Source organism: Silurus aristotelis (assembly GCF_946808225.1).
Source record: "Silurus aristotelis genome assembly, chromosome: 6".
Lineage (NCBI taxonomy): Eukaryota > Metazoa > Chordata > Actinopteri > Siluriformes > Siluridae > Silurus > Silurus aristotelis.
The window spans coordinates 30,688,596-30,832,774 of record NC_139579.1 but is presented as its reverse complement, the minus strand read 5'-3'; the positions used below and the strand labels follow the sequence as shown (position 1 = coordinate 30,832,774).

Here is a 144,179-nt window from a genome sequence, read left to right as displayed (position 1 = left end):
GGAAAGGGATGTTCAAAAAGAAGCATCTTACGGTCAGGTGTCCACAAACTTAAGCCAATATTGTGTAGGTGAATTTCTCCTGTTCCTCATTGTGATTGCGTTCGATAACATTGGATTAAAAAAAAAAAACAACAACCCAGGAAATAAAAAATTTTGGGGGGAAATTGAATCTGCTAGTAGAAAAAATATGAAGCATATGGTTATGAAGCATTTATGTGCTTTTAAATAAATAAATAAGTGGCTATATAATAAATAGCAAATATTTGCTGCTACACTCAGAGGTCAATGCCTTCAAACTACAATGTAGTGTAAGAATTATATTTTTATGCATAATAAGCAAATTCTTTGTTCTTCATGCGAACAATAGACAAAATGAGTTTTGTGTTGCATTAATGTAATGATGGATAATTTATATAACCGTGCTTTTTATTGACGTGTTTTCTTATATATATATATACCTCACTAGCAAAACAATAAAAGAAGAGAATAAAATAAAAGTAAAAATAAATCTAAATTTAAAGTGTAGCAATAACATTTAAAAGCATAAAAGCAGAAGGAAAAAGAAAACACGTAGAAAAAATGCATGACAAATGATTTTGTTTATTGCAGAAAAATCAAACAAATTGGTGTGTGTGTGTGTGTGTGTGTGTGTGTGTGTGTGTGTGATATATATATATATATATATATATATATATATATATATATATATATATATATATACACACACACACACACACACACACACACACACACACACACACGTGTGTATAATACATACACATTATATCATGTAAACTGTTCAACCATGAACAACTTAAACAACTTTAATTTATGTATTTATTTATTTACATTTTATACCAATACCCAGTAGTAGTAGTAAAAAAAAATATATATATTTATCAATCATTACAATTCAGCTACTATGTAAACCCGTGTGTGTGTGTGTGTGTGTGTGTGTGTGTGTGTGTGTGTGTGTGTGTGTGTGTGTGTGTGTGTGTGTGGTAATGAAAACCAGTTGTTGTGAAGGGGCTTGTCCTGGCTTGGTTTTTCCTCCTACATTCTCTTTGCTGTATTTTATCTCCCTTGATATTCTCACCGTGTTCACACACACATACCTCTCTCTCTCTCTCTCTCTCTCTCTCTCTCTCTCTCTCTCTCTCTCTCTCTCTCTCTCTCTCTCTCTCTCTCTCTCTCTCTTTTCCAGATAATCGCACATATCATTTCCAAGCAGAGGATGAGCAAGATTGCATAATGTAAGGATTGCTTACAACATACCATTATATACCCATATACCCCCCAAACACACACACACACACACACACACACACACACAAACACGTACACAGTACTGTTCTCAGCTCTAGAGTCTGTTTGGGGTGGTATTTACTGTGGACTCCTGTGACACTAAGCACCACAGATTGTAAGCTGAATGTCAGACTGTATGAAGAATGTTTTAGTTGCCGAATTTATCTTCTTTCCTTCTCTCTGTAGCTGGGTGTCTGTTCTTCAGAACAGTAAAGAGGCGGCTCTAAACACGGCTCTGGGAGGAGATCAGCTGCAGTATCCGGGCAGCGGGCTGCAGGATCTGGCACGTTCCGTCATCTCGGGGCTGAGAAATCTTCCGGGCAACGACACGTGCTGCGACTGCGGCGCTCCGGGTAACTGCTCGTATTCACATCCAGCTTTGTCCCTGCGTTATTTCTCAACATTTCTTCCGCTTGTAATTTCTGCATACAAACGTGCAACCTGGTCCATCCCTCAAAACTACCAGAATTATAACACCAATCTCTTTACTGTTCCTACATACACTCAATGGACTCTATTTGTTTGTGGACACTCGTCTATAAGATCTGTATGCGCTTTTTTCTTACATCTCATTCCATATTTAGTCCCTATTTGCAGTTATAATAACCTTCTGGGAAGATGTTCCATTAGATTTTGTGGAGATTCATTTGGCCACATGGCCGTTACTGAAGTCAGGTATTGACGTAGGTGAGGTGAGGAGACCTGGAGTGCAGTCAGTGTTTACAGCCATCATTTTCAAAAGGGTTCCGAGCTCGATCGCAGGAGAGTAACTCCTGTAAATCATATCTTCATTGATTTTATTAAATTCATTCAAGATCTTCAACTCCATGGAGTTCAATCTTCATGGAGTTGGCTTTGTGCACAGGGGCATTTTCATGTTACGTGATCCTGCATCCAAAAACTTTAACAATCCTGTGCCTTCAACCTTTTTTGGAGGAACGTCCACGTGGCTGAAAAAGTCAGGTGTCTCAATATATAACAGGTCTCAGGAATGCATTTTTTCCTTTCGGCTCATGTTGACCATTAAAAGCTTTTGCTATATAGGATGTGATCAAACCGATGTAGAAAAGAAAGATGGAATGAATGCATGGAAAATAAACACATTGTGATGGTGCAGGTCTTTGAATCTCTCCCTATCTCCGTCTTAATGTCCCTAAATGTCGTTTCAAGAGGATCCTAACCCACCTTGTGTCTCCTGCAGAACCCACCTGGCTCTCCAGTAACTTGGGCATCCTCACCTGCATCGAATGTTCAGGAATCCACCGGGAGCTCGGCGTTCACTACTCACGGATTCAGTCACTCACTCTCGACATGCTCAGTACATCTGAGCTCCTGGTAAACGCACACACACACACACACACACACACACACACACACACACACACACACACACACACACACACACCTGCCATACACTTCGTTACCTTCCAGCATCGTGTGCAGATCTACTGAGATATCTGGGAAATTTATTGAACAGTTCTTGATGAAAACACAAGGATTTGTGTAGTGTATAATGTTAGCATGGTGAGGTCTTCTGTGTGGAGACGTTTATGGAAGGAGTCTCCAGTGTCAGCACTTTGTAACCGGTCATTGGTTACATTGGTTAATTTCAAGTGGTCATTGTTTTTTTTCCCCACATACATTATTTTAAATTGAATTTCAAATTAATGGAAGAATTACACTGACCCTGTTAGTTGGTAGGAAAAATGGACGAGCGGAAGGATTTTAGTGAGTTTGTCAAGGTCAAATGTGTGAAGTCTAGACGTCTGGGTCAGAGCATCTTAAAAACTGCAGCTCTTGTGGGATGTTACTGGTCTGCAGTGGTCAGAATCTATCAAAAGTGCTCCAAGGAAGGAACAGTGGTGAACCGGGGACAGGGTCGTGGGAACCCGAGGCTCATTGAGGAGCACGTGAGGAGTGAAGGCTGGTCCGTGTGGTCCGATCCAACAGACGAGCTCCTGTAGCTCAAACTGCTGAAGACGTTCATGCTGTTAATGCTCATTGCATCACGCAAAACGGGGACCAACACAGTAGTAGGCAGGTGGTCATAATGTTAGGGCTGATTTGTGTATTTTGTAAATGTTCCACAACAATTAATCAACTAACCAACCAACTAATAAATGAACCAACTAATTAACCAGCTAACAAGCTAATCAACTAGCTAACTAACCAGCCAACCAACTAACTAAATAAATAAAACACCAGGTCATAGTATTGGTATGCACTTTTATTCAAACATCCCATTCCACATTTAGTCTCCATTTGCTGTTATAATAACCTCCACTCTTCTGGGAAGATGTTCCACTAGATTTTGGAGTGCTCTTATAGAGAGTCGTGTGAGATTCATTCAGCTACAAAAGTGTTAGAAATCAGTCATGGACTGATTGAGGTGAAGAGAGAAGGTTCCTGGGGTGCAGTCAGCATGAAAAATTAATCCCAAAGGTGTTCAGTAGGGTCTACAGCAGGAGATCTTCCAGTCCAACCCATGTAAAAGGATATGTTCATAGACCCGGCTTTGTGTACATCTGCATTTTAATGCTGGGACAGGTTTGGGTCTTTGAGTTCAAGTGAAGGGAAAATTCCATGCTATTGCATCCAAGGACATCCTCTACAATTGTAGGCCTTGAACTTTGTGGTAACGGTTTGGAGAAGAACCACCGTGCAAATGTGGAAAAGTCAAGTGTCTCAAGTGACCTTAATTGGTCGGCTTCTGTATGTAACGTGTTTGAGTTGTGGGGCCAAACCCAGGATCGGTCTTCAGTCTATAATCAAAATGATCCAAAAACGATAGATTTGACTTTGACTTGATTTCTGCTCTTTTTTTCCCCTTTCAGCTTGCAGTGAGCATCGGTAACAGCAAATTTAACGACATCATGGAGGCCAACCTGCGTGATGACTCGGTGAAACCCTTACCACAGAGTGACATGTGAGTTTCACAACACGCTCCATACTGTGCTGCAGTGATGATCAGGAGGATCAGGACGTTTATTTCATGCTGTTTCATGAAGTCACGGAAGTGTTTTTTTTTTTTTTTTTTTTGCCAATTTTTGTATTTATTTACTTTGTCGGCTGCTTAGTGAAGTAAATCGGTTGCCAAATGTCAAGGATCCAAGCATTTGATTGCCCTTTAATTGGTAAATGGAGGATCTGCAGTGTTCCTGCAAGTGTTTGCACCCTTGAAGAACTTAAAAAAAAAAAAAAAGCTCAACCTTTATTTGACACGTAAACGTTACACAAATGCACCATGAAATTCATTTATTTCTAAGTCCCGGTTGTTAGGAAGTTCAGAGCGCAGGATCAGCCTTGATCTGGCGCCCCTGGAGTCGATAAGGTTATAAAGTGGCTTTATGCACGCGTGTATTATAATGTGCAATATCTCATCCCACACTATATGGACAAAAGTTTGTGGACACCTGACCGTCCCGTTCTACATTGAGTCCCCAGGTACTGATGTACATTCATCCCAAAAGTGTTCAATAGGGTTTAAGAGCTCTATAGAGCACAAGATCTTTCACTTGAACCCACGGGAGTCACATCACCATGGAGCACAGGGGCAATGTCATGCTGGAGCAGGTTTGTGTGGCTTAGTTCAGAACCACAGGCTGGAAAAGTCAGGTGTTCCAATACTTTTGTCCTTGTAGTTGAAGCCTATTGATCGGCTTCGGACGTGTCAAAGATCAGTGCTTTATAAGTGACAAATAGACTAAAGACTGATCCTGGTTTGGACACGCGTATAAGTGTGTGTGTGTGTGTGTGTTTGTGTTTTACGCGTGCTTGTGCTAGGAACGCGAGGAAGGAGTACATCACGGCGAAGTACGTCGAGAGGCGCTACGTGTTCCCGAAAGAGCACTCGGAGCCCCTGCGAGCGTACGACGCGGTGAAATCCAGAGACCTGACGTCCCTCCTGCAGCTGTACGCCGAGGGAGAAGATCTGTCCAAGCCCACAGTCGTACCTGATCAACAGGTCTCTACCACATACATGCACCTGAGCTTCATACCTACCCTCCAAACAAACATATTAAATAGTAAATACATTTTAAATAGTCATCATTTTATACGATTCTTCTATTAAATAGTAATATTTTATAGTATATAGTGTAGCTTTTGGTCTCCTTTCAGATGTCCGGTGCTGAAATAGTAGACTCTGATATACACCATATGGACAAAAGTATTGGGACACCTGACTTTTCCAGCCCAAATGGTCCACACAGATTTAGAGGCACACAATTGTACAGGACACATTTGGATGCTGTAGCGTGAATGAACGCTGACTGCACCCCAGGACTTCTCACGTCACCGCCATCACTTTTTGAGGATGAATGGAAATCTCCACACAGTCTTATTATAGAAGCAAGTGGAGAATAAATGTGGAACGGGATGTTTAAAATCCATCTTAAGGTCACGTGTCTATATACTTTTGTCCATATAGTGTATTTTGGATTCAAACCCTTATGTGGAGTTGTGTGTGTGTTTGTGTAGTGTTTACCATGTTATTAACATCTCAGAAGCTGCTCTTAAATGCCTTTTACTCGGAGTCATTCATTAAAGCCAGACGTCACGAGGCTGCGGCGTCTCCTTCCTGTTTTGATCGTTGTCTTTGTTTCCCGTAATTCCACGTTTCCTCCTCTTCTTTCATCTGTAATTGGATCCGCTTCACCTCCCCTGCGATGAACGACCGATTCTGGTTACGGTTTTAAATCTATTACCGCGAGTCAGAGTTCTGAGGATTTGATCACGGAAGCAGGATTTTTTTTTTCCGCAGACGATCCTAATCCTTCAAATGCCGTCCGTACGCCCGTCTCCTTCTCCCATTCATGTTTGCTGTGTTTGTCTGTCTTTCTCAGGCTTTGAAAGAGACGGCTCTCCATGTGGCGGTGCGTTTGGCCGAGAAGAGCTCTCTGGCTCTGGTTGATTTCCTCACACAGAACTGGTGAGTTGGTGTGTGTGTGTGTGTGTGTGTGTGTGTGTGTGTGTGTGTGTGTGTGTGTGTGTGTGTGTGTGTGTGTGTGTGTGTGTGTGTGTGTGTGTGTGTGTGTGTGTGTGTGTGTGTGTGTGTGTGTGTGTGTGCATGTACTGTATGTGTTGCTGTTTAGTCTGATTGTGTACATCTTGTGAAACCCACGCGGGTTGGCAAAATTGTTGAGCTCAAATGTGTGTGTGTGTGTGTGTGTGTGTGTGTGTGTGTGTGTGTTTTTGACAGTGGCTGTCTGGAGAAGAAGACCGTGGAAGGAAACACAGCTCTTCATTACTGTGCCATGTACAATAAACCAGAATGTCTGAAACTGCTTCTGAAGGGGAAAGCTACTTTACACACAGGTACATAATCATCTACACACACACACACACACACACACACACACACACACACACACACACTTGCACGCACGTTTACACCTACATTCGAACAAACAGTGTGAATGTACATGACAAAACGGCAGGACATGCAGGACAAATAAAAGGTCGCATTCAATACAGTTTATTCGTTCATCCTTAGTAATCGCCCAATTAGGATCGCAGTAAATTTAATTAGGGCACTAGTTTGTTTCAATTTTGAGGAAATTTTGTTAAATATAAACACATTTACATCCTTCTACGTTTCCTGTTCATCCTTGTTCTTCTTCTTGTGGTTGAGGAACTGTTAAAGCCAGAATACTCGAACCATGCAAAATTATAACAAAAAATTTCCCAACTTTGATTATTTCATCGTAAAAATATAGATCAGGGGTTCCCAATACGTCGATCGCGATCTACAGGTAGTTTGGAAAAGATATTTATTTACGCATTTTTATAGTGGGTAGATCATTTTGACGTTTTATAAGTAGCTCGCATGCTGAAAAAGTGTGCACCCCTCATCTAGACCATTTGAAGGATGTAAACAATAACAAAAACGTGCATTTCTGGTAGCGCCATTTTGAAATCACGGAGCTGCCTAAAGAAAATGACTTGCACATACTTTTTAATCTCCAGCTAAAGCAAAACAGTTAAGATATTTACAATAAGTAAAACTAGATAACGTGGAATTTCAAGACCCCTTAAATCAGACATTGAGGCGACAACTTTTTACTTGGAACGTGAAACAATTATCTGAGGTAACGTATCCAGACATGTATCATTTATCTGTTTGAGACCGAACGCATCTACACGAGAGATTAATTGTAATCCGTTTGCCTATAATTACTTCTTAGCAAAAAAGTAGCGAGGTTTAACTTTACTTGGTTTGTTGCTAAGGTGACCGGGGGGGAAGGGTATTAGTGGCAATTGCACTTGCATGGTAAAGACTGTATGTATTTCCTAATTATACAAATTACAGCCCACAGAACGTTTATAAATAAAAGCTTTTTCATCACAAATCAAAACGCTAGCTATATGCATATAAAAACAATGACGGAGCCACAATGCTAACTCAACATACTTAACTAGTGAACATATACGAATACAAATTAATTCAGTCATAATATTTCTGTTACAAAAACTTTGTTTACTTACCAGAGTATTTATAACAATTTATAAGGAATTAACAAATTAATAGGTCTTAACAGCGCCACCTGAACTCATGATTAACTGTGTATTACATATCAACCGAAGTTGATAGTCGGTATCAAGACTTCTGTTTTTACTGGCTACAATCCAGACATCACGTTGTGGTTTTGTTTTTTTTTTCCCGGAAATAGCAAACACTTTTAATTTCCGACAGCAGGTTAGTTCCTGAATTGAGAGAGCATCCATCCAGTGAACAACATGGTCCTAGTTTTAATTTTCATTTTTAATCGCAAAAAGTAAAACTCTCAATATCACTGTGCATAAACCATCTCCTGCCGGTGTTTCGAATGTGCGCATTAACTAACCCGAAACGTCCCAGGACCAAAGACGTCTCTTTCTTACATGAACGTACGGACGTTGAAATGTTCTTTACCAGCGTAACAAACATTATGATTTAACACGACTTGCTGTCTCGATTGCCAAAGAGACGAGGAGCTTTTCTTTACTTCGGATCCGCCTGATTCATCCCGACGCCCTACCACTGAGTGGAGTTCTCTTCAATTGAAGACCACTCTTTGCAGCTGGGGATGGTTCCACATCAACAGCCTGAAGATCAGTGAAGTTCCTGAGCACCTTGAGAACTTTGAGAATGGATTTGGACTGTAATTAATATAAAGTCTGCTACAAAGGCTCTGGGCTGCTGGTTGCATAAATATAAATAAGGATGGATTTTATGTGGAGTCTGGTTCCTCTCAAGGTTTCTTCCGTCTCAGGAGGTTTTTCCCTTCCACTGTCATGACTAGCTTAATCATCAAGTTAAAAGGAACTAATTTATACGCACTAAACTCATACATTCCAACTTTATAACCTCTTTATTTCAGTAGAACTACATATTTTATTTTGTGTCATCATATAAGTAACAGTGTCCTGAATTACACATTCAGATTGTAAAAAAATTGTGATCTCATTTGATTGGATCTCGTGCAACAATATGTTAATTCTAACCCCACCCCTTTTTTACGAATCCAATCTGTACTGTATGTAACGCTCTGGTTTATTGTCTGGTTTTTGTTTTTTAGCAAACACGGCCGGAGAGACTGCGCTGGACATCGCCAAGAGACTGCAGCACACACAGTGTGTCGACTTGGTGTGTTTAATCCCATTACATACACTAAAAACAGGAAACACAGGTTGAGGGACTGTCAAAGAATTCTTACACCTTAATCGTCCTGATTGTTCTTCCTCTGGATGTTTATATTCTAGTTTTTCTAGTAGTGCAAATGGAAAAAAAGATGAAATTATACCAGCGTTCTTTTCCTGTTGTGTGTGCAGAAAGTCACAGCTCTACCTCTGCCATGTTAATCTGTATTCTATGTGTCTCTCAGGGCATGTCCCGGTCTCCTTAGCGTTGCGATACGCCGTATTCACGTAGTTTACATATTAAATATTGGTCACAAATGATTGCTCTCTTTCTAAATAAACGTATAGCACATTTATTAATAATTAGATATAAATAAATCGCTTTTTACATATGCAAATATGTATTTAAAAAAATAAACGACTTTTTAAAATCGGCGCGTCACATCGTTCACTTTATGGCGAGGCCAATGCGAGTTTGCGTTTGTTTTGTTTTTTTCCCCCGAGGTGAACTGTTACTGGTAGTTTATATAAAAAAATAAATAAAAAAAAACCTGTCTGGTTTAGGCCACACCCACTACAGGTGTAAATACAGATACAGGTAGCAGCATTGCTTTCCACTCGTTGCGTCCTGTTTGTGTCATTGCGGGAGTTTTGAATCAGACTGAATGTGGATCGCTTGCCTTTTTTTTTTTTCTTTTTCAAATTCAATCAAAGCTTCATCTTCAGCACACTGACTCGTATTAGTGGCCACCTGCTGCTCTGTAAATACCAGCTGGTGCTTCACTGCTGCGCTCCATGTTGACTCAGTGTCATAATGTCCACAAAGTGTCTTCACTGCTGGGGTCAGGAAGTGTGTTTGTGTGTGTGTGTGTGTGTGTGTGTGTGTGTGTGTGTGTGTGTGTGTGTGTGTGTGTGTTTGGATTGCAGCAAATCCTGGTTTAAACGGTCACTCTCTTTGCATGGAAACGTTCAGTTTGTACTTAAAGATGTCAACCTTGGGTGAAAACATTATAATAGAATATAGTTTTAATTACTCTTCCTCGTGTGTGTGTGTGTGTGTGTGTGTGTGTGTGTGTGTGTGTGTGTGTGTGTGTGTGTGTGTGTGTGTGTGTGTGTGTGTGTGTGTGTGTGTGTGTGTGTGTGTGTGTTTATGTTCCCAGCTGGAACTGGCTCACAGTGGGAAATTTAACTCCCAGATCCATGTGGAGTACACGTGGGAGATGCCGCAAGAGTTCCTATACGACAGCGAGGACGATCTGGATGAGAAGGTGAGTGAACATCACGCCATCTTCAGACATCTGCACCACTTTCATACCACCTACTCACAGCAAGGGAATTGCTTTCCAAATGTGTATTTAGTGTACAGGAATTTCCATAACACCTTCAGAGTTCTGTTCATTTTAATCCTATAACATTATATACAGATCTTTTTTTTTTTTTTTTTTTTTTGCATTTCTGAACCTGCATGTACACTAAATGAACAAAAAAAGTATTGGGACTCTTGATTTCTTTTCCAGCCATATTTGGTTCTTGTCCAAACTGTTACCACAATGTTGGATGTCTTTGGATGCAGTGGCATAAAATGGGAGACCCAAACCTAATCCGGATCTATGCTGATATGCTTTAAATAGGATGGAGTGGAAGATCTCCCGCTGTAGAATCTGTAAACGCTGACCGCATCAGTACCTAGAGGTCGACAGATTAATCGGCACTGATAGCTGGTTGCTGAAACCATCAGCAAACATCCATAGCAATAGTTTTTCTTGCTTCCGGTCCGCTGTTATTACGAGAGTGGCCTCTAGAGGGCAAACCACTGATGTTCAAACACGAGACTGCAGGCTGCACGGAGAGGGTTATATTTTATTTATATATTTTATTATATCAGTTGATTGATAGATTTTTGGCAAGAAAGACCCAACCTAGCTATCAGTATCGGTCGACCTCTATCAGTACCTGTACTTTACTAACACTCTTGTGGCTAAATGAATCTTCACAAATCTCAACAAAATTTAGTGGAACATCTTTCCAGCAGTGTGGAGCTTATTATAAGAGCGAATTGGGAGGAAATGTGGAATGAGATGTTCAATGAGATGTTCAATCTTATGGTCAGGTCCACAAACATTTGTCCATATTGTACATCAGGTTTCTTTGTTTGAATTTTATATGAATAAATATTAATTAAAAAAAGAAGAAAAAAAACCCCCAAAAAACTAAAGAATACTGTATAAGTTGGTGTTTCATCTGCTTTTTAGGTCAGTCCACCTCGGGCTCTGCGCTCGCCTCTGCCCTCTAATGGCGGCTTTGGGAATGCTCCGTGGAGTTGCAACAGCAGCGACCTCACCAGGACGTACCAGAATGTCGACTTTGTCTGCCGTAGCACAGAGAGCAGCAGCACCTCTTCTGGAGGCCACACACCTCCTCCACTTCCTGTCAAAACCATTCAGAGAGGTTCGAGATCTGCCCTGTTGTCAAGACTCACCGTTGTATTGAATTCTTGAATCTGATTGGTTGGTCATAAATCGCAGGTTTCGATCAATTACTGTTGTGTGTAGTAACAGTTCCTTCACAGGGGTCTGTGTGTTGGATGCTGATGACAAACTCATTTTAAATTGTACACGTTAATGGGGTGAGGTTTATGCCGGAGTTGGTGGATATAAATGGATATATTATGCCCGTAAATGGATATTTTTTTTAAAAAGTATGCAATACTGCATTAATAAATAGTCATGGTTGCATTGTTGTGGTACAAGATAGATAGAGGTCGACCGAATCATCCGAATAATCGGCACCGATAGTTATTTGCTGAAGTTTTTCCGGGTTCCGGTCCGCTGTCATTACGAGAGCGGCCTCTAGAGGTGAATCACTGAACCATTTATAACGTTTATGATCAGAATAATGCAATCGAATGGGATTTTTTTCCCCTGAAAGCCACATTCTGACCTTATTGCTGCTTTAACGATGTAATGTTTTGATTTCACTTGTTTCATCCTAACACCTAGTTAATTTCGTCCTGCCCCAGGTCGCTCCGACCCGCAGATCAGCACCTCCACCCAGGAGTCCCATGCTATTTCCCGGCACACCTCCAGTTCCTGGAGTGGTTCCTATAGAAACAGCCCTCCTTCACCCATGAAGGAGGCGGCAGGGTTGCGGGTTCCTCGCTCGCCTCGCAACGGCGTGCTGAAGAGACAGACGGTGGTCTGGGATGGACAAGGTTCATCAGGGACGCAGAGCTCCATCGGACCCGTCGTGTAAGAGCTGCTGACACACACACACTTGCACACACTCGCACACACTCACACGCCCTCTGCAGAGTTACACAATGGTTTGCAATACAGACCGGGTGTTTTACTGACACCTATTGGATATGATATGATACTGTTTTTTTTTTTGCTGTTGTTTTATTAATTATGGCAATAGTTTGAGATGGTCCACAAGATTTTTTTGGAGGTTTGTAGAGATTCATCCAGCCACAAGGAGGTCTGGGGTGCATTCAGCATTCCAGATCATCCCAAAGGTGTTTCCAAGTAGAACTAAGAGCTCTAGGATCTCGCAGGAGATCTTCCACGCCAACACATGTAAAGCATATATTCATGGAGCTGGCTTTGTGCACAGCAGCACTGCCATGTTGGAACAGTCTCCTAGTTCAAATAAAGGGAGAATTTTTTTTTTTTTTATGCTTCCTAAAGACGTACCTTTTTGTGTGTCTCCGCAGATCAGAGAAGACGACGTCCTACCGGCGAGCGAGCAGTGGAAGCGGGAAGGGCGCGGCAGGTTCTCCCAGCTCTGGGAGCAGTATGGAGGAGCTCTACTGCAGTCTAACTAGTAACAGCATCGCTAATGCTAACGCTAATGCTAACGCTAGCCTCGCAGTGCCAGTTATTATGCCACCACCTCGGTCACGCAAGAACGCCATGGTAACGAGCCACGTAATATTACTGCATACAGCGTTCTTTATTTAGAACAAAAATCCGTTATACTGTGTGTGTGTGTGTGTGTGTGTGTATGTCAGATTTCAGGGAGGCCTCGGCAGAGGAAGGTCCGGGCGTTAGTGGACTGTATGTGTGTGGGTTCTGATCAACTGGCGTTCTGTAAAAATGATATAATCATAGTGACTGCTGCTGAAGATCCACACTGGTGGGTAAGTATACAATCTCTCACACACACACACACACGCTGGAAGGGTTGATATACTTTCCAGGGAAAATATAGCTATTTTTTTCAGCTCTGTGAAGCCGAGAGCATTTTTTCATTGATAAATCATTAATTTTTCATTATATTACAAACATTGAATTTCATTACCGGAGACTCGGAGGCGGAAAACCATGTGAGACTTAGAGAAAAAAGATGAAATACACACATCCGCTGTGTGAAATGTTTTTTCTTTTTCTCATTTATTATTTAAGGAAATGAAGTTCTAACACTCTACAGTGCTAAATGCACTATATATGTGTATATACCTGCTTTTTGAACATCCTACTCCACATTGTCCCCTTTTGCTGTTATAATAACTTCCACTCTTCTGGGAAGACGTTCCACTAGATTTGTGTGGAGATTCATTCGGGCCACAAGGGTGTCATTAAAGTCCCGAGGTGCCGTCAGTGATCTCATTCATCCCAATGGTGATTAATAGGGTTTGGAGCTCTGTGAAACGGGATGTTCTGAAAGCACAGAATCTGATGGTCGGTTGTCCACAAAACTTTGTTCATATAGCGTGTACACATTTACCAGTTAAAACGCTCACCTTTTAGCCAATCAGATTTGAGTATTGGGATATATACACACACACACACACACACACACACACACACACACACACATATATATATATATATATATATATACTGTGTGTGTGTGTGTGTGTGTGTGTGTGTGTGTGTATATATATATATATATATTTTGTTGTTTTATTTTTTTCAGGTTGGACACATTGAGGGAAAACCATTAAAATCCGGCTCCTTTCCAGTCAACTACGTTATGAAACTGGGAGAATGATTGTTCCGGAAGCTTCCACCACGTGAGACTTGACAACCGTACGCTTTTGTTCACCTGGAAAGTGCTCCTCCGTGTCGGTGTGGAACAGCGGAACTGTCCTGCAGTAAACTGGGTTTAGAGGGGAATTAGAACTACACAATGTGCTTCAGACTGTTTAGCACATCGTTCATGGCACTTTAGAGACTTTAAATTGGAGTGTTGGAGCCGGAGATGGGACTCGGTGTGTGTGTGTGTGTGTACGTGTACGTGTGTGTGTGTCTGCAGAGCAGCACTTAGTCCGCAAACTCATCACGGTAACACGAAGCCCTCGGTGTGGAAACATGGCAGATGATTATCGCGGCACTAACGGGGAAATAAATGCGGCGCAGTTCCTGGTTCGTGCCAAATGATCTAGGTTTCGTTGTTTAATGGATGTTTGCCGTTGACGAATGGCTGGACAACAAAACACAATTCTCACTGACTGACATTCAGCTGAGTGAGTGAGAGAGAGACAGAGAAAAGGGAAGACAGAGACATTGGATTTCCTCCGACGACGTTTTATGTTCACATGGAGTCAAAGATTTCACATGGAACGGCTCAGCCGATGAGCTCGAGACTTTCACATCACGAGTTTCAGACATTTTTTTAAAATACTAAACCTGGAAGTTGCGTTTTTCTTATGCTTTTCGAATTTATGTTTATGCTTTTAAGATTATTCTACTTTCACATTGAATAGATACAATGTCAAAACTCAGAGCTATCTCACTAAATCTCTCATCTCCTGTCTTATTATATTGTCTCATTATTGTCTCATTGGCTGTTTGTACTTTCGGCAAATATTTTACTTAAAAAATATCAGCCCTCAAGAATTAGAGATGTTTTCATTACTGCTTCGAGTGCGCTGGTTCTAATCCCACATTAAGCACTTTCAATTCAATTTATTTTTATTTGTGTAGCGCTTTTAACAATGGACATTGTCTCAAAGCAGCTTTACAGAAATAAAGAGGTTATAAAGTTCACAAGTTTGCTGCTTATAAGTTTACACCCCTAATGAGCGAGCCAGTGGCAAGAGGAAAAAAAACCCTCATCTTATTCCGTTTGTCTAATCTAGATTAAAGCGGTTTGGTTACACACTGCACCTTCCCATTAAATCAATTATAAAGGAAATCCAGGAACAGGAGGAGTGGTAGCTCAGGGGTTAAATGGCTGGACTGATGATCGGAAGGTCGCGAGTTTAAATCCCAACACCACCAAGCTGCGACTGCTGGAGCAAATCTGGTCAGTTGTAAACATCTGGATGAAGGCTTCTGATAAATAAATGTAAGAGTTGGAAGATTTTGAGATGAAATGTTTGCAACTTTCACACAATGAAATAATTCTCATTAATGTGTTAAAACATACAATGAAGCATTTTGTGAGAGTTCTATTTACATTTATGGCATTTGGTTCTCACCCTGAGCAGCTTAGAATTGAGCAGTGGTGGTGCTGGGATTTGAAATTGTGAACCTCAGATCCAGAAACCAATGTTGTGACCTCTGAGTGTGTAGAATCCCATGTATTGAATCCTGATCTTCTTAACAGTAACACAGCAATTTAATCATTGAGGCCTTGTGGTCGAGTCGATTCAAGAGTCGAGTCGATTCAAGAGTCGAGTCAAGAATGAGTACAAACCTCCACATCTTTCCAGAAGATTGGAGGTTCTTATAACAGCAAATTTGGACTAAATACAGTATGAAATGTGGTGTTCAAAAAGAAGTACATACCAACCTTATGGTGAGGTGTCCACAAAATTTGGGCCACATAGTCTACCTACTGTAGATAAAGTTCAAAGTTGAATTGCTTTGTTCGGTTGTGTGTGTTTTTTCTGGACCCACGCCACTAGTTTTAGTACTGCTTTGGATTCGAGCTGCTCCTTGAGATCTTTCTGCATTATTGATGACGGGACAGGGGGAGAGCAGACTGGTGCACTCCGGATTCACTTTACCACTTCGGTGAAGCAATTACAAGCCTCCTAAAATCTGCCGGCTTTTTTTGTTTGTAATGGGAAATAAAAAAAAATCAAGATTGTTGAATAAAATGCATTTTTAATGTCCGTAATGTGTAATATTACTTTTAGGAGCCCAGAACCGCCAAGCTGCTTCTATTGGGCCCTTGAGGAAGGCCCTTAAATCTTTCTGCTCCAGAAATCACTTGACAATGTGACGAGTAAAACCTGTTTCTTTCTGTCTTTTTATGTTTTTATCTTGCGGTCTCGTTCATCTTAGTTTCACGCTAAATGTTTTTTTTTTTTTTTTTTTTTTTTTTTTATCCATGCTTATTGGATTTTATCCATGTTTATTGGATTTGTGTTAATAAATGCTATAAGCTACATCAGAACTACACTTCTTTTTTTTTTCCATTACAAGAAAAACAAATGCACGTTAAAACTTATCCGGAGTAAACAATTTTGCAGGAAGTTTCAGAAAAGTTTTACTGAAAATGAATTATATGACTTTTTAAATGGAAATCTATACATGGTTATTTTTTATTCCTGAATCGTTTTAGCAGATAATTCCTGATTCAAGTTCGAATTCTTAAGATTATGAACTGAATTGAAAGTGTAGTGAGATCAGTTTGCAAGCTGTAAATGAGCAAATAACTAAATGACCATGTAAAAGAAAAACAGTATTACTAGTGGTATCCATTGTTTATCCAATGCTAACAGTACCCCAGGACTCCTCCCTCTCAGTACCTTGTAACTGAATGAATCTCCACAAGCATCCTGCAAAATCTACTGGAACATCTTCCCAGAAGAATGAAGGATATAACAGGAAATGGAGACTGACTGTGGATTGGGATGTTCAAAAAGCAGTATAGTCCAATCTTATGATCACGTCCACAAACTTTGGTCTATATTATGTATATTAAATATATTTTCACTTGAAATATTATCTGTCTCAGCTGCATAAAGATTACATTAAAGGTTGGACAGAACTGCAGCATGATGTTTAGTGAGTAAATCAAATGTAAAGATATATTTAGAAGTCGTTTACCTTCAAAACACTATCGCAAGCAAATTTAAGCCATAAATAACTACAAAAGAAATACTTACAAATAATAATCGCAAGCCTCTGGCTATTCGTGACGTACAGTCATATAAATATAAACCGAACCTGCATAATAACGAGGGATTCCTACGTATCATTCTTCCTCACACAAACCTCACAGAGGTGTGGATTCGTAGCTGTAATGTGTTTACAGATCCGGCCTGTAATCCAGGCTGCATGGGTGCCGGCGTTCCGTTTCTGGGCTAAGTGAGGATCTTGCGTAATTCCAGGTGTTATATAACCGCATTGGGGTACACACACACACACTGGAGGTTTGCTGAAGAGCTGCAGCACAGCAGTGTGAAGCTGAACAATCCAATTTTTGAGTTCATTTATAGTCAGTGGTGCTTTTTAATGCAATCTTTCAGGTCACCACTAAATTCCACGGAAAAGTCCGGTACTGATGTAGGCCTGAGGTGCAGTCTGCATTCACATTTACCCCAAATTGTTCAATATTGGTGAGGTCTGTAGCAGGCTACTCAAGATCTTCCATGTAAACCATATTTTCATGTATGGGTCTTGTAGTTCAAGTGATGGAAAATCCTGCCTAAAACATCCAAAGACATCCTACACGGTTTTGAGCCTCCAACTGTGTGGTAACATTTTGAGGAGGAACTATATACGGTTTAAAAGTCAGGTATCCCATTACTTTTATCCATACAATGTGTTTCTGGGTTGCCATAACTCTGGCAAGTTCTGGTGACCGATGTGAACAGCAAGCAGACTACGTTTAAGTCGAACACACGAATTGTGCTGCACTTAAAAACTGAAAGCACTCATTTTGTGCATAATGAGTGAGTTATAAATAATGAATTCTGAGAAACTTCCAGCACTTTCAGAACTCTGAGGGGTCTGAAATTTTCATCAAGAATTCATCTAAAAGCATTCATCTTCCTAGCTGACAGATTGAGCATTGGTCATGATACACAACAAGGCTCATTTACAAATCTCCACACTAGAAGGCCAATATTTGGACAGACTTGCTGAGAGAAACATCTCAACTAGCTGCATGAGCCAGTTCACGCAGGTTTCCACACAGTTTCTTATTACAACTGATTTCAGAAACTTAATTTTAAAATGTACTCCTGTGGTTGCACAGAATTCATCTGTAGCCTCGTCATGCCTTCAAATAGAAGATACAGGATTTGCTAAATTTGTTCATATGTCCATTATCTTCAGACCGTTCAGGATGCAAAGGAACAAAGGTCAGCTCTAAATATAGCAGGACACATCTGGAGCACTTCCTCTTCGCTGCCTGATCAAATTCAGCTGATGAGCTGCTCTGCGGTTAAATCCGGTCCCATCGCAAAGGTCAGTTTTCTCAGTCTTGATTTTCAAACAGCTTTAATTACTCTGATTCATTTAGCTTTAAGCAGCGAACAAAAAAAAGTGATGTACGACCATGAAATAAATCCGTGTTTATTATTTCTTAGGATCATACATCATCATCAGCAAGGTCCTACCCGTTGTTGTGTGTTGAGAATGAACAAAAAAAGCTCAAATATATAATACAATACAATGACATTAAAGGATGTAGTGTAATTTAAATACAATCGTTTTTCTTTAGATAAAAGCACATCAGAGCAGTTTTTTTACAATGAGCAATTCATGTACATTCATGCAGAAAGCCTGGAGTCATAAAGATAATAGAGAAGATAAGAAAGAATAGTGCTGGCTTGATCATCTGAGGTTTGGGGGGGGGGGGGGGGTTTCTGGTATCAGGCTTTCTACATCACCAAAACAACAGAATAACGCAAAAGTTGAGGACGTTTAGGACGTATGGTACATTCGTGCCGCAGAGTGGGCGCACTCACTGAGCTCTTTTGGGGGAAAATTGTTTTTCCTTTACAGCAGAACTCCATTGAGGTGCAGTGCAAAAACAATCGAGAGGCAAAGCCAAGGTTTCGTCTACACATATAACCGTTTAAACGCAAACTCTACAGACCGAGTAAGGCATCGGATGAATAACCGGCGTTTTTACACGTGTCGATGCAGATACAGAGGTACAGTGGTGGGAAAACGTTTGACTCCTTGTGCTCAATTTACAGTAGGAGCTCATGGAGAAGTTCATGATAGCTCTGTGGTACCTCAGTGGTTAAGATCAGAAGGTTGTGAGTTCAAATCCCGGCACTGCCATGCTTCTACTGCCAGGCCCCTAAACAGCTCATTTGTATATAAATAAGATAACTGTAAATCGCTCTGGATCAAAGCATCTGCCAAATGCCATAAATGTTAGTTGAAGAATGCGTTCTGTTCTCAGGAGTGTTTTTTTTTTTGAGAAAAATCTGTTACACACACGGACCAGGAATAGCGATTTGAACATCCGTACATGGTCATAAAAATAAATGGTACGTTCGTGTTTGCTAATATACAAAGTGTAGAAATGTTTGCTCAAAAGGCCAAATATGTACCATACATTCGACCTTAAGATTCACTACATTCACATTTCCAAATATACTACAAAATATGTGCTCCTGAGGGGAAAAGCATGGCGACCTTCGATTTTTTTTTACTACATTTTCTGAGTGTGTACATGTTCATCAGTAGGAAATGATATACTTTGGGGTTTTTCTTTAGTATATGTCGAGTAAAAATGCATAGACTAGTGTCCAGGTGTGAGAAGCTATTAATCTAAAATAGCCAATATTTCGCATTTTTCCACACCACTGTAGGCTCCATCATACTATAATTTGTACCTCATACATTATTTGAGCAGCTTGTGACTGTGAGCTGAACCTTTTTTTTTTATTTTTTTTTTTTATATAAGTTTTTCCAAAAGCTGATATATTTCAGATAATATTTTCAAAAATACTTTTAATAAATAGTACATTATGTAGCCATTTATATGTTGACACCTCACTGTTACACATGCACATTCCAGATTTAGTCTGATTTTTCTCATTAGAAATAGTTCCACTCTTCTGGGAAGGCTTTCCACTAGATTTCAGAGTGTGGTTATTGGGATTTGTGCTCAATCAGCAATAATTTAAGGTCTTGATGGTTTGAGAAGGTCCGGGTTTCAGTCAGTGTGTTCCAATTCATTTCAAAGTTGTTTACCAGGGTTGAGGTCAGGTTATTGTTTAGGAGTTCTTTAACTGAATCCCTGTTTCGCCATAAACCTTACAGGAACAATGTCATGCTGAAACAGGTTCAGGCCTCATTTTTACAGAAAAATAGGTTACCTAGACCTTCTATCCAAACTAGTTATATATACAGGAGTGACAGTGAGGTGTGCACACACTCTTGGCTATATATTGTGTATTAGAGAGCTGGAGGTGTACAGTACATATGTCAAACCTCTATGAACAATAGATGTTTGTGTTCTGTTAAAATTATGGCGTAGCATAAATGAACCGGAAACGTAGTTCATCATGTACTGAAAACGTTAGTATTGAAAACGTTTGGGGTTGAAAAAAAGTAGCCCTTTGTCGAGAAATGTTTGACAAACATGAGCGATTTAAGCTAACATGGAGAAAAGCCCTTGAAATACTCTACATAGTTAGCTTTCAAAGACCACAATCAAATTTGTGAATACAATTTTGTTCAAACAAGTTGAAATTGTTATTAAAGGCCTGTTTTTCACATTATTTTATCAAAAATAAGCATATATCAGTGACGGGCCATCAAGGCCAGAAAGATATGTTTCAAAACATTTCCAATAGTGTATCTCTTCCTTTTATAGCGTTTCTCTCAAGAGCTTCAAATCTATGTTGCTTGGAGCTGTTGCTTTAATCAGTCAGATTGCAAGTTTACAACTACAAGGCCATCTAGCAGGCTTACAGTAACGTTGGCATTTTCACGCCCTTTAATCGGACGGTCAGAGAGCGCACCAGTCAGAGTTCGCAACCCGCATCTGTCACAAACTGCACAAGTGCAAATACAGGGTGGGCTACGGATATAAAGTGTGAGCCACTTGAAAACTAGCCTTCAATACCACTGAGGCCACTGAGGCGGGCGGTAGCCCACACTGTACTGTATATTCATATGGATTTTATAGCTGTTTTTTCAATTCACAACCACTGGCAAAGGAGAAGAAATTGATTTGGGCGCAGATACAAATACAAGGACATTTACAAGAAGTATTTTTTTAAAAACAACCCGACATCGTCAGGGATGCGCAGTATTTATGATACAGGTATTTCAGTATAAATAGAATGTTGTATTTGATAGGTTGGATGAAAATGGCATCATATTTTGTATCAAAATACTTTTCTATTTTTGTAGTTTTAAAAATCTACATGATGACTTCATAAAAATGTGGACATTGATTGGTGACTATTTAGTATTTTGTTTAGATGTGTTGAGATGAGAACAGAATATTGATCCATATGGAAGAAGGTTGGAGAAGGTAAGAAGCGTGCAGCCTGCCAGCTTTCAAATAGGCATCCAATGATCAATAAATAAATATTATTGTACCCTAATTACAGTAGCTGTTTAGTAGGATAATTTTTTTTGCATACCATTACATGAATGACTGTCTGACACATAATATAGTATTATATTTATGATTAACAATCAAATTATTCATGCTATGAATGCAGGTGCTATCAGTTGTTTTCTTATGAACGACTTGTTTGACACTGAGTCGGTGTTACTGATGTAAATTCGCCCTTCGAAACACTAAGTAACTAAATTAGGATACAATTATGATTCATTCGCAACCTGTTCAACATTAAATTGTTGGTTACTTTAAAACTAACCTTCATCTGGGAGATCAAATGAGTTGGTGTAATTGTAAAGAACAGATCAAAGAAAGCCAATTGATGGAAGGTTTGTGAAGAAATTTCATGCTCCCTTGTAAAAGTATTTTTTTGTATTTTTTAAATACAAAAATACAGTTGTTTATTTAGATGCATGGTGTGGCTGCTGTATTTTGTAGTTTCGATACAAGGTATTCTCTACTTACGATGGATACTTACGTTACAAAACCATCATAAGTAAAAAATATCGTAAGTCGAAGATGGTACTATGACTGTGATAGTCGTTCCCGCTTCATGCTGATTTATAATTTTCACTACAAGCAGGAGACATACTTGGGTGCTTGGAAGACACGGTTTTATCACTAAAATTGCTGTTTGAAAAAAAATACACACTGAGACAACTTTACTCCATTGACCGCTAGCGAGGGTGGGGCATCTCACAGGGCGAGAGATAGGCTCGTCCCAGCGTATCATACATCGTACGCTGCTGCCTGTTGCATGAAATTTTAAATATTTGTACAATTTTGTCGTATCGCTCTCGTCATCGCAAGATCGAAAAATCTGTATTTTATTTTAAAGTACATTTCGATGTATCTTTGTCCACCCTTGGACATCGTGAGAAAAGGTGGGCCAAAATAATTTGTTAAATTTTTTCATGAACCATTTCTACTTTCGAGTTCTCTTTCCCCTGTAGAATTTGCACAAAAACACACAATTTGCCTTAATTTGAACTCCGCAATGCACATAAAAAAAATGGACAAAAATGCACGGAAAAAAACTAAACAAAAATGCGGGGTCATTTTATGAGGTTAATATTGATGCTTCTGTTAGAGATGATGTGTGTGGACGGTGCAGCTGTGGCTACAGTGAAAGGAGAATTGGGTCCATTAGGGTTAGACTGGTGTGAAATTCACTGCCGCCTGCCAATGGAATATTTGGATAAAATAATTGCAAAAAAAAATCCAACATGGCGGCCAGACTCGGCGCCTTAGCGTATAACTTGAGTGACGTGGGGCCAGTGCGGTAGAGACGCGAGTCCGGAACTGCACACGTGCGAGACGCACCTGCACGAGACGCACATGCACGAGGCGGAAGGTTCTGGAAAATCCTGTCAGGTTCGCTCAGGGAGCAGCAGGTTTTCTTCATTACACTCGACGTGCTTTTATTTTTCATCACCAATTTACATACTTAAACCTTATACTTAGATTTTTTGGCGTTTTTGGTGCCAGTTCATGCAAACGCTTTGGGAAAACCATAAAAAAAAAATGCACAAAATATATAAATGCTCGAGTTTCAAATCAAAGTCTAAGATAATTGTGTATTATATAATTTACTTTTAAAAAACTAAGCATTACATAGTAGATTTCTACACCATGAAGACTCGGAGGAGTGTAGATCACCTCAAAACATGTCACCCACAGAAATCAGACTCAAAGCATATTCTGCTTATTAAACCTTCAAAATTTGTATGTTCCCTCACTGAAGCACAGATACTTCCTGTCCTAACGTGCACTTGCTAAGAATAGAAATCCCTGGTGACTTTCTCCTGAGCCTCATAAACAGTTTTTTTTTCTTTCTCCATCACAAGCAGACACGTGCACACACACATACGGAGAGAGAATGGTACAGTTCCGACCGTGCGACACGGCTCTACCAGCTTGAGTTGGATCCTAATGCTCAGAAGACATCGGATTTGTTAGTTAGAAATTCTCGGAGTGACTATGGTGCTCGTAGGGAGTTCATTATCGACCCTGTTTAACCTGCCGACAAATAAGTTACCACCCGAAAAAATGCACCAAAGACGGTTCGACTTTTTTGCACCTGTGTTGTGTGTACCTGAACGTTTATACCCTTACTGACTAAAAGAAAAGAGAAAAGACATGATATATAAACTGTACATAGGTCCTTGTGTTAAACAGTGGCCCCTAAACCTAGCCTACGCTTAAGCAGCAACATGAATGGCCATTAGTAGATGTTAGGCTGAAGGTTCTGTTGGTGTTACCATACATTCTGGAGCAAACTGAGTTCCTAGGCAGCAGAGGCAACACAGGAGGCCACGCGGGACGTGACGAGACGAGAGCTCCTTCCCCCATGTCCAAGCTCTTCACCCAGGAGAGGAGACCAGCATACGTAACAACGGCTACGAACGATGCAGTACGTGACTTGAGGAAACACGTCAACGTTACACCATTTCTCGTAGGAAAAAGAGAGAGTGAAGAGTTTCGAGAGCTCTCTGTTTGTTGTTCATTGTATCGTATGGACACAGCACCTTTGAGTCTCTCTGTTCATTAACTGGACGTATAAAAAAAGACAACACATAGTCTGTGCAAGCAGGAAGAGAGAAAAGCAGCTCACATACATACATACATACATACATACATACATACATACATACATACATACATACACACAGATCACTGAGCAGAAGTTTGGTGTCTCACATGGCAGCGAAGCTTCAGCGTTTCACATTGAAGCAGCATGGACTCGTGAGTGCTCTCATCCTCGTCCTCAGAAGAGAGTTGGTCCACTGCTATTTGAGTTTAACAGGCCAGGGCAGACACGTTCTGAGCCCCAACATGGACGAAAAGATGATGGTGGGTCGGTGGCGTTTGAAACGCAACCCCTTCTTCAGCCTCTGAGAGTTTTCGGAAACGTAAAGCTCGCTCTGCTGAGCAGTAGCTGCCACTCGTGCCACCAGCTCACCGTGCTCAGCTGCTTCACGCTCTGAGCGAACAAACACCTCACGCAGCTCTTCCAGACCACGCTCCATTTCCTGGATGACACGCCGCCGTTCCTCGACCTCTAGCAGGCGCCGTCGGGCTGCTTCAAACTCCATGCTCGAACTGGGGGTCACCAGTTTGGAGGACGGTGCTGTGGACGGGGCAGACGGCATCTCCGAACCAGTCTGGGCACGCCGGAAGTCCCCCATAGAGACGGACCTCCGGGTTGGTGGTGGAACCAGGAAAGATGAGGAAGAGGACGATCTTGGAGCCGTAGAGGATGAAGTGCTCTCATCTTCTTGCTGTTGCTTCTTCATTTTGTCCCAGAGACGTGGATTGTTTGCTCGTAACCAAAGGTAGCGAAGCCTCCAAGGTTGTTATCAGCTCTGCAGAGAGAAGAGAGACGAGAGCGAGTGTGGGAGGGAGAGAGATGAGGGGTGGTGCTGTGTGAGCAGAGAGACGCTCTATTCATTAATAACAGCAGCAGAGCAGCTTTCCTGCGCTGAATCAGCCTCCTCGAAAGCCATTGGATGCAGACAATGAGGCAACTGCACCGGATTGGACAGCAGCGCTAGCTCTCCCTCCTCTATTTTCCTCCTCTATCTTCTCTCTGTTCTCCAGCATACACTATCCATTCTCTCCATACCTTTTACGTTACCATCGTAAAAAACCTCAAACCTCATGGGCTGCCAAGGTGTACTGTCAAAAAGGCCATACTGCAAATTTGCCTCTTTCCCTTTCACAACCATTTTTTCTATATCCTTGGAAACAGTGCAATCATCTCCCCATCATCAGCATCACAGCCCTGTATTAATCATCCTCCTCTCGTCTCTCTCCGTCATCCTCCTCAGCATGGGTCAGAAATAGCCGAGCGCGTTCTGGACCACTTTCAAACGTAACATTTGGTGATGCGGATCGGTCCGTTGTTGCTAAGTAACAGACACTGGTGCTGATAAATGATAAAGCAGGTGGCAGAAGCTCATTTATCTCAATAGTGACTCACAGTGTATGAAATATGAGCAGTATGATAACTGCACAGCGCATAGCGGCCTTTCGTACAGGATCTGCTTTAAAGGTCATGTAATAGATGATATTAAATGACAAACTTAAAAGGAAAATGTCACTTAAAATGTTAAAAATAAATCAAGATTTGTTGCAACTGTTACTATTTGATTTTTTGGTTGGCCGTGCATTTGGTACCCGGGCCTTCAGTGGGGACGTACCCGACTTAATCCACCTCTTAATGCCACCACTATCATGTCGCGATTATAAAAACCATTAAGCATTTCACATATGGAGGGTAAAAAAACATTTTACTAAAGCAAGAAACCCAGTTAAGACTCCAAACCTCTACACTACAACCGCAACTGTGCACCTACAACATCTGGAGCAGTTTAGAATCAACATCTGTCTAATAACATGACAAAAACATCAAAATGTAAATAAAATCCAACCTACTCACCAGAGATGCACATTCACAATGTGCACCGCTCCTCAGAGGCTGTAATCCAGTAGTACCGCTCGTATTCACTGGTCTGGAAGTGGTGAACAAACCCTTTCCCTGGCTGAGACGAGCTAGCTAGCTTCATGGTTGGCCAACCTCCTCACCATGTCTAGCTTTTCTTTAAAATGTATTTTTAAGTATGTCTGAGACCAAATCAATTTCTCTTCCTCTGTAGGCATAAAAAACCATGGAAGTGAAACCAAAATTGAACAATATACTTTTTTTTTTAATTAAATTAAATTAAATTATTTGTACAGCACTTTGCACATTGTCCCAGAGAAGCTTTAGAGAGATAAAGTTGGGATTGTTTCTATAAGCTACCATCCTCTCCTGTTGTCATTACTCTTAACATGATTTTAAAAAGTGTGTATCAGATACAAGTTGGCATTTGTATCGAGATGCATAGTTTTGAACATATTTGCATTAGTAAAAAACTGTTTATTTGTAAATAATTATTAGTAGATGCTCTATAGTTTTATAACCAGTGTTGGGCAGTAATGCGTTACTTTTTACACTAACTAATACTGTAACGAGTTACTTTTAAAAATAAAGTAACTTTGTTACCGTATGGGGCGTTACCTGTTACTTTTTCAAATGAATGAATGTGGGCTGAAGTGTAGATTACAGTCTGACCTGTTTACAGCAGCGTCGCATTGTAGGATTGGTGGATGAACCACTGTAAACACGAAGAAGATGCACTGTGGGCGTGTCTCCGTTTATTCAGGTCTGTGCGGCAGTAATGGCGAGTCGAGACGAGAGCAAGACGAGTTTCTCAGTGGAAACATGCTTATTATTTCACTTTAGTTGAGCATAAAGACAAAAACTTTAGTCAAATGTAAGCTGTGTCTTTCTGGTTTAAAGCTCGTATCTACTGCGATAAACAGCAACTTCAATCTGTTGAAGCTCCTCCAGAAACTCCATGCCTCGATGAAGCTAGAAGCTAGAAGCTAACCCGGTGTTCTGTTCTACACTGTTGATAGTTTTCATACTTCAGCTGTGAAAGGAACATGTTTAAGAGCTCAACACAACAGCTTTTATGATGCAGAATCCACTTTAGTTTTTGATTGTGAATATATTATTCAGCTTGTTTTGTTATTTATTTCAGAAATCCTTGTGATATATTCAGTTTGTGCTGCTCTGACTTTAATAAAATAGTGTTTAAAAATTACTTTGTGTTTAAGTCAGTTTTGTGTTTGTAGACTATAACGCATAAAAGGGCATTAATGGGAACATTAAAAAACGTTCTTTAAAAAAGTAACTCAAAAGTTAAAAGTAACAGTAGCGCATTACTTTTTGGTGTAAATAATCAACAAAGTAACGGAGTTACTTTTTGAATGAAGTAACTTCAGCATCAGTGCCACTGTTGCTACATGAATATGAAGTATCACAACACTTTGGAGACCGAGGCGTGTCCTGAGAGTCATATAGAATAAAGATTAACATGGCAGAGGTAGAGCTGTGACTTCCTGCAGACACAACAGAAAAAGAACGTCTGGTTTCAATAGTTTTTTCTCTAGTTGATGCTAAACTGCATTTCGCTACTGTGTACCTGTACTATGCAATGACAAAGTTTTGTCTGTCTGTCTCTCTGTCTGTCTGTCTGTCTGTCTGTCTGTGGATGTAGAAGGATAAAAAATTTCCATCACTTGAACTAGGAGACCCAAACCTTTTCCAGCATGACAATACCTCTGTGCACAAAGCCAGCTTCAAGAAGATATGTTTTACATGATTTGAAGTGGTTGGATTATTGAACATGAATTTAAACCCTGACTGCACCCCAGGCCTCCTCACCTCACCTACATGAGAACCTGACTTTCTATACACCCTTGCTGAATGTGCACAAATCTCCAAAATCTAGTGGAACATATTTCCAGAAGAATGGAAGTTATTATTTTCTATTAAATGTGGAATGGAACGTCAAAAAGACCCACATGCAATCTTTCTGCTTGCTCAGTTTGTTTGTCCATTTTCCTGTAAAGAAAGGAGATGATGATGATGCCTTCTTTTATTTCTCTACTGGGTTGCAGAGCTAATGAAGTAACCAACAAACAGAAAAAGTAAACAGCTAAAAAAATCCATGAATGTGTCAGCTTTAATTTATGAAGCTCCAGGATAATGCCTTTATAACTACTGCCTACACCCTGATTATCTTTCAGTTAAAAGTAAGGACCCACTGAAGCGCCTTCCTGTAAACGCTAAAGATCAATACTGTCTAGACACAAGAAGCTTGCCAGTCTGTATACAGCGCTGTAGAGTTTGTGTTTCATATGCTTGGTAATGTGACACACACTGCTGACATTTGGTAGGACGATACATCCGTTGTGCCATTTGACACTGAGGTTTAGTTTTGGAAAATATTTGATCTATGCACAGAAAAGCTTTTGAGTGCTTGGTGACTGGAAATTGTCTGCTGTAACTTTATCCAATTCAGATTTGGTTGGTTTTTTATGTATTTTAATCAGAAAAGCTCAATTGCTATTGTAGCATTGAGTTTCTATTGAGTGTTATTTCATCATAATTTATAACAGCCAATCAGGTTCCAATATGCAAATGCAATGGCCATGCAATATAGTTTCATTAGACAAAACGGTCTGCGATTTTCTTTTTTTTTTTCTTTTTTTCTTTTGTATTCATAAATTCTGAATATTTTACAGATACATGTGTGGCTGTACAACCATTCATAAAAACAGTATTAGACACATACTGATATTATTCCTGAGGTTAGATATGGAAAGAGAGACGAATAAATGTGGGTGTATAATCGATTATATTTTCCAGTTAAGTATATAAAGTTACTGACACTAATGCAGTTTTCTCACAACTCCGGGTTCCTCAGTTTGATTCTGAACTCAGATTACTGACTGTATGGATGTGTCCTTATGGGCTTCCTTTGGGTTCCCTGGTTTCCTCCCTAAGCAAAAAAAAATATGCAGTTAGTCGGACTGGTTCTGTTAAATTACCCCAAGTATTGACAGTGTGTGGATGTGTGTGCGTATGTTACCTTGTGATGGAATGGCATTCTATCCTGCCTTCTCCTGGGTTTCCTAGACTCCAGATTAACGCTAACTCCTGACCAGGCGATTCCTGACACTGACTATAACAGCAAGGCATTTTGAAAGTCAATCAGTATTGGCTAGTAATTAACAATGGTGGATGGAGTACACAAACTATGTACTGTACTTGAGCTAAAGTAAAGAAACACTCTTAAAATATGACTCCAGTAAAAGTAAAAGTTCTGCAGGTTGTTGAACTGACGCTGAACTGTATGTTCGGTGATCAGTAGATACACCAAGCGCTCGACCCTGATTGGTGACTTGCTGGGTGTTTGACCAGGAGGTGGAGCTGGAGGTAGCAGAGCTAAAGATGTTGAGGTTTTTGTTGCGAGTGACGACGATGGACAGGATTAGAAAAGAGTTTATTAGAGGGACAGCGCATCTAGGATGTTTTGGAAACAAGGTGAAGGAGGTGAGATTGAGATGGTTTGGACATGTGCAGAGAAGGGACATGGGGTATATCGGTAGGAGAATGCTGAGGATGGAGCCTCCAGGAATTTATGGATGTGGTGAGGGAAGACATGCAGGTAGTTGGGTTGAAAGAGGCAGATGTAGAGGACAGGAGGGATGGAGATGGATGATCTGCTGTGATGACCCCTAATGGGAGCAGCCGAAAGAAGAAGATATACTATTCCTAATATTGAATCCTTTGGTTGTAAAAAGAAAAATCAATTGTTTTTTTTTACTTTAAACAATGTATTTATGGCCATAGCCTCAGCAGGGTTCACTGATGCAGCCCACATTTACGTTGAATTAGACTGTGAAGGTCTATCAGTGCACACTCACCCACACACACTCTTACACACGAACACAAAATCCCACACAGGATCTGCTTTACACACACACATCTTCAAACACCCACATACTTGACACTCACAACCTCGAACACACCCACACGCCTGTCAGAATGGATGATGCAGCTGTAACGTCTGTATGTAGCTCAGAGGCAGAACTGCCAACAATGAAGTGAAAGATAGGATAAGATATACCTTTATTTGTCCCACAGTGGGGAAACGACCCACTGCTAGCAAAAATGTACTTCTTTCACAACCCCATGCCTTTTCCAGCCTGATAACTTGCCTTTCCAGTCAGGAGGAATTTTCTGATCACTGCTTTCACAAAAAAAAAAAAAGGTAGCTTGTAGGTATATTATTATATGAACAAAAGTATTGAACCACCAGCCATATGTGCTTCTTCTCCTACATTATTAACACAAACTTAGTGGTCTTTTGAGAAACTCTGAGACCTGTTCCAGCATGACAGTGCGCCTGTGCACAAAGCCAGCTTCATGTAGATATGCTTTACATGGGTTTGAGAGGAAGAACTCCTGCTATAGAGCTCTAAAATTATTGAACACCATTTGGAGGAACTTGTCACATGGTCTGCACCCCAGGCCTCCTCACCTACATCAGCTACAACAACTTTACTAATGCATTCGGGGTTAATTAATCTCCACAAATCTCTTTTGTCCATACTGCATCCTTTATATAAATATATAAAATATATGTAAAAAAAAAAAGAAGAATAAAATTGGACCCAATACTAACCCTTGAGGAACGTCCTTCGATAGCTTTCGACTGCAGTTTAATCGATTAACAGTTTTGCACTCAAGTCTCCATCAATGAACAGTTATAAGTTTAACTTTAACAAAATAGATTAGAGAGCTTCCTGGTTGCAAAATGGCCCTTTTTGATAAATTCATGCTTTCAAAGTGTCCCCCAGGTGGCACCAAGTTCTCTTTTGGGTCTGGTTTCTTACTTATATTGTCTCATTCTGAATCTATATATATATATATATTTTAAAGCTGCTTTGCGTCCAAAATGTCCAAATAAAATGTAATCAGGCGATTCATAGGTCTCTTACATCATACAATAAAAAAGAAATTTTAATTAACATTTAATGCTAATATAAAATTTTATTTAGAGCTTCACAATACAAATGTGAGAAATGAAAACACTGGGGGGAAAATACTGTCCTACATAAGCAGCATGTCAATCAATACTCTAATTAAATGTCATCTAAAATGCATCTGTGTATATTATAGAAATACATTTATAAATAAAACGGCTCATAAATATGGATTATACAGATATTATATGACCTTATGCACACCCACACGAGTTTACAGTGTTGGACATCTAATAATAATGCTTTGCTTCGCTAAATCCTCTCCACCACTTCTCTTTTTCTACCCATCCCGAGGCATCTAGAGATTGTACCAACTCCAGTTGGATAAATCTCATGAAGATTTTGGACATTGGACTTTGAGGATAAACAACCTCTTAATCAGTACTAAAAATAATCTTCTACATATGCTGTTTCTCCATCGTTGGTCGAGGAGTTGGTGTTGAATTTATAACGATCTCAGATGTTGAGCTATTTTTCTTAGGAGCTCCTGGTTAAACAACTCTGACTGACTGTAGAAGACTGTAGAAAGGACATTACTCATAATCACACACTCTGGTGCTCATGATATTTCTCACTCTCTGGTAGTGTTTTAATTGTTTAGAATCACACTCTTGGTGGAACCCAGATAAGGATGGGTTCACTATGAGTCGGGTTCTTCTCAAGGCTTTTTCATCATACCTTTCTTACCACCAGTTTTTTCTTGTCACAATCACCCAGGGTTTGCTCATTGGGAATAAATACACATCAATTTAAATATAAGTCGATTTTCTATTCTTAAAAGCGCTATAGAAATCAACTTCAATTGAATTGCACTGAATCATTTCAGTGTGTCAGTGTTTGAGCCCGTCTTTGCTCATGTAGTAGGAATCCAGGACTTGGCCTGTGGTGTGGAGGTCCGGCAGGAAACACACGAGCTCATGAGGTTAATTCGGCATCTGAGCTGTGCTGAGTCAGAGGGGTTAGTGCAGAGAAAGCACAAAATGTGCAGGGAGGCTGGAAAGCTGCTCTGATTCAGCTGAAGCTCTTAGATTAGCGCAGGGCTGTTAAAGGGATGCAGATGGAAATCAGATTGATCAGAAACAGAACCTGATTGTTTGTTTGTTTTATTTGCACCACCAAATTGAGCATTTTGCATCTGAATTCAGCAAGAAGATTATTTAAGTTGTTCTATATATATCCTGATACTACTGTACATATACCGGTACTGATGTTATATAATGAGGTCTGGGGTTGAAGCCGGCACAGCTGGCATTCAGTCTGCACTGGCATACGCCATATGAACCGAACCTGGCCCGGTTCTGGTGGAGATGGAGCCATCTTTAAGGCACCAAACAAGATATGGGCCAGTTGTTAAGTGTATTATTTGGCCCAAGATGTAAAATATAGAACTGTGGGCCACATACTGTATGTGTGGTCAGTCTTATCCCACAGTTAAAATGTCATTTCCGATAGTATTTTCATCAAACAAATAATTAAAATGATTATTAATGGTAATTTTTAGGTCCCCTGGTGGTCTAGTGGTTAAGATGCAGCGCTCCCACCGCTGCGACCCGGGTTCGATTCCCGGTCAGGGAACTATCCCCAGCCACTCTTAGTGCCGGTCCCAAGCCCGGATAAATTGGGGAGGGTTGCGTTAGGAAGGGCATCCAGCGTAAAACATGTGCCAAATCAAACGTGCGGAGGATCCGCTGTGGCGACCCCTAACGGGAGAAGCCGAAAAGAAAGTTTATTAATGGTAATTTTTGATTAAAAAAATTATAGTAATGTAATTATTTAACCCTTTATCTATAATCTATAATAACATTAAACTGGAGTTTTCTTTATAACTTTTCATGCACAAGACAAGGTCCATTTTCACACATTTCTACATGGTTCGTTGTTGGAAAACATTTCACTGAATAATGTCCTTTTCTGATCTGTCTCATCCTGATGCCTTACCCCTGGATGGAGTTCTCTAACCTGGAGACCATTCGCTGCAGCTGAGGATGGATCCATGAGGTTACTGTAGGAGATCCATCAAAATGGATTCGGACTGTAATTAATATATAACACGAATTTTCGTTCAAAACGTTGTTTTTTTTTTAAATGTATTTAATTTTATATAAGCAACTGCAACCAAACAATTCCCCTATAGGATTCTTAAAACAAGGCCAAAAAAAACCAAAGGCTAGACAATGTAAAATTCAGATGTTCTGGATGAGATTTATAACAAGTGACTCAGAAACACAGAGAAGGTGGAGGGCAGGAAAGCTGAGTTTAATAGAAAGGCATCAGGAACCCAAAACAGACCTGACTCTGGTTCTTTGAAGAACAAGAACACACAAATTCCAGAGGACGGTCATCCCAACAACACGTGCACACGCATACAGAACAAATACGGAGAAGCACCATAATAAGCCCTCCATAAGACCACCGTGATCAGTGTTACATCCCTTTCAGCAGCTCACATCAAATCAATCTGCATCATTAATAAAGTAATGAGACATTCGATCCCTTTTTTCTTTTTCTCTCTTTTTTTTACAGAAGGCATGAAGAAAGCGTGGGCCACAACAGGACAAAAACTCTAAAGCATAGATTTCGAAAGGAAAGGATTCAAATTTAAGACCAGAGTTTTGAAGGGAAAAAAAAGAAAAAAAAACACGTAAAAATTAATATATAATATAATGTACTTTAACGACATGTACGGTACAAAAGGTGCTTCACGTGAATCCGCAGTCCTGAAACACCATCAGCTGTCACACACTGCGCTTTCATTGAACTATAATGACCTCAGACTCATCAGTGACTCAAAATCTCCAGCAAACGAGTAATAAAACAGTCAATTTGACTGCACAGGTTTTGAGGGAGAACTCAAATGATTTTTTTTTTAAGAACTGTGTGACGTGAAAACCTGCATCTGAGGGGTGACACGTTTGTTTTTTTTAGTTTAGATCGCTATTTTTACATTTATGGCATTTTGGCAGACGCCCTTATGCAGAGCGAATTACAACTGAGCAGTTGAGGGTTAGGGGCCTTGCTTAAGGGCCCAGCAGTGGCAGCTTGGTTGTGCTGGAGTTTGAACTCATGACCTTCCAATCGAGAGTCTACACTATTAAGACACCACCTCCCTACATCTCCGACACGGTTGCAGTAGGCAAAATCTCGAAATCTGCCAGCATATACGCTATATGGATCAAAAGTATTGGGACACCTGACCTTTTCAGCTGTGAGTGGATCTTCTGCAAATTCAAACGGATCACAATTTAGAGAACGTCTTTGGATGTGCTAGCGTGGAAATTTCCCTTTGAACTAGGAGACCCAAAACATGCACAAATCCAGCTCCATGAAGATCTGCTGTAGAACTCGAAACCTTTTTGAACGTGAATGCGAACGCTGCACTGCACCCCAGGAACCTCATGACTTTTCTCCTTGTGGCTGAATGAATCTCACACAAATCTCCACAAAATCTAGAGGAACATCTTCCTAGAAGAGTGGAGCTTGTTAGAACAGCAAAGTGTGGGATGTGCTTCCAAAAGAAGCACATACCAATCTTAGGTTAAGGTGTCCACAATGTTTTTTGTCCATATAGTGCATATTCTTCAAAAGGTGGGAGGAGTCACTGTAGCACAGTCTGCTGGAGTTCTGCAGGTCATTTGCGATCATCAGAAAGAAGTTAAGAAACCTGAGCCTGAAAATAAGAAGGCTCTATTTCACAACCGTTGGTGACAAATTCCACACAATTTTTTTTTACCACTGGCATCTGAACACAAGAAGAACAAATTGTAAAATAAAAAAATTTTACAACAAATAGAAAAAAAATCCGCAGTAATTTTTTTTAACTCTTTCCTTTTTAGGCCCCTCCCCCAATAGTGCTCAGCATGCTTTTATAAAAATCTTTACGGGTTTTTTTTTTTTTTTTTTTTTTGACAGAATAAACAAAACAACTAAACACAAAACAGCAGTCGAGATCCAGAAGAAAAAAAAAAATCACGGCATTGAAAAATACAAGACTTTAGCATGCCACTACAAATCCTCAGGCTTCAGAGATTTAATTTTTTTACCATCATCATCATATTAATCATCATCATCGTCGTTCAGTTCATACAATAAAAAGAAAAACAAAACAAAAGGCAAGAAACCACACTGAACAGAGTGAGCCCTGGTGTAAAAGTGCATCACAAAGCAATGTGGCGAAGCAACGGCACAGCATTTTACACATCAGCAGCCATGCAAACCCACCCCCTTTACCCACAATGCACTTGGGCAGAGTCGCAACTCGCTCTCATGCTTTTTATATCCGTAACGAATAAAGAACCGTCTTGGAGGAAAGGGGAAAAAAAACAACCCTTTCAAACATTTCCAGTCGGTGTACAAGTCTTTTTTTGTTCCAGACCCACGATCAATCTGATTGTATGCCATTTACATGAAACAAAGCAAGCGAACAGGAGAAAACCCACAAACCCTCGACGACTCGAACAAAAAAACTCAAGAAACAGAACAGCAGGACCACAAAACAGGCCATCAATATTGACTGCCTCCGAATAGGAGCCTGTAGCTCTATCTGGCACACACACACACACACACACACACACACACACACACACACACACTTCTCTGGAGCACTGGAACTCCAGCACTCCAATGTCCATCTGCCAATCACAGCCACTGTTTACTCTGATGGACGGCTTGGTGAAGCTCCGTGAGGCTGCTGATTGCACGCGTCAGGGTGAACAGGAGCGTTTTTTTTTTTTCCCCAAATCCACCTTCAGAGCATCAGAGTGGCTTTCGTCCAGTACTGTGTTCGTTTAATTCGGTTTTGCTCTGTTCCTCTCGCTGCTGTGCTCACGCTGTGCTCATGCTGTGCTCTACAGAGAGGTGGACGGTAGCTTTTTCACGCGTCTCTGGGCGAGAAATGAGGACTCGATGGGTTTGAGTTCGGGGGTTGGCTGGGAACTCTTCAGAGCCGAGTAGGTGGCGGCCATCGCTCCCTGTCCCAGAAAAAAAGAGAGAGAGAGAGAGAGAGAGAGAGAGAGAGAGAGAGAGAGAGAGAGAGAGAGAGAGAGAGAGAGTGAGAGAGAGAGAGAGAGAGAGAGAAAACTCAACAATAGTGGACAAAGTACACAAAACATGTTCTTGAACTTGAGTGCTGATTAGCCAGACAGACAGACAGCTGATAAGACATAGATAGACAGACAGACAGATGGATGGATGATAAGACAGACAGACAGACAGACAGACAGACAGACAGACAGACAGACAGACAGACAGACAGACAGACAGACAGACAGTGCTGATAAGACCGACAGACAGAACGAGATAGATAGATAGATAGATAGATAGATAGATAGATAGATAGATAGATAGATAGATAGATAGATAGATAGATAGATAGATAGATAGATAGATAGATAGATAGATAGATAAGACAGACAGACAGACAGAGTGCTAATAAGACAGACAGAGATAGAGGATGAATGATTCTTCATTCAGTGAGAAGTGATTCAAATGGAAATGATTTAGGACCTGAAGCAGACCATGAACATGTGAGGAGACCCAGTAAATATCCTGTAGCCCCTGAAGGAATGTTTAGAATTTAGGGGTTGGTGTGGGACTGGGGGGATTACGGTACCTTGACGATCTTGGCATCCTGGTGCTGCAGCTGGCTGTTGGGTAGCTGATCTCTCTGCACGATCCACGGGTGCTTCAGCACCTGCCGAGCTGTTAGTCTCTGATGAGGGTCCACATGCAGCATCTTAGACACCAGATCCTACACACACACACACACACCATGTTAGAGACCAGATCCTCTGTGCGTGACAGAGGTAGTAATAAAGTAATGAAGTATAAATACTAAGGTCCTGTACAAGTCGATTTTTCTGGCATCAGCACTTTATTTTACTTTTTATTTTTCTGACAACTTTTTAAAATCTTTTACACAAATATCTGTACTTTCTACTTCTTACATTTTCAATCCAGGTTCGTTACTTTAGTTTTAATCTATTTGGTGAAATGTCAAAATGTTTTCTTCTCGTTGCGCCTGTTTCTTGTCATTGCGCAGCTTTTTTAATCTACCACTGGTGTAGCATTTCCTGTCTCTTACACACCACAGACATGATCTAGTTTATGAAGCTCACAATGAGCAAGTCAGAAGGTAATAAGAAGTCTGGCGTTAACATGATGAGACAGAGGGTCAGGTGATGAGAACATGACTGAGAACAGAGACCTTACTGATCATCATCATCTTTTCTCTGCTTGTGTTCTATATGGTGGATGTTCAGCCTGGATACATTCATTAGAGAACATTTTTAATTATTTTGTATTAATATATTAATGTGAGGTTCAGTTACCAGCATGACACTAAAACAGGTCTGTAGTGTACTACATCTGTGGTGGTCTTTCTCGGCATGAAACCATACTGTTGCTCACAGATCTCCCTTCTCCATTCCTCAGGCATCTTCTCACCATCCCGAATCTTGTTAAACAATCTGGTTAAAAACTCCACTGCATCTCTCCTAAACATCTCCACGCTTCTACCGGTATGTCATCTGGTCCAACCGACTTTCCACTCTTCATCCTCTTAATCGCTGCTCTCACTTCCTCCTTACTAATCCTATCTACATCCTGCTTCACCATCTCCACATCCTCCAACCTTCTCTCTCTCTCATTTTCCTCATTCATCAGCTGTTTAAAAAACTCCCTTTATCTTCTCAACACACTCTCCTCACTAGTCAACACATTTCCATCTCCATCCTTTATTGCTCTGACTTGCAGCACATGCTTCCCAGCTCGGTTCCTCTGCCTGGCCAATCGCTACAAATCCTTTTCTCCTTTCTTAGTGTCCAACTTCTCCTCCAGCTCCTCATATGCCTTTTCCGTGGCTTTCGCCACATCCCTCTTTACCTGCTGCCGCATCTCCTTGTACTCCTGCCTACTTTTCTCATCACTCTGTCGATCCCAATTCTGTTTCTCCAACCACTTTCTCCTTATGCTCTCCTGCACTTCCTCATTCCACCACCACGTCTCTTTGTCTTCCTTTCTATTTCCAGATGTCACACCAAGTACCTTTCTATCTGTCTCCCTTATCACTCCTGCAGTAGTTCATCATCCAGCACCTCCTCACCACCACCGAGCCCCTGTCTGACCTCTTCCCTGAACCTCACACTACACTCTTCCTCCTTCAGTTTCCTCCTCTTCTTCTTCACCTCCAAAACCATTCTACAGACCACCATCTGATGCATCTTTCATTCCTAGGTTCATTTTTCACCACTTTATCTAACTCACTCCAGAATTTTTCCTTCTCCTCCATCTCACAGTCCACTTGTGGAGCACTGATGACATTTATCACCCCTCCGTCAACTTCAGAAACTTTCTTCACACTCTGACTGTAAAACAATGAGATTCATCCCTGCTACATTTCTCCACCATGGATAATTAGCCTCGCTCTCTGTGTTACCTTGGCTGCGTCCGACACTGCATCCCAGTTTCCTCCAGTCAGCGTGAAATGTCCATTTCCTATTCTGCCTAAAATCTCCTCGGGCGTGTCCTCAGGACCATTCGCAAAAGGAGTGAAACTGGAAGAGAGAAAGATACAGACAGACATGAGGCAAAGTGTTTGTTTTCATGTGTATTCATTAGTGTGAGGATGGTGATAAGTGAACAGGTGGTGTGTGTGTGTGTGTGTGTGTGTGTGTGTGTGTGTGTGTGTGTGTGTGTGTGTGTTTTCTCACCCTGCTATCATAGTGTACAGCAACACTCCCAAACTCCAAATGTCACACGCCTCATCATAACCCTGCCTCTTCAGCACCTAGACACGCACACAAACAATTTTTATTCCTTTACACCAAGTCACACAGTGTCCTAACCCAAATCTACTACACAGTTAATTATTTAGAAAATATTGTACCACCATGTTGATGTATTAGTAAAAGTGATTGGTCAGAAGGTTCGATCGATTTTGACCGACAGCAGAACAGTCTCGGCTGTTGGAGAGAGAGGAGTTGTGGTATTGTATGAGGAAGTCAGGTGTTTTAGAGAAGTATGTGAGGGTGGTGCAGGACATGTATGAGGACAGTGTGACAGCAGTGAAGTGTGCAGTAGGAACGACAGACTGGTTCAAGGTGAAGGTTGGACTGCATCAAGGATCGTATTTGAGCCCTTTCCCATTTGCAGTGGTGATGGACAGGTTGACGGACGAGGTCAGACAGGAGTCTTCATGGACTATGATGTTTGCGGATGATATTGTGATTTGTGGTGAGAGTAGGGAGCAGGTGAAGAAGAGCCTGGAGAGGTGGAGATATGCGCTGGAGAGAAGGGGAATGAAAGTCAGTAGGAGTAAGACAGAGTACATGTGTGTGAATAAGAGGGAGGGCAGTGGAGGGGTGCGGTTGCAGGGAGAAGAGGTGGAGAAGGTGGTGGAGTTCAGGTACCTGGAGTCAACAGTGTAAAGTAATGTTAGATGTTAGAGAAGTGAAGAAAAGAGTGCAGGCAGGGTGGAGTGGGTGGAGAAGAGTGATAGCAGGAGTGATTTGTGATAGAAGAGTATCTGTGAGAGTGAAAGGGAAAGTTTATAGGACTGTGGTGAGACCTGAGATGTTGTATGGTTTAGAGACAGTGGCATTGAGTAAAAGACAGGAGGTGGAGCTGGAGGTAGCAGAGCTGAAGATGTTGAGGTTTTCGTTGGGAGTGACGACGATGGACAGGATTAGAAACAAGTTCATTAGAGGGACGGCGCATGTAGGACATTTTGGAGACAAGGTGAGGGAGGTCTGATTGAGGTGGTTAGGACATGTGCAGAGGAGGGACATGGGGTATATCAGTAGGAGAATGCTGAAGATGGAGCCACCAGAAAGAAGGGAGACCAAATAGGAGGTTTATGGATGTGGTGAGGGAAGACCTGCAGATAGTTGGCTTGAAAGAGGGAGATGTAGAGGACAGAGTAGTATGGAGACTGATGATCCGCTGTGGCGCCCCCTAATGGGAGCAGCCGAAAGAAGATGATAATGTGTCCTGTCTATACAATATATTATTCTGTTTTAATTTTTTCCTGCGGATACAACATATTGTCTTGTGTGCTCTGTCCATACAATATATTGTCCTGTATACACAACATTTTGTCCTATATAGCGTGTCCTATGTATTTAATATATTGTCCTGTCTACATAAACATTGACTAACTTTATATTATCTGTTGTATACAGTATATGGTCCTCTGTGTGTGTCCCACCTATACAATATATTGTCCTGTCTATACAATATTTAGTCCCGTGTGTATATATTGTCCTGTCTATACAGTCTAATGTCCTGTGAATGTATCATTTCTGAGAATTGATTGTTCTGTGTATACAGTATATTGTCCAGTGTATTTATTCTTATATGGCTGTTCTATTGTTTTATTACATGTCAGGCTGCAAAACACCCACTTTTAATAATTGTTCTATAACATGCCCAAGTGTTTTGTTTCATATTATTGGCTAAATACTAGCTCTATTTTACTTTTACATAATCAAGTGAAATGTTTTGCCATGAATGTCAATTTGCTCATAAAGTAATGAGTTATTAGTAAGTGGTTTAAGGCAGTGATTTAGATTAGAACTCGGACAGACTTTTAGTGGTTCATTAACGCCATTTGGAGTAAACACGAAACTGTCTGATTTACCTCAGGAGCGACAAAGTTAGCCGTGTAGCAGGGGGTCATCAAGAGGCCGTTGTCTGCGCGGAGCTGTTTAGCAAAACCAAAGTCACAGATACGCAGGGACTCCGGATTTCCAGATTCATCAACATACAGGATGTTACTGGGCTTTAGGTCTCTGTGTACAACCTGCAGAAAACCAGTTAGCATTAAAACACACGCATGCAGAATTCAGGTAATTATGCAAATGTAGTCATTTATTTTGGTCAGAACAGAGTGTGTGTGTGTGTGTGTGTGTGTGTGTGTGTGTGTGTTCTTACCCCCTGTGAGTGCAGATACTCCACGGTCTTGGTGATGGTATACAGCACGGAGCTAGCTTCTCTCTCAGAGAAGAACTTCTGTTTGAGGATCCGATCGAGCAGCTCACCACCTCGCATCAGCTCAGTCACCAGGAAAACCCGCTTCCCGTTATCATACACCTGCACACATCCACATCACGTTACTCACTCCCAACACACAAGCTGGTATTTTATAGTTTTTGAGATGCATGCATGTTCCTTCTGATTCTATGCAACAGGCAAAACATACTAATTGAACATTGAATGAGTGGAAGATGAGTCCAAATTGAAAATTTTTGTCTCTAACAGAAGAACTTGTGGAAGTCAGCAAACTGTTTTACCACCACAATCAAACATGGAAATAAAAGCTTAATGGTTTGGGGTTGTTTTGGAGCTGGGAAGGTTGGAGACAGGAACCAACATGGCAACCATTCTATACTTCAACACCATGCAATTCCGTCTGTACTGCGGCTCAATGGAATCGACTTCACCATACAACAAGATGATGCATACGAAATGTACGTCCGGGCGTTTTTTAGAGAGCAAACAGTCGTCTGGGGTGAAATCTATCATGTAATGACCTGCTCAGTCACTGCACCTAAATCCTATTCAACTGCTCTGGGATGCACAGGATCATAAAGAAATCTCCAACTAGTGAGGAACATCTTGGGAAATTTTACTGTCTGGATGCAGAGTGTGTAAAGCTGTTATTCATGCTAAGGGTGGATTTTTTACTGAAAATAAATTTTAAAATCTGATTTTATATAATTATAATTATTTTTATTATTATTATTGCATCAAAGGAAATCTTCATACCGTTATATTAAAGAGTAAAAATAAAAAATACAAATATATAAGTAAGCAAAATCATCAATAAAAATATCAAAATTTTAAATGACTTCAAAAGAGGTAAACAAACTGTACGGTGTTTTCTTTGTTTTAGTTTGAAGAGACCCCTAATTTTGTGGTTTTCTTTGGGCTGAATCTTTTCTTCGCCCCTCGCTGTTTAAACCCGTCCCTCCATTTTCATTCTGCAGCGTTTGCCTAAAAGGTTTGCCTAACTCCCAACTCATTTCTCGTAATCGGGACTTTATTTCTCGCATACATCCGACATTCCTGGTGCATCCACCTGTAACCACTGTCTGCCAAAATGAAGAGTGAAGCTGTTGGTGTAAGATCGAGGCTCCTCTGCTTCATCCATCTTGTTCTGTCTTCTCCAGAGCTGATTGTTAGACAGAGACTTAGTTTGATGACATACGATTCTATTGATTGGAGCCCATTTAAGTTTTAATGTGTAAAGCTTTGTGGCACTACAGAGGGGGTGTATTAAAAAAGTCGGAATTGGGCAAAAAAAAGAAACTGGAAATCGGCTTCCATAGTGTTTACCTGTCAAAAGCGTGTCAGAGTTTAGTGGGTGGTGCGTCAATAAAAACGGTCCGTGGGGAAACACAGTGCTCTGTGTGTAGTTGAAGGGACTAAAGGAAGCATAATTTGCCTCGATCAATACATGATATAGATTTTTTACAATCCAAGATGCATTTTTGGTTCATAAATTCAATTAGAGGGGGAAAAAAAATGAAAAAAATTTGTACCAGAATTGTTCCACAACATGAAATGTAACTATAAACAGATTTTATTATTTTTAATATTAAAGGATTTTCTGTAGTACTTTGAGACATACTGACAGGAAAAATTATCAGTTTATGTTAAACTCCACAACAACCCCCCCCCCCCCCCCAACATTTTATTGTATTTTATTACTTCCATGCTTTAAAACCTTACACCAGCTATGAGACACCACCAGTTGGATGAAATCTTTATCTGTATTTCATGGCACAGAAGCAGTTACAGGAAGTTGATACTCACATCCTTTAGCGTGATGATGTTGGGATGTTGGCCGTAACGCAACAGAATCTCGATCTCTTCCGAAGGGTCGGCGTTTGTTTTATCGATGACCTTCGTCACAAATCACATGGATTACTCAAACGTCAATAGCCACGAAACATAATCGGTTATCTGCTGATGACCGACCTTGACTGCGTATTCCGTGTTGGTAGCTTTATGGACACATCGCTTGCACACGGAGAACGAGCCCATGCCGATATCTTCCTTCAACACGTAGCCGTCGCTGAACACGCTGTTCTTCCCGTGCAGCTGCTGCTCACACAAAACACACACATTTCATTAACATCAAGAAAGTTCCGTTACGCCAAACATGAACAACGCTCCGTCCTGTAAATCACAATCGGGAAAGAAAGTTCGAATGTATCTATGAGTTTGTTTTGTTATAAGTTTATCAAAAGGGAACACGTCCTCATCCTAATACTAGTGGAGACCCTGAATAGTCGGAGATCCGATGATTCCTATAAAAGGAGTCTGATGTGACTATCAAATCTACGCAGAGGTGCTATGAAACAAGGATCATTCTATTTTGGGTATATGGGGGTGCTCAATGTCTGATTTCACACAGCACTACCCACCAAGTTCATATACAGCCGGATATAATAATGCTGTGAATACAAATTTAAAAAGAAAGAAGCTTTTAATACATATTTTTAATGTATGTCATTAAATCCAAACCCTAAATGTTTCATTTTCCACGACACAGGAGCATCTCGGCGGCAGGGATTTAAACATTGAACAATGTCTGGGGGATTCCCTAAAGGTCTGTTTCGCTCTAATTTCATTCTGTTCATTCGTTTTTGGTTGTTTTTCGCTCGCACGGGCGATTTCGCCGATTTCGTTTGATTTGCCGTCATCTGAAGTGCAAATCCTGTCTGCAGTGAGGCCTTTCTGCATTTATTAATTTGTAATTATTTAGGTTTATTCATGTTTTTTAATACATAAACCAAAATGTTTTTATACATGTTCTTCTTTATCTTTGTGTGATGTTCTGGTTTTAAAGTGTTATGAGAAATTGTTTTAAGACTACCTGGTGTGGTTGTGGTCGTTCAAGTCCAGCACCCCCGAGACACACACACACACACACACACACACACACACACACACACACACACACACACACACACACACACACGATTGGATTATCCATCAACTATAGGCAAGATTTTACAATTCTGATTGACTATATAAATCCATTCATTAGTTTCAAATTCAGCTAAAAGTGAACATTTTCTCTTTACGAAACATCTCCATCTAGTGGTAACTGATGTAACTTCATGCTCTCGATTATGTGTATTTCCACATCTCCCGTTTTAACCAGTTCCATTTATTCTATACATATTATTCATTTCAACCCACTGATAGACAATGAGTTGCTGCTGTGTTTGTTGCTTTTCTTTACACTGATCAGACATAACGTTATGACCACCTGCCTAATATTGTGATGTTCCCCCTTTTGCTGTTAAAACAGTCGTGACCTGTCAATCATTATCATCAACGTCTTCAACAGTTTGAGCTACAGGAGCTCATCTGTTGGATCGGACCACACGGACCAGCCTTCGCTCCCCACGTGCATCAACAAGCCTCAGCCGCCCACAACCCTGTCGCTGGTTCACCACTGTTCCTTCCTTGGAGCACTTTTGCAGACCAGGAACATCCCACAAGAGCTGCAGTTTTGGAGACGCTCTGCCCCAGTCGTCTAGACGTCACAATTTGTCGCTCAAATCCTTACGCTTGAACATTTTTCCTGCTTCTAACATCAACTTTGAGGGCAAAACGTTCACTTGCTGCCTAATAAATAAATCCACCCACTAACAAGTGCCATGATGAAGAGATCAGTGTTCACTTCACCACTCAATGTTCTGCATGATGAAACATTAAGGACGTCGAGGAGGCAGAGTTTAGCAAATGATTGACACACATAGAGCACTCACCTGGACCACAGGGTGGGGAGGGGGCTGAGCCGACTCCTCTGTACCCTCCTCCTCAAGCAGCGCCGTGGCCACAAAACTGAAGCCACGAAAGAGCTGGTGAGCGCCGGCACTCGGGGGAACACCTGGGGAGTCTATCACACACACACACACACACACACACACACACACACACACACACACACACACACACACACACACACACACACAAAATCCAAATATAAAAATTCAGTACTGACACAGTAAGAAATCTCTTTAATGCTCAATCGCTCATACAAAACTTCCTTCACAGCACTTTATGAACAAAATACAAGACTCTTGTTGTCCATTCTGAAGATATGAAACCTACACAAAAAGCATCTAAAAGGGAAATCGTCCAGCATAATTACTTATCCCAATATTCCAAACTTTGAAACTATATGGACATCTGACTTTTACAGCCATATGTGGTTCAACAAACCAGGAGGCACACAATTGCCTAGAACATCAATGGATGCAGGATCATGGAATTTTCCCTCTGGTTGAACCAGGAGACCCAAAACCTCCAACCCCATGCACAAAGCCAGCTCCATGAGGATATGCTTTACATGGGTTGGAGTGGAAGATCTCGAGTGGCCTGCACTAGGTTTTCACCTTGGAGATGAATGTGAACGCGGACTGCATCCCAGGAACCTCATTTATTTCACTTACATCAGTACCTACATTTTCGAACACCCTGATAACTGAACAAACCTCCACAAATCTCCACAAATGTGACGTCCTGGCTGGAATTTGTTAATTGAGTATTACAGAAAAAGTAACTTGTAGAGGGATTAGTGCCGAGTCATGAGTACTCTACAGTGAGCCAGAGATCATGACTCGGCACTAATGGAGCGCAGTACAGGGGTGAGGAGTAGAAGTTTGCACAGTAGAACCTGGGCTGAAAATAATACAATTTCATGGGTATTGATCATTTACAAGAAGCATTAATGATCAATAATAATGGAGAACTTTATGATATTGAGCAAAAAACGATTATATATATAATGAATATTAGATGCGATACACTTTTTTTTTTGTTTTTTTTTTTAAAGCGACCAATAATTTGTGTGCAACATTTGAAATGTAGATCGAACATGTCGTATCGCAACACTACGGAGGCGTGTCCTGAGAGTCACATAGAATACAGATTTACATGGCAGAGGCAGAGCTGCATCCTCCTGCAGACACAACAGGAAAACAAACGTCTGGTTTTACTCCATTGCTTTTTTTTTTTCCACTATAAAGGCGTGTTTGTTAAAGGGCCTTGTTTTAGAAGTCAGAAGTCACTTCGGTAAATTGATGATTTGCTCTCTGTCGGAACCAAAGTGAAATATCTGTACCATGTCAATTTGAATCGAATCCTATTTTTTCCCCATTGTATCGTATTGTGTTGAACAAAATGGGAATCGTATCACATCGCGCCAGTACTGTAAGCTGCTTCATACGGTTCTTTATTGTATCGTATCGTTGTATCGTATCGTTTGCTTCGAGAGGTGAATCGCATCGGGCTTCCAATAGACTACTGCGCTAATAATCGAGTCGGATTTTCCCTCATTATTCTTAAAATAAAATAATGAACACAATAAATGGAGTTTTGAATGAAAATGATGTCTTTAATAATTTATATCTGTAAAACTTTCATTTCCATTTGACCTCTCACCTTTGGGGGTGCGTGAGGTGAACTCCGAGTCGAAGTAGAAGGTGTCGTCAGGTCGAGCCACGGCCGGTTTAAAAGGGGGACTGATCTCGCGACGAAAGAGTTTCTGCACACACACACACACACACACACACACACGCACACGAAAAACATGACACACATCAGTATGCTTGTAACCCAGCAACATATAAGTCGCAATCTGATTGGTCGCAATGCTTGATAGCTAAAAAATAAGTTGTTTCAGTGACTTTCTGTAACAAACAAAACTATAAGGTGAAAATGTGTGATTTTCTTTATATAAGGAGAATAAAGTAGGTCGAAATGCTGATTATTTCTGTAGCACAGGCCGCACTGTACTCTTATTCCTTACGTACAGTAAATATTCGACGATGCTCCGTCTGTACAAAACAGGCAGCTTGTAGAAGATATATTTATTTTGGAGATAAAATCATATATTTAAAGATGGAGCTTACATTCCAGTCGATGGTTGAGAAGAAGCAGTGACGTTTGATTTCCTCCGCACCGTCTGGTCCAGAGCCTGCAATTGAGCAGTAACAGTTGAATTTGTGATATATTGCATATACGCACACACTGTAGACATGCGTGGTGTGTTAAACTCTATAAGAACAGTGTGCATGTGTGTGTGTGTGTGTGTGTGTGTGTGTGTGTGTGTGTGTGTGTGTTACCTAGTCTATTAGTGGGGTTCCTCTTGAACAGTGCTCTCAGGAGACTCTGAGCTTCAGCGCTTAGAAACTGGGGCATCCCTAACCTTGCCCTACAGACAGACAGACAAACAAACAAACAGGCAGGCAGTGAGACACAGTGGAAGGCAGGCAGGCAGACAGACAGACAGACAGATAAAAGGGAAAACAGGTAAACAGATACAGGATGGAGGGCAGACAGACAGACAGGTAGATGGAGACATAGGCTTGGAGGCAGACAGAGACACCCAGGATAAAAGGCAGTGAGACAGTTATATGGACAAGACAGACAGAGAATAGAAGGCAGACAGAAGGTCAGGTACACAGGTAGACAGAGACAAGAAGGCAGACAGACAGGCAGTTATACACAGGAAGGAGAGCCAGAAGAAAACTTTAGAAAACAAACCATTTTTGATTAAATTAATTGCCCCATGCAGCAACACTAATCACAGTGAGAATCATTTCTCCGCTTTATTACTCAATCACAAAAATAACATTAACATACATTTCAGAATCCACATCTGTGCTCACGTTTCAAGCTTTTGGCTCATTGTGCCAGAATTAATATGCCACTGGAGGCAAACAGTACAGACCATCAGGTGAAAGGAAAATAAATAAATAAATAAATACACTGAGTCCACCTAAAATCCATCCTAATAGCTCCTGCTTCATGAATAACTCAAAAAGGTTCCTGGAACTACAGCGCAGGGCGTAAAACTGTTCCTGTAAAAGTTCCTGCAGTGGAAATGCGGCTCACGTTTCAGGGTGTTTTCAACTCACTCAATGCACACACACACACACACACACACACACACACACACACACACACACACACACACACACACACACACACACACACACACACACACACACACACACACACACACACACACTTCGCTCACTTATACACTTTAAAGACTAAGAAAGGACACATTCATCATGTTTATCTCAAAGGTGTTCACTAGTGTTGTAGCTCTAAAACAGGAGATCTTCCACCTACACACCATGTAAAACATATCTTCATGGAGCTGGGTCTCCTAGTTCAAGTGAAAGGAACATTTCATGCCATAGCATCCATCTAATACTATTGTGTACGTCCAAGTTTGCGGTAACGGAAGAGGTTTGAGGGAGAACCACTCATGGCTGAAAAATGTGGGTGTCCACATAATTTTAAACATACAAGCCTGTGTGTGTGCTTACTTCAGGATGAGGTTCATTGTCTCCTTGCGGTCCTTCCCTTGGAACGGTAGTGATCCTGTGAGCATCTCAAACTGGCCACACACACACACACACACACACACACACACACACACACACACACACACACACACACACACACACACACAATAAGAATAACAACCTGGACGATTTAAACAATTATTTTGAATAGAACCGTATGAAATGAGACAAGGCGTACCATCAGTACCCCGAATGACCACCAGTCAGCGCTGTGGATATGACCCTGTCTGTTCACCACCTCAGGAGCCATGTACTCCACAGTCCCACAAAACGAGTAGGCCTTCTTCTCATGGTCTATGGACTCCTTACACAAGCCGAAATCTGCACCAAGACAACAGTACACACGTCACAGCCACTGAATACAAAGTGACGCATGAGGTTTGAACTTGGGACGGAGGGAAATCACGTGAATTTCGACATTCAAATTTTTACTTTACGTGATTTGTCTGTAGGTGGAAAGTTCAGGAAGATCAATCAAAAATAATCAATCAATCTACAGTATCTATGAATATACATATACACAATTATATATTACATCGTGTGGGATGATGAAAATTTGCTTAAAAAAAAAAAAAGGCACCAAAAGAACAGTTTTCTTCCTTCATTTCTTTACTTTCTTAATATTAATATCTAATATTTATTATTAATATTAGATATTTATTATTTATTACACGTTTTGTTGTATACACGGACTCAAAAAGACTTTTCAATGACATAACCTGTCATTATATGCACTGTGTGTGTGTGTGTGTGTGTGTGTGTGTGTGTGTGTGTGTGTGTACCTGTAAGTTTGATGTGGCCCTCTTCATCTAATAGGATGCTGAAACAACAGTAAGATGAGTGAATGCAAGAACACCACACCTTCTTTCCCTCTCACTCTCTCACACACTCACTTTCAACTGCCCACTTTCATCCACCCACCCACATACACTCAGACACCCACATACACCCACACCCACACCCACACCCACCCACATACACCCACACCCCACAATGTACTTTAAAAGCAAAAATTAAAAGTAATTTATAGTTGTTTGCACATGCATATATACACAGTATACACAGTGTGTGTGTGTGTGTGTGTGTGTGTGTGTGTGTGTGTGTGTGTGTGCGCGCGCGCACAGAGCTGCAGCTGCACAACAGCAATAGGTGCAATGAGCAAAAAAGAAGGAAGAATAGAGGAGCACACACACACACACACACACACACACACACACACACACACACACACACACACACACACACACACACACACACACACACACACACACACACACACTACATATCTACGTCACATCAACTGCCACCTATTTTACATTATTTGATGAAGTGCAGGTCAAACTCCAGACTTCTAGTTCCTGAAATAGCAAAGTCTACTAAAGGTGGTAGAACATTCTCACGTTTAGCTCCTAAACTTTGTAGCAGCCGTCCTGCCCGTGCTCGGGGCTCAGACACACTCTCCCACGTTAAGTGTAGATTAACAGAACCCGTTTCGTAACCTTGTGCGCCAGAACATCAGATCAAATACACATCATCTTGTACCTCAATACTCTAAATAACCTTCTACCTATGCTGTTTCTCCTGGTTCAACTCTCCAACTGACTGTAGAAGGGACATTAAGTGTGGGAGAGTGTTTGATTATGAGTAATGGTTTATAATCACACTCCTGGGTTCCCTTTTGAGTCTGGTTCCTCACAGGGTTTCTTCCTCATACCATCTAAGGGGTTTTTCCTTGCTACAGTCGCCCCCAGGCTTCCTCATCTGGAATTAATCCACATTAAAATGGAAATATAAGTGAAATTTGTTCACTATAATTCTTACATTCTGTAAAGCTGCTTTGAGTCAACGTTCATTGTTAAACGCGCTATAAAACTCAAATTGAATTCAATTTCTTGCCGTCTCTCACATCCGTCACTCGATTCCTCGTGCACCTCATCTCCCGCTCGCAAAACTCGTATTAAATCACTCCGCCTCGTCTCTTCAACCGCCTCTCTTTTCCTGATATCATTTCACAACCGACTGCGCTTTCCTCCATCACTTCATCCCATTACGTACATGAGCGCGCGCCTGTGTGTGTGTGTGTGTGTGTGTATGTGTGTGTGTAAGTTAGTTCCCCGAGGGCTTCCTCACACTCCCACACGATTGCAAGCATTGCGATTTCTAACACGGCTCAAGACGAACGCTGTATACCCAAAAGTATTGGGACACCCGACTATAAGATTGGTTCCACATTCGGCCTCTAAGCGCCACTCTTCTAGGAAAGATGTTCCACTAGATTTTGTGATGATTCATTCAGTTATGAGGGTGTTAGTGAAGTCAGGTACTGATGACAGTGAGGTGAGGAGGTTCCTGGGGTGTAGTCCCAAACGTTTCATGCTACTGCATCCAAAGAGGTCCTTATGATGCTGGAAAAGGAGGTGGTCCCAATACTTTTGACCATAAACTGTATTTCCTTGTGAATTAGTACATGAAATAGACATGAGAAAGGAATGAGAGAAAGAGACTGTGTGTGTGTGTGTGTGTGTGTGTGTGTGTGTGTGTGTGTGTGTGTGTGTGTGTGTGTGTGTAGGAGCTGTACTTTTCAGGTTTTAGATCTCTGTAGATGATGCCAAGGCCGTGCAGGTGATCCAGACCCAGTGCCAGTTCTGCCAAATAGAACTTTACATCTTCTTCCGTGAACATAACCTGACATAGTGGAAACACACACACACACACACACACACACACACACACACACACACACACACACACACACACACACACACACACACACACACACACACACACACACACACACACACACACACAGAGTCACAAGACAAACAAACCCACATAGTCACAAGACAGACACAAATGAGTGAGAATGTTAACATGCTTTTTTTTTTTCTCCAGTAAATGAGGAAAACGTAAACAGATATTAAGTTATGAATAGTCTATGTGCACTTGATGCCGATGTTTTCCTTTTTTTTCCCCTCATTTACATTTACAGCATTTGGCAGATACCCTTATAATCATCTCATGTATACATCTGAGCATTTGGGGGTTCAATGGCCCCGCAGTGAGAGCTTGGATTTAAACGTATGTCCTTCCAACTGATCTGAAACACTGAGCTACAATTTCATTTCGTTTCAGTTTTAAAAGCTATGCTTGGGATCACTGTCTGGATGGGAGATGCACTCTGGATGACACAGTGCACCATTTTCGAGTTAGCAAACGCCCACGTCGTGAGACTGCCACCCCCATGTTTCACATGGATGGTGTTTCCTTCTCTCCTCTATCTAACTCCTATAACTTCATGATTATTATTGTAGCCAATCTGTATACAGAATACTCTCCAAAAAGACCTGCAAAGCTACACTCAAACTTGAGAAGGTATTGTGAGGTGTTTGGACTTTCCCAACGATATTGACTGCAAAAATGGTTTGCTCTAAAGGTAGTCCCTTTCCAGCCAACCTAGTTAGAGAGCGTGAGAGAATGAGAGAGGGGAAGAGAACAATACCTCTTTTGACAGTCTGGTGAAGAGATCACCTCCCCGTAGGAAATCCAGAATCAAGTACAGCTTTCCCTCTGTCTGAAAGGCTGCATGCGCACACACACACACACACACACACACACACACACACACACACACACACACACACAATCAAATTATTCTAAAAGAACTAAGCCTTTCCTCATAAATGTGTTTGTGTGTGGTAATGTATACATCTCCTTATTTGTTCACCTCTGTCTATTCATCCATCATTTCTCCAGACTTGCTTTGAACTCATCATTTCCTTTATACAATTATCCATCTTACTGTCCATCTATCCATCTAAGACAATTTATTCAACCTGGAAACAATCCATACACATACACCTATATACTAGTGGTGGCACGATTCACAAAACCCACAGTTCGGTTCGTATCACGGTTTTAGGGTCACGGTTTTCGGTTCTGTACGGTTCTTTTTGTTATTTTTTCTTTTAATCTTCAACACTCCAGAAATTTCCTTCAGCATTTGATATATAGCTTATTAGCTTAATTATACACAATTTAGGATACAGTATTAACATTTTTGTAATGTAATCATGCACTAACTGAATTTGACTTGACTTTAAGCACATTATTGGGACCATCTCTAAATAAAAGCTAGGTGAGATTTTGATACAGCAAGAGAGAGGACATTGTTGATGACATGCTTTTCGTTTATTTGGCAAAAAGCAAAAAAAAAAAAAGTGTTGGCGAGAGGGAATATTAAACCGCGGCTCGAGTGCATTCATCAGCTGACGAAATCCTTCACACTCAATCACGCTGCACAGTTGCATATCTTTTGCTATAAACATCCCCAATGCTTTAGTTATGGCTATTGCCCTGTCTGACTTCTCACTGAGAGGCTGCTTAAATGCTGCGGACAGTAGAAGTTCTCTCCTGTTTGTGCTTATCGACACATTGGCGTGATGTCTTCTCAAATTAACTGTCTTATTAGAAGTGTTGGCATTAGCATATTGAATGCATTTTGCACAATGCTTGCACACAGTCACAGTTCTGTCTACTGTTTTATTTCTGTTGTCATCGCAAGTTAGTAACATTAAATACAAAATGTTCCCACACACCGGATTTAAACGACGCAGGCACATCTGCCAACTCCAGGCAGCCTTCATTATCTCCTCCACTTGCCATTTCTGCAGCACTCCTAACTCAAGTTTTACTGTTTATATGTATGTTCACGCGAAACTGTCTGAAGCAAAACTGAGCACGGAGCTAGAATGCGCATGCGTCGAACCGTGCGACACACACACGAACCGAACCGAGACAAGCGAACCGAACGGTTCGGGTGTTTTTCCATGTACTGTGCCACCCCTACTATATACCCTTCCATACACTCACTAAGCAACAATTCATCCATCATTCCATACACCTACCTATTCGATTATTACCCACCCAATCAACAATCCACCCATCCATTACATACACCCACCCAATTACCCAATCAACAATCCACCCATCTATTACATACACCCACCCAATTACCCAATCAACAATCCACCCATCCATTACATACACCCACCCAATTACCCAATCAACAATCCACCCATCTATTACATACACCCACCCAATTACCCAATCAACAATCCACCCATCCATTACATACACCCACCCAATTACCCAATCAACAATCCACCCATCTATTACATACACCCACCCGATTACCCAATCAACAATCCACCCATCCATTACATACACCCACCCAATTACCCAATCAACAATCCACCCATCCATTACATACACCCACCCAATTACCCAATCAACAATCCACCCATCTATTACATACACCCACCCAATTACCCAATCAACAATCCACCCATCTATTACATACACCCACCCAATTACCCAATCAACAATCCACCCATCTATTACATACACCCACCCGATTACCCAATCAACAATCCACCCATCCATTACATACACCCACCCTATTACCCAATCAACAATCCACCCATCCATTACATACACCCACCCAATTACCCAATCAACAATCCACCCATCCATTACATACACCCACCCAATTACCCAATCAACAATCCACCCATCCATTACATACACCCACCCAATTACCCAATCAACAATCCACCCATCCATTACATACACCCACCCAATTACCCAATCAACAATCCACCCATCCATTACATACACCCACCCAATTACCCAATCAACAATCCACCCATCTATTACATACACCCACCCGATTACTCAATTAACAATCCACCCATCCATTACATACACCCACCCAATTACCCAATCAACAATCCACCCATCTATTACATACACCCACCCAATTACCCATTTAACAATCGACCCATCCATTACATACACCCACCCAATAATCTAATCAACAATCCACATCAACAATCCACCCATCCATTACATACACCCACCCAATAATCTAATCAACAATCCACATCAACAATCCACCCATCCATTACATACACCCACCCAATTACCCAATCAACAATCCACCCATCCATTATATACACCTACCCAATTACCCAATCAACAATCCACCTACCCAATTACCCAATCAACAACCCACCCATCCATTATATACACCCACCCAATTACCCAATTAACAATCCACCCATCCATTACATACACCCACCCAATAATCTAATCAACAATCCACCCATCCATTACATACACCCACCCAATTACCAACTTAACAATCCACCCATACATTATATACACCTACCCAATAACCCAATCAACAATCCACCCATCCATTACATACACCCACCCAATTACCCAATCAACAATCCAACCATCCATTACATACACCCACCCAATAATACAATCAACAATCCACATCAACAATCCACCTATCCATTACATACGCCCACCCAATTACCCAATCAACAATACCCCATCTATTAAATACACACACCCAATTACCCATTTAACAATCCACCCATACATTACATACACCCACCCAATTACCCATTTAACAATCCACCCATACATTACATACACCCACCCAATTACCCAATCAACAATCTACCCATCCATTATATACACCCACCCAATTACCCAATCAACAATCCACCCATCCATTACATACACCCACCCAATTATCCAATCAACAATCCACATCATCAATCCACCCATCCATTATATACACCCACCCAATTACCCAATCAACAATCCACCCATCCATTATATACACCCACCCAATTACCCAATCAACAATCCACCCATCTATTACATACACCCACCGGATTACCCAATCAACAATCCACCCATCCATTACATACACCCACCCAATTACCCAATCAACAATCCACCCATCCATTACATACACCCACCCAATTACCCAATCAACAATCCACCCATCTATTACATACACCCACCCGATTACCCAATCAACAATCCACCCATCTATTACATACACCCACCCAATTACCCAATCAACAATCCACCCATTTATTACATACACCCACCCAATTACCCAATCAACAATCCACCCATCTATTACATACACCCACCCGATTACCCAATTAACAATCCACCCATCCATTACATACGCCCACCCAATTACCCAATTAACAATCCACCCATCCATTACATACACCCACCCAATTACCCATTTAACAATCCACCCATCCATTACATACACCCACCCAATTACCCAATCAACAATCCACCCATCTATTACATACACCCACCCGATTACTCAATTAACAATCCACCCATCCATTACATACACCCACCCAATTACCCAATCAACAATCCACCCATCTATTACATACACCCACCCAATTACCCATTTAACAATCGACCCATCCATTACATACACCCACCCAATAATCTAATCAACAATCCACATCAACAATCCACCCATCCATTACATACACCCACCCAATAATCTAATCAACAATCCACATCAACAATCCACCCATCCATTACATACACCCACCCAATTACCCAATCAACAATCCACCCATCCATTATATACACCTACCCAATTACCCAATCAACAATCCACCTACCCAATTACCCAATCAACAATCCACCCATCCATTATATACACCTACCCAATAACCCAATCAACAATCCACCCATCCATTACATACACCCACCCAATTACCCAATCAACAATCCAACCATCCATTACATACACCCACCCAATAATACAATCAACAATCCACATCAACAATCCACCTATCCATTACATACGCCCACCCAATTACCCAATCAACAATCCCCCATCTATTAAATACACACACCCAATTACCCATTTAACAATCCACCCATACATTACATACACCCACCCAATTACCCATTTAACAATCCACCCATACATTACATACACCCACCCAATTACCCAATCAACAATCTACCCATCCATTATATACACCCACCCAATTACCCAATCAACAATCCACCTATCCATTACATACACCCACCCAATTATCCAATCAACAATCCACATCATCAATCCACCCATCCATTATATACACTCACCCAATTACCCAATCAACAATCCACCCATCTATTACATACACCCACCCGATTACCCAATCAACAATCCACCCATCCATTACATACACCCACCCAATTACCCAATCAACAATCCACCCATCCATTACATACACCCACCCAATTACCCAATCAACAATCCACCCATCTATTACATACACCCACCCAATTATCCAATCAACAATCCACATCATCAATCCACCCATCCATTATATACACCCACCCAATTACCCAATCAACAATCCACCCATCCATTATATACACCCACCCAATTACCCAATCAACAATCCACCCATCTATTACATACACCCACCCAATTATCCAATCAACAATCCACATCATCAATCCACCCATCCATTATATACACCCACCCAATTACCCAATCAACAATCCACCCATCTATTACATACACCCACCCAATTACCCAATCAACTATTTACATTGATTCATTATTGAAATTAACAATTCACCCATCCAGTCAACAACCCTGTATTCATTATGAAAGCATAGCTAAGCTAAAACCACGCCCAACCCTGCACAAAGCAAAGACAAAGCAAACAATAAGAAAGCAATATCTCTCAAAAATTCTAATTTAGATGAAAGAGGGATAAAGTGTGGTATGAAAAGAAATGTGTGCACGTAGAAAATGGTGTTTTTGACTCACCATAGTGCAGTTTGACTACAAATGGGTGGTTGACATCGGCTAGGATGTTACGCTCCATTTTAGTTCGGACACGGTCACGCACTGTAAGAGAGAAAAGAGAAAGACGGAGAATAGAGTGAGAAATCTAAGGATTGAGAGGCAGGCAATTATTAAAAACCATCAAAAACATAGTTGATGATCAAATAAATAATTAAGAAAATAAAAAAATAAAAAAATAAAAAAATCGATGTTTCAGATCAAAGAAATTTCATTAACCATAAGACTTTCTCCATTTGTCTAAGTGTCTTATAAAAAGTGAGGGACAAAATACTAAAAATTGTAATGATACAATTAGTGTTTGTGAAAAGAAAATGTTTTTCGGTAGATGAGAAATGTAGAACAATCAGTGGCGTTTCAGGCTGTGAGTCAAATCTGGACCAGGAATCGTCTCAGACACGTGAATCAGAAACCTAGAATTGACATTACAGGTACAATGTTGCATGGACTGGGATTTCCCCACCAATTTTAACTTGTGGGTGAGAATATATCTGAAGACCAGTGAAGGACCAAATACACAAACCATGTACTTGAGTAAAAGTAGAGATACACTCAAATGTGACTCCAGTAAAAGTGTCCCTTTAAACAAGTTTTTGCCTTCAAATCTACTTAAGTATCCAAAGTACAATGATTTATTATAACTATAATGTTTCTATTGTTATTTTTGTCACAAGCCTTTCAGTTATTCAACTCGGTTTATGTGAAAAGACTCGAATGTGACTCTCAGCACACTGATCTATTAATAGAATGATTATATGACTCAAACTGATAGATTTAAATTTTTTTTTTTACAATTATCATTAACCCAAAATCTTCAACTTCTTCCAAAGAAATTGCATAAACCACGTGTGGTGGTGAATTCTGGAGTTTCTTCATCATTTACTCCTCTCTAAATGTTCTGCTTGCTGTTGAACTGATGCTGAACTGTATGCTGGTGATCAGTATATACACCAAGCGCCGATCAGAACCAAGTTCGAAACGACCCTGATTGGTGACTCGCTGCGTGTTTAACGAGTTACGTTTTTATCCTCATAAATAAAAAGAAACGACCGATTTTGCAAAATTTAGTTGAGTAAAAATTGAGATATTTGACTTTAAAATATAGTGAAGTCAAAATCTCCCCAAATGGAAATACTTCAGTTACTACGCAAAAAAGCAACTTAAGTACAGTAACGATCCCATTTACCTCACTGCTGTAAACAACCTGTAACACATCATCACTAACATTCTATTAACCTCTGATTCTATTAAAATAATAAGCAGAAACATCGCTAAAATTAACGTGTAAAAACGGACACCTGACTGTTCCACCCATATGTGAGTCTTCCTCAATTTGTACACCAAATTGTATGACGTCTTTTGGATGCATTAGCATGAAATTTTTAAAACCCAAACCTGACAATACCCCTGTGCACAAAGCCAGATCCATGAAGATCTGCTTTCCATGGGTTGGAGTGGAAGATCTCCTTCTATAGAGCTCTAAACCCTATTGAACACCTTCGGAAATAATTTTTCATGCTGACTGCACCCCAGGAACCTTCTCAGCTCATCGACATCATTACCTAACTTTAGGAACACCATTGTAATGTCTCACACAAAATCTCCACAAAATCTAGTGGAACATCTTTCCAGAACTTTTGCCCATATATACTGAAGAAGTCCCCAAAATACGTATAGATATGTTACAACCCGTTATCATTCAGTGTGCATTCTGCTTTTTAAAAGTCACGATCCAAATTTACATACTGCCTGATCTGATATCTGACACACCCACACCCTGAGACCCCAGCAGCCGATCCGTGAGAATATTTGCAGAACGAAACCGGTTCGTGGTGTAGACAAAAGTGTGTGTATATAGTGTATGTATCTCTGTGTTGATCATGATGGTTGTATGCTTATATGCTATCAAAAGGAAAATCATGCTGCCAGGAAAACACTTGATAGTATTTATTTTATAGTATTAAATTTAATAGAATAAATTCAGGCTCTACCTTAAAATAGCTTTTACCTGCTGCTGTACTTCTCTCATAAATAATGTAAAAAAAAATACAATTAAAATGAAAATATTTTATGGTTTTTGAGAGACACATGCATGTTCCTATTGTTTCCTATTGTTGCAACACACTTGGCCATTTAATATAATATTAATTCAACAATTAAACAAATATATAAATGTCCAGAATTTATTTTAATAAAAAATCCTCCCTTTACAAACTCTTCAAACATTCAGCTGAAATACTTTGCTGTGACTCAAAGTTGTTCCTCACTAGTCTTGTGATTCAGTGCATCTCAGAGCAGTTCAGGAGGATTTAGGTGATTTGACTGGGCAGGTCGTTCCATGATAAATATCACTCCAGACGACTGTTTGCTCTCTAAATAGCGCTTACAGAACTCAGACGTACACTTCGCAGTCCAGACGGAATTGCATAATGTTAAAGTATGAATGGTTGCCATGTTGGTTTCTTTCACTTATTGGAACAAGTCTCCAACATTCCCTGCTCCAAAACAACACCAAATTAAATACCATTTATATTTCTTCTTCTTTCAGGCTGCAACAATGTTTTCAGAAAATCAGAGACTGTTCCAAGCCACAGGAAGAAAGATGAACTGTGTGTGTGTGTGTGTGGGGGGGGGGGGGGGGCAGTGCTGCAGCTGCATCTCAACCACAACACTAAGTGCAACGAGCAAGAAAGCAGGAACAAGTGAACCAACAAACTAGAAAGCAACAGAGAAGAAAAAGAACAAATGAATGAAAAAAAAGAAGAGAGAAGAAGAGCACAAAATGAGGTTAAAAAGATTCTATGCTAATTGCAGAGACCAAAACTACACACACACACACACACACACACACGCACACACACACGCACAAAAAAAAACACTGCCTGGTGTCCTCTATGTAAACAACCTGAAAGAAGCTACAGTTCTTGCTGTCTTTACAGTGTGTGTGTGTGTGTGTGTGTGTGTGTGTGTGTGTGTGAGTGAGTGAGTACCTTTTAGTGTGGCCTTCTTAAGAACCTTCATGGCATAGAGCTGATTGCCGTCAGGTGGCGTCACCTTGCGCACCAGAAACACCTGAAAAACACAGTCATTTACTCTTCCCCCCTTTTGCATGCTACAGAAAGAGACACTAATGTGACATTTGTCCCACTCAAGCCACCATCAACACCACACTTATCAACACACCCACCAGACCACTCAGGATTCATTTATAATAATGCTTAAAAAAATATTTTTTTGTTTGTTTCGTTTGAGATAAGTTTCAATTTATAGTTAAATTTGGGATTAGGATTAATGTTTAGTGATGTTTTGGATCAGGATTAATTCACAGTGATGTTACTAAATAGGTTTAGTTTATAATAATGATCGAGATTAAGATTACTTTCAAATAATGTTTAGGATTTGGATTTTTTTTTCAATGATGATTGATATTAGGATTTTTTTTTATGTGAATTTTAGGATTGAGTTTAATTTATAATGATGCTTGTGATTATAATTAGTTTTTCAATGAAGTTTGGGATTAGGATTTTTTTGGTAAAGTTTGTGATTAGGTTTAATTTGATTAATGAAGTTAGAGTTTAGAATGAATATATAATGAAATGTAGGATTCATTTATACTGAAGTGTGAAATTTATTTCTTTATTTATATATTTTTTTTAAGTGAACTTTTGGATTTTTATTTACAGAAATTCAAATTTTTTTTTTTTATAGGTTTGTGCAAAAACAAATTTGTATTTTTGTGCTGTTATTTTGTGTTTATTAGCACTAGTTTCACCCATAAGAAACAGAAGTGTGTGTGTGTTGTGTACAAGTGTGTTTTGTGTATTAAAAAGTCATCATATATGCGTCTGAGTGCGCCAGATGCATCAGATTTACAGCAACTTGATCAACCAGGCAAAATATGATAAAACATGGGTCCACAGGAGAAGATCCTGATGTTTTCTTCTGCTGTTGTTGCACATCTGCAGTAAGGTTTTTGAGTTCTGTACTAAAGAGCTCCTGCAGTCTGCATGTCTCAACTGATCGAGGCGTTTCCACTTCCACAGATGTGCCACTTTAACTGGCCGTTGTGTTTTTTTTTTTTGCTTTTTTGCTTTTGCGTCACTTTGTGAAAACTCAAGTGTGTGAGAAAATCCCTAGAGATCAGCAGTTTCTAAAATACACAACTCATCTGGCACCAGCAACCAAACAAATGCTTGATGTGAACACTAACTGCAGTTCTGGATCTGTATAATTATACATGCATATTTTAATCTATTTCATCTATTAAGATGTTAAAACTTGTAAATTCAGGTTTTTTTTGATGAATATCAATATTAGATTTTAGCATACATTTGCAGCTATTCTAAAGTTTAGGTCATAGGTCAAGATTAGGGTGATTTTACTGTAAAGTTTGTGAAGTTTGGGATTAGAATACATTTTTAGTGATGTTTTGGATTAGGATTAATGTTTAGTAAAGTTTTGGATTAGGATTAATGTTTAGTCATGATTTGGATTAGGATTAATGTTTAGTAAAGTTTTGGATTAGGATTAATGTTTAGTCATGATTTGGATTAGGATTAATGTTTAGTGATGATTTGGATTAGGATTAATGTTTAGTGATGTTTTGGATTAGGATTAATGTTTAGTGATGTTTTGGATTAGGATTAATGTTTAGTGATGATTTGGATTAGGATTAATGTTTAGTGATGTTTTGGATTAGGATTAATGTTTAGTGATGTTTTGGATTAGGATTAATGTTTAGTGATGTTTTGGATTAGGATTAATGTTTAGTGATGATTTGGATTAGGATTAATGTTTAGTGATGATGTGATGATTAGTGATGATTAGGATTAATGTTTAGTGATGATTTGGGATTAGGATTAATGTTTAGTGATGATTTGGATTAGGATAAATTTTTAGTGATGTTTTGGATTAGGATGAATGTTTAGTGATGATTTGGATTAGGATTAATGTTTAGAGATGATTTGGATTAGGATTAATGTTTAGTGATGTTTTGGATTAGGATTAATGTTTAGTGATGTTTTGTATTAGGATTAATGTTTAGTGATGTTTTGTATTAGGATTAATGTTTAGTGATGATTTGGATTAGGATTAATTTTTAGTGATGTTTTGGGTTAGGATTAATTCACAGTGATGTTTTAGATAAATTTTTGGATTTAATGTTTAGTGATGCTTTGGATTTAATGTTTAGTGATGATTTGGATTAGGATTAATGTTTAGTGATGTTTTGGATTTAATGTTTAGTGATGATTTGGATTAGGATTAATGTTTAGTGATGTTTTGGATTAATGTTTAGTGATGATTTGGATTAGGATTAATGTTTAGTGATGTTTTGGATTAATGTTTAGTGATGATTTGGATTAGGATTAATGTTTAGTGATGTTTTGGATTAATGTTTAGTGATGATTTGGATTAGGATTAATGTTTAGTGATGTTTTGGATTAATGTTTAGTGATGATTTGGATTAGGATTAATGTTTAGTGATGTTTTGGATTAATGTTTAGTGAAGATTTGGATTAGGATAAATTTTTAGTGATGACCCCCATTTCAGCAACCATTTTAGTATCTTCTCAATGGACAATAGTATAGAAATGAAACTTGGATAGATTTCAGTCAATGTGCAGTTTGTATATCAATACAGATTTAATGTCCTCTGAAAAAACCTCAACATACAGCCATTATTGTCTACATAACTGGCAACAAAGTGTCAAAACTGTGTTAATATTTTGTGTGAGCACATTGTTATCCAACACTTCCTTATTCCTCCTGGGTATGGAATTCTCCAGAGCTGCACAGGTTGTTGCTGGGATCCTCTTCCACTAATCCAGAATGACATCACAAAGCTGCTGGATGTTAGACAGCAACAAAAATTTCCTTGGTACTCCTCACCTGGGTGTCACCACACATGCTGAACACTGATTGGACAATGATGGCTGTATGTTAAGTAATTTTTTTAGAAGACAGGAAAATATATCCAAGTTTAATTTCTATAGTATTGTCCCTTGAGAAGATGAATAAAATGGTTGCTGAAAGGTAAGGGTGCGCTTACTTTTGTGATTAATTTACAATGATGTTTGGGATTGAGATTCATTTATAATAATTTTGAATAATGTTAAATTTATAATGACGTTTGAACAATGTTTAAATGACGTTTCATTTATAATGACGTTTGGGATTGGGATTAATTTAAAGTGATATTTGAGTTTAGGATGAATTTATAGTAAAGTTAAAGCAAATTATTATTCTAAAATGATTGTATTTAATTATTTTTTTTAGTTTTTTTATATTTATTATTTTCTTATTTTATTTTAGTATTTTGTTGTAAAAAAAAACTAAAATAAATTAAGCAAATAATAAAAATTAAATATAATTTTCTAATAATAATTATTAAGTATCTAATAATAAATGTATAATTTTGTTTAAATATGTATAAATTTATATATATATACATACAGTGAGGAAAATAAGTATTTGAACACCCTGCTGTTTTGCAAGTTCTCCCACTTAGAAATCATGGTATATTGGTATTGTATTGTATTGTATTGTATTGTATTGGTGTATCTACTCACCTTCCCAAAGGATCCCTGCCCAAGCACTTTAAGTAGCTCAAACTGCGAGGGGTCTGCTTTCTCTGACCCCTCCTTGACCACATGTGTGATGTTGATCTCTTTGATGACATCATCTTCCTGCAACACAAGGCGGAGAGCACAGTTTGCATCATCATCATTTGCAAAAAACCATTGCGACCTGCCAACCTCAGGTACATGTTAATAAATAAGCGTCCTCATAGTGTCATCAGATCCTACAAAAATATCTACTTTATATGGAAGAAAAAAAAAGTATGTGGACACCTGAATATAAGTTTGGTATGTGCTTTTTGAACATCCTATTCCACATTTAGTCCCCATTTGCTAAAGAAGAACCCCTCTTCTGGGAAGATGTTCCACTAGATTGTGTGGAGATTTGTGGAAATTCATTCAGTCAAAAGGGGGTCAGTAAAGTCTGATGTAGGCGAGGTGAGCTGGTTCCTGAGGTCCAGTGTTCATGTTCATCCCAAACGGAGTTTAATAGGGATAAGAGCTGTATAGCAGGAGATCTCTAACCCATGTAAAGCATATCCATGATATAGGAGCTGGATTTGTGTGCAGGAACATTGTCATGTTGGAGCAGGTTTGGGTCTCCCGGTTTGAGTGATGGGAAAATTCCATGCTACAGCTTTCAAAGGTACAAATGTGTGCCTCCAAATTTATGGAAATTTGTGTGGGAACATTTTGGAGAAGAACCACCTATGATGGGGAAGGTCAGGTCTCCATATACTTGTGTATACATGTGTCACCCAGCTGTGTTTTAGACACTGAAAAAAATCTCACACCCAACAAAGAGCAGCGGAACCACACCTCATAGAACAGTTATAGGAAACAAAACCAACCATCAGTTTACTGATATTCAAACCACAGCAGGAACTCGCAGCTCAAAATACAGCACCCTGAAGAGAACAAACATCACATACATACACACCATGCACATTGATGCTTTGAATGTTCTCACCACACAGGTTTAAACCTTTCTTAAGTTTGATACATTGGAAGAAAAACCATAATGTCATACCCTCAACAATATTGGTACCCATATAGCTAAAAAAATAAATAAATAAATAAATAATAATAAAAAAAAATAAAAATAAAAAAACCCCACATTTGCAAGAAGTTTACCTCAGAAGACCTTCAGAATATTGGTCAATAATAACTATATTTTTTATATAATAATAACTAGATTTCTATGGCGCTAACAAGATATATATATATAAAAACGCTTCCTGATTTCACAGGTCAGTGTTTACGTAGATAAAATCTGTGCAAAGGAAAAAAAAAAAAAGTGGTTAGAGAATGAAATGTGTGTTTCACATCCTCCACTTTAGTGAATTGTGTTCGTGTTCAGGGCGGCTGCTGCTTTATCTGAATCACAGCCGAAAAAAGCAGGGCTTCCAGGGGTCACTGGTGTCGCCGTGGAAACGGCACAACATCTAAAACGTTAGCGCAAAATCGTAAATGTTGGTACGTATGTTAAAATATCAGCTTGGATGGATGAGAAAAGTAATAATGAGGCATAAGAAAGCTTTATATATATATATATATATATTTGGTGTGCATGTAAAGTGCAGCAGTACTGAGTGAAATGGTGTTTCGAGTCCTGCAGTGTGTTAAACAGTGTAAAGTTGATCTGGCATTCTACAGTATGAGACGACTCAGGATCGCGATCTCGGCAAAAAGGGGTGAGAAAAGAATACTGGACTAAAAGGGGGACATTAATTACAAATATATTTAACAAAGGACTTTTTTTTTTATTGAAAAAAAAACTGTTGTGTTTGTGAAAATATGTTTATTGTTTACCCATAAGATTTTCTGTTAAAAATAAATTCACTAAAATATTCTACTCTCATGAATATCAAACAACTACAGAGTGCCAATATTAGTGAAAGACACTGCAGATAGATAGATAGATAGATAGATAGATAGATAGATAGATAGATAGATAGATAGATAGATAGATAGATAGATAGATAGATAGATAGATAGATAGATAGATAGATAGATAGATAGATAGATAGATAGATACTGCATAAAAAATATATAGGTGGATAGATAGGGCAGACAGACAGACAGACAGACAGACAGACAGACAGAGAGAAAAATAGATGGATGGATGGATGGATGGATGGATGGATAGATAGACAGACAGACACTGCAGAAAAATAGATAGATAGATAGATAGATAGATAGATAGATAGATAGATAGATAGATAGATAGATAGATAGATAGATAGATAGATAGATAGATAGATAGATAGATAGATAGATAGATAGATACTGCATAAAAAATATATAGGTGGATAGATAGGGCAGACAGACAGACAGACAGACAGAGAGAAAAATAGATGGGTGGATAGATGGATGGATGGATGGATGGATGGATGGATGGGTGGATGGATGGATGGATGGATGGATGGATGCATGGAGTCGCTCTGCATAATAGTGTCTGCCAAATGGCGTAAATGTAATGACGGAAAAGGAGGTGCTGATGGTTATTACTTGATATTTTGTCAAAAAAAAAAACAAACATATATTGTCAAAAGTTTGCGGACACCTGATCATAAGTACAGTATGTGCTTTTTTTGAGCATCGAATTCAACATTTAGTTTATATTTGCAATTATAATTCCCTCCACTCTTCAGGGAAGATGTTCCACTAGATATTGGAGGGTGCTTGTGGAGATTTGTGCTCATTCAGATAAAATGGTGTTAGTAAAGTCAGGTACTGGTGTAGGAGAGGTGAGGAGGCCTGAAGTGCAGACACCGTTCACATTCATCCCAAAGGTGTTCAATAGGGTTGAGGTCAGAGCTCTAAAGCAGGAGATCTTCCACTCCAACCCATACAAAGTATATCTTCATGCGCAGGGGCATTGTCATGCTGGAACAGCTTTAGCTCTAGCTCTTCAAGTGAAGGGAATATTTCATGCTACTGCATCCAAAGACTTCATATGCAATTGTGTGGCTTCAGCTTTAAGATCAAACCGCGTTTCCAAATCATCCATCCAACCATCCATCCACCCATCCATCCATCCATCCATCCATCGTCTGTTCGTCAATCTGTATATCCCTATGCCTGCCTGCCTATCTGTCTGTCTGTCTGTCTGTCTGTCTGTCTGTCTGTCTGGTAGATGCAAATCGCTTATTATAACAGCGAATGGCGACTCAGTGTGGAAGAGAATGTTCAAAAACTTTGGGTGTCCACAAAACATTTGCCAATACAATGCATTATCGCCGTTGGATGCTGACGTTATTTGAAAATACGTGTACGTATGTGTGCATGCGTGTGTGTGTGTGTTGCTATGAAGTATATCGGTCATGTAATCGGCTGACTCATGAGTTAAATGCCAGTTAAACTCTGGCCTCCTTTAAGCCTTAAAAACAAATGACAACCAAACCAACAAGTGGTAAATAAACCATTTCCTTTTCCTCACACAAACAAACACAAACACACACACACACACCACAGGAGCTGTCAAAAATAACACAACTTTACACTTTCTCCGCTGAAGTGACTACACAGACAAACACGTGTGTGTGTATAAATTAAAAGTCTGAACCCTGTGAGAATATTTACTCATGTTTTTACAGTTTATTACACACATTAACCGCAAGACCTTTTAAATAAGAAGGAAGCACCTACAAGCATCTGCATACAAAAGTCAATTCGTCTCAATTCCAAGTTAAAAAGTCTGTCGCACATCCTCTGCAGAGAGGAAAACCAAGCTGAAACTGGGTGTAAAGCGCAGGTGTGTGTTTATACTGTTTGTACTGACCGTCCACTGAATCTGCTCCCTCGCCTCCCCTGCGCTTGACACCGCTGAGCTTTTGATGCTGCTCGTTTCGGTTCTCGGACAAGCGTCGTTTGAGTTTGCGACTTTGCTTAGCGCTTTATTCTGATGCCTTTTGAATAGGTATAAAGTGAGAAGCTGGGACAATTTAAACCCCTTTTTCTCTTTTTCACCCTCCATCTCGTCATCTCTCCGCTAAGCCTGGGCATCTCTCCATCTCGCCTCGATCTGCCCGCTGTATTGAAATCTGAGCGCCAGCCTGGTCTAAGGGTGGGTTTGTGTGTGTGTGTGCGAGTGTGTACGAGTATGCATGCATACCAAAAGTAAAAAATGTGTCAGCGGAAGTAGAACAGGAAGGAAGAGAGAAAGAGAGAGAGAAAGAAAGAATAAAAAAAAAACACACACAAAAAAAGCCTTCCCACAAACTTGGCTGTGTCCCAAATGCAGTGAGGCTGACACTAGAAGGAAGGTAAAAATTAAAAGTTGTCTGGTCTACGAGTTCAGATCCCTCCTTTCCCCAAACACACACACACACACTGTTGCACTGATCATGGTATCACTGGAGATTTCAATCTCATATCTGCTTTATGATCCAGAGAAAAGAATTGTGGGTAAATAACACTCAGAGAGCAGGATGTAAACCTCAACCCAAGTTGAAGCACACAGAACTGTCTCCATCGGATTGACTTTCGGCCACTCGGTCTGACTCCACCCCTAAGGACTATGAATGGGGAAAGATCAGCATCCCGTTGACACCAACGGGAGCAAGACTATGCTAACTGCATGCTGCATCTGTTACAATAGCATGACTTTGTAGTAGTAGAGTGTCTGGGTAATGAACTGGACTGTCTGCTGTCTAGACCTTTCACTATTTGAAAACATTTGTTGCATTATGAAACAAAAAATACAACAAAGGACACCCAGAACTGTTGAGCAGCTAGAATTCTGTATCAGACACAAATGGAACAACATTCCTTTCCCAAAACTTCCACAATGTGTCTCCTCAGTTCCCAGAAGTATAAGGACAGAAGACGTGATGCTACACGGTTTTTTTTTATTGTTGCAGCCATCAAATTTAATATTACCTTTTTTTTTCTTAAAATGTTAGAAATTAAAAATAAATAAATAATGACAATTTTTTATGAATTTCTGAAGTTTGCAAATCATTGCATTCTGGTTTTATTTACATTTTACACATAACTTTTTTGGAATTGGGCTTGTAAAATTTAGTCTTACTTTCCTTTCAATGCTAGCATTGTCCTCCTCCACCCCCGTCAAGTTTCTGAAGACAAAATGGCACCGTGTCAAATCAGAATCAGCTTCTCCACCCTCATACCACACGTCATTTCGCTTAATGACAAACGCACATGTGCAGGGGGACTGACTGCTATTGCCTCAACACTCATTTCCTATTTCTGGACAACAAGGAAGTCATTTCAACATGTCAGAGGGTTTCCTGTGTTCCTCACCATTTTCTACCAGCACGATCATCTAGGCTTCAAAATCCCCATCTATTTAGCCTCCTTAATCATCATTTTAAGAAATCCCAATTCCTCTCATTGTAGGCATATCCAAGCTTGTGCCCGTGTGAAACTTGAGCTTCATTTAGAAAAGTAGCCCTGAAAATGTGTAATAAAATCAAGCAGGAAGCATTAATCAGCTGAAAGTGGTCGTGTCTGAAGCTCGCGTACGTCAGGTACTAGCCGATTTCCCTCGGCATCTTAACGGATGACTGTGAAATCTCTACTGATATGGTTGGGTTTATTTAAGCTTCTGTTCAGAACACACAACGAAAACTGTGGGGTGTGACAACGTAAAACTTACTCAAGTTTGCACTTCCTTTGTTGCTTCTGTTATTTCAACAGTCATGTGTGTTCCATTTTTATTGAAACCCAAAAACACTCCTGATGTTTCTTAATTGTCCAAAAGCTTTTTTACTCCCTTTACACTCTCTATAACTTATCCGAACGCCTTAAATCCCTAAACATACACTTATTCCAAAAAACTACCAATCCATAAAATATACCGGCACAAAACTACCAAAATCTTCCAATACAAAAAACAACACTCTCAAGCTGATGGTACTCCTCTTACTTTTCTCATTGCTCTGTCAATCCCAATCCTGTTTCTCCAACCTCTTTCTCCTTATGCTCTTCTGGACTTCCTCATTCCCCCACCATGTCTCTTTTCTTCCTTTCTATTTCCAGATGTCACACCAAATACCTTCTATCTGTTTCCTTATCACTCCTGCAGTAGTTCCCCAATCATCCAGCACCTCTTCACCACCACTGAGCCCCCGTCTGACCTCTTCCCTGAATCTCACACTACACTCTTCCTCCTTCAATTTCCACCAACTTATTCTTCTTTCAGTCCTCACTCTCCTCCTCTTCTTCTTCACCTCCAAAACCATCCTACAGACCACTATCTGATGCTGTCTAGCTACACTGTCCCCTGCCAACACCTTACAGTATCCAATCTCCTTCAGGTTGCGTCTCCTACATAGAACATAGTCCACCTGTGTGCACCATCCTCCACTTATAGGTCACCCTATGATCATCCTTCTTCTTAAAATAAGTGTTCACCACTGCCATTTCCATCCTTTTAGCAAAATCTACCATCTGCCCTTCCACATTCCTCTCCTTAAAGCCATACCTACCATCACCTCCTCATCCCCTCTGTTTCCTTCACCAGCATGCCCATTAAAATTTGCCCCAATTACCAATCCTTCATTCCGAGGTTCACCTTCCACCACTTCATCTAACTCAGTCCAGAATTTTTCATTCTCCTCCATCTCACAACCCACTCATGGAGCATAAACACTGATGACATTCATCATCACTTCTTCAACTTCCAGCTTCACGTTCATCACCCTATCAGAAACTCTCTTCACCTCCACTACACTCTTACTGTTCTCTTCCTTCCTACCACTTGTTTTTCCATCCACACCCTGATAGAACAGTTTAGACCCACCTTGGGTAGCCCCATTTCCACTGGTACCTTGTTGGCTAACAATACTTGTGGCGGTCGTTGGTAACCCGGGCCTCGACCAATCCGGTATAAAATGTAGGTTAGTGATCTGCATATTTAATTTGGCACAAGTTTCACATTGCGTGCCCTTCCTGAAGCAACCCTTAAAAAACATGGTTAGGAATAAAAACACCACTAATCCAAAGCATTTACAGCTGATAAATTAATAACCTAACAGATTAAACCAGACACTTGTAAGTATAAATAAATCGTTTTAAAAAACTGGCAGTTATATTAGTAAACAAGTCAAGCACAACCCTTACAAATGCAAATTAACCTCACACATGAGACCATCATTCTCTCACAATACTCATTCCTGTCAAGAACGCAAACCTGCTAACATCTAAAGTCCATATCTGAAACATTACATAGCGCTGTGTTAGGTGCTCATGCTGGTGTTCAGACTGAGGTGGCATCAGGTGGGGCTGAAAAGATCGCGCTGAGGTGGAACGAAACAGGTGAGGTCTTCCCAGGTCAGAGGGGAAAGAAGCCGCTACAGCTGTTTCCTGTCCTACATCTAATACACTGCACTTATGACTTCCTAAACCCCCCTGCGCACACACACACACACACACACACACACACACACACACACACACACACACACACACACTATTCTCTATCACTCCACTTTTCTTTCCATTTCTGCCTCGCTCTCTTCAGTGGATGGATTGAGTGGAGGAAACTTGCCTGAGGCACGCGATGTTTGGTGCGGAAGATATGCCTCCACATGTCCGAGCTCACCGCTGACACAGAGACCAGTGACACCCGCAGCTCGTGTACACACGCTTGCACACATACATGCACATACACACTCAGGCAAAAAAAGGGAAATGCAAATATAAATGTGTGTGTCAGAGAGAGAGAGAGAGAGAGAGAGAGAGAGAGAGAGAGAGAGAGAGAGAGAGAGAGAGAGAGAGAGAGAGAGAGAGAGAGGGGATGGCCAATGAGGCGGAAAGAAATACCAGAACTTTCTAAGGAAACTTCAACTCATGGGCAAAGTCACAGAGTGACCACACACACACACACACACACACACACACCAATACATACACCAACATACCCTATGAACCCTTTACCATAATCTCGGTACCCCTAGCCCTAACTGCAGTACATGTACTAAATACCCCAACCGTAACCTTATTACATCAACCCTATCCTAGGTACAGTTTACCCTGACCACATTACATCAACCCATTTCCAAGTACCCCTAACCCTAATCTCATTACCTCAACCCAATCCCAAGTAACACTTACCGTAACCACATTACCTGAACCCCATATTAAGTACCGCTAACCCTATCCACATTACCTCAACCCTGATCTAAGTACCCCTAACTCTAATCTCATTACCCCTAATCCTTGCATTCTTAAACCCATATTCAACCTACTTAAACAAAAACCTGAAAAAATTAAACAGAAATAACGACTGACGCAAGATAATGCATTGACCTGAACCACACACACACACACACACTGCTGAAAGTGAGCAACAAGCGTTCAGTGGTGTGAGTGTCTGTTTCCAGTGCCTTACTATGGTGTGTGTGAGTGTGTGTGTGTGTGTGTTAGTGTTTCCAAACTGCCGAAATCTGACAGCTGGAATATGAGAACTTGCATTATTGAAATTTTTATACTGCATGCAGTGTTACTTTTGTCCAGTTGCATTCATTTACACCAGCACACACACAAACACACACACAAACACACACACACACACACACACACAAAATTGGTATGACAATACAGAAAAGATGGAATACTTGGGGTCCATAACCAGAACGCTTACTGTCAGAAGTGTGTGTGTGTGTGTGTGTGTGTGTGTGCGTGTGCAAGTGCGCATGTGTGTCTCCTTTCACGACCTCAAGCATCGACTGGACATGAGCATCATAAAAATGTTAACGAGGTTGTACATAAGAGGAAGAGCACTTAATAAAGACCTGGCATTTGTGCAGTTCAGAAACACACACACACACACACACACACACACACACACACACACACACACACACACACACACACACACACACACACACACATAGCTGAACTGTATTATTGGAACAAATCTCCCTGTCTTTTCTTTAACACATCAAAGTACACTTTTCCTGTTGACCACTAGAGGTCAGGCACTGATTTATTAAAAAAGCTGAAAAGCCTGCATGGTGAAACAGCATCCACTTTCCCTCATTAATCTCTGACAGTAAAACCCAGAGGAGGGATTAGAAGGTGAAATAGCAGGTAAAGAAGAAGATTAATACTGACAGAAAAGTGAAACGAAGTGAGCCGAGCCGCAGAGGAACGAAAGATGAAAGGGGAAGGACCAAAACTTTCAAATGTGGGTTTTAAAATAGAAGCTTTGTGATAGAAAAATGTCTGAGGTTCTCGATCTGACTGGTTCTTGCCTCATAAGCCTTCATGTCTATCACCTGTGAGGAACCACGTACAGCCTCAGTCCTAAGACTAAGACCACAAGGAGAGTTTTGGAGCTCGGTGATGGTTGCGTCGAATGCAAAGCTTAAATGAATTCCACACGATTAAAAAAATTAAAGTTGAGAGAACAAAGTAATTTTACTCAGAACACTGCCAAACAGCATGTATTTTTCAAACACACACACCACTCATAACACGTCGCTGCAGGCAGATGATACAACTTTAAACTTTCACACACTAGACAAGCAGACACACACAAACACAGAGCTCTCATTTCAAGGGCGTGTACTTTTGAGTGTGTGTGTGTGAGAGAAAGTGTGAGCTTAAATGGTTATTTCCTGCTATCTATTCTTCTGCAAAATAGTTTTTCCACCAACCACACCAATTCATACAAACAGGAAAAACTCCAGCTGCATTTCCAATGACCCAAACCCCAAGGAACCTACAGCATACAGCTGGAGATCCTCATTAACAATTCCTGATAAACAAGGATGAATATGCCCCTCCCTTTCCCTCCAATCTGTCTCTGGCCTTCAGTCTGACTGTTCTCTACAGTCCTCTGCTAAACTGCATTCTGTTTCTCCCCTAAAGTCATTTGGCACCCTACAGTCTCCCTATTCTCTCTCTCTACTTTAAAGTCCAGCTAAATTTCCAATGACCTTTTGCACAAAACCCTATTGAACTTGCAATATACAGCTGGAGACCTTCCTCAGCCATTCCAAAGACGAATATGCCTCTCCTCTTCCCCACAGTCTGTCTCCCACCTAAAGTCCTACACTGCCCTGCATTCTGACTATTCCTTAAAGTCCCCAAGTGCCCTGCATTCTACATCTCCCTTCATCCCCCATTAGCTTGCCTAGATTCTGCCTCTCCACTAAAGTCCTCTGTTACCCTAAATTCTGACGATCCCCTACAGTATTTCACGCTCTCAAAGCGCTTAGCAACCCTAGCTTCAACCTCTTCCCTAAAGTCCTTCTCTTCCCTACATTCTGCCTCTCTTCTAGGGTCTTTTACAATCCTGTATTCTGACTCTCCCCTAAAGTCCTCTGTTACCCTACAGTCTGCCTCTCCCCTAAAGTTCTCATCTTCCCTACATTCTGCCTCTCTTCTAGAGTCTTCTATTATCCTGTATTCTGACTCTCCCCTAAAGTCCTCCATTACCCTTAGCTACTCTAGATTCTGCCTCTACCTAGTCCTCCACTTCCCTACATTTTGCCTCTCCCCTACAGTCCTCAGTTAACCTGCATTCTGCCTCCCCCCAAAGTCCTCCTCTACTCTGCATTCTGCCTCCCCCCCAAAATATTTGACTCCACGAAAGTCCTCTGCTACTTATCATTCTACCACTTCCCTAAAGAACTTTGCTACCCTGCAATCTGCCTCCCCCCAAAAAATATTTGACTCCACTAAAGTCCTCTGCTACTTATCGTTCTACCACTTCCCTAAAGAACTTTGCTACCCTGCATTCTGCCTCTCCCCTAAAGTCCTCAATTAACTTGCACTGTGCCTCTTCCCTAAAATCCTTAAAGAACTTGCATTCTGCCTTTACACTAAAGTCCTCCTTTACCTTACAGTCTGCTTCTCCCCTAAAGTCCTATGCTAACCTACAGTCTGTCACTTCCCTAAAGCCTTTATCTGCCCTAGATTCTGCCTCCACCTAAAGTCCTCAATTACCCTGCGTTGTACCCCTCACCTAAGGTTCCCCACTACCCTGCATTCTGCCTCTCACCTAAAGTCCTCAATTACCGTGCATTCTGCCTCGCCCCCTAAAGTCCTCTACTAACCTACACTCTGCCTCTCCCTTATAGATCCAAATGAACATGCATTCTGCCTTTGCCCCTAGTCTTCCACTCACCTAAAGCCTTTAGATACCCTAGAATTCCTCTTACTCTTCTAGAATACCTCTTCACTCCTAATATCCTGTTACCCTACAGTCTGCCTCTCACCTACAGACTAATGCTACCCTACAGTTTGTCACTCCCCTAAAGCTTTAACTACCCTAGACTCTGCCTCCCCCCTAAAGTCCCTAATTACCCTGCATTGTGCTTCTCCCCTAAAGTCCCCCACTACACTGCATTCTACCTCTCACCAAAAGTCCCCCACTACACTGCATTCTACCTCTCACCAAAAGTCCCCCACTACACTGCATTCTACCTCTCACCAAAAGTCCTTCACTACCCTGCATTCTGCCTCTGCCCAAAAAGGTCCTCCATTTTTCGAGAGTCTTTCCCCTATAGTCCATCACTACCCTACAGTCTCCATCTTCCCACAGTTTTACACCAGGTTAAGAATTGTGTGAGAAATCACACATTATACATGCACATGCAGACAGTTTCTTGTGTCTGGGTCCCAAGTCAAACTCTGACCAACCCTATGATGATCAGTACCTGTCATGAAAATAAAAAGTAGATAGACATTTAAACCCCAAATTTAAACCTGACTGAATATGCGTTTGCGAGAAGGAAAAATTGCATGAGGACTAGGAAAAGAAAGAAGACAAGTGTATCGAACAAATAAAGATGTGAGCAAAGAAAGTGAGCAAATAAAGAAGAGAGAGAGAATGAGACAAAGAGAACGACAGCGAGAAAAAGAATGAGTGTGATCTATAAAGGCAAGAAATGGACAGATAGAAAAAAAAATGGCTGTAAAGTAACCATAGTGATACGCTTGAGCTCGGTAACCATGACGACACTGCTATGCGATAACGTGCCGCAACACATTCATACACACAAACACTTACTGAAGATAAAAGGATAGATGAATGAATGGATGAATGAATGAAGAAAAAGAAAAAAAATGTAAGAAGAAAAGACTAATCTTAGAACTGAAAGAAAATAAAAAGGTCACTGATCACTTCAATTCAGAGTCTTGGTGATATTCACTGATCCAGATGAAATATCAACACCTCCAGCTGCTCTTCAGGTCACAGCATGAAGATCGGATCAGATTGGACTGTGCTGCTAGCCTGCTGGGATTGCCACAACGGAAAAAAATGATTGCATTAAAGAGACTGGTGGTTTTCCCGGATCTTAACTGGTTTCAACAAATCTTCCGTAATAATAAAATAAACATTTTTGTATGTGCTTTTCGAAGCAACCCATTCCAAATGTATTCTCCACTGGCTCTTATAATAATCTTCACTCTTCTGGGAAGATGTTCTACTAGATTTTGGTGGAGATTTGTTCAAATTCATGCAACCGCAAGGGTTCGAAAGAATTTAAGCTCTATAGCAAGAGATCTTCCAGTTCAAGTTATGGAAAGCATACCTTCATCGGGCTGGCTTTGTAGACAGCGGCATCGTCATGCTGGAACAGGTTTAAAGAGAACCAAATTTCATGCTACCGCAGCATAGACAATTGTTTACCCCCAAATTTCTGGAAATTTCCCCACTGTGGGACGAATAAAGGTATATTTTATCTCCGTGGTAACAGTTTGTAGAAGAAGCTCATATGGCTGGAAAAGTTAGGTGTCGCGAAACTGCACCTCTTGTGCATATAGTGTATATTTGTGCTTAATAGCATGAACGATGGTTGTAACAGTTGGGGTCTGTAAATTAGCGATGGGAAAAAGACACCCTACGCCCTACATCATCGTCAAAAGGATGAGCCATTTCGACTAATCCTTTTCATTGAGTTCAATAAATCTATTGAAGTTTAAGTCTATACACAATCTCACACTTCTGTGTTTAAAGTAAAATGTTTAGAAATCAAAACCTCCACGGCTCCAAAAAAACCCAACATTACTTGACACATTTACAGCACACCTAATAACAGGACAGTGTAAATAATGCTGCAATATTACTGCAGAAGTCAGAACAACTTCACATTTACTGCATTTTTGTGATACAAAATGGGGCTGGGTGGGTGAGGGGGCATAGATTGAGGTTCATCTTTAGTTTGCAACAAGCCAGCGAGCTAAAAATAAGTGTGTTATATTTACCCCCCCGCCCCACAACTGTTTAGTCAATGTTATAGATTACATACATACATACATACACACACACACATTATTTATATATTTATATATTTATAAAAAATATATGAAAAAGTGTTTGCCCCCTTCCTAATTTCTTATTTTTTGCATGTGTCACACATTAATGTTTTAGATCATCAAACTAATTGAAATATTAGTAAAATATAACAAGTGAACACAACATGCAGTTTTTAAATGAAGAGGGCAAACACTTTTTCACACTCCTATATATATCCATACATATACATGTATGGATATATATATATATATATATATATATATATATATATATATATATATATATATATATATATATATATATATATATTAGACACACACACACACACACACACACACACACACACACACACACACACACACACACACACACACACACACACACACGTCATATATTATACAATAATTATTTTAGCCCGATATCCCCATATCTCTTGGTCAGGATGGTCCTAATCCTGGCCTGACACACACTTAATTTAAACTCTCTTTCACTACGAATGCTCCTCTCTTACTTGATAAAGCTTGCTGTCGAAAACAGCCCTCTCTCAATCTGACACACAAACAGAGAGTCACCAGCCCACACGCCCTCCCAATTCAAGCCAGAAGCAGCTCAATTAAACAATAAAAACATCAATTTCAGGACAGACCTCCATTAATTACCATCTAACACACTCACTCACACTCACACACACACACACACCCACACACACACCCTGCATACAGCACTGAGCAATATTATAGGACAACAACAGATGCACCTAGCAGCTCTATTACACCTAAGGGTAATACTGAATCATTCGAAAAGCCTAAACCTAATTAAAACTGATCATTTATTTCCACACTATGAAGACAAAAGTACTTGGACACCTGACTTTTCCAGCTGAATGCGTTTCTTCTGCAACCACAATTGTATAAGACGTCTCTGGATGCGGTCGCATGAAATTTCCCCTCCGCTCAAACTGGGAGATCCAAACCAGTTCCAAAGCCCCTGTGCACAAAGCCAGCACAAAGATCTCCTGCTATGAAGCTCCAAACCCTACTGAAGACCTTTGAAATGAATGTGAACGCTGACTGCACTCTAAGAACCTCCTCACCTCACCTACATCAGTACCTGAGTTTACTCTGGGGGCTGAATGAGCTCAAATGTTGGGGTGTGTGTCTGAATGAGGGCGTTATAACAGCAAATGGGGACTACAAGTGAAAAGTTCGAAAATACAAATGTTATGGTCAGGCGTCTGCAAATTTTATCCGTTAAAGCTAAAATGAGGGGGGGGGGGAGATAAAACCCCCCACTGACTCCTATTTGCCATGCAGTTACATTCATTGCTCAGCTTCTAATTTGGTACGAGGTACACTGAGCTACGAGAGGAATAAATCAGTTCTTGGCCCTCTTGTAGAAAATCAATCCAATTTGGTATCTTTTATTCTTAAACGCAATGCATCCAGTTCATTTTAGAGCTTTATAAGGCAGTATAATAGATTATAACGTGGGTCTTCGACTGGGAGTCCGCAGTACTGCAGGGGGGTCCGCTAATTAATTTAGAATCCGATCAAATATTTTATTTCAATTTCATGGAAATGTATACTTGTTGAACCTGTTGAACTGAAAAATGTTGAAGACCCCTGGATGATTACAATACCTTAATTTCCGGACTATTAAGCACACCCATATATAAGCCACACCCACTGAATTTGACAAAGTTTTTTATTTTGAACATAAATAAGCCGCACCTGTCTATAAGCCGTCTACACTGAAACTAATGAACTTTACACAGGCTTTAACGAAAGATAGTGTCTGTTGCACGGTGTAACGGGTGAAATATGTTGTGGCTTCTTTTAAGAGCAGAGCGGTATTTTGGGAATAGCCTGCCACCGCATTTTTTCCGGTATTACTGCATGTGTGCAAGACCGAGGAATATGTCCCTATTATTTTCTGATGCTCATTTCTAAGTTTCTTTGACTAACCCGTAACGCTGTTGCCAAGAAAAATAAAAAAGTTTTGGAAACCTGTCTGTGCTTATATGATTTCTGTTGCAACTGGAGTTAGCAAATGAGCGGCAGGTTAAACATCAGAGGAACCTCATCTATATTTATGATGTGGTGCGGCCCGATTCAGTGGGAGCGCATCTGATTTAATATAAAGAGTTTCATTGGTTCACCTGAACCCGTTCCGCAATTTCATTGGTTTAATGTTTTGGTGCTCAGTTTTTTGGCTTGAAGTTTGTGAAACCGGGAAAAACCCAGGAATAAACCAAAAAATTAGCCGCTTCGTTGTTTAAGCTGCAAGGTTCAAAAGTGGGAAAAAAGTAGCGGCTTATAGTCCAAAAAATACGGTAAACACTTCTTCAGTGCAAAGAATTTTTTCTGTTTTGGGTTGTATGGTCTTTTTAAATAGTCCAGTCAGAATTTGCAGACTGCTTCGACCCAGATTCCGCTCTAAACTATACGTCAGGACGAGTTCATTCCAGAGAGAGATTAATCATCACAGAGGCAGTTATGTAACATGAGAACATCATCAGCATGACCTTTATTCGGTTTTACAATGGGAGCGGCAGCGGAACATAGAGGTCCATCTCTGAGCAAAAAGTGTAGACCTACACATTTACATTTGTGGCATTTGGAAGACGTTTTTTCTCCAGAGCGACTTACACCTGAGCAGCTGAGGGTTAAGGGGCCTTGCTCAAGGGCCCGGCAGTGGCAGCTTGAGGGTGCTGGGATTTGAACTCGCAACCTTCCTACCCAAAATCCACTTACTCCACTTGAGACTTTCTACATCCCTTTTAACTCTTTGTATTTGAATGTGTAAGTGTGTGTTTGCATGGTTACGTTCGTTATCTGACGTGATGAAACCGCGGGACGGAGGTGACTTTCACTGTTAACGTGAACATGGCGTTTCACTCCAGCTGTGCACCAAAAGGACAGATGTTTTATTTTACACACACAAAACTCTCTCCAGTCTGCATTTAAAGCAAACAATAACGCGAACAAAAACACGTTTAAAACATCAAGTAAGCGACATAAGTTTCAACTAATCGGAGACCTTCACTACACTGAGCTCCGCCCCGTGGTGAATGAGTGCGAGAGGGGGAGTGTGCAAAAGTTAGTGTCACCAGTGAGTCAGCATTGCAGCGAGTGCAAGAACGTGTGCAAAACAGTGAGAACTTGTGTGTGTGCGCGTGTGTGCGTGCGTGTGTGTAATCTATTATGTGGAATACTCTTAACCCTGAGTAAGGTCGAGTTTGCCCTGCCTCTGATAAACCAAGAACAACCCATTAATAAATCACCAAACACACACACACACACACACACACACACACACACACACACACACACACACACACACACACAGGAAATACAGGAGTAAACCTTAGGAAAGAGACAAGCCTATAGAAAAATGTTACTCACTCCCTAAAAGGAAAAAAGAGAGATAAACAGACAGATAGTAAGATAGATAAAAAGAGAGAAAAAGATGAAACAATATAAATAGATAGGCAGATAGTTAAAGACAGAAAGAATAAAAGACAGATAGCGAGAGTGACATCGATAGATAGATATTAAGAGAGATAGATAGACAGACAGATAGAAAGAAAGAAAGAGAGAACAAGCAACACAGACAGACAGACAGACAGACAGACAGACAGACAGACAGACAGACAGACAGACAGACAGACAGACAGACAGGCAGACAGACAGACAGGCAGACAGACAGGCAGACAGAAAGGGATAAATAGATTATAAATAGAGCAAATATTTAGAGAGAGAGAGACAGAGAGCAAGAGAGTGAGAGGTAGATCAATAGATAGATAGACAGGAAGAGAGATAGAGAGAGCTAGAAAGAGAGATGAATGTGTGCGCTTGTAGGTGTGTAATAGAATGTGTGTCAGGGTCCAAAGAGCACTTTGCACCAAGTGAAGTGATAAACAATAATCAGGATATAAATTGCCCTGTAATGACCTGACACACGTTTGTCAACACGTCCTCTGATGTAGGGCACTAAGAGAAGTGCACACTACAAAGTGACCCGAAATGTAAAACCAGGAGTCTGGACCCTTTAGAAAGAAGCATCGCTGCAACAATCAGCACTGCAGTACTTCAGACTGATCAGAGTAAACAGGTTTCCTATCTGAGGGGTGTGGTCTCATCTCCTGAATGACTCCACCCCTAACAAATGATGTCACTCATAAGCGGTGGCATTCGGAGTCGCAGAATTTCAACCTATGGGAACATCTTCAGTCCTGCTAAAGGCAGATTATGTTTGGGATGTGTGTTGGTGTTGTATAAAGCGAGTGAAGGAAAGAAAATCGATGAGGGTGAATAAACTTCTGAGTGAATAACGTGCTTCAAGCCTGGCTGACTTTTCTCATTTCTCCAAGATTTTAATGGCTGTCAGACTGTCAGAAAGCGGCATCTGTGTCTCTCTGTGTGTGTGTGTGTGTGTGTGTGTGCTTGCGCAAAATAAATTGAGAGATGTTGGAGTAAAAATTAGAACATCTTTCTGCATGACCTTCAAAGAGGCCATCATGTGAAGATAATTGGTTCAATGATATACAACCTTTAAATACTCATTTCTGATTGGCTGGCAGGGGCATTTAGAGGTGCATTCAGGAAAGTATTCAGAATTCTAGAAATTTCCAATTCAATTTTTTAATCAAAAACCTGAAATATCACATGTACATGTATTCAGACCCTTTGCAATAACCATTAAAAATGGGCTCTTGTGCCTACTTTCTTTCTTGATCATTCATGAGTTGTTTCTACACCATGATTAGAGTCCCCCTGTTTAAAAGTTCATTTAAAAGTTAATTAATTGGACATGATTTGGAAAGGCACACACCGCTCAACTGAAAATGCAGATAAAAGCAGAAACCAAGGTCAAAGGAACTGCCTTGACGGTTTAGAGAGAGGATTATAGCATATGGGGAAGGCTACAAAAAATTCTGCTCCACTGAAGATGTTTAAAAGCACAATGACCTAAGAATTCTCAAATAGAAGAAGTGTGGCACAACCAGGACTCTTATAAGAGCTTAGCCGAAGTGAGCAATCGGGGCTTTAGTAAGAGAGGTGACCAAGAACCCGATGGTCACTCGAACTGAGCTATGGTGATCCTGTGTGAAGACAATCATCACTGCAGCCCTCCACCAATTTAGGCTTTATTGCAGAGTGGCCAGACGGAAGCCTCTACTCAGTGTGTAACCCACGGAAGCCCACTTGGCGTTTGCCAACAACCTGAAGGACTCTGATTCTGGTCTGGTCTGAAACCAAGCTTGAACTGTCTGGCCTGCTATGTCTGGAGAAAACCAGGGACAACTGATAATCTGCACAAAACCATCCCCAAAACAGTGAAGCATGGTGGTGGCAGCTTCATGCCGTGTGGGGTGTTTTTCTGCACGACAACAACAAACCTAAGCACACAGCCGAAACAGCACAGGAGTGGATTAGGGACCCTATTAAACATCTCTGGAGACACATAAAAGTAGTGTCCACTGACGCTCCACATCCAACCTGAGCCAGCTTGAGAGGATCTGCACTGAAGAATGCCGGAAAATCCACAAATCCAGGTGTTAAAGCTTGTTGCATCGAACCCAAAAGGACTCGAGGCTGTTATCCCTACCAAAGGTGCTCCAACTAATTACCTGGTAAAGGTTCTGAATACTTATGTAGATATGATATTTCAGTTTTTGTATTTTCTACAGACATTTCTAGGAAGCAGGAAAATGCTTAAGGGCAAGCTTAAGGATCTGAGAAACTTTGGCAAGAGTCAGAAATTCAGGGTCAGAGCATCTCTACAAAAACGGCGGGTATTCTTGGATGTTCCTGATCTGCAGTGTTATACCAAAATACCAAAAAGTACTCCAAATAACCAGTGGATCATGGGTTTGATGGGGTCCTGAGCACATTGCACATGGGGAGCAAAGCCTAGCTCACCAAATTTTATTCCACAAAAAGCTTCTGAAGCCCAAACTTGAACACAACTCTTCCTGGGTGCCCAGGTTTGGCTTAAATAACAGCTTACAATGTGCCACAGCTGGGAACATCTGGACCCTGATGTTCTAATTCGTCCTCTTCAATCTATCATGTTATCTTCTTGACATGCCTTATCAGCTGCACAAGTTATACTGTATATTACTATATACATAACCGATAATTCATCTGATAGTTTAATAAAAGGTACTGGATTGAAAAAACACCAAAATTAACACTGAACTCTGTAACAAAACTTAAAAATAAAAATAAATGTAATTTAAATGTTGTGAAGACATTAATAAATGGACAATTTAAGCGTGACTTTGGATTAATGTGAAATGATAACGCATTATAGTAAGATTAAATTTGTAACATAAACTTAAATTATTAGAAGAGTTGTTTTTTGTTTGTTAATTTCTACTGATATATTTTTATTTTATCTGTCAACTTTGAACACGAAAAAGGAACAGCTTATCTCTAGTCTCATGTCAAAAACAGCATGTGTCGTCAGTGAGTCATCTCTATAAGTCGCTCTCCTACTGTATAACGCAGACCTTGTACAGCAACAGACGCAACCCGGAAAAACTATCCAGCAAATTAATATCGGTGAAGATTAATCAGCAAAACCGATGAATCGGTCGACCTCTAGTAATGTTATCATGAACAGGTAGGCAACATCTTCATCCTGCTCAGAGATGAATGTACAAATAAAAGAGGGAAGAGAGAGAGAAAGAAAAGAAGGATTTAAACACACTTGAAGTTTAGAGTGAACACCTGTCAGACGGACAGTGTGTGTATAGAACAGAGTTATCGAGCACTTTATTTACCAAAACCCACGATGCAAACCCAAAGGGAACTGAACGGACTCTGTGCTGGGTTCCTCCGAAACCCCACGTCAGAATAAGAAAAAGAAAAACCCCGGATGACTCGACAGACTGCGACCTTTAGACTCCCATCAGCTACTAATCCATCATCAAACACCACAAATAAATAAGTAGGGACTGGCGAAGAACCACAGCAAGTATACAGAGATGACAATGTGCTGTTGCATGTGTGTGGTCAATGTGAAAATATATAGATGACTGTGTGTGTATGTGTGTGTGGTCAGTGTGCAAAAGAGTGTGTGTGTCTGAGGAGATGTGTGGGAGTAAGAGTATAATTGTTTGTGTATGTGTGTGTGAAAGAGGGAAAGAGAAAGACTGACTCTGTGTGTGTGTGTGTGTGTGTGTGTGTGTGTGTGTGTGTGTGTGTGTGTGTGTGTGTGTGTGTGTGTGTGTGTGTGTGTGTGTGTGTGTGTGTCTGTGTGTGTATATATATAAGAGTGCAGCAGTTTATCTAGAATGTTAATGCTGCATAAGTTCACCCTGCTACTGTTAACTAAAGACAACCCCATAATCATCACACACACACACTCACACACTCACTCACTCACTCACTCACTCACTCACTCACTCACTCACTCACTCACTCACTCACTCACTCACTCACTCACTCACTCACTCACTCACTCACTCACTCACTCACTCACTCACAAGACAAGAAGTCAGCTCAGCTGAACTGTGGCACTGGATGATGATGTCATCATATTAGCAAGTGAGGCTGTCGTCCAAAACAGGAAGTTAATGCACACTAATGCTGACACAGCAACAACATAAATAACCACAAACCTACACTCACTGCATCACAGTAAAGCCAAAAAAGAAGGGAGACTGTGTGTGTGTGTGTGTGTGTGTGTGTGTGTGTGTGTGTGTGTGTGTGTGTGTGTGTGTGTGTGTACGTGTACAGAAGAAAGGACCTAATACTCCAATACACCAAAGCTTCTAGTTCCTCTATCCTTCTCTCTTACACAGCATCCCATCATCATGTCTGTGTGTGTGTGTGTGTGTGTGTGTGTGTGTGTGTGTGTTCATGTGTGAAGGAGTCTCTGTCCTTCAGCCAGTAAGGCAGGGGTGGGCAATTAATTTTTACAAGGGGCCACATGAGAAACCTGAATTGTGTCAGAGGGCCACACCAACGATAATATTTTAGGGATGCACCGAAATGAAAATTCTTGCCCGAAACCAGAAACCAAAAACCAAAAATGAGGAAACCAAGGCCAAAACTGAAACACAAAAAGAAAAGATTGTCAATTTTTAGAACCATTGCATTTATGGCTATAAATGAGTACTAACCTCACTAAAATCAATGCATTGCAATTCAAAGAATAAATCAATTACAAAAGTGTTTTATTTATTATAAATTATTGTTATTTATTTGTTTCCATTCATAGTATTGACAGACAGGCAGCGGTCAATTATTAGCAGCGGTCTGTTAAACGAAAATAATTGACCGCTGAACATTTGGAAGCCCATTCAAGTGAATGAAAGGTTCTAATCTACAGCATTAAGAAGAGCTGTGTAATAAATAATATTATATTATAATAATGATTATTTTCGGGATCCACGGGGAATGTTTCAAAGATCAACCCGTCGAGCCACTAGAGACCACTGATCTAAGGCAATGAATAGCATCATTTTTTGTGTGTTATGCCTTTTGCCTCGGCACCATCACTGGAAAACTTTCCTGCCTTTTCAAAAACGTCCTCTACAGACGGAGTGCGCATGCTCGGATCGACTTTACTTTTCTGCGCCGCGTTCTTCTCATATTTAGAATGGCAATCGGGATGTTTGGATTTCAGGTGATAAATTAAACCCGACTTGGAGAAACTCTTTGCAGAAACACCCCCTCTTCGAATTTTAGCATTACATGTTTTGCAAATCGCTATCCGCACACCGCAGACATGTTGCTCTTATCCAGATAACCGTGTGCTGCTGCGCTTTTTTATTGCGTCATTACAATTGTGTTTCTGCCGTGTTGTTTCGGTGATTTAGGTATTTCGGGCGAAAATTTTCGGTGGCTGAATTTTCGGTGCATCCCTGTAATTTATGATTGGCCTCACGGCCGTAGTTTGCCCAGGTCTGCAGTAAGGCTTTGTGCAGACTGTATTACATTTCAATCTATTTATTTCCTGTTCATGTGCCTGCTTTACTGCCGAGTCTTACAGTCTCACACACACACACACACACACACACACACACACACACACACACACACACACACGGCTTGCTGCGTGTTTAAACGGTTATGTTTTTATCCACTCAAATAAAAAGGAACGACTGATGTTGCAAAATAGAGTTGAGTAAAAAGGAAGATATTTGACTTTGGAATGTAGTGAAGTTGAAGTCAAATGGAAATTCTTCAGTAAAGTACAAATATGCAAAAAAGCTGCTTAAGTACAGTAACGAATTACATTCACTTCCCTACTGTTCACCACTGTGCCTCATATCACAGAAAAAAAAAAACCACACACTGGAAGAGCAGCTATGCTCTGTGTGTGTGTGTGTGTGTGTGTGTGTGTGTGTGTGTGTGTGTGTGTGTGTGTGTGTGTGTGCATTCTATTGGAATGTAAGGTATTTGACCTTGACTCCTCCTAATGACGAGTTAAAGTGGTGATCTCTCTTTCCTTCTCTTTCTTTTTCTTTCTCTCTCTCTTATATTCTATCTGTCTCTGTGTCTGTTTAATTTTTCTCTCTAACTTTCCATCCCTCTCTCACTTTCTCTCTACCTCTCTCACTTTCCATCCCTCGCTCACTTTTCATTCCTCTCTCACTTTTCATCCCTCTCTTGCACTTTCTCTCTACCTCTCTCACTTTCCATCCCTCTATCACTGTCTCTCTATTTGTCTCACTTTACATCCCTCTCTTTGATTCTCTTTCTCTTATTCTCCCTCTCTGTTTTCCTTTCTCACTTTCCATCGCTATCTTTCTTTCTCTCTGATTATCTCTCTCTCACTCTTTCTGTCTCTGTCATTTTACATCTCTCTCTCTCTCTCTTTAATTCTCTTACTTTCCATTCCTTTTTCTGTCTTGCTTCCATCACTCTCTCTCTCCTATTTTTTCTTTCTCTGTGTTTATGTCTCTCTCTCTCTCTCTCTCTCACACACACACACACACACACACACACACAGCTTATCAGTATTTCCAGGGTTTGTTCTCTATCTCCTTAAGTTTACACCCTCCTATCAGCACCTTTCAAAACATAAGCCCTAGCAACACACACACACACACACACACACACACACACACACACACACACACACACACACACAATGTATGATAACATCAAGCTTGACCTTATAAAGCAGCAGCTCACAGAAACGCACACACAGCACTTGTTCACGCGACCATGAAAACTTCCAGAAGAGTTGAGAAGATAAGAAGAGCAATGTGTCCAAAAAGAACAGAACTGGAAAAAATGAACAGTCTAGAATTTTTTTATTAAGGTTTTATTTTAACAGAGAACGACAGAATATAAAAAAAAAAATTATTATTCAATAATCCAATAATTTCATTCAAACCTCTCCTGCACCATGGGAAAGACCGAGGAGCTGTCAAAGGACGTCAGGGACGAGATTGTGGACTTGCACAGGGCTGGAATGGGCTACAAGACCATCAGATTGTTGTCGTATCTGGTCATCGTTTTTGGTCATTGTCATGCTGGAAGACCCGTCCACCACCAATCTTCAGTGTTCTGGCTGGGGCCAGGAGGTTCTCACCCAAGATTCTACAGTGCATGGGCTCTGTTTATGTGGTGACGTCTTCCTGTACCCTTAGCAGAGAAACAGTCCAAAAGCAGAATGTTTCCTCCTCCATGTTTGACAGTGGGGACGGTGTTCTTAGGGTCATGTTTAGCATTTCTTTGCCTCCAAACACGGCGAGTCGAGTTGAGCTCAATTTTGCTCTCATCTGACCACATCGTATTCTCCCAAGTCTTCTCTGAATCATTTAGGTGCTCAATGGCAAACTTCAGACGGGTCTGTTCATGTGCGTTCTCGAGCAGAGGGTCCTCGGGGTGTTACCATTGGTTTTCTTGGTGACTGTGGTTGCAGCTCCTTTGAGGTCATTAACAAACCCCTCACGTGTAATTCTGCACTGATCCCTCAACTTTCTCAGAATCATCTTCACCCCATGAGGTGAGATTTTGCGTGGAGCTCCAGAGCGAGGGCGATTGACTTATGTATTTCTTCCATTTTCTAACTGTCATGCCAACAATGGCCTCTTTCTCAATAAGCTTCTTGCTGATGGTCTTGTAGCCCATTCCAGCTTTGTGCAGGTCTACAATCTTGTCTCTCATGTCCTTTGACAGATCTTTGTTCTCACCCATGGTGGTGGAGAGGTTTAAATGGAAGAGGTGGATTCTTTGTCTGGTGTCTTTTATTCACATAATGAGTTAATATTACAAGTTCTTTCTTAAAGAGACAGGATTTGTTTTTGGTTATGAAATGCCACCTGTGCCACAAGCCATGAAATTTCCGCGCTGTTAGGTTGCAGTCAACTGGAAATGGTATTTTTGTAAAAAAAACGAGGTCTGCAGACGCAACAAAAGCTCAGACAGGAAACGTTAGATCACGCAATCTCAGTGTGTAGGATATGAGATATTAAGTCATAATTATGAGATAAGTCGTAATTATGAGTTACTAAGTCGTAACTATGAGATCCTTTCTGTGATTTTTTTTTCTCTTTGTGAATGCAAAGAGCTTCCGTAACAATAGGCACTGAAAAATAACTGAATAAATAGGTGTGTGTGTGTGTGTGTGTGTGTGTGTGTTTGTGCACCTGGAAAAAAGGACACGACTCTGAATGCCGCGCGGGTGTGTGTGTGTGTGTGTGTGTGCCAAGCTTTTGAAACACTAGTATAAACTGTGTGCACAGTTGCCTTCCCACTCGATTCCTCTCACTCGAAGCTTAGTCATTCTTACAAGCGGTCAAATGTGTGTGTGCAATCAAACCGAGATTGGAGTGTGAGATGGAGGTTGAGCAGAGCGGAGCTGCTGTAATACTACGCAATACAAACACCACCTGCTCGAGCCCATTCACACACTCGTGCGTGCGCACGCGTGTCCGTCACGATGCACGACGCGTCTCTGGGTTTTCTACCACACACAGTAACACGCTGACTCGAGGCGCCGTCACCGCCACATGGACATTACATGGTCCTATCCGGAAAACTGATTCATAAAGTTTGCACAGTTTATCGTGTTGGACTGAGGCGAGACGTCAGACTCCGGTTCTGTGACACCACACTGAACGAGTTCACAAAAAAAGGTCTGATGTGTAATGCAAATTAAAATCGAAGTGGGCAGAGACTATTGACTGTTGTGCCATTCATTCTTTTCTTAGGAAGAACTGAAGCAAATCAGGTGAACAACTGAATTTTGTGTTCGGGGGAAGGTGAAGAAGGAGGTGAAAAAGAAGAATATAAAAACAAGAAGAAAAAAAAAGTTGAAGGAAAAGAGGAAGGAGGAGAACAGCAAGAGGGCGGAGAGAAAGAAGAAAAAGGAGATGAAACAAAAAAAGGAAGGAAGAATAAAGGAAGAAGAATAAGAAGACGACGGCGGCGGCGAACAGGAAGGTGAAAAAGAAGGTGTCTGTGCATCACAAGTTCGTATCCCAGCTTTTCTGCAGGAAGTTCAAAACCCCCAAAAAATGATGCCCTTAATTCCCCTGTCAATCACAGCAATGTTTAGCCAATCCTAGACTACCATAACCTCATGTATGTAGAAGAGGGCAGATAGCGCTTTCTTACAACAGACTTGCGCATTACTGTGACGCAGTACGAGCAGACATTGTCTTCAAAAAGAGGACATTTTGATTGTCTTCAAGTGTCTACTTGTCTTTTTAATTTTTCGATTTTTTTGTCTCATGTTCCCCATTCCAAAGAAATAAAATTATTTCTGCCTTTAGTGATATTAAATAGATATTTATGTGCATTACTGCACTCCCCGTATCACAAAAAGTCACTAGTCAGTGTTCAGGCGAATGTCTGAATGTGGAATAAGTCAGTGTAAAATCTGATTAGACACACGTAACATCAGTAACAGGAAACAGAGCGTAACAGCTTGTCTGATGATGATCGTATTACATGACATGCACTCTTCCTTTATGCAGAGCTCATTTATTGTTGGTCCTGGACAGTGTGTAAAAATTATTCAATAAATAATAACAATAATACTGAGCTAGATTTGGCAAAAATGGTTATAAAACCTACAGATAACATTGTACACATTATTTACTGAATGATATAATCACATAACATCAAGACCATGATGCATTTTTTTGAGATTACTTTATTTGTGTTTGACCTTTTTGAAAATGTAAACTGTCCTGAATCTGAGTCTCTCTCTCTCATATATATATATATATATATATATATATATATCCTAATTTCCGGACTATTAAACGCACTCAAATATAAGCCGCACCCACTGAATTTTACAAGGATTTTTATTTTGAACATAAATAAGCCGCACCTGTCTATAAGCCGCACCTGTCTATAAGCCGCACCTGTCTATAAGCCGCAGGTGTCTACACTGAAACTAATGAACTTTACACAGGCTTTAATGAAAGACAGTGTCTGTTACACGGCTTGTATCTAAACAGTAGCCTACCAAGAAAGTCATTGTTCACTGTCTTCCTCCTTCCTTTCACAATTATTTCTCTCGAGAGTTTATCTTTAGGCATCGTCGTGCGTTTAAAAATCACGATCGGTGAAGCTTTTCTCCCGATGCTGTGCAGCTCAGAACACAGGTGAAGTGTGTTTTCATGCCCGGTTGTTTTCAGCGTGACGAATGATTTGCATTTCCTGTAGACAGTCCGAGTGAGCGGCAGGTCAAACGTCAGAGGAACATCATCCATATTTATGATGTGGTGCGGCCCGATTCAGTGGGAGGGCACCTGATTTAATATAAAGAGTTTCATTGGTTCACCTGAACCCGTTCAGCAATTTCATTGGTCTAATGTTATGGGGTTCAGTTTTTTGGCATGAAGCTTGTGAAACCGGGGAAAACCCGTAAAAATCCATAAATTAGCCACTTCATTGTTTAAGCCGAGGGGTTCAAAGCGTGGGGAAAAAAAATCTGTATAAAATCTGTATCACTATGTGCATTTTGAACAATTATTCCCTATTTGTTGTTACAAAAACCTAGGAATCTATAGATTACCCTTCCAGACAGTATTATCTCCTCTGCATTGCATTGAACACTGTCCTATCAATATGTCGAATTGTATTTTAATACAAAAAGAAATAAATGGACCGATTTCTACCTCCTTCAGTCAACAGGCTTCGGCTGCAGCCCTTTCATCCTTCGACGCATTAAAATTCAGAATGAGCAGCTAATGTGGTTGCCATGCTGCTTATTTAATACCATGACAACAGGACAGAATAATGGCACTCGTTAAACTCGGAGAGACTGAGCCGCTGCAGAATCGCAGCGTGCCATTGAAATGAGAAAATGCTACTAAATGACGGTTTCAGAAAGATTTCGCAGAAATCTATAAACTTTTCGAGATTTCAGGCAGCACTAATGATGCAAGACGAATGAGGTCTAATTAGGTCTTACGGTATTTGGCAGATGCCCTCATCCACAGAGTTACAATTAACTCATTCATACAGCTGAGGGCCTTGCTCAAGGGCCCGGCAGTGGCAGCTAAATTGGGGTGGGATTTGAATTAATGACCAGAAGTGTAACATCTTAACCATTGTGCTATTCTTAAGAGACCAAGACCTTTCAACATGAAGCAAAGCACACTAGACTTCAAAACCAAGAACCAATTCAGTAATAAGTGTATAAAATTGATATTTACAAAGTTAATCAGTATCAAGGTATTTACTATTAGATTAATCGGAATAGTAAATTAATATAAAGCGGTATAAAGTAAATGCGAAATTATTATTAAGTAAACTCCAGGCTTTGACTGAGCCAATGTTATATATAATCAACTTTGGCACTGTAACGTAACTCAGAGTTAGATTGGTTTGATCAAATATAAAAAAAAATTACAACTTCAAAATTTTTAGTTTAATTCCTTTTCATTTAGTTTTTTTTTTCTAAGCAATTAAAAATAAAGCTCACATTGATTCTGCATTATGGTTGCTTGAGCTACATTTCCATTATATATGTAATAATTAAATAATGTGTATTATATGATCAGTTCGCTCACTGCACCACGCTGCCTCAGATCTTCCAGCACTGCTCGACTGGTCCCACCATCTCCCAGGGGACGAAGTAGTTCACACATCAAGACTCTTTTCTGTTCTGGTACCGAGGTGGTGGAATGAACGACAGCTGAATGCCTACCTCCTCCTGAAACACTTAAACTAGCACTAATGTTCCTTCTTTATGTTTTTGAGAAGGAGAGTTCTAGGCAGATGGTGTCCAAAATTTGCAACCTAGTGAACCAATGTTGTTTAATTAATTGATAGAAGAACAAAGCACTCTTGTACGTCGCTCTGGATGAGGCTGTGCGTAAAAGCGTTGCGTTCACGTTCATTTTATACCAATTAATACTGGTTTATCAAATGCTGAATGTTTGGGCTTGTGCAATTTTCCGAAGAAGGATCTCAAGAAATATCAGAACTCTGATATGTGCAGCTGATAAGATTCTGAGGAATCTTGAAGATGTAATAACCAAGGGGAGTAATCTTACGCAAGGAAGTGCAAGACATTCATTTGTCTCATACAAAAAAATGAGAGAATATCATCTAAGGCAGTTACGACCCAATGGTTTAATGGGATATTTGGTCTAAATAATGAACCCACTGATTAAACAATACCCAGAATGCACAACATTGTATAGTGCCTCAGTTCGTACATACTTTCAGTTGTTTAGTCAAGGCAAATTGCACTTCCCATGGCTAAAATTAAGACAGTCATTTTAGAAAGAAAAATAAATAAAACACTCTATAATTTCGGATCCGGTAATGAAAGTTCGGCCAATTACGACGAGGTGAAAATTTAATATCAGCGCACGCCTGCTCCCGTATCGCTGAAACTAATTTCCTCATATTAAAAAGCTTTTAGAAAAGAAACAAGAAGGAGGAAATGAAGGGAATAAAATTGCCTTCTGGAAGGATAATCTTCCCTCTGAAAGCTGTCAGTGTTTTTTTTGGTGAATCCAAGATGGCATGATTTACATTCATCCAGTCTGCTGTGAGAAACCTGCAGCTCTGGCAGAATCGACTCATCACGATATTCTACTCCCATTAGATCAAAACCACTGGCACAAAATATATACAACTTCATTTAGTAACCTTCTAGATTTTCATGTAACAAGTTTGATGGGTTAAAAACAACACTAAAACAAATGTCAGACACAATGTCTGGTAAAAAAAATTATTAGAAAATTATTATTAATTATATAGTCCTGTATTTTCCGGACTATAAGCCTTTACTTTTTTCCCAAGCTTTGAACCCCGCGGCTTAAACAATGAAGCGGCTAATTTATGGATTTTTACGGGTTTTTCCCGGTTTCACAAACTTCATGACAAAAAACTGAACCCCATAACATTAGACCAATGAAATTGCTGAACGGGTTCAGGTGAACCAATGAAACTCTTTATATTAAATCAGATGCGCTCCCACTGAATCGGGCCGCACCACATCATAAATATGGATGATGTTCCTCTGACGTTTGACCTGCCGCTCACTCGGACTGTCTACAGGAAATGCGAATCATTCGTCACGCTGAAAACAACCGGGCATGAAAACACACTTCACCTGTGTTCTGAGCTGCACGGCATCGGGAGAAAAGATTCACCGATGGTGATTTTTAAACGCACGACGATGCCAAAAGATAAACTCCCGAGAGAAATAGTTGTGAAAGGAAGGAGGAAGACAGTGAATAATGAATTTCTTGGTAGGCTACTGTTTAGATACAAGCCGTGTAACAGACACTGTCTTTCATTAAAGCCTGTGTAAAATCCATTAGTTTCACTGTAGACACCTGCGGCTTATACACAGGTGCGGCTTATTTATGTTCAAAATAAAAATCTTTGTCAAATTCAGTGGGTGGGGCTTTTATTTGGGTGCGTTTAATAGTCCGGAAATTACTGGTAGACAGTATGCCTTGATACAGTCTTTTTTAGGGTTTCCTGTAGTGTGTGCTTGGTAAAGCATTGCATCCTTGATACTTCCATACACTATATGTATGTTTATACTATTTTACTAAATTGAGTATTATAGTATTATAGTATGTCTTCTCAAGGGACAATATTATATAGACAATAGTGGCTGTAGAGTTATTTTGAGAGGACAGTAAATCTGTACTGCTTTACAGGCTGCACATTGACAAGTTTCATTTCTATAGTATTGTCGCTTGAAAAGATATAGTAAAATTGCTGAAATGTGAGATCACGTACGTAAAGATATATGGACCTGACTTTTGCAGCCATATGTGTTTCTTCCCCCAAACTGTTAACACAAACATGGAAGCACACAATTGTATTGGACAACTTTGGATGCAGTAGCATGAAATATTCCATTCACAAATTCCAGCATGACAATGCTCCTGTGCACAAAACCAGATCCATGAAGATATCCTTTCCATGGGTTTGAGTGAAAGATCTCTAAAAGAGAAAGAGCTCTAAACCTTATTTAACACCTTTATTTAACACCCTCCTCATCCCACCAACATCAGTACCTGACTTTACTAACACCCATGTGGATGAACGAATCCACACATCTCCACTAACACACTCCACATTCTAGTGGAACATCTTCCCAGAAACGTTTAGCTTGTTTTAATAGCAAATGAGATGTTTAAAAACCCCAACAATTTATGGTCAGGTGTCCACAGACCTTTGTACACATAGTGTATTTATTTGAGTGGGAGTGGGACGTGTATATCAAAAACATTCAAACCAGCAAAAAATCTTCTGTGTCCAGACCAATACTCAGAAAATGACAAGGGGAAAAAATTAACTTGGAATATTTAATTATATGTTTTTTAGTTGACAATATGCGTATTTATTTGTATACAGTAGCTATGCAGTACAAGACCGCTAATGTCTTTAGATTTTTCCAGTGTAAACAGTTGCATTGAAGCAAAACCAATCATTGATACAATACTTTTTGTGTGTGTATACACACACATACACATATACACACACACATATTATATATATATATATATATATATATATATATATATATATATATATATATGTATGTACAGTATATAGACACACAGATGAAGATGGATAGATAGACAGACAGACAGACATTTTTCCCGGTATTACTGCATATGTGCAAGACCGAGGAATATGTCTAATGTTATGGGGTTCCGTTTTTTGGCTTGAAGTTTGTTGAACCGGGAAAAACCCTGGAAAAATTCATGAAGAAAAAAAGAAAAAAGTAGCGGCTTATAGTCCGAAAAATACGGTATAATAAAATATACTGAAAAAGTTCATTTTTTTCACCTTGTAATTTTTGGGACACAGAAGATTTTTTTTGCTTTTTTTTTTTGCTTATTTGAATATACGAGGTGTTTTGATATACACCTCACACTCTATGTATGTATATACTCTCTCACTTACTCTCGTTCTCTCTCTCTCTCTCTCTCTTTCTCTCTCTCTCTCTCTCTCCTCTCTTCTCTCAGTAATACAGTATGCTAATTGCAGGACTCAAGCCAGTGGGTGTCGGTTCCAGCAATCTGAGCTCTATAATGTAAAAGACGAAGGCAGACACATCTTTCTTTCTGGAATTACACGGATGATCTCACTGAGAGGAGACGCCACAGTTGGGTACACGCTGACTCTGCACTACGCAAGGCTGATTTCGCTGTTAGTACTTAAAAATAAATAAATAAATAAATAAGAGCGCACTACTGTTTATTTTATCAACTACACAACAGTGCTTCGTGGATTTCCTGTGTGAAAATACAACGCACAAATACAGTGCAATGCATCATGATTTCTTACATTTTCTGTGTAAAGAGCTTCATTTAGAGGAGAGGATTCTCCAGTGTCAGCACTTTGTTTCTGATTCATTTTAGCATCTGTGAATTCAAACATTAAATATTATGATAAACAGATAGAAAGTGGTGAGCGATAATCCTTAATAATACATGACCGTTCAATGTACAGTATAAGAATGTACACTATGAAGTCTAAAGTTTGTACACACTTCAGCACCACACCCATTCTTCCATTCCATCTACCATCTAAATATTATTCTGCTATTAGAGCATAAGTGAAGTCAAACTCTGGTGTTGGGTGTGGAGTCTGGGGTTTAGAAGGTTTTGTGCAGGATTAGGGATGGGATTAGGGATGGTTAGATCCCCTGATTTGCATCGGTGCGTCGGCATAAAAGTTGTGATGCATCGATTTGCAAACGTCATTTACACACGCCATTTTTAACCCAGCCATTAGGGGGGCACAAGCCAGTGTACTCTTAGTGCCGGTCCCAAGCCCGGGTAAATGGGGAGGGTTGCGTTAGGAAGGGCATCCAGCGTAAAACATGTGCCAAGTCAAATATGCGGATCACAAATGAGAATTTCATACCGGATCGGTCGAGGCCCGGGTTAACAACGACCACCACAGGTATCGTTAGCTGACAGGGTACCGGTGGAAATTGGGCTACTGTTGGCCGAAGGAGGAGAAGGAGAGGAGGAAGGCGTCTACAGAGACGGCAGGAAAAGGAGCAGTGTAGGAGAGTAGAGGTTCGGGTTGGTACTTTAAATGTTGGTACTATGACGGGTAAAGGGAGAGAGATAGCTGATATGATGGAGAGGAGAAAGGTAAATGTGTTGTGTGTTCAGGAGACCAAGTGGAAAGGGAGTAAGGCCAGGAACATTGGAGGTGGGTATAAACTGTTTTATCATGGTGTGGATGGGAAGAGAAATGGTGTAGGGGTGATTCTGAAGGACAGTAAGAGTGTAGTGGAGGTGAAGAGAGTTTCTGATAGGGTGATGATCGTGAAGGTGGAAGTTGAAGGGATGATGATAAATGTCATTAGTGCCTATGCTCCACAAGTTGGCTGTGAGATGGAGGAGAAGGAAAGATTCTGGAGTGAATTAGATGAAGTGGTAGATGGTGTACCTAGGAAAGAACGATTGGTGATTGGGGCAGACTTTAATGGGCATGTAGGTGAAGGGAACAGAGGTGATGAGGAGGTGATGGGTAGGTATGGTTTTAAGGAGAGGAATGTGGAAGGGCAGATGGTGGTAGATTTTGCTAAAAGGATGGAAATGGCAGTGGTGAACACGTATTTTAAGAAGAAGGAGGATCATAGGGTGACGTATAAGAGTGGAGGAAGGTGCACACAGGTGGATTATCTTCTGAGTAGGAGACGCAACATGAAGGAGATTGGAGACTGTAAGGTGTTGGCGGGGGACAGTGTAGCTAGACAGCATCGGATGGTGGTCTGTAGGATGGTTTTGGAGGCGAAGAAGAAGAGGAGGAAAGTAAGGTTTGAAAGAAGAATAAGATGGTGGAAACTGAAGGAGGAAGAGTGTAGTGTGAGGTTCAGGGAAGAGGTCAGACAGGGGCTTGGTGGTGGTAAAGAGGTGCCGGATGATTGGGCAACTACTGCAGGAGTGATGAGGGAGGCAGCTAGAAAAGTACTTGGTGTGACATCTGGAAATAGAAAGCAAGACGTGGTGGTGGAATGAGGAAGTGCAGGAGAGCATTAGGGGAAAGAGATTGGCAAAACAGAAGTGGGATCGACAGAGTGATGAGAAAAGTAGGCAGGAGTACAAGGAGATGCGGCAGCAGGTTAAAAGGGATGTGGCGAAAGCCAAGGAAAAGGCATATGAGGAACTGTATAAGAGGTTGGACACTAAGGAAGGAGAAAAGGATTTATACCGATTGGCCAAGCAGAGGGACCGAGCTGGGAAGGATGTACTGCAAGTTAGAGCAATAAAGGATGGAGAGGGAAATGTGTTGACTAGTGAGGAGAGTGTGTTGAGAAGGTGGAGGGAGTATTTTGAGCAGCTGATGAATGAGGAAAATCAGAGAGAGAGAAGGTTGGAGGATGTGGAGTTGGTGAAGCAGGATGTAGATAGGATTAGTAAGGAGGAAGTGAGAGCAGCGATTAAGAGGATGAAGAATGGAAAGTCGGTTGGACCAGATGACATACCGGTAGAAGCGTGGAGATGTTTAGGAGAGATGGCAGTGGAGTTTTTAACCAGATTGTTTAACAGGATTCTGGAAGGGGAGAGGATGCCTGAGGAATGGAGAAGGAGTGTGCTGGTACCGATCTTTAAGCATAAGGGAGATGTGCAGACCTGCAGTAACTACAGGGGAATTAAGTTGATCAGTCACACCATGAAGTTATGGGAAAGAGTAGTGGAAGCCAGGCTGAGAGAAGAGGTGACCATCTGTGAGCAACAGTATGGTTTCATGCCGAGGAAGAGCACCACAGATGCCTTATTTGCTTTGAGGATGTTGATGGAGAAGTATAGAGAAGGACAGAAGGAGCTGCATTGTGTATTTGTGGATTTAGAGAAAGCGTACGACAGGGTGCCGAGAGAGGAGTTGTGGTATTGTATGAGTAAATCAGGTGTGTCAGAGAAGTATGTGAGGGTGGTGCAGGACATGTATGAGGACAGTGTGACGGCAGTAAAGTGTGCAGTAGGTACGACAGACTGGTTCAGGGTGAAGGTTGGACTGCATCAAGGATCGGCCCTGAGCCCTTTCCTGTTTGCAGTGGTGATGGACAGGTTGACGGACGAGGTCAGACAGGAGTCTCCCTGGACTATGATGTTTGCAGATGATATTGTGATTTGTGGTGAGAGTAGAGAGCAGGTTGAGAAGAGCCTGGAGAGGTGGAGATATGCGCTGGAGAGAAGGGGAATGAAAGTCAGTAGGAGTAAGACAGAGTACATGTGTGTGAATGAGAGGGAGGGCAGTGGAGTGATGCGGTTGCAGGGAGAAGAGGTGGAGAAGGTGGAGGAGTTCAGGTACCTGGGGTCAACAGTGCAAAGTAATGGAAAGTGTGTTAGGGAAGTAAAGAAAAGAGTGCAGGCAGGGTGGAGTGGGTGGAGAAGAGTGACAGGAGTGATTTGTGATAGAAGAGTATCTGCAAGAATGAAAGGGAAAGTTTATAGGACTGTGGTGAGACCTGCGATGTTGTATGGATTAGAGACAGTGGCATTGAGTAAAAGACAGGAGGTGGAGCTGGAGGTAGCAGAGCTGAAGATGTTGAGGTTTTCGTTGGGAGTGACGAGGATGGACAAGATTAGAAATGAGTTTATTAGAGGGACAGCACATGTAGGATGTTTTGGTGACAAGGTGAGGGAGGCGAGATTGAGATGGTTTGGACATGTGCAGAGAAGGGACATGAATTATATTGGTAGAAAAATGCTGAAGATGGAGCCACCAGGTAGGAGGAAAAGAGGAAGGCCAAGGAGGAGGTTCATGGATGTGGTGAGGGAAGACATGCAGGTAGTTGGTGTAAAAGAGGCAGATATAGAGGACAGGGTGGTATGGAGACGGATGATCCGCTGTGGCGACCCCTAATGGGAGCAGCCGAAAGAAGAAGAAGAAGATTTACACGCCATTTTTATCGTGATGCATCGTTTTGAACATATTTGCATTTATTTATATAAAAAATCATCAGTAGATGCCCGATACTTTTATTATTTAAAAAGTGACCAATAATTTGTGACCAATATTTTATATGTAGATCGAATTTCTCCTTGTGAATATGACGAGGTAACAGTACGGAGACCGAGGCGTGTCCTGAAAGATACATGGAATACAGATTAACATGGCAGAGGTAGAGCTGCATCTTCTTGGAGACAGAACATCTGGTTTTATTTCATCTTTTATCTGCACTATAAAGGTGTGTTTGTGAAGGAGCCATGTGTTAGAAGTCAGAAGACACTTGAGTAAATTGATGGTTTGCTGTCTGTCTGTAACATTTTGAGTTGCATCGTATTGAATTGAATGGTATTGCGTTGAATCGAATCAAATCGCGCTGCATCGCATTATGGGGGAATCATAGCGCATCGGTAGCTGCTTCATACGTATCTTTTATGTATTGTATTGTTGGCTGTGCATCGAGATGCAAAATGCATTGGCCTCAGTTATGAAGATCCACATTTCCTGCTGGCAAATCTGTACACAAAGGAAAACCCTGAGTTGGATGATCTTTTGAAAAGGTCTCATGGCAACAAACGAGTCTTAAATCCGAGACCCTGATCTCCCACAATGCACTGCATGTTTAGCTGCAGGTCTCAGACAGCCAACTGCGCCGGTCTAAACGCTCGGGCTGATTCAAAGCTTTGAACCCAAACACACTCTGATTGCCCCCCATCCCCGACCCCCCATGGATTAGCTCTTAAACACTAATGCTAGTGGGCATCGAGTAACATGGCAACTCGGCTGTGCCACAAAGCAGTGGCGAGTGCTGAAAAATTAATGAGCGAGACTGGCTCTTCAGAGAGATTTGACCTCAAAAAAGAGGTGGGAAGGAAAAACGATATCAAAGCCTGTCGCGCAAACCACCCCCTATTAAACGCATGCTTGCTTACACACACACACACACACACACACACACACACACACCCCAAACCCTCTTAAAGTGGCAGTGGCGTGTGGAACCCACATATGGCTGTGAAAATCAAAACTAAGAGGCCATTATACTACATTAGAGCGTTTACAAATCAAATTCACACGAGCAGAAAAAGCACTTACTACCTCACTATTCCACTGGGAGTGCGTGTATACACACACACACACACACACACACACACACACACACACACACACACACACACACACACACACACACACACCCACACAGAAAACGCAATTCAAACTCATAATCCACTTTTCGAGATCAGGCGAGGTCTGTCTACAGAATACTAAAACACCTCAGCAGGTTGTAATACTGATTTATTGCACCGCATCCGGAATCTGTCGTGAAAAATCAAAATGAATTTCTATCATTTTAAACCCTCGCTTTCTTTTCTTTCTTTCTTTTTTTGAAATATCCGCTTATCTAAAGAGAATGAAAAGTCTGGCCAGGGGTTAACCGCTGCGATTCTTCCCACAATCCGTCAGGCGCCACGTTAATAAAGGAGAGGGGGATTTCGAGATAAAATGGGGGCGACGTCAAGCTTAAAGCAGAGGCACTTGAAGCCAATTTTGGGGGTGTGGGCAAATGGGTACAGCAAATTGTAAATAACAAATTGGTATCTGCTGGATAAAAATGGGGACCATTAGGATTAGGGATGTAATGATTCACCAAACTCATCGCATGATACGATTTACGATTCTGGATTGACGATAAGATTTTCTCGTTATATTTTTTGTTGTTTTGATTTTTTTTTTTTATTAGAATTTAAGATAAAACATCAATCAAAAAGTAGCCTTTTAATATTTTTCAGACAAAACCATTTGAATGCTAGACATTTTTTTGTAAAATATATTTCATATCAAAAAACAATCAATTCTAATTGTAAAACAAATAAATGAATAATAATTTTAAAAAATTATAATAATAAATAAAGCTCCAATGGGTTAGACCAGTAGTTGAAATCCTTCCTTTTATACAGCAGAAAAAAGCATTGTATGGTTTTGCCATTAAAACAGACGCACGTTGTAATCGTGTTATATGTGTTAGGCGTTTTGTGTTATGCAATCAATGTTGTTCATTTTAGGATTGGCTGGGAAATGTTTACTGGTCAAGAGATACTCTTCCTTGACCAGTGTTTAACTTATGGGGAAAACATATATAGCAATAACAGATCACTTTGGTTGTCATTTATATGGTATTTACTCCTCAAACCTTTTGAACTATAAACACCAGAAGAACAACAGTTAGATAGACATGTATAACCGGTTGAGGAAGACTCAGATGGATGAAGATGGACAGGAAAAGGTACATACCTATATGGTTGAAAAAGTTTATACCATCAACTTTCTTTTCTATTGTTCAAAATAAGTTATTTGTGTGAATGAATTTCAGGTTGGTGGTTCTGAGATTTTACATGAGACTACTTCTTCTTCTTCTTCTTCTTTCGGCTGCTCCCATTAGGGGTCGCCACAGCGGATCATCCGTCTCCATACCACCCTGTCCTCTATATCTGCCTCTTTTACACCAACTACCTGCATGTCTTCCCTCACCACATCCATGAACCTCCTCCTTGGCCTTCCTCTTTTCCGGTACATGAGACTTATTACATTCAATTATAAAAAAAAATGTAAAAAAAAATAAATAAAAAAATCTATTTTTAGTGAGGTTTGGCTAAGTAATAGCATAATTTACATGAAGACAGAGATGACTGGAGCTTCTCAGTATACTGATTATTTATACATCATGTTTGTTGTTTTGTCCGTTTCCAGCTCGCTGCTTTCATTTTTAGTCTTCCGGAAAAAGCCAAAATGAAGCAATACAAAAAATTCATCACGATTCGTTTTAACATCTCGACCGACTTTAATAGTCACGTATTTTCATCGATTTTGCACCGTTAAACGTTACAACCCTCAACAGGACACCGTTCGGCCTCTTCACTGGCGTACTCCGAAATCTAGTGACGCGTCTTTGCGGAATTGTGGAAAACATAACAGCAGCAACGCTATAGGATAGTTTTGGAAGCGGAAATATGAACATTACACCCTTGTGGCTGAATGGATCTTCACAAATCTCTTCAAAATCTAGTGGAACATCTTTCCAAAAGAGTGGAGATTATTAAAGGGGCAAATGGAGACAATGTGGAATGGGATGTTCAATCTTATGGTCAGGTGTCCACAAACTTTTGGCAATATAGTGTATCTAATGGACTAAAGCTCACATTAACACACTTCATCTCTCTCTCTTTCTCTCTCTCTCTCACACACACACACACACTCACACACAATAGGTGTATATGGTTTCATTTTTCATCATTAAGCTTGACACAAGTGATAACAGAAGAAGGTACATGGTTCCTACAATCACCGGATAGAATAAAACGCATTGCAGAGCACAGATGCTAACAGCTGCAAGGCGCAGACGCACCAGGACAATTAATCACACTATTGTGGATCTGTCGTGTGTAAATTCGGTATCGTGTTTTTTTGGATACGTCATGCAGCAGCTGTTGCTCTTTCAAATCCACTCGACAAACTCGGTGCTGGTCGGGAAACAACGCTGTACACTGGTTTATGGTACGGTTTCACTGTTTCCGTGCAAAATCGGAATGTTTCTTAAGAGTAAAAGATAAAATAACCAAATAAGGTTTCTATAGTTTAATAAATGAGTATACTGGGAAAATAATAAGGCAACGTTTCTAAACCGCTCACCGCATTCACAACAGACTGATCGTTACAAACATGGCAGTACAGATTTACTGTCCTTCTTGAAACAACGCAACATACAGACATTATTGTCAAAATAGCTTTCAAAATAAAGTTTCCACAGAGCTTCACTTCTTCCACATTTGTTATGTTACAGCCAGTGTTGTCCTCGTTACTAAGAAATAGTAACTAGTTACAGTTACTCGTTACTTCATTCAAAAAGTGAAAACTGTTACTTTTGATTATTTACACCAAAAATTAATGCGGTACTGTTAAAAGTAACTTTTTAGTTCTTTTTTTTAAAGAACCTTCTTTAATGTTCCCATTAATGCCTTTTTATGCGTTCTGGTCTACAAACACAAAACTGACTTAAACACACAGTAATTTTTAAACACTATTTTATTAAAGTCAGAGCAGCACAAACTGAATATATCACAAGGATTTCTGAAATAAATAACAAAACAAGCTGAATAATATATTCACAATCAAAAGCTAAAGTGGATTCTGCATCATAAAAGCTGTTGTGTTGAGCTCTTAAACATGTTCCTTTCACAGCTGAAGTATGAAAACTATCAACAGTGTAGTTTCTGGAGGAGCTTTGACAGATTGGAGTTGCTGTTTATCGCAGTAGATACGAGCTTCGAGCCAGAAAAGCTTACATTTGACTAAAACGTTTTTGTCTTCCACTTTGAGAAACTCGTCTTGCTGTCGCCTCGACTCGCCATTACTGCCGCACAGACCTGAATAAACAGAGACACGCCCACAGTGCGTCTTCTTTATGTTTACAGTGGTTTATCCACCAATCCTACAATGCGTCTCTGCTGTAAACAGGTCAGACTGTAATCTACACTTCAGCCCAATTTCATTCATTTATAAAAGTAACGGGTAACGAACCATACGCTAACGAAGTTACTTTATTTAAAAAAGTTATGCAGTACAGTATTAGTTACTGTCAAAAGTAACTGCGTTACAGTAACGCGTTAAACACTGTTTACAGCATTATTCCAAAATAGATTACATTCATTATTTTCCTCAATATTCTACTAACAAAACCCAATAATGACGCCGTGGAAGAAGTTTGTTTGAAATCTTTGCAAATGTATTAATAATAAAAAACAAAAATCACATGTACATTAGTTTTCACAGCCTTTGCCATGACACTCAAAATTGAACTCAGGTGCATTCTGTTTCCACTGATCATCCTTGAGATGTTTCTACAACTTGATTGGAGTCCACTTGTGGTAAATCCAGATGATTGGACATGTGGAAAGGTCTATAGAAGGTCCCACAGTGCAGGTCAGAGCACAAACCAAGCCATGAAGTCCAAGGAATTGTCTGTAGACCTCAGAGACAGGATTGTGTCGAGGCACAGATCTGGGGAAGGGGACAAACATTTCTGCAGCATCAAATGTCCCAATGAGCACAGTGGCCTCCATCATCTGTTAATGGAAGAAGTTTGGAACCACCAGGACTCTTACTAAAGCAGAGCCACCTGGCCAAACTGAGCGATCACGGGATCACGGACCGTCAGAGAGATGACCAAAAACCCGATTATCACATGATGCTAGAGAACCTTCCAGAAGAACAACCCTCTCTGCAGCACTCCACCAGTCAGGCCTGTATGGTAAAGTGGCCAGACGGAAGCTACTCCTCAGTAAAAGGCACATGACCGCCCGTCTGGAGTTTACCAAAAGGCACCTAAAGGACTCTCAGACCATGAGAAACCAAGACTGATGATCTTGATCTGAATGCCAAGCATCATGTCTGAAGGAAACCAGGCACCGCTAATCACCTGGCCAATACCATCCCTACAGTGAAGCATGGTGGTGGCAGCATCATGCTGTGGAGATGTTTTTAGCAGCAGGAACTTGAAAAATTGTTGGGATCAAAGGGAAAGATAAATGCAGCAATGTACAGGGACGTCCTTGATTAAAACCTGCTCCAGAGCACTTTGGACCTCAGACTGGGGCAATGATTCATCTTCCGACAGGACAACTACTCAGAGCACACACTTTACATAACAAAGGAGTGGCTACGGGACTCTGTGAATGTCTTTGAGTGGCTCAGAGCTCAGACTTGAACCTGATTGAACATCTCTGGAGAGATTTGAAAATAGCTGTGCACTGACACTTCCCATCCAACCTGATAGAACTTGAGACGTTCCGCAAAGAAGAATAAGAGAAACTGCCCAAAAATACGTGTCAGGTTTGTAGCATCAAACTCAAAAAGACTAGAGGCTGAAATTGGTGCCAAATGAGCTTCAACTGTGAATGTACTTATGAACGTGATTTTATTTTATTTTTTTCATTTCGTACATTAAATACATTTGGATAGAAAGATTTGAAACAAACTTTTTCCACGTTGTCATTATGTGATATTGTTTGTAGAATTTTGAGGAAAATAATGAATTTAATCCATTCTGGAATTAGGCTGTAACGTAACAAATAGTGGAAACAGGAACTCTGTGCAGGGAATGAACTCACACTTGGGATCACTTTTTTTTTTTTTTTTTTTACTACTTTAACATAAACATCCGGAGACCAAACAATGCGCAGGAAACAACGACCGAAGACGTGCATCCTGTCTAATGTTTCATTTGGGAGAACGATGTTTCGATGTTTGTGCCTGAGACACCCGTTATCTCTATAAACATTCATGAATTATACATTAAATATTCATTTTAATAAGGTCATGCAGTACATTTATCTTCATATGTGCAATATTGTGAGAAAAACATTATACCTGTACAGTACAATTCTTCCTCTGCATATTCCAGCGATGTTAAGAGGCAGGGAGAATGTTTGGGTGTGCAACCACGATGCAGCACCTCGGAAGCATAGAAGATTAAGGGCCTTGTTTAAGGGCCCAAAAGTGGCAGCTTGGCATTAATGAGGCTCAAACCCCCAAACTTTCAAACATTGTAGCTGTTTAACACATTGTATGAACAGTGTAAATTAGCACTAGACTGCAATTACGACCTCATGATAATAACATTCACATCATGTGCAGAATTCAGGAGAAGATTCCTTGGAGAAGGAGTCCTCGGAGCCATTGCGGGTCGGTTTGAACGGAAACGTCACTACGAGTGAAGAAAGTTGGGCATGCTACACTGTTACACACAAAGTTAATCTGTTGTAAAAATGTTCTATTTTTATTATTGTAAAGATTGCCATTTTTAATGCAGCTCTTTTCGTCACTGAAACACAGACTTGTGAGTCCCTGTAATGTAGTAATACTTGTGTATATTGAGAGTAAGAGAGAGAGGACACGGTATATAGGGGTGATGGAGTGTGTGTGTGGGCGTCTCATTAATATCTACTAGTCACGACTACAGGCTCATTTTATTTTTTTTGCACTCACACACACACACGCGCGCACACACACACTGCACCACACACTATTTAACCCAAACACTTGTGTGAGAGATAATGGAGTTATGGTCTCTGTGAATGCTAGCGAATAAAGGTGTGGCTTATAATGGAGTGCTGAATATAAAGGCGTGGCTTCCGCATATGCTTATAATGTCAAAGTGGCCTAAGAAAAGAGGGGTGACTTCTTTATTTAAATAATAGAGGTGTGGCCTCTAAACTATAATAATAGAGGCGTGGCCTCTGAACACTAATGATAGAAACATAATAAATAATAAAAGTGATGGAGCCTAATAAACAAAATGAGGTGTGACGGTATATATATTACCGTTTAATAGTCCAGAAATTACCGTACACATATATATATATATATATATATATATATATATATATATATATATATATATATATTATATATATATATATATATATATATATATATATACCGTAATTTCTGGACTATTAAACGCACCCAAATATAAACCACACCCACTAAATTTGACAAAGATTTTTATTTTGAACATAAATAAGCCGCACCTGTGTATAAGCCGCAGTGTGTCTACAGGTGAAACTAATGAACTTTACACAGGCTTTAATGAAAGACAGTGTCTGTTACACGACTTGTATCTAAACAGTAGCCTACCAAGAAAGTCATTGTTCACTGTCTTCCTCCTTCCTTTCACAATTATTTCTCTCGAGAGTTTACAATATATATATATATATATATATGAAAATTGTAGATTCACACTGAAGGCATCAAAACTATGAATGAACACATGTGGAATTATATATGGAATTATATACATAACAAAAAAGTGTGAAACAACTGAAAAATGTCATATTGTAGGTTCTTCAAAGTAGCCACCTTTTGCTTTGATTACTGCTTTGCACACTCTTGGCATTCTCTTGATGAGCTTCAAGAGGTAGTCACCTGAAATGGTCTTCCAACAGTCTTGAAGGAGTTCCCCGAGAGATGCTTGGCACTTGTTGGCCCTTTTGCCTTCACTCTGCGGTCCAGCTCACCCCTAAACCATCTCGATTGGGTTCAGGTCCGGTGACTGTGGAGGCCAGGTCATCTGGCGCAGCACCCCATCACTCTCCTTCTTGGTCAAATAGCCCTTGATGCCTTCAGTGTGACTCTACAATTTACATAGTCATGAAAATAAAGAAAACTCTTTGAATGAAAAGGTGTGTCCAAACTTTTGGTCTGTACTGTATATATATATATATATATAGATATAGATATAGATAGGTGTGGCCTTGGCACATGTTAATACCAGGGGCGTGACCTATTAATAAAGGTGTGGCCTGAGAATGGAGGCTGTGGGGATGTTTTTTAGCAGCAGGAACTATTTTGGATCGAGGGAAAGATGAATGCAGCAATGTACAGAGACATCATTTATGAAAACCTGCTTCAGATCGCTCTGGACTTCAGACTGGGGCGATGGTTCATCTTCCAACAGAACAACGACCCTAAGCACACAGTCAAGATAACAAAGGAGTGTCTACGAGATGACTCTGGGAATGGCTGTGCACTTACGCTCCCCATTCAACCTGATGGAGCTTGAAAGGTTCTGCAAAGAAGAATGGGAGAAACTGCCCTAAAATGCATGAATGATTGAGTGCATGTGTGTGTGTGTGTGTGTGTGTGTGTGTGTGTGTGTGTGTGTGTGTGTGTGTGTGTGTGTGTGTGTGTGTGTGTGGCCTCGTTATTCTGTAGACCGGTGATAATCCGGCTCAAACTCATTAGCAGTCAGGCTTCTTTTAGCTTGTGTCACTAACAGACCTGCTGCGAGTGTCGTTCATTCACACGCTCACAGACACACACATGCTCAGCACACAGACCCGAAACAACCTGTCTCAATCGCAGATTTATGGCTTGCCTTCTCCTGCTAAAGACAATCCCGGCAGGTTCACCAGAAGCTAAGAAAGCATTTCGATCTAGACGTGACTGCAGGGTAAACAACTGCACTCAACACCAAACTATATGAAGGGATTTTTTTTAGCAAACAGGGAAGCTGCTGTGTTTTGCAAAAGCAGGGAAAAGGAGAAGTGAAGAAAGAAAGAGGAACCAGGTCAGATAAGCCTATGGGGGGGGGGAGAGAGAGAGAGAGAGAGAGAGAGAGAGAGAGAGAGAGAGAGAGAGAGAGAGAGACAGAGAGAGAGAGAGAGAGAGAGAGAGAGAGAGTCTCACTGTGATGCCTGGGAGATTTACCGAAATAAATGAGAAAAAACTAAGCAAAACTGAACCGCTAATAACATACAGTATGCTAATACAAATGTGTAAATGCCGAATGTGTGCGCTTTATTTTCATCTTGCAGCTGAAGACACAGAAATACTCCAAACGATCGTCACCAGTTGCACTGGCATTTCACATTGCCAGAAAGATTTGAGTGCTTTCGCATTGATTACATTTTCTCCATCGCAGCTGAAATGCTCAAAGAGCGAGATGGAGATCGGCTGCTATAACTCTGAAAAGGCCATTTCTAAAGGTTGGCCAGTACTTCAAACACTCAGACATGTTCAAAAACACTTATGAACTCGCATTGGACTCTGAGTGAAGAGAGGGGGCAGGAAGGGGCGGTGACAACGAAGCCCCCTCCCACTTAACGTTGGATAATACATGCTTTTAGCTAATGCTGGGCACACAGTGTGCAATTTTTTAATAGTCCTTTGCGAATGTTGCTACATTTTTTTTTGTCATTGCCATGACATTTAAAACGCCAGGCAGAAATTACACGGGTTGAAACGTGTTACCTACAGTGCAGTACAAGGACTTAAGTATTTTCAGACGTTTCGGTGTTACATAAGCAAGTTTTGGGAAACGGTTGAAAACGATACTGCGGTCGCAGATTGTTTTTAGACAAAAAAAAATAAAAAATAAAAAAATGCCATTTTCAGATTTATCCGGATTAGTGTAGAAAGTGCCAGAGGGATCCCATTTAATCCTATAATGTCAGACCGTACGGGATTCAAAAACTGAGACACGAGAAAAGGACTCGTCCGATGTTTTACGTCATTCCGCCGTTCTCTCGCTAATGGTAACTAGCAGTACCAACTACCACATTTTCCCTGAGGTGGTCTAATCACGCTTATCACGTCATCAGGTTCAATGCTCCTATTGGTTCTTGGTTTGAGAAGTCACACTACAGGAAAACGTCTGAAACGGCCATTAATGGGCTGGTGAACCTGTCAAGACTACAGAATTTAGCCTTTGTTGAATCCTCCTCCGAAAAGTGGAAGTTATTATAACAGCAACTGGGGACTGAATGTTAAACTGGATGTTCAAAAAGCATGTACAGCTGTAGGCATCTGCACCAGCAGTTTAACATCTCACTTCTAAGAGATGCCGATACTAATATCATCTGTGGCACCAAATGTCTGATTCTGGCCTTTGGCTTGTATAAAGTGTGTTTACTCCTACTGGTTTATGACTAAATAAAGAATGAAAAAATTCACTCACAATAATGGAAACAAGATCATTGAGGGTATTTTTTTTTTGGCCAAAACCAATTTTTATTAGTCACGTTTATTTAAATCTTTTTATGAAAAAAAATTATTAAAATTTTTTTATTATGAACATTTTGCTTTAATTATTAAATCAATTAATTAATCAGGTTAGGTGAGCAGGGGATTTGATATCTGTTTTAGTTTGGTGCAGAGATTATAAAATTAAATAAATTAAAAAAAAAAACACAGATTATGCAGTTGTTTTCTCCAAATGTACTGCAGAGATACACCCTGGCAACCTGCCCCCCCCCCCCCAAAAAAAAAAAAAAAATCAATCGATCAATAAATTATTGATTTGTTTGAATTTTCCAATCAAATCTAATTATTGCGTCTTAAATGAAGGGAAGATTCATGCTACACATCCTATACAATTGTGTCTCTCCAACTTTGTCATCACTGAGAGTCACATGTGGCTGGAAAACCCGGGTGTTCCAATACTTTTGTCCGTACAGTGTGTATTGTTAAACTCCCCCCACAAAGCACAACCCTAGAGACATCTAGACCCTGATATCGACCTGAAATGCTGCCCTGGTATCTGATTGGACGTTGTATTCGCGGATCCATGATCCAATCCATAATCTGTGCTGTGCGGCGGTGTGTGTGCGGATCCATATAAAATAAAATAAACCTAAATAATAAGTGTAAACTCTTTCTAATGGACCTTAATATGTTTAATAAACCACTAAACTGCTGATTCGGCTTGTAATTGCATCCCTGAAATCTGTTTCCCAACAAATTAATTTAAATGAGCTAATTAGATGCTAATATGAGCAATCCAATCTGTTTTAGTCTTTGGATTTAAAGGTCACTTCAATAGTGTGTGTGTGTCTGTGTGTGTCTGTGTGTGTGTGTCTGTGTGTGTGTGTGTGTGTGCGTGCACACGAACGTGCGTGCATCCAAATCCAACCCCACCACGCTTACTTCTCCTTAACTGGATAAAAGCACATGACTATGAAGAACTAGTGTTACCTTGACCCCTGGAGCAACTCCATCTTCAGCGGTGCTTTGTCCGTTCTGTGGAAAAACAAACAAACAAAGAAGACGGATTTCAGAGGACAGGTGTTTAATTTTGCTGACAAAGTGTGCAAATGCATGTCTAAGTCAACCCCACACACACCCCACCCCAGTTCCTTATACACCCCTGCCCTCCCCCAGCCATTCTTATAGCTTTGCACATGTGCGCAGGCACGCAAACACACACACGCCAAGGCAAGTGCTCCGGCACATGCATGCACATGCAAAGCCCTTTATTAAAGCCTATTCAAACAAACCACTCCATTACACACAGTTCAAGCCAAAGTAAGAAGGAAAAAAACAAACACAGCTCAGACTCAATCCTCTACAGTATCCATAAAGTTAAGCATTACAGTATGCAGAACCGGTGCATATATTGCATGGGGGGAAAAAAAAGGGGGGACACCTTTGACTTTTCCAGCCATATATGATTTTACCACAATCCTGAAAGCACACAATTGTCAAATCAAATCAATTGTATAGGACTTCTCTGTAGCATGACATTTCCACTTTGCCCAAACTATGAGACCCAAACCTGTTTCAGCATGACCACGCCCCCCTGTGCAAAGCGTGAAGATATGCTTGCATGGGTTGGAGTAGAAGATCTCCTGCTATAGAGCTCTAAACCTTATTGAACATGATGTATGTGAATCACCCCAGGAACCTCCTTCCCTCACCTCCATCAGTACCCGACTTTACTAACGGCTAAATAAATCTCTCACAATCCTCCCCGGAATCTAGTGGAACATCTTCCCGATAGAATGGAGGTTATTAGAAGAGAAAATAGAGTCTAGGAATGGAATGTTTAAAATAAGCGCATACGGATCTTGCGTGTGTCAAAAAAAAAAAACCCAAACAAAAAAGATTAGCTAGCGCACAAATGCAACAGAACGGTTGTCTGGAGATTGGTGAATTTGAAGCCCTCAAACATCAGCAGCTGACAAATAAGCACAAAAGTCTGTGTGCTCTGGTTGAGACGAATAGACCTTTTAGTTGAGTGATGAAGAAGAGAATGGACAGCATGAGTGTGTTACATCACCCTTAGGAGAGAAGCGGCTAGCTTCGTGCGAGTGTGCAAGCGCACGTGTTAGCCTTCACCCTCTCCAGTTGGTAGCCATGAAGTAAGCGACGAGTGCTGCTTCATGGGTGAGAATCAGCAGATTAGCAAGTCAGAAGAAAGCGGGGGTCAACGGAATGTCAGCAGGACACCTGCTGGCTGTGGAGAACTCGATTTGTGAATCATGCTGAGTTGTACTAATGTGAAGCGCATTGCACATAAATGTACTCTTCCGGTGTTCCCAGTCATTCAGCAAGAGATCCTTAGACCTTTTAAACCATCCCATTCCACATTTAGTCTCCATTTCCTCATATAATTACCTCCATTTTTCTGGGAAGATGTTCCACTACATTTCGTGGTGATTCATTCAGCCACCAGGGTGTTAGTAAAGTCAGAACCTGATGTAGTCGAGGTGAAAGGTTCTGGTTTAAGCTCAAAACATTATATACAATTGCGATGCTCCAACGTGGTAACAGAAAAAAATTCACATACGACTGGAAAATCTGTGTTCCAATATGGTTGTCTATATAGTGTCATTTTCAAGAGAAAGCAGGCTAGATACCACTAACACTAAAGAAACTGGAATTCCTTCAGTGGAAGTGATTTTGGTGCTAAACCTAAAGCCTTCAGAAAATCTGGACTAAATAAACAGCCAAAAGATTTCTTGTCTCTGGTGTCTATTAAATCAACATCTCACTCAATGTGCTTGACCGCCAGGCATCTAGGAATAAAAAAGAAAAAATACTGATACTGAAGGAGCATAAACAGAGTGAGAGAATGAGTGGGAGAAAAAGAGAAAGGCAAGAGAAGTTTGGGGTCAAGACACCGGAGGCCAATTTAGTATATGAAATAAGTGTCAATAAAAAACGTTGTTAATGCTGGTACACTCGTACACTACTACCACTATACAACCCCTGTCTTCCTTCAGTTACTTTAAAAGAAGAACGATTTCATGGCTGTTAACATTGTTAAGCTGCTGATGAGTCACATGGTCACCACAAAACTTTAGGGAAAGCAGAAGTACCCACAATGACAATTTCCTGCAACTCAGATGAAGTTATATAAAAACAGCATTGGTAAGACTTTTTTCCTGATGCATATCATTCGATAAAAGTGCAGCAACTGGAGTTTAAAATTTTTATTATATACAGTAAACGGTTCATAGACCAGTTCTAATTCAGTTCGGAGTAAACAACTTTTATGGGGTTTTTACAATGTGGAGAACATGTGGAAAACAGTGACAGTTCCACAGTAAATTCCACTAAACACTTGGATTAATCCTATATTCCAGGACCTCAAACCTCTCAAAATTGAAGGCCCCAAAAACTCCCAATGTTTACAAAATTCCTAACCTTGAGGCCCCAAACTTCTAAATTTGAAGGCCCTGAACTCCTACTATTGAAGGCTTCCAAACTCATACATTTGAGTAATCACAAACTCCTATACTTTAAAACCCCCAAACGCCTTCACTTGAAGACTCCCAAACTCCTACTATTTAAGGCCCCCACACTCCTACATTTAAGTAATCCCAAACTCCTATACTTTAAAAACCCCCAAACTCCTAAATTTGAAAGCCCTAAACTCCTACTATTGAACTCCCCCAAAATTATACATTTGAGTAAACCCAAAATACTTTAAAACCCCCAAAACTCCTACACTTGAAGACTCCAAACTCCTACACTTGAAGACCCCAAAACCCCAAAACAAGGCCTGCAAATGCTTACACTCTAAGACCGCCAATACTCCTACACTCAAAAGCCCCTGTCTTGAAAAACTTTACAATCTCCAATCTCTACTCAGAACAGCACTGCTAAACTTTTAGAAGCTTAAAACTCAGCCTAAGCAAAAATGTATTCGACAAACTCCTGCACTGCTTCCATGCCTGCAGCAGAAGGCTGGATTTATGATCAAAAGTCAGGAGTCCCAATGATTTTGTCCACATAGTGCACATCGAGCGGAAAAATAACTCTAGTAATATATAGAGTTTTACATGATTTGTTGTCCAATGTGCAAATGCAATATGCTTCATAAGCATTTTTTGCTTATGTTAGCACTAAACACACACATAATCAGCAACACTGTTGAATAGAACACCATAAACTGTGGATATGTTCTGCTCGTACCAACACAGTGGCTGAATCCAAGGTGAGATATTAGCATCGTAACCGAGACGCATCATGTAGCAGACACATGAGGGGGCTGCCAATAAAACCCTGACCTCGAAATCTGGCTGCTAATTATTCGTTTCAGTATCTGTAAAGTGATTTTCAGATTTGTTTTCTGTCCAGAAAGAAAAGCACGAGACGTTTGTCTGTCAGAAAGACACACAATTATATAGGATGTCTTTGGATGTGTTGCATAAACTAGAATATTCGAACCCGCTCCAGCATGTCACTGTTGCACAAAGCCAGCGCCATGAAGATATGCTTTACATGGGTTGGACTGGAAGATCTCCTGCTATGGAGCTTAAATCCTATCGAACATGATGAATTTTTTATGCTGGCTACACCCAAGGCCTCCTCACCTCACCACCATCAGTACCTCACTTTCCTGAATGAATCTCACACAAATCTCCACAGGAACATTCCAACATTTAGTGGAACATCTTCCCAGAAGAGTGGAGGTTTTTTTTAAGTGTAAATTGGGACTAAATGTAAAATGAGATGTTCATCAAGCGCATATCAATCTTACGTTCAAGTGTCCACAACGTTTTGTCCACACAATGTATAACTTTTGGCTATAAAAAAATACGAAAGTTATGAACGAATGAATGAATAAATGAATGAATGAATGAATGAATGAATATGAGACCGACTGAAGCAGTAGAACAATATTACGTTGGTGCTTAATGCTTAGTTAGCGGCCATTTAAGCTAGTTAGCCATCTGCTTCTGCTAGCTGCTTGCTAATCTAGCTAGAAAATTTAGCCTTGAGGCTTTTCCTTCTTCTTTAAGGAAGGAAGGAAGGAAGGAAGGACTAAATAGAAGAGAGAGAAAGCAAGAGAGAGAGAGAGATTGACAAAAGGAAGGAGGGTAGATAAGGAATTCGAAGCTGCATTGCTCAGCTCTTCCTTATTGATTGCTTTCAGAAAAAGAAGGAAGACATGCACACAGTTATTTCTTGCAGAGCTTCAGGGCACAATAACAGCATGCAAGCAAAGGTGTTACTGTGGTAACGGCTCAAGCTGCCAAGATTCTTCGATATTCAAAAGGAAAAAAAAAAAAAAAAAAAGACTTTAGCCTTTGTGTCTAATTAACACGTGAGAAAGTAATGGCACGGCCCTCTTCCATAGACAATTCACTTCACACACTTTAGCTTTGTACAAACAGTAACAGTTTCAACTCGATTAACCAACAGAACCGTCCTCAAGAAAAAAAAAAAAAGAGCTTTTACGATGGATTTGAACTGTAATTAAAAAACAACAGACTGCTACATTGAAAGGTTCTGCATGTGAGCACCTTTCCATGAACAGTACACATCAACAATGTTGAAACTGGTATGAATAGTCACATTCTGTGTCACCAGGATGAGGATGAGTTCTGGTAGCTCTCAAGGCTTCTTCCTCAGACCATCTCAGTGAGTTTTTCCTTGTCAGAGTTGCCACTGTCTCGCTCATCAGGGATAAACTTATAGGCACTGACATTAATTCAACATTATTTCATTCAATTTATTTTTATTCGTATATCACTTTTAACAACGGATTATAATAAGTGTAGTCTTTGAGCATGATGCTGACAGGACTGGCATCTCTTTTGTGCAACAAAAGTGAGTACACAAAAGTGAACGTCAAAACTGTGTCCAAAGTGTCAGGATTTTGTGTGAGCACCATTGTCATCTAACACTGCCTTAATCCTCCTGGGTATGGAATTCACCAGAGCTGCACAGGTTGTTGCTGGGATCCTCTTCCACTCCTTCATAATGACATCATCGAGCTGCTGAATGTTAGACACATGGTGCTCCACGGGTGCCCAATAGGGATCAGGTCTGCCACTCAATCACCTTCAGCAAGGCAGTTGCCAACTTAGCATATGTTTCAAGTGTTATTATGTTCACCTTTGTGAGATACTGTAATCCAGCATGCAACTAAGTATTTGAGTGAGTTTGACAAGGGCCAAATTGTGATGTCTAGACGTCTGGGTCAGAGCATCTCCAAAACCGCAGCTCTTGTGGGATGTTCCTGGTCTGCAGTGCTCAGTATCTATCAAAAGTGCTCTAAGGAAGGAGCAGTGGTAAACCGGCGACAGGATCGTGGGTGGCCGAGGCCCATCGATGCACGTGGGTAGCGAAGGCTGGTCCGTGTGGTCCGATCAAACAGACGAGCTCCTGTAGCTCAAACTGCTGAAGAAGTTCATGCTGTTAATGCTCGATGAGTCAGAACTGTTTTGGCAGCAAAAGGGGAACCAACACAATATTAGGCAGGTGGTCATAATGTTATTTCTTCTTCTTCTTTCTTCTTCTTCTTTCGACTGCTCCCATTAGGGGTCACCACAGCGGATCATCAGTCTCCATACTACTCTGTCCTCTACATCTGCCTCTTTTAAACCAACTACCTGCAAGCCTGTACTGGCTTCCAGTAGCTATCAGATTCAAAACACTGATGCTTGCCTACAATGCCAAAAATGGATCAGCACCATTTTACTTTAGAGACCTCATCACAAACCTCGCACTGCACCACGCTGTCTGAGATCCTCCAGCACTGCTCGACTGGTACCACCTTCTCTCAGAATTAGAGGTAAGTACACTTTAAGGCTCTTCTCTGTTCTGGCACCGAGGTGGTGGAATGAACTGCAGCATCTTTGTCTATCTTCAAGCAACGGCTGAAGACCAACCTCTTCTTGAAACACTTAAATTAGCCCTTTCCAAGTTTGTAATCCAGCGTACCAGTGTAGATTTATTCATTGCTAGAGACTCAAAGCACTTTTGTATGTCAATCTGGACACTGGCTTCTGCTAAATAACACAAATGTAAATGTCTTACTTTACCACATTGATAAACCTTCTCCTTCCCCTTTTCCTCCTTCCTGGTGGCTCCATCCTCAGCATTCTCCTACCAATATACCCCATGTCCCTCCTCTGCACATGTCCAAACCATCTCAATCTCACCTTCCAATCGCTTTCTCTTAATCCACAAACACACAATGCAACCCCTTCTGTCCTTCTCTATACTTCTCCAACATTCTCAAAGCAAATGAGGCGTCTGTGGTGCTCTTCCTCGGCATAAAACCATACTGGCTGCTCACAGATGGTCACCTTTTCTCTCAGCCTGGCTTCCACTACTCTTTCCCATAACTTCATGGTGTGACTGATCAACTTAATTCCCCTGTAGTTACTGCAGGTCTGCACATCTCCCTTATTCTTAAAAACCGGTACCAGCATACTCCTTCTCCATTCCTCAGGCATCTTCTCTCCTTCCAGAATCTTGTTGAACAATCTGGTTAAAAACTCCACTGCCATCTCTCCTAAACATCTCCATGTCATCAGGTCCAACCGACTTTCCACTCTTCATCCTCTTAATCGCTGTTTTCACTTCCTCCTCACTAATCCTATCCACTTCCTGCTTCACCATCTCCACACCATCCAACCTTCTCTCTCTCTCTCTCTCTCTCTCTCTCTCTCTCTCTCTCTCTCTCATGCCTGATCAGTGTAAATTCACATTTTACAACCTATTTATCTCTGTACAGCCACTTTGGGACAACGTCCATTGTTAAAAATGCTCTACAAATTAAATTTCAATGAAAAAAAAGCTCTTTCTGTAAAACTTCACCACAAACATTATTCATTCAATTAATTTTTTATTCATATAGCGCTTTTAACAATGAACAGAAGCAGATTTCCAGAGATAAAGCAGTTTTAAAAGAATGTAAAAGATTGTTCCTTATATAATGAGCGAGCCAATGGCGAATGTGGCAAGAAAAACAAAGACTTCATGAGGAAGAAACCTTGGAAGGAACCAGACTCAAAAGAGAACCCATCCTCATTTGGATGGCACCAGTTCCATGTCTCTTTGTAGGAACAGTGACTGTAGAAATGAACGCATGAAATTGAACTACAGCAGCAGCAGAAATGAATACCTGAGGTGTAAAGGCTCTTTAGCAATAGTCTAGAATAATCCAGATATAATCACATATACAAAGTGTATAATTTTATGATAGAAACGTTCCCCAAGACGACGTGTCCGGGCGTATTTTTTAGCTCCAGCTCAGAAAAGCGGACAAGCACAAACAGATTGCGTTGGGGTTTTGTGAATATCAAGTGATGAGTCAGTGGTTTGTTACTGGCAAAGCATCAGCAGACTGAAATCATTTATTATTAATACTTCAGGGACATATGGCGTGACTGGCTCTGATAAAAAAAATTAAATAAATAAAGGCCGTGTAAAATGTCAAGCTACTAGGGAAAATTGAGTAGAGAAAAAAATTTATCCTGAAGTCTAATATTTAAATCTATATATGCATGAGTTTATTTGTGAATATTTGCCATATATCTTTAGTCTGAACGATGTGGAGGGAAAAAAAAAACAGAGTTTGATTGGGTAAGTATTAGCACATTAAAAAAAAAAAAATTCTAAATGGGGTAAATAAAGAAGTAAATAAAAGATTTTCATATAAAAATATATCATCATTTAGTCCTTTCCACACTGCTTAAATCCCAACAAGTGTCAAGTGAACAGTATCTCATCCTTTAACATCCCACTGATGGTGAAATAATAGATAACTATCCAAATAAAGGGGGGAAAAATCTGAAAATATTGGATCTACATACACTAAATTCCCAAAAGTTTGGTATGTGCTTTTGAACATCGCTTTCCTCATTTAGTTCCCATTTGCTCTTATAATAACCTCCATTCTATTAAGATGTTTCACTATATTTTGTGGAGATTTGGGCTCAAAAATCAGATGCTCCAGTACTTTTGTCCATATACTGAATGTAGTCTTTGAAATTGACTTTCTTTTCGGCTTCTCCCGTTAGGGGTCGCCACAGCGGATCCTCCGCACGTTTGATTTGGCACATGTTTTACGCTGGATGCCCTTCCTAACGCAACCCTCCCCAATTTATCCGGGCTTTTTTAAATACAGATAGCTGTGTTGGACATACCAATAAATAATGTAAATAAATATGAATATTTAAAAAAATCAAATTAAATGAAGTATACATATAATACAGTCGTCCCTGTTTTTTATTATTTAAGCCATAAATCATCCTTCCACACTCTTTAAACATACATTAAAAGAAAGTGTTGAAATATCACATTTATAGTAAATACTGTAGCACAGTACAGTAGTGTAGCCTATGCGTAGTTTCTCTGCTTGTTTATTGGTTGGAGTGTACATGTCCAAAAAGGGGCGGAGTTAAAGATACACGGCACTGCATTATTTATTTTCACTGCCTAAACCTGATGACACGAGTCTTCAACCCCGCCCTTTTTTAATGCCAGAGCCAATCACAACCATGATGAAATCAACGGGCTGTTCCGATTGGCCAGACGTGTTCCCCCAGCTGTATAATTAAGATTTTTAGCATCCCAGCACCGCGATTTTGTACACAACGTTGTGTGTTCTTTGTCGCGTGTAAATGTACGATACACACTGTACGTAATTTTTAGGTATTTCTTATAAAACGAAGAGAGGCAACGTAATTACAGAGGACCAGAAGCCGAAAAAACTCTCCATGGATTTTTTCCGATACCTGATAGTTCCAGCAATCAACTATTGTTGAAGATTAATCTGCACAACCAATGAAACAGTTGACCTCTAGATTAAATGCTTGAAAATTTTGATAATGGGACTCAGGTGTCCACATACAGACGTGTATAAACTAAATAATAATAACCACTAGATGAAATGAACTTGAGCTTGTACCGCAACCAAACTTAAACCAAATGCTTGATGAAGAAGAGACACGTCTGCGGTTCCACTGTGGATTCACCCAACTGTGACAGGATGCCATAATAAAAGCGTTTCTGTTACATAAGTCTGTGTTCAATATTAGACAACCTCAGGCTACAAGTTTACAGCAGGAGGAAAACGGTTTGTGAGAGAAACGACAGAGCGAGAGGTAGAGAGGGCGCGAGTTCGAAAAAACGACGAAGTGTGTATGTTGGATTTCCACTTCCACAAAGTGGATTATGGGTAGACTTTGAACATCAACCTGTGATTTTTTACAGTGTTGTACATTTTTCTTTATATCGAATAGGTGAAACGTTCCTACAATAATTCAAACCTCAGGAATGTGGATCAGGAGAAAACCATGGGTTGAATCAGGTTATATCGAATTTTTCTTTCTCTCAAATGCAACTTCTTCAATTTGGAATCTAATACAGTAATAATGTCATCATTTATTCACAACTTTAGTGGAAACAACTTCATTCTTCACTTCTTCTATCCATTCTTTCTAATGTAGAAAATAACGGGGGTTGGCAATACATACAAATGTTTGTCCTAATGCCTATGGAGCACAACAATTCTACCAAGCTTGATCAAAGGGGTTAACAAACGTCCTGACCCGCATGTGCCTGGTCACCATGTGCACGATTCGCAACAACTCATTTGCTTAAAATAATTTAAATATATATGAATTTTATTTATAAAACTTATTAGTGGGAGACAAAAATACCTTGTCAATAAAATGCAATTAAAAACATTTGTGATCATCCAACAGACTTTCATATCAATTCTGAAAAAATACAAACCACAACAGAAAACTTTTTCAATACTTGAAAAAATTAAGAATAAAACGAGATTTCAAACATTTACATTTAAGGCATTTGCACAAGTTTGTTCCTTTTGATACAGTCTTGTTGATACAGGCCTTCTTTGTACACTGAAATGGTAGAGGATAAAGAGATCAGTAAAACAGTGGTAGAGGATGGAAGGTTTGTGGTAAAGGGGTAGAGGATGGAGGGATCAGTTAAGCAGAGTTACATGATGGAGGGATAAGTAAAGCAGTGGTAGAAGATGAAGATAGTGTTATGTACAGTAGTTGTGGAGAATGGCGGGAGGAGTGGTACAGTGGTAGAGGATGGAGAGATAAGTGGAGAGGTAGCAATAGATGAAAGAAGTGTGGTCCAGTTTGCAGAACATGAAGGGAGCATTATGCATTGGTGGAGAATGGAGGGATGAGTGGAGCAGTGGTAGAGGATGGAATCAGTGTTATGTAGGGATGGGGAACAGAGGGATGAGTGGAGGATTGAGTAGATCAGGGGTAGAGAATAGGGGTGGCGTTATACAGTGATAGAGAAAGGAGGTAGAGGATGGAGGGTTGAGTGGAGCAGTTGTAGAGGGGGGAGGGATCTGTGGCACAGTGGTAGAGGATGGAGGGTTGAGTGGAGCAGTGGGGAATGAGTGGAGCAGTGGGCGATCTGTGGAACAGTGGTAGAGGATGGAGGGATCTGTGGAACAGTGGTAGAGGATGGAGGAAACTGTGGAACAGTGGTAGAGGATGGAGGGATGAATGGAGCAGTGGGGGATGAGTGGAGATGTGGTAGAGGATGGAGGGATCTGTGGAACAGTGGTAGAGGATAGAGGGATGGAGGGATGATGGCCCTGCTGTGGAGAATTAAACACAAAGTTTATTCTGACAGGAATCCTTGAAGACAACTGGCAATAGAACTTGCAAAGGTGTGTGTGTGTGTGTGTGTGTGTGTGTGTGTGTGTGTGTGTGTGTGTGTGTGTGTGTGTGTGTGTGTGTGTGAGAGAGTGTGTGTGTGTGTGTGTGTGTGTGAGAGAGAGTGTGTGTGTGTGTGTGTGAGAGAGAGAGTGTGTGTGTGTGTGTGTGTGTGTGTGTGTGTGTAGCTAGCAGAAGTGTATACACACACTGAAACATGACATAAAATATGGAGAACATCTGTTCTGCTCACCATCAACCAGTGGTGCAGATGACAGAAAGCAGGAAGGAGAAAATGAGAAAGAGAGAGAGCGAGAGAGAGAGAGAGAGAGAGAGAGAGAGAGAGAGAGAGAGAGAGAGAGAGAGAGAGAGAGAGAGAGATGGAGTGAAAGAGATTGAGAGAGACAGAGAGAAAGAGAGGGGATTAAAAGAAAAGAAAATTCAGATTTGATGACCTGCTGCTCACCACTCTACCTACTTACAAATAATCTTTATATACAGCACACACACACACACACACACACACACACACACACACACACACACACACACACACACACACACACACACACACTCTCTCACTCTCAATCAAACACACACACACAATCTCACTCTCCATCAAACACACACACAGTCACTCTGACAAACAGACTACATGTGTTTTACACATCTTTCACTCAACCACAAACACACACACTAACTCTCGCACTCCCTCACTCTGAGACAGACACACACGAACAGTCTACGTGTCTCTCACACACAGGCTCACTCTCACACTATGTCTCTCACAAAACCACACACATGCATGCACACACACTAATTCTCACACTTACTCTCTCACTTTTACACACACACACTTTCTCTGTCTGTCTGTCTGTGTCTCTCTCTCTCTCTCTCTCTCTCTCTATCTCTCTCCCTTACACCACACACACACACACACACACAATCTCACATTATAACACTAACACAATCACACGTGTATACACACACACACACACATCTCTCTCTCACACAATTAGACTTACTCTCACATAACCACTAACACACACACACACACACAAAAACTCAAACACACCACTCTCTAACACATCTCTTACACACATCATCTCTTTTTCTTACAAACACACATGACTCCTAAAAATTAGCTGAAAACAACGAGGACATGTTCCAATTTAGTCCAGTGTGTCCTTCACCTCTGCTCTGTTTTCTGTCTGAGAGAGATTCAGAAACAGGGATGGTGATTGATTAAAACAAACCCACACACACCCACATACACACCAAGGACACGGCAGGTTAAAACACTAACAATGATTTGAGTGGTAAAACAACAAGATATGAAGGCAGGTCAGGGGCCACGTAAATACACTCTTTCCTCTTAATATGTTAGAGGGTGGCGCTAGCGAGGTATTAGACTGGATCTGGTTCAGATTTTGATTCTGATGGATCGGTATTAGATCGGATTTAGAGCATTACCGATGAGCGTGTAAACATTGCGATTCTTTTCGGACCAACAAAACACATTTCTGCTAAAGGTGTTTATAGGGTCCCAAAAGTCAGGTGCAGATCACAGCCAGGTCCCAACAAACACCATGGCCTAGAAACACAGCCACCATACACTCCAACACACAACCACAATTCGCTTCCTGCTAGTGACTGTGTATTCAAATTAACACACACACCCACACACACCCAGAACCTCAATCTTCTCAATATACAACATTAGTGTTTAGGGGTTAAGGGCTTTTTTTTAAAATTGTTTGCGGTATTAACTCGAGGTATTAACAAAACGTTTCGAGACTCGCTGTGTTTACAAAAAAGTATTTTATCTACGTTTTACACACCATGCCCTTACACAGTAATACAGCGCTCCCAGTTTTCCTGCCACTTCGGGACTGTAGTGGAAGTCTTCTTTTCAAAGTGTGTCAAGCACCTTCTGCGATTCGTGACGGATCTCCACAATGGTGTCAAAACAATGATCTTTATCTTCGGGAAGAGGGCAAAGCCCGCAAGAGCCGAATCTGGCCAGTAGGGTGAGATCATTTGGACTGAAGATCATCATGCACAATGTCAACATTTTCGAGGGTTGAGCTCGTTGAAGGTCTTCCTGATCCGATCAGTGATGTTTTCCCGCTCTTGAAGCGCCACTAAAAACATACCTTTCTGTGGAAGAATTTCACGTTTGCTCTTTGTTCTAAATCACAGACGTGGTAACGCACATGGGTCAGAACAGCACCAGTTAACACCGTTAGTCTCGAAACTTTTTGATACCACCTCAAGAATTGGGGACCTTGTATTCATTTATGTTGGGGTGAGTATGGGCCTTTTCACAACCACAGCCTTCAATCATTTCACCTCTTAATACCATCATTATAAACCCAGTCAGGAATCTCACACAAAGAAAATTAATTTCACAACTAAAGCAAGAAACCCAATTTCAAAAGTCTCCTTTCACTGTAGCCACAGCTGCACCACTACCCACATACATCATCTCTAGCAGAAGTATCGATATTTACCTCATAAAATGACCCTGGGTTTTCTGTAAAATTTTTTCCTATTCATTAAAATTTCCCGTGGATTTCAAATGAAGGCAAATGTGTGTTTTTGTACAAATTCTACAGGAAATGCAAGAAAACGAACATAAGTCCATAAAAGCTTTTTTGAACTGTTTTGCCCGACCTTTCCTTACAATTTCCAGCTTTTCTTGAAAAATCGGTCTTATAAATGTCCTTGAAAGTACACAAGCAAATTGATTTCTTCTCCTTGGTCAGCCATCGTGGAATGAAAAAACAGCTATTGAATCCACGAGTATATTTGAGCTTGTGCAGTTTACTACAGATGGGTTGCCAAGTCTGACTAATGCGCTCTCTGACCATCCGATTAAAAGATGAGAAAATGTGTTTGGAAGCCTTCTAGAGGGTCTTGGAGGAAGCAAGTAGCAGGCGGATTGGTTAAAGCAACAGCTTCAAGCAACATAGTATTTGTACAAACATGCTCACTAGGGCTGCTGCTATCGATTATTTTAGTAATCGATTATTCTACCGATTGTTTCAGCGATTAATCGAATAATCGAATAAAAATAACTTTTTCTTTATTAAATAAGAGAGAGAAAATTAGACAGGGCTGTTAAAATTTGTTTCCCTTTTAGAAAAATTTACATTTTAATTGCTGAAATTGCAGGAATGTGTGAGGAAAAAACTAAACCCATTTAGTGCATTTAATTGCCCATTCAAAAAGTCCCTCTGCAGTAGCCACATAGAGCAGGTTATGGGAAAATATTTGTTTAATGAAACTCAATTATTTGCCCTTAATGTATTTATGGATTAAATCTCGCACGATATCGTGATGTAATTTTCCAGGCACTAAAGGGACTTTTTGACCGTACTGCATATAAATAAAAATATTAAAATCTATTTCAAATTGTATTGACCCTGAATCTTCTCCTCAGCCCTCGCTGTTTTCTCTCCGTTCCTCTATTTTTTCATTCTGCAGAATCTTCCGTGTTACCTGTCCAGAGCGCTCCAGAGTTTAGCGGGTGGTGCGGCAGTAATAATGGCCCGTGGGGAAACACAGTACTCGGTGTGGAGTTAAATAGACTAAACGAAGCATCGAATTTTGGTAATCGGATTACTAAAGTTACTCGAGGAATCGTTTCAGCACTGATGCTCACAGTGCTGGCCTTACGGCAATACGTGATGATGAAATCTGATCAGATAGAGACTTTGACCAAAAATAAGAAAAACGTCATGAAATTAACTATTGGGAGAAATTTTAAACATATTAATGGACAAAAAGACATTAATACGTCAGTAAATCTTGATAGATAGATAGATAGATAGATAGATAGATAGATAGATAGATAGATAGATAGATAGAGAGAGAGAGAGAGAGAGAGAGAGAGAGAGAGAGAGAGAGAGAGAGAGAGAGAGAGAGAGCAGATTCAGAAGCAATCCCTCTAACTCCAAACATTAACAGCTGTGCTACTTCATTACGGTTTGTATACATTTAAGTTTAGGGCCGGACCTTCAAAAATAAACATGTTGGATTCTCAGGGAAAGATTTAGAAAACTCCCACAACACCTAAACACGGCTGAACACGATTTCAGGATTTCAGTACAAACATGGAGGAACAGCGTTCATACAAACATTACATGATACCTTACACTCACGGATTTTCACTTTAGCATTCAACACAAGCGCTAATAACAAAATGCAAATTTGAATAATTGAAAAAGTTAAAACTCAACCCTGATTTGCCGGCTAGAGGGGCTGAAGAGGATGGAAGGGGTGTGGCCTGTTTGATAGTAGATAATTATGCGTGCCAAATCTTCTTCTTTCGGCTGCTCCCAGTAGGGGGCGCCACAGCGGATCATCCGTGTCCATACCCCCTGTCCTCTACATTTGCCTCTTTCACCCCGACTACCTGCATGTCTTCCCTCACCACATCCATAAACCTCCTCCTCGGTCTTCCTCTTTTCCGCCTTCCTGGTGGCTCCATCCTCAGCATTCTCCTACCGATATACCCCATGTCCCTCGTCTCCGAAACGTCCTACATGCGCCGTCCCTCTAATGAACTCATTTATAATCTTGTCCATCGCCGTTACTCCCAACGAAATCCTCAACATCTTCAGCTCTGCTACCTTCAGCTCCACCTCCTGTCTTTTACTCAATGCCACTGTCTCTAATCCATACAACATCGCAGGTCTCACCACAGTCCTATAAACTTTCCCTTTCACTCTCACAGATACTCTTCTATCACAAATCACTTCTGCTATCACTTTTCTCCACCCACTCCACCCTGCCTGCACTCTTTTCTTCACTTCTCTAACACACTCTCCATTACTATGCACTGTTGACCCCAGGTACCCGAACTTCTCCACCTTCTCCACCTCTTCTCCCTGCAACCCCACCCCTCCACTGCCCTCCCTCTCATCTACACAAACATCATAGTCCACAGAAAATCTGTCAACCTGTCCATCACCACTGCAAACAGGAAAGGGCTCAGAGCAGATCCTTGATGCAGTCCAACCTCCACCTTGAACCAGTTCCTACTGCACACTTTAGTGCTGCCACACCTGACTTCCTAATACAATACCACAGCTATTCTCTCGGTGCCCTGTCATACGCTTTCTCTAAATCCACAAAAACACAATGCAACTTCTCAGCCTGGCTTCCACTACACTTTTCTTCATTTTGTGACTGATCAACTTAATATACTGTGAAAAAATAGAAATGTTCATCAACTGTAGCTGACGATTACTAAATTGGCATTTATATCGTGTTTCTTTTCCTTATATTAATGATCCTATAACAAATGCTTTCACACCCGAATTGAACTATCAGAACTATAATAAATCAATGAAGTTGTTACTAAACATATAAAAATTTACGCAAATGAAAGAAATTCCATGTGTGATTGTCAATGTTTTCTAGCAACACAGCTATAGAGTAATCTTTTTCCTCCTGAGAGGATCATTAGAGTAATCAGTTTCCCTGCTAAGAGAATAGTTAGATGATTATTCTACATTTACTTTCCTGAGGGGAACACAGATTATTCTAACTATACTCAGAGTAATCTGTTTACTTCCTGAGAGTTTATTTAGAGTAATCTGTTAACTTCCTGAGAGTATATTTAGAGTAATCTGTTTACTTTGAGAGTATATTTAGAGTAAATCTGTTGAAGTGGAAAGTATATTTGGAGTAATCTGTTTACTTTCTGAGAGTATATTTAGAGTAATCTGTTTACTTGGAGAGTATATTTAGAGTAATCTGTTTACTTCCTGAGAGTATATTTGGAGTAATCTGGTTATTTTCTGAGAGTATATTTGGATGAATCTGTTTATTTTCTGAGAGTATATTTAGAGTAATCTGTTTCCTTCCTGAGAGTATATTTAGAGTAATCTGTTTATTTTCTGAGAGTATATTTAGAGTAATCTGTTTATTTTCTGAGAGTATATTTAGAGTAATCTGTTTCCTTCCTGAGAGTATATTTAGAGTAATCTGTTTCCTTCCTGAGAGTATATTTAGAGTAATCTGTTTCCTTCCTGAGAGTATATTTAGAGTAATCTGTTTCCTTCCTGAGAGTATATTTTGAGTAATCTGTTTCCTCCTGAGAGTATATTTAGAGTAATCTGTTTCCTTCCTGAGAGTATATTTAGAGTAATCTGTTTCCTTCCTGAGAGTATATTTAGAGTAATCTGTTTCCTCCTGAGAGTATATTTAGAGTAATCTGTTTATTTTCTGAGAGTATATTTAGAGTAATCTGTTTACTTGGAGAGTATATTTAGAGTAATCTGTTTACTTGGAGAGTATATTTAGAGTAATCTGTTTACTTCCTGAGAGTATATTTGGAGTAATCTGTTTACTTCCTGAGAGTATATTTGGAGTAATCTGTTTATTTTCTGAGAGTATATTTAGAGTAATCTGTTTACTTGGAGAGTATATTTAGAGTAATCTGTTTACTTCCTGAGAGTATATTTAGAGTAATCTGTTTACTTCCTGAGAGTATATTTGGAGTAATCTGTTTACTTCCTGAGAGTATATTTGGAGTAATCTGTTTATTTTCTGAGAGTATATTTGGAGTAATCTGTTTATTTTCTGAGAGTATATTTAGAGTAATCTGTTTCCTTCCTGAGAGTATATTTAGAGTAATCTGTTTATTTTCTGAGAGTATATTTAGAGTAATCTGTTTATTTTCTGAGAGTATATTTAGAGTAATCTGTTTATTTTCTGAGAGTATATTTAGAGTAATCTGTTTATTTTCTGAGAGTATATTTTGAGTAATCTGTTTCCTTCCTGAGAGTATATTTTGAGTAATCTGTTTCCTTCCTGAGAGTATATTTAGAGTAATCTGTTTACTTTCTGAGAGTATATTTGGAGTAATCTGTTTACTTTCTGAGAGTATATTTAGAGTAATCTGTTTCCTTCCTGAGAGTATATTTAGAGTAATCTGTTTCCTTCCTGAGAGTATATTTAGAGTAATCTGTTTCCTTCCTGAGAGTATATTTAGAGTAATCTGTTTACTTCCTGAGAGTATATTTAGAGTAATCTGTTTACTTTCTGAGAGTATATTTAGAGTAATCTGTTTCCTTCCTGAGAGTATATTTAGAGTAATCTGTTTCCTTCCTGAGAGTATATTTAGAGTAATCTGTTTCCTTCCTGAGAGTATATTTAGAGTAATCTGTTTACTTTCTGAGAGTATATTTGGAGTAATCTGTTTACTTCCTGAGAGTATATTTAGAGTAATCTGTTTCCTTCCTGAGAGTATATTTAGAGTAATCTGTTTCCTTCCTGAGAGTATATTTGGAGTAATCTGTTTCCTCCTGAGAGTATATTTAGAGTAATCTGTTTCCTCCTGAGAGTATATTTAGAGTAATCTGTTTCCTTCCTGAGAGTATATTTAGAGTAATCTGTTTACTTTCTGAGAGTATATTTGGAGTAATCTGTTTACTTTCTGAGAGTATATTTGGAGTAATCTTTTCCTCATGAGATTTTAACCGAAGTAATCTTGTTTTTTCAACCATCGTTAACGTTCCATCCTGAAAGTACAGTCAATATTTGTTTTCTTTTTAAGAGTATAAATAAAGTAAACTGTTTTCTCCTCCTCACAAGTTACGATCATCCTTTTCCCTCCCGAGTGAATCATTTGAGTAATCGGTTTTTCTTCTGGGAGTGTAGTTAAGACTAATGTGGTTTTCTCCTGATAGTTTGGTTAGACTGATCTTTCCCGATGGGTTAGGGTTTCCCCTGGGTGTATAGTCAGTAATATCTTTCTCCTGGGAGTAGTATTAATCTTTTCTCCCCCTGATATTGTGCTTAGATTTGTATATTGACCAATATATTTTGTAACTCCTAAGACTTTATCCTCCACACACCGTCATAACATATCAGACCACTGACTTTAAAATCTTTAAAAAAAACAACTTTTTTTGGACTAACATTTCAGAACCAACCAAACTCTCTTCAGCAGGAGCAGGAGAAAAGCCTGGGCTGAGAAGCTTCACATCTGAAGCTTTATTGGTTTATATTCACCCACGAACACTACAGCTGACCACCCGTGGTAGTAAAAGACGGCAGGTAAGTGGAGGTACACCAGGTTTGGTGGTGAGACCAGACTCGGATCTCAGAGGCTTACCTCCGTTTCCAGTTGCACCAGCTCCATTTTGGGCCATGGCTCTGCAAGCTGCGCGAGCGGCATGCTTTCTCTCTTTGATGTAGGTTTTTTGTTTCCTTCTCCGGAAGCGCAGAAATGTAACGGGAGCCTCGGTTTATCCGGTGTGGATAAAGATGAGGATGATGAAGATGAATCGGTTCCTCGGGAGCGATCGCTTACGCGCTTGTTGGAGAACCCAGGCTAGTCGCTCGGAGGTGACGCACACACACGCACGCACGCACGCACACGCGCGCGCCGGGATTCCTTGCGGGTTCCTCCTGGTCTGGGTAGAAGCTCTCCGGTGCGCAGGTGAGCTCGCGCGCGGTTACTGGGCGGATCTAAACGCGCGAGGAGAAAGTGGAGAATAATCACAATGCACGGCTTTACCGTTAAAATCGGATGTACTGTAATTGCTATTTCGGGGTAAGGAAGATTACTTCCGTGCTGCGCGCGCTCGCACGGCTGACAGTGTTTCTAAATCGGAGAGCACCGGCGTGACCCTGGACTGCCTTCCTCCCTCTCTCCTACTCTCTCTGTTTTTTTTTTCTCCCTCTCTATCTCTATACCGGGAAAGCGTGAAAAGCGCAACCCCCCCCCCCCCCCCCCCCCCCGTATACGCTCATGGCGCAGCGCCGCCTTGTGGTACAAAGCGCGTTCGGCGCGCGCGCGCGGTCCTAATTAAAAGAAAATCCTCGTCTGCAATGAAGTAAAAGGTTTTGCAAAATAATTGTATCGTGCATATGATAACGAGGCCGATGTGCAATTTAATGTGTGCATATGCGCCTACAATATCATTCTCATACTCTCTTTCTTTCTCTCACTCCTCCAATCGCTTTCATTCTCTTTCACACATTCTCTCATTCTCTCCCTCATTCACTTTCTCATTCTTCTCTCTCTCTCTCTCTCTCTCTCTCTCTCTCTCTCTCTCTCTCTCTCTCTCTCTCTCTCTCTCTCTCCCTCCCTCCCTCATGCATTTCCTTTCTCTCTCTCTCTCTCTCTCTCTCTCTCTCTCTTTCTCTCTCTCTCTCTCTCTCAATCACTCTCTCTCTCTCTCTCTCTTTCTCTCTCTCTCTCCCTCCCTCCCTCATGCATTTCCTTTCTCTCTCTCTCTCTCTCTCTCTCTCTCTCTCTCTCTCTCTCTCTCTCTCTCTCTCAATCACTCTCTCTCTTTCTCTCAATCACTCTCCCTTAATCTCTCATTCACTCTCTCCTTCTGTCTCTCTCTCTCTTTCTAAGCTCTTTTACTCTCTCTCAATCTTTTATCCAATCTCAAATTCACTCTCTTATATCTCTCTATTTCTGTCTCATTCACTCTCTCGTTCAATTTCTCCTTCTCTCTCACTCTCTCATTCTCATTTTTTCTAATTCACTTGTTCACACTCATTCACTCTCTAATTCTCTTATTGACACCTTTTCTCTCCCTCATTCTCACTCTTTCAAATCTTTTCTCTTTCTCTAATTCACTTTCTCATCCCTCCTCTCTTTCTCTCTTCCCAATCTCATTCTCTCTTTCTCCCAATCTCTCATTCAATCTCACATTTACTTTCTACCTCTTTCTCTCACTCTTTTTCTTATTTGCTTTTTCTTACACTCTCTTTCTCTCATTAAGTCTCTCATTCACTGTTTCTCACTTTCTTATTCACTCTCAATCTCAAACACCGTCACTCTTTCATTCTCTCAATCATTCTCTTTAAAATTAGTATCACAATAATGTCAAATAAAACTGTTGTTCTACTGTATATTCATGGTGGCTGTAATCTGTCCATCTTTTTTTTTCCGGCTCAGACTAGCTGCACTTCTCCGCCTCCATTTTCCAAGGAATCTGGCAACCCACCAAAAACGCAATACACTAATCGAGTACTCTGTATCATCTTCTGTTCGGATCTAATGCAGGATTTTCCTGTTAAATGCTGGACTCATTTCATATTAATGATCACAAGTGTCCCAAAAAAACGTCTGCTTTATTATAACACAGTTTACTGTCTGGCCTTCAAAATATCTCACGATGTTCTTCGCTCAGATGTTTCGATTTTCGATGTGCTTTGTGAACATCCCCTTCTTCGTTTAGTCTCCAGTTGCTCTTATAATAACCTCCATTATTCTGGGAAGATGTTTCTAGCAGATTTGTGAAGATTCATTCAGCTGTAAGGGTGTTAGTAAAGTCAGGTTTTGATGGAGATGTGGGCCAGGGGGCGAAGATGCAGTCAGCGTTCACATTCATCTTGTTCGAATGGGTTTTAGAGCTCTATAGCAGAAGGTCTTCCACTCCAAACCATGCAAATCATATCTTCATGGATCTGGCTTTGTGCACAGTAGCATTGTCATGCTGGAACAGATTTGGGTCTCAGTTCACCTGTATATGTAATTCTACCACATTAAAAGACATTTTATACAATTATGTGCCTCCAGCTTTGTGGATTTTTGTCTATATGGTGTATTTTGGAGGTCATGTTGCCCCTCCCTATAAAACCTCACTACAATATTAAGTCAGAAACAAGATCATATTCGTTTATTCATTTGTTCATCACATTAATAAAGGACATTTTCTTCACCTTCTTTATTTCTTTTCTTTTTTTTTTTTTTGCCATGAAGAATTGAAAGAACTTCTTGTTGCTAGTATGGAGCACACATGGTGAACTTTTTTTTCACCCGGGATGCTCAGTCACCTTTCGGCAACCCTTCCACCCGTCTCTGCTTGGTGTCTCTCTCTCGCAGCAGGACCACTGGGGGGCATTATTGCTGTGCAAGGGGACTATTGCGAAGGTAATAGTGTGTAAATGTGAACAAATAAAGTACTTTCTTGTAAACAGAGCGAGTCCCAAAACTAAAACCACCTCGTATACTCTCTGGTGGACCCTGGAGTACAGATGGGCTATACCACTTTTTTATTTTTTCGATCCGATTCCAAGTACTTTCAAGACCAGGCTTGTCAATTTTAAACCCAGTATATCTGATTATTCATAAAATACAATGGACTTGTTACATCCTAAAGCAAGAAGCAGGTGCATGTGCAGCGATTGCTTTGATAAAGTGCACATCTACAAAATAAACACAATAAAACCAAACAGAATAATAAAAAAAAGAGCAACATTTGAAACGTGGAACAAAAAGGCGCAAAAAAAAAAAGCGAGTAGCAGTTTACACAAGAACCTGATCTTTACAGCAGAGTAAAATACTTTCTTCACATATCCCAGCGATGTTAGGAAGCTGGGGTAAGAACGCAGGATCAGGTATGTAACTGGAGCACACAGGGTTAAGGGTCTTGCTCAAGGGCCCCAACAGTGCCAATACACTGAGTCTATCTGGTCTGTCTATATACTGTATATATATATATATATATATATATATATATATATATATATATATATATATATATATATATATATATATATATATATATAATATAGACAGACCAGACATACCCCCCTCCACTATACTCTTACTGTACTCTTCCTTCAGAATCCCCCCTACACCATTTCTCTTTCAATCCATACAATTATAGAACAGTTTAAACACCTCCAATGATCCTGGTCTTACTCCTTTTCCACTTGGTCTCCTGAACACACAACATATCTACCTTTCTCCTCTCCATCATATCAGCTCCCTCTCTCCCTTTACCAGTCATAGTACCAACATTTAAAGTACCAACCTGAACCTCCACTCTCCTACACTGCTCCTTTTCCTGCTGTCTCTGTAGACGTTTCCTCGTTTTCCGGGCTTGGGACTGGCACTAAGAGTGCGCTGGCTTGTGCAACCATAATGGCTGGGTTATATGTTCAATAATAATAATATTTTATAATAATAATAATCGTTAACATTTCGTAGATTTAAATGGAGAGCTATCCAGGCTAATGCAGGTAAATTATGGCGTGCCACAAGGTTCAGTTCTAGGACCCCTGCTCTTCACAATATACATGCTTCCGTTAGGAAATATTATTAGAAGGCATGGAATTAGCTTCCATTGTTATGCTGATGATACTCAGCTATATATCTCATCTAAACCAGGCGATACAGCTCAATTAGCTCGTATAACTGAGTGTGTTAAGGAAATAAGAGATTGGATGACCCATAACTTTCTACTACTAAATTCTGATAAGACTGAGTTTTTGTTTATCGGCCTAAAAACTAGTATACAGAAGCTCCAGCATCTCAACCTGCATTTAGACGGATGTTCTGTAACCACTAGTTCAACGGTAAAAGACCTGGGAGTTATTTTAGAGCAACTTATCTTTTAAAAATCACATCAACCAAGTTACAAAAACAGCCTTCTTTCACCTTAGAAATATTTCTAAGTTAAGAAACATGTTGTCTATATCCGATGCAGAGAAGCTCGTCCAAGGTGGTAGAGCATTTTCACATTTAGCTCCTAAACTCTGGAATAGTCTTCCTGACAGTGTTCGGGGTTTAGATACACTCACCCAGTTTAAGTGTAGATTAAAAACATATCTTTTTAGCAAAGCCTACACATAACACACATCACATATCACAACCTTGTGGTCCAGAGCATCTGATCACATGCACATTATCAACTTGTGCTGTTAATATCATGAACAGCAGCTACGCTAATTCCTCTCCACTGCTTCTCTTTCCCTCCCCATCCCGAGGCATCCTGAGGTTTGGCCAGCTCCAGTCACCTCCCACCTCGTGATGATTACGGACCTTTGAAGAAGTAGATGCCGAACTCGCAAACATCCCGAACCATCTAGAGACGTACCAGTGCCATTTGGATCCCACTGCATGTGTGGAGTTTTGACATTGGACCTCCTGGAGTGTTTAAAGGCTTTGGCATGGAGAAGCTGATGCTGGATCTGTGATGATCACAAATGCTGAGCTCATAAAACTAGGAGCTACTAACCATATAGACTGTATAAGACTGCAGAAAGAACATTACTTATAATCTTATACTCCAGTACTCATGTTAGTTCTCACTCTCCAGTGTTCTGTATTGTTGAAAGATTTATGATCAAACTCTTGATAACACCCAAATGAGGATGGGTTCCCCTTTTGAGTCTGGTTCCTCTCAAGGTTTCTTCCTCATAACATCTAAGGGAGTTTTTCCTTGCCACAGTCGCCATGGCTGCTCATCAGGGACAAATACACACCATTTACCTTCACTGTTGATTTGTGTAAAGCTGCGTTGAGACAATGTCTGTTGTGAAAAGCGCAATAGAAATAAACTTGACTTGACTTGACTTGACTTATAATAATAATACATATACATATATTAATAAATCATTATTATTTGATTGAATTAATAAATTTTTTTTTATATTTTTACTTTGTTTTTTGATAATTATTTAATAAATAATAATCATTTTAATTGTTGTTTATATATTATATTATTATTTATTGAATAATTATCAAAAACCAATATAAAAATATTTTAAAATGATTATTAATTCAATCAAATAATAATGTTTTATTACTATATGTATATGTATTATTATTATTATTATTATAATTATTATTTTTGCACATGATTAGAAATGTACAGCTCATTAAAAGCCCTGGTGTGTAAAGCAGTCTTTTAGGTTGAACAGTTATTTGTGTCGGAGGACAGAGAGCGTAAACCTAAAATTATAGATCAGATCAGAGTGTCATTAGAGTGACGGAGCACTTCATTTATTTGTGTGTGTGTATGTGTGTGTGTGTGTGTGTGGTGTGTGTGTGTGTGTAGTGTCTGAGTGTCTGTATTGAGGGTTCGGTTTCAGTTCCCATCTATGCTCTGAGCGTCGACTCCTTTAACAGCTCTGAATGCCTCTGATTAAAAGCGTCTAGTAAATAAATAAACAAACAAGCAAATAAATAAACACATAAATCCGAAAAAGGAGCAGATTCCAAATCTATCAAGTAAAATGTATAATTAGCTTCCTCATGAAGCTGGAAAACAGGTTAATATGTTCAGTACACACTTGTACTTTACCAGTCAATCAACTACAACGAGCGTTTGTGAAACATAACGCGTCCATTACATTTATTATTTTATGGGATGGGTGACAGTGACATCATAAAGTCATGTGACATCACTATATTACCCACCAATCAACTGTGTCCACTGTGATGAGCGTTTTGATATGTCAGATGTCCATGTTGCTGAAGTATCGCGTCATGCGGCATCGATGTGGTAAACAGGAAGTGACTGTCAAGCCAAGTTTCGTGAATCCGTTAATATTGTATATACAAATATTCTGATGAGGTACAGAGTTTACAGTGTACGATATCATTGTACAGACAAAATGAAATCATTATCCTCATCTCATATATTGTCCTTTTCAATTGCTCTAAGTTTTATATACAATATATATATATATATATATATATATATTTTTTTTTTACATATTAAATTGTTTAAGAAATTGAATACTATTGTATTAAAGCCTGAGGGTCACGTCATGATCAGGAAGCATATGCAAGTGCAGGAACATATAATAAAGTGTGGACACATACATAAATAACAACATGTATTAGGGCCAAGACTCGAACCAGGGTCAACACTCTGATATTCAGACACTTTTGGGATGTGCCACAAGGGGGCGTGTGAACCCCAGGACAGAGACAGAACTGTCCAGGTTAAAGATTCCATTATAAATTTGGTCAAAAGTCCAACAAACATAAAAAAAAATGTATAAAAGCATAATCAGAGAAAATCCTGGAAAGTCCAGGGACTCTGGTTCAGTTCAGATCCTGGCACTGCCGAGTCGCCACCTGCGAAAGGTCCAGTTATATAAAGAATGTAAGTGACTCTGGATAAGGGCATCTGCCAAATCCTATAAATGTTAATAGATTGAAAAAGTACTGGAGCTGTGACGATTCGACATGTATAATCGAGATTTTAGCCATTTACATTTATGATGTGGAGTGGTAGAGTATGAACAGAGTGTGAAAGAGTGGTAGAGGATGAAGGGTTAAATGGAGCAGTGATGGAGGATGGACAGAAGGTGGAGCAGTGGTAGTGGATGTATAGAGAATGTAACATTAGTGGAGGAATAAGGGTTTCATTGATGCAGTGGCAGATAATAGAGATGATTGAAGCAGTAGTAGGACAGAAGGTGAAGCAGTGGTAGAGGATGAAGAGGGATGAGTGGAGCAGTGATAGAGGATGGACAGAAGGTGGAGCAGTGGTAGAGGATGGAGGGATCAGTGGAGCAGTGGCAGATAATGAAGAGATGATTGAAGCAATAGTAGAGGATGGAGAGATGAGTTAATCAGTAGTACAGGATGGAGAGATGAGTAAAGCTGTAGTAGAGGATGGAGAGGATTCGGTGTCTGCCAAATGGCATAAATATAAATCATATGAACAGAAACGATTTATCATCCTTTTCTTTTTTCTTTCGTCCTGTCCTTTTTCTTTCTGTCGTTCATTTTTTTTACTCCGGTATTATTGGAAATGAGATCTGGCTTTCAATGTTTTTTTCTCAAATATACGGAACATGCTTTTCCTTTCAAAGTTTGTTACTGTAAGCTGGAGCGAGTTCAGACATGCAGAAGCTATGTGTGGTATTCACACACACACACACACACACACACACACACACACACACACACACACACACACACCAGGCCTGGAGTCATGTCTAAATGAGGAAATTTCGATTCTTAGTTATTAGAGATATGATGAGAGAAGGTTGAAGCTCATTTCTAAAGAAAAAAGAAAAAATTCAGATATGTACTTCTGGAGGTTGTCAGTCAACATATAACGTAATAATAACGTGGACTCGCAGAGCCGCGTTGAGCACCAGCTTTCTGATTTAGTTGGTAAAAGAACAATCAGTTCTTTTAGTCATTTTCTATATCGCTTCCTCATTCGAAGATTCTGTATTAACCGTCGTTTCCAGTTACTTCTCGCGAAGTCTTGCTTAATTTACAGTCAGCTATTTTTTTAGCTGTGAAACATTCTGGCCTGGACCTGCTTTTGACCTGGTTTTCTGGACAACAATAATGGTTATAATAATGATAAAAATAATTAATAAAACAAACAAACAAACAAAAGAAAACTAATGATAATTAGCATCATCATCATCATCATCAGCAGCAGCAGCAGCAGCATTATTATTCTTTTTATAATTTAATTTAATTTAATATCATATAATATATTATCTTAAATCGTTCTTTAACTCCTACATAGTTCTTACATCACGTGTTGGACATTTTGTTGTGGTGTCCAAATTGTGATTAACTCCGTTGTACCCACAATGCACTCTGATTTTAAGTGTACATGTCCACTAGCTATCCACAGCGACTTAACCTTTCTTTCGGCTTCTCCCATTAGGGGTCTCCACAGCGGATCATCCGTATTCATGATCCGCATGTTCATTTTGGCACGTTTTTACACTGGATGCCCTTCCTAACACAACCTAACACATTTATCCGGGCTTGGGACCGGCACTAAGAGTGCACTGGCTTGTGCAACCCTAATGGCTGGGGTTGGTTCCCTGGCCTGGATTTGTACCCGGGCCATGACTTACATTCATTTAATTCATACAACTGAGCAGATATGGGGTTAGGGGCCTTGTTTAGGGGCCCAGGATTTGCAGCTTGGTGTGAGATTTGAAATCATGACCTTCAGATCCAAAGTCCAATGCCTTAAGCACTAAGCTCCCACCTCCCTATTGCCTCATCCGGCAATACGACACGAAAAGAAAGTGCGAAAAAAAATCTGTTCCTGGGAACAAAAATTCTCGCCAAATCCAAATTTGCAGATGGGGAAGATCGAAGACACTGAGAAAAAACGTCGCAAAATGTTCTGGTGACACATGATCATTTATATATATTATAGAATAAACATAACGATGAATAAACATTAAAAAAATACACTGCGGTTTATGAAACATTCAGGATTTTCTGATGCACTTTATTAACAGTACATCAGTAAATCCTTCACTCTTTTTCATTCCCTTTTTCCCCAGATAGTGAACTCAACCTGCAGGCACCCTATAGGGATTACTGTGTGATTAGAATCAGCACTATATACTTTGCTCTTAGCTTCTAAAAAGGTGATTTACCAAAAGTAATAAATGTGTCAGAGGAATATATGTTCAGGGTCAAAAACAGGCCAAAGCTTAGACCATGAATAAATCACATGACACTTGATAAAAAATATAGTGAAAAAAAATATAGTGATGGATGGATTCTGGCAGCAGTATTTTCTTAAATTGAAAAGAGGTAAGAATTTGGAGATAGCGGGGGTGGATAACGTCGAATAAAGGCAAATAACGTTCCTTGTTCTTTGACAATTTAGTTTGTTTTTAGGGTTGTTTTGCTTGGCATTTTAACATCATTGTTCAATTTGTTAATTTTTGATTAACATTACAGAATTTGGCTGATGCTCTTATCTACAACAAGATACAACTAAGTAGTTACGGGTTCAGGGCCTCACTTAAGGGCCCAGCAGTGGTGCCTAAATAAAGAACAGCAACAGAATAGAGTACAAAAAAACCCACCCACAAAATTACAAAAAAAAAAAAACTGACAAAGTGTAGTCTAGGGCAGGGGCGGCCTAAGAAAAAGCATTGCCACCCCATCTGCCACCCCAGCACTGTTATCCCAATGTTATCCCATGAATCAATCCTATGAATATTATATACAGTGGTGTGAAAAAGTGCTTGATTTCTTTTATTTTTTTGCATGTTTGTCACACTTTAATGTTTCAGATCATCAAACTAATTTAAATATTAGTAAAAGAGAACACAAGTGAACCCAACATGCAGTTTTTAAATGGAGGTTTTTATTATTGAGGAAAAACAAAATCCAAAACTACACTGTGTGAAAAAGTGTTAAAACTGTGGTTTATTACACCTGAGTTCAATTTCTCTCGCCACACCCAGACCTGATTACTGCCACACCTGTTCACAATCAAGAAATTAATAGGACCTGCCTGACAAAGTGAAGTAGACCAGAAGATCCTTAAAAGCTAGATATCATGAAGAGATCCAAAGAAATTCAGAAACAAATGAGAAAGAAAGTAATTGAGGTTGATCAGTCTGGAAAAGGTTCTAAAGCAGGGGTCTTCAATCTTTTCCAGAAAGGGCCAGTGTGGGTGCAGGTTTTTATTCCAACCAAGCAAGTCCACACCAAATTCTACCTGTTTAAATCTAATGACCTTCATTTTCAATGACTATCAGGTGTGACCATTGATTGGTTGGAATGAAAACCTGCACCCACACTGGCCCTTTCTGGAAAAGATTGGAGACCCCTGTTCTAAAGCAATAAATAAGAAATCAGAAACACTTTTTCACACCACTGTATATATAATATAAAATATAGTCTTTCTATTTAAGCGCCGTCTGAAGAAACGACTCATATAAACTGCTTTGTTTTGGTGAATTAAACCCATTCAATGCAACCAGCCTGATCACTGATCACAAAAAAATGACTCTCTTAACGAACTGTAACATTTGTGTAAATGTACACGTAAGTATATTATATATTATTATTACTAGGGCTGTCAAAATGAACGAGTTAATAACACAAATTCACAAATTTTAATAATGCGAGATTATCGCAGCAGGCATTTCTGTTTGACTTTTTTAATATATATATATATATATTTATATAATTAATATAAAAGAGGTGAAATGAAAACCTTCAACGCAACACAAATTAATTCTCAACATTTACTCAGATATAAAAAATCTAAACTTCCCCAAAAAATTTTTTTAATCTCTAAGCATGTTTTTAACAAAATCCGCCATGATGCGCAAATCCGGCAATTAAAGCCGTCCGTGTGGAAACATAGCAAAGGTTCAGTTTGGTGTGCTGACGATTTCCATCATTTTAAACACCATAATAACTTTAAAACATTTACAAGTATATTTTGTCTCCATGCTTCATGAGTTTTCACTAATAATAAACAAACATTTGCATAAAGCATAGATTTTTATCCATATTGACTTAAGTTTTAAAACCTTGAAAAAGTATTCATTTAATGTACATTTAGAACAGATAAAAGTTGTGATTAATTACGAGTTACCCCATGACAATCGTGCGATTAATCGCGATTAAATATTATAATCGATTGACAGCCCGAATTAATAGTGTTAATTTTGATGATATCTTCGCATGTATTAATGACTAACAGTTTAACTCTAAACTATTTTCAAAAGTATTTCGTTCAGGACATTTGCGTCGTCAGGATTGAACTTTTGTCATGTGACATCACCACATTTGGTGGGGTCTGTCGATATGCTGATTTTAATAAGGGTTTCTTTGTTTTTGTTGTGTTTTTGACTTAAGTAAACCAGTACATGATTTTCAAATGTTTTTCATGCTTAATAAATTAAAATTGGCATACAGGTTTGCTAAGAACTCAAGACACTATTTATGTCTTTCCAATCCAGATATCAGGCTCAGGTAAAGTCAGTCACACATCAGTATTACAGTGAATACACTGAACATGTATATCATTCCTTGAGTCCTCAAACACCATGCAGGGATGCTTGCTCCGATGTTGCCACCCTTCATAATTTTTAGTCCCTTGCCACATCATAAATCATTTTTTAGAGACGCCTTGTTAGGGAAATACACAAAACTTTAAATACACAAAATTGTAAATACACACACAAAAAAAGCACAAAAACTTGCACAGGGCCAACTTGAGATAGGACCAGAGATACACGGACACCCAAAAGACATCCCACATAACATTAACAACCAAACCAGGTACAGAGACAGAAGGGAAAGTTAAATTGAAATACACTTGGTGTAATAGGGTACAGGTGAAAACAATGGACGACTAATGATAGACACATCAACATAATAGCAACTTCTGGTGGGGAAACAGATAAAAACTAATTCCTGACAGTCTTGTTTCGTTATTGTTTGTTTTTTAATGATTGAAAAAGGTGGAAAATATACAATATACAAAATTATATGTATATATTCACTTGTGCCTTATAATGGAATAATGGATTAAGGTCTCAATACACATTCATTTGTTGGCGTTTTACATGCAGCTCATTAAAGTGATTGGAGGGCATGTCCACAAAGACTCAAGCACATTCTTCAGCTTGACCTTCAATCTCAAGCCAACTGTTGTCTCCTACAGAAGACGTTATGGATCTCTCCTGGAGAGGGGATTCACAGCCTTTTGAAATATCCAGAGTGGGTGATGTGTAATATTGGAATGAACATCATGTAAGATTTTTTTTTTAAGTGCATATTTGGTAAAATTTATTCACTCTATTATGTATTTCAATTTTTTTTTTTTATGTTTTTTTTTTATGCTCTCGGTCATTTCTCCGCATATGGTTCAGTGTACAGTTTTGTGTGTGTGTGTGTGTGTGTGTGACAAATCCAGTGTGAATGTAATAGTTAGGTGTTAGATCAGAAGTTGTGTAAGGAATAGTGGGCATGCTGCTATTAAAAGAAAATTAGTCATGGGGTGGTGTAATGTGGCCTGATGCGAACTGGAAGTCCACACTTTCAGGATCTTCCGGGCACATGGCGCGCACTTCTGGTTCCGCGGTCCGCACTTCCGGGTCAGCGGCCATCTTGCTGTTTTTCCCGCGTCTTTTGGTATTTAAGGACACACAAGTCTTTAGCTCGAGGCCAGATTATCTCACCGGCTTCCAAAGTCCCTGAGGATTACTCTTGCCATCCTGCCGCTCCACTCCAGTGTCCTGCCGAGGGTGGCGCTTCGCTTTAGAGTCCTGTCAAGGGTGCCGCTCCGCTTCAGAGTCCCACCGAGGGCCCAATCCTTGCTGTCTACGTTGCTCCACCCCCGGGTTTCTCCAAGGTGTTCGCCTGGCCCCTGGGTTTTGCTGACGACATGGTCCAGACCGCGGGCGTCGCTCCTCCTCAGACCTCCGCAGAGGGCGTCGCTCCGCCTCAGACCTCCGCAGAGGGCGTCGCTCCGCATCAGACCTCCGCAGAGGGCGTCGCTCCGCCTCAGACCTCTGCAGAGGGCGTTGCTCTGCCTCATCACATCGCCCAGAAAGTGCTTGGGGCAGCCACCTGGAGGCTTGCTCCATGCTTCGTTCGGCCTTTCATGACCTCAAAGGCATTCTACCCAGTGGCAGTTCACCCCAAGCCCCGCTGTGGCCGCCGGTGACACTTTCTTCGTGCCCCCGGATAATCGTGCCTCTCAAGTATTAGCTGGATTATACTGCTCCTGCTCCTGCTCCTGCTCCTGTTCCTGTTCCTGACCCCTGGTCTGCTCTGCCTTCCTAGTTACCTGTTTTGAACTTTGAACTGTTTATTGGTTTTTGTTTCCGCTCTGCCTATGTTGCTCTGTTTGCCGGCTCTCTGAATTTGGACTGTTTTGGATTTTGGTTTTGGTTCTTCCCTGCATTGCACTGTTTACCTCGGTTTTTGCCTTTGCCCCATTGCTCTGCTTATTCTCTATTAAAGCCTGTTTTTTCCATACCCTTGTGACATCCTGCATTTGTGTCCTCACTCACCCAGTCACCCAAGATTTTGTGGCAGGATTAAATAACTACAAATCCTGAAGGGTTTTCTTCTTCTGAAAAAATATGTCTTGAGCATCTTCTAAACATCTTTTTTTTTTTGGTACTGAAACTTGTTTATACTGAATGTGATTGAAGTTGGATTATATCCAAATATGAATACACAAGCCAATATATAACATCCTGGTTAGAAATGTTCAATGAAAACAAAAGTATTGAGACACCTGACTTTACCACTTGCACAGTATGTGCTTCTTCTCCAAACATAGAAGTTACACGTCTTTGGATACATTAGCATCAAATTTCCATTAGAACTCAGAGACCAAAACCTGTTCCAGCATGACAATGACCCTGGGATGGGATTTTCAAAAAGAAACACTGATCTTATGGTCGGGTGTCCAGAAACTTTTTCATATATAGTGTTCAGTCTCCAGGTTTGTGCTTCAGCTCTCTGTACACACAACTATACAGACATGATGATGTGCACTACAATCAGAAGATTTCCAAACCTACTTGTGGACTTTATACTGTGTATTCAGAGCAAACTGTGAATCAACACTGTGACAAGTTTCGTGATAAACATTTTTGATGGCCAAGTGCTGAAAAACTGACTGAAAAGGAAGCAAATAAGTGTTTTCTATATGTTCTAGTCCACATTCAGTCCTTCATGTGCTGTTATAACAATCTTAGATCTTCTGGGATTTAATGTTTCAGTAGATTTTGTGGAAGTAAGGAGGTTCCTGGGGGTGCAGTCAGCGTTCATATTTATGGTGTTCAATAGGATTTAGAGCTCTAGGTCCCCTGGTGGTCTAGTGGTTAAGATGCAGCGCTCCCACTGCTGCGACCCGGGTTCGATTCCCGGTCAGGGAACCATCCCCAGCCACTCTTAGTGCCGGTCCCAAGCCCGGATAAATTGGGGAGGGTTGCGTTAGGAAGGGCATCCAGCGTAAAACATGTGCCAAATCAAAACGTGCGGAGGATCCGCTGTGGCGACCCCTAACGGGAGAAGCCGAAAAGAAACTTAATAGGATTTAGAGCTCTACAGCAGCAGATCTTCTACTCCAAACCATGTAAAGCATATGTTCATGAAACAACAAATTTGGGTCTTCATGCGAGGCATCCTTTCAGTTGTGTGGCTGCGACTTTGTGGTAAAAGTTTGAGGAAGAACCACATATGAGTGGAAAATCAGGGTAATCAACACGTATATGTTCTATAATT

The 144,179-nt window shown here is 40.2% G+C and overlaps 3 protein-coding genes and 1 long non-coding RNA gene across 8 annotated transcripts in view; 2 read left to right on the top strand and 2 right to left on the bottom strand.

Annotated features, from left to right (window-relative positions):
• asap3 (ArfGAP with SH3 domain, ankyrin repeat and PH domain 3) overlaps positions 1–15,988 on the top strand; it is a 55,103-nt gene extending 39,115 nt beyond the window's left edge. The window contains exons 13-27 of one of the 2 annotated variants that reach the window (XR_014534090.1): positions 1,205–1,253; positions 1,492–1,658; positions 2,507–2,640; positions 4,140–4,231; positions 5,089–5,269; positions 6,150–6,235; positions 6,506–6,621; positions 8,865–8,932; positions 10,086–10,193; positions 11,178–11,373; positions 11,945–12,173; positions 12,638–12,839; positions 12,935–13,063; positions 13,843–15,101; positions 15,374–15,988. Coding sequence is in view for 1 of the 2 variants with exons in the window: in XM_083544590.1 (XP_083400716.1) it covers positions 1,205–1,253; positions 1,492–1,658; positions 2,507–2,640; positions 4,140–4,231; positions 5,089–5,269; positions 6,150–6,235; positions 6,506–6,621; positions 8,865–8,932; positions 10,086–10,193; positions 11,178–11,373; positions 11,945–12,173; positions 12,638–12,839; positions 12,935–13,063; positions 13,843–13,917 (1,832 nt within the window). In the remaining variant the exon portion in view is untranslated. Of the gene's footprint in view, positions 1–1,204; positions 1,254–1,491; positions 1,659–2,506; positions 2,641–4,139; positions 4,232–5,088; positions 5,270–6,149; positions 6,236–6,505; positions 6,622–8,864; positions 8,933–10,085; positions 10,194–11,177; positions 11,374–11,944; positions 12,174–12,637; positions 12,840–12,934; positions 13,064–13,842 lie in introns of both variants that reach the window. The other variant, XM_083544590.1, reaches the window with a different exon arrangement.
• Positions 15,989–18,381: 2,393 nt separating this feature from the next.
• LOC310727934 (TMF-regulated nuclear protein 1-like) lies at positions 18,382–26,063 on the bottom strand. Its single transcript, XM_083544949.1, has 2 exons — positions 25,865–26,063; positions 18,382–24,788 (listed from the first exon to the last, which is right to left on the bottom strand). The coding sequence occupies exon 2, from the start codon at positions 24,717–24,719 to the stop codon at positions 24,213–24,215; it is 507 nt and encodes a 168-aa protein (XP_083401075.1). The 5' UTR covers positions 24,720–24,788; positions 25,865–26,063; the 3' UTR covers positions 18,382–24,212.
• A 7,039-nt stretch (positions 26,064–33,102) lies between these two features.
• rps6ka1 (ribosomal protein S6 kinase a, polypeptide 1) lies at positions 33,103–130,228 on the bottom strand. 4 transcript variants are annotated; one of them, XM_083544638.1, is made up of 22 exons: positions 129,540–130,228; positions 110,706–110,750; positions 63,546–63,662; positions 59,967–60,048; positions 56,941–57,021; positions 51,763–51,842; positions 50,842–50,948; positions 49,046–49,083; positions 48,442–48,584; positions 48,225–48,295; positions 47,010–47,098; positions 46,797–46,861; positions 46,327–46,429; positions 44,649–44,779; positions 42,844–42,969; positions 42,679–42,768; positions 40,795–40,953; positions 40,502–40,663; positions 38,574–38,650; positions 38,300–38,417; positions 36,476–36,613; positions 33,103–35,834 (listed from the first exon to the last, which is right to left on the bottom strand). In XM_083544638.1, the coding sequence occupies exons 1-22, from the start codon at positions 129,600–129,602 to the stop codon at positions 35,712–35,714; spliced, it is 2,208 nt and encodes a 735-aa protein (XP_083400764.1). In that variant the 5' UTR covers positions 129,603–130,228; the 3' UTR covers positions 33,103–35,711. The 4 variants fall into 4 exon arrangements, with proteins under 4 accessions (XP_083400764.1, XP_083400765.1, XP_083400762.1 ...); XM_083544639.1 differs by lacking the exons at positions 110,706–110,750; positions 129,540–130,228 and adding an exon at positions 71,067–71,181 and having other exon boundaries at positions 63,546–63,658; XM_083544636.1 differs by lacking the exons at positions 110,706–110,750; positions 129,540–130,228 and adding an exon at positions 67,339–67,685.
• On the top strand, positions 100,885–106,243 carry LOC310727978. Its single transcript, XR_014534152.1, has 4 exons — positions 100,885–101,532; positions 102,114–103,017; positions 103,855–104,717; positions 104,820–106,243. It is a non-coding gene; the product is annotated as an uncharacterized lncRNA (long non-coding RNA).
• Positions 130,229–144,179: the final 13,951 nt, after the last annotated feature.

Bases quoted from the DNA above. Each gene is read 5' to 3' on its own strand.
- LOC310727934 (XM_083544949.1), bottom strand. From the start codon at position 24,719: ATGAAGAAGCAACAGCAAGAAGATGAGAGCACTTCATCCTCTACGGCT.
- rps6ka1 (XM_083544636.1), bottom strand. From the start codon at position 67,533: ATGGAGGGTGAAAAAGAGAAAAAGGGGTTTAAATTGTCCCAGCTTCTC. The intron at 63,663-67,338 runs GTCAGTACAAAC...CTTGTGTTGCAG, and splicing joins GGGAGCAGATTCAGTGGACG to GAAGATGATGTCATCAAAGA. The intron at 38,651-40,501 runs GTAAATCAGACA...GTGCGTGTCTAG, and splicing joins CTAACTTTGTCGCTCCTGAG to GTGCTGAAGAGGCAGGGTTA.